Source organism: Anguilla anguilla, chromosome 9, assembly GCF_013347855.1.
Source record: "Anguilla anguilla isolate fAngAng1 chromosome 9, fAngAng1.pri, whole genome shotgun sequence".
NCBI lineage: Eukaryota > Metazoa > Chordata > Actinopteri > Anguilliformes > Anguillidae > Anguilla > Anguilla anguilla.
The window spans coordinates 41,786,427-41,900,770 of NC_049209.1; the positions used below are offsets into that span (position 1 = coordinate 41,786,427).

Genomic DNA, 114,344 nt, shown 5'->3' on the forward strand with positions numbered 1-114,344 from the left:
CAAGTATGACGAAACCCCTAGAGAGAAGTACTGGTCCAAGTGCAGGGAACAACCGCATAGTTCAACTTGGACCCTGAAGGTTAAACTGATTAACACTAAACAACGAGAACGGCAACAACGCAGTCTATGGAAAAAATACAAGTAGTAGTTAAGACAGTTAATGCACCTAAGTCACCTACGAAACAGCTGCCTAGTTACAACCCTAAGCTTACAGTCATTTACAGGGGGGTAGGGAGGGATGGGGAGAGGTGCAGCCTGAAGAGGTGAGTCTTCAGTCGTCGTTGGAAATGGGTCAGTGTCTCAGCTGTTCTGACCTCCACAGGGAGGTCATTCCACCATCGTGGGGCCAGAACAGACAGGAGACGTGTTCTGGAAGTGCAGGTGCGAAGATGGGGAGGTGCTAGGCGTCCTGAGGTAGCAGAACGGAGGGATCTGGCTGGCATGTAGGGTTTGAATATCTTGTGGAGGTATGCTGGAGCTGATCCCTTGACTGCCTGGTATGCTAGGACCAATGTTTTAAATTTGATGCGAGCTATAACAGGCAGCCAGTGGAGGGTAGTGAGCAGGGGAGTGACGTGGGAGTGTCTGGGGAGGTTGAAGACCAGACGAGCCGCAGCATTCTGAATGAGTTGCAGGGGTCTGGTGGCAGATGCCGGTAGTCCAGCCAGAAGAGAGTTGCAGTAGTCCAGGCGGGATAGAACCATTGCTTGGACCAGGAGCTGGGTTGAGTAGGTGGTGAGAAAGGGGCGGATTCTGCGGATGTTATATAGGAAAAATCTTTATGGTAATCATAACATTAATTTGATCTTGCGACAATGTTCTAGTTTTCCAAGTGTTAACCTACGATACCTAATGAGCGCGGTTATTTATTGTTTTTATGGTTTCTAGACTAGAAGCCCCTTCATTCCCACAGGCACTATACTACAGCCTAGCCGCAGACCCCTTCCTCTGCTGTCACCAAATGTGCAAAATTGGATTTTGTTTTGTTTACATTTTTTCTTCGATTTTCTTCGCGGATTCTGATCAGCTTCACTGATCCTTATACGTTGTGAATTGCTCGTCATTTCCATTGAGACATATTTCAAGCGATTGCCGTTTATCATTAATAAAGAAATGTGTGGCTCTTAACGTCGTTCATCCTCAGAGCAAGCACAGGCTGGCCGACGAATATTTGTGCGCATGCGCAACATGGGCCAGAATGCTGAGCGAAACTCTGGATGGAAGAGACGAGCGGTGGCTGTTGCTAGCTATTTATTGAACGCAGTTATTTCTGTTGATAACATAAATCAGTCTGTTTAACGCCAAGTTTGTTGTTTTAAATTCCAGCGTACAAAGCCATGACAGAGCCGCAGTCAGCGTTGTTACTCAGGAGACAGCTGGCAGGTAAATCCAGACTGGTTGCTAGCTCGCTAGCGTTAGCCATTAAACGCTGGGGATGAAAATGCAATAGACTTGCTAGCGCGGTTTTCTGAGCTAGCTTGTTAGCTAACAGTTATATCATCCATTTATGTGGCCCACTTTCGACATGCTTCTTTGATTATTTTAAGTGCTGTAGATGTTGGAGTTAAACACTACGACTATAACGTAACGTGTAGCCAGGCAGCTAACGCGGCAGTCGAGTGAAAATGAAAGGAGAATTTGCTGCCGAGTTAACGTTAGCTATTCCGTTACTTTTAAACTTCCAGTTGTGTTCCACAGGGTGTTTTGACAGGCAATTGGGCCTGTTCTGTTGTAGAATGTTAGCATGCTGTGGAAAAACTCGCTAGCGTTAGTAATGCAAGCCATTGGCTGGTATATTTGGCCAGGCAGTTAACATTAGCAACCCGGCTTCTTATGACACACGGGCTTGGTTTTCTAGCTTTTATCAGTGAGTAATGCTGACTCGCTAGCTACATAGCCTTTCAGTAGCTTCTTAACAGCAAACTGCTAGCTGGCGTTTCATGACGTTATAGCTAACTAACATTTTACGTTTTTGGCAGACAGATTTCCCCTTTGGAATTGAACGTGATCATGTTGACATGTACCCTACAGCGGATAACGTTAGTTCGCCGATACGTTTTATCCCTTTGTTTAAACTGTAGCTAACTAACGTTAGCTTTGTGTGTGTCGGTGTTCATGGCTAACTTAGCAAGCTATCACTGAAAAACGTGTCAGAATTCAGACCGGATATATTAGTTAGGGTTAAGATTCATGCCCACGTTCATAGTGTTTTGAGAAATGCTATATGGTTTAATAAATAATACATTTAATTCCCTTGTAAGATCGATTTCCATAGCCTCGCTTCTTTGTCCTCCGTACATTGGATGCATCCGCTGAGAGACAGTCTAGCTTCTAGTTTAGCTAGGTCGACTGAAAACTGCTCGGCCCGGCGTCACGGCGCATGCGTATATGGATTGGCACTCCATGTGCTGTGTATGTAGCAATAGTTATTCGTAAGGACGTGTAATAATATTTACGAAAGATGTAGGCATAAGGAAGTGTCCACCAGCAAGACAATCCTGCGGAAAAGCCGGCGATCCTGTGCGCAATACTGTTACTACACTAATTGCGTACCACTCACCCTTGGTTTAGTAGTTAATTACAGACGCATCCCTTATTTTCTAATTGCTGGTGTAGATAATTCCTTGATACATGAAAATGCATTGGAGTCAAATGAAGACATTTATCTGAATCCGATCACAGAAAAGCCACCAAGTAAAACGGTTGTCTTGTATAGATAGGCGCAGCTGTTTCTGTAAATCAAATCGGGCTGTATGTCAGAGTAGTGTATCAGTTCTTGAGTGACAGTACTGCAAGTCATGTTTCTTCCTGATTGACTCTGGCAGAGTCCATACAGCATTGCTGTAATTCTTGAGACCCTTTTGGAATCATGATTAAAATGGTAAAAAAAAAAGCTTTTGTTTTTCTTCAGGAGCTTTTTGACATTTGATAATTACTGTTTTTGTCTGTAGAGCTGCAGATTGTTTCATCCAGGGTTGCTTGCAGTGCAGCAGAGAGAACGGGAGAAATGATGGTAACTAAGGGTAGCAGTGAGTCAGTCCCTCTTTGATTGAAGGGCCACTGCTGTGGAAGGCACCAGACATACCTCCTTACCTTTGGCCATTGAAATGGACTGCTTGCTTTGAGCTTGTAAGATTCATCAGCTTGAAGTAGGGCTGGGCGATGTACTGCAATCATAATTATCGAATGCAATAACGGCCGTCGCCACCATGTGGTGTATTGGCTTTCTTGTCATCTTTTTCCCCTTTAATTACATCTGATGCAGTAGTAAACAACCACGCTTCAGAGACCGAGTGAAATGCTCCCGGTAAAAACATCACCACTGTTGGGTGCATCTTCATGTTAAAAAAATGTATCATGTTTTCCTCTACTACCTCGTATCCCCTCGATCTTTGTATCCTCCTTCATTGTAGGAGACGAGCAAAGAATGGGTAAGGATACATCAGTGTATTCTACCGCTAAAGTCTTTGCACAATTTTAGGTTTCATCATCGTACTCAGAGAGATTGAAGACCATCCCACAGAATTTGACGCCATCCAGGCTATAGAAAGCGGAGATGGTGGAGAACTTGAATCTCCCCAATTATGCAAGATATTGAGATAAATCTGTGTGGTTCAGTAGGTCGTTTTCACACGTAGCATTCTCACCGAGGGCAAATTTACCTACAAAGGAAAACAAAAAAAATCTTTGGCTCATAGGCTATCCTACAGACAAATTTGGCTATTAAAGATGGGAAATCAGGTTTTGCTTGTAGGATGCATGAATGTTGCTTAAATTAACATGACTCTGAACATAAATAAGCACAGCAACTACCATTATATCAGTAGGCTATGTGAATGGTATGAATTAATGAATTTATTCACCCGTTTCCAAATTTATTACCAAGAAAATTGATTTCAGATTTTTCGGTTACATTTGGGAGTAATGACTCATAATATGAAGCCACAAATTAATGTCACCAATCAACAGAAATGTTTCAGAATCAGCCTATGAGAGATGCAATGAACTTGCAATTGAATGTAGGCGGTCACAGTATAGCTAGGCTATATTATATGAGGCAAATGAGTCCTCTGGAGATTCAGACATCGGACAAACTGGGATTCTGGAATTACAGTAAATTTTTATGTTTGTATACTGTGAGATGTTTCCTTTGATCTAATGCTGCTGATTACATATTAGTGTCTTCGACTTGTGCACCACAGTGTCATATTCATGTTTGTACAGGGTACTGTAGGCTACATGGAATTACTTGTACTTGAATGCTAGCCTTTTCTGGGTGGCAAGGGTGATGTTTGCAGGAAGTTGGCTTATAGTAGACACTACACAAAGGCTGCATGTCAGCTTTTGTCCAGGTTACGCTAAAACAGAAGCAAATGACCAGGCAGTTGTGAATTCATGAAGGCGTTAATAGAAGAAAACGTAGTTGTGTGGCATATCTATAGAAACACACAAGCTGTTTTGCAGCTTCAAATGGGCTGACCACGTGCCAGATCTGTGATTGGCTATGGGACTGTTTGTGGGCTCTGCAGAAAATAGCGATGATAGGGCTATTTCACCAATATTCAACATCAACTTTGATGACGGAGAAGCAGAACAGCTGTCCCAATTTTCTCCATGTCCCCTAGGACTCTTTTCCTCTGTTCGTCTTTTCCCCTCCTTTCCTCAGCATACTTACGGGTAGAAGACGAGTGGTAGTGGGGGAGTGGAGGAAAGGAGGTGAGGAGTGAAAAGTAATGGGGCACACCTGTTACCTGTTGGGTGACAATAAGCAGCATTTGATAATTGTCATTGTGGTATATCGGCCAGCCCTCGCTTGAACCTTGATGCTTAATGCAGGGGGGCTAATTTTTCGGCTAAGGAGTCACACAGGTAGCCATGGTGTATAGGGTGTTGCTTTAGTGACTTCTTTTAAACTGGGAGGCCAGCTGAGGGTGAATGGGGAGGAAAATCATCTTTGTTTATTATGCTTCAGTTGACCATATAAAGTTAAAGCTGAATAACTGATTTACAGCAAGCTTCTAAATCATCCCCAGATGTAGTGTAGAGCTATCGATATGACGATATGCTTTATAATCATTTCTGTAAATTCCTAGCCTTGTCACAGCATGGGCCTGTTTCACAATTTATTTCCAGCATGTATCTGTTAAGTGCTGTAAAAGAACCCTGGCTGATCCAGGCAATCAGTGTCTGTTTATGATACATGTATGGGAAATGGGCCACGATTCTGGCTTTAAAATGGCTGACACATGTTTTTATTCAGTATGGAGTTCACCTCTTGAAGGTTACTGAGTGCGTACACAGTGTACACAGAGACACAAGTGTGCGTTGGGGTGTCAGTGAATGTTTTGAGCCCAAATGGTGGTGCAATCCAATGTTGCAGCATGTCCGGTGTCCCCAGAGATCATGTGTTGAATATCATTTTCCATGCTTGGGGCCATCTGTTATGAGAATCAAGTCTGTTTTGAGAAGGAGATGGGGTAACTAAATACAAAGTATACATAAAAGTAGTATTTTTATTATTAAATATTGAGTTTATCAGTGTTTCTAGTAATTCAGCATTTTAGCATCCTAAAGCTGTATATTATATTTTATTTGTCCTCTTGTGTCATTGGTACGATCCTGCAATACCAATTTCCCATCTGGGACAAATAAAGTTAAACCTTGAAAGATATTAGAATCTCATGGACTGGACTAAAACCTGAAGTAGCCTTTTGTATCCATATGTAGCCTGCTTCATTAATTGTTAAAATGAAATACTGATTTTCACTGAGTGCATGAGCACACTCCAAAGTTGTTTTAAATAAAATGTAGGTTTTCTAGCACTAGCATTAAGCTTGTGAGGAGCTTTAAGTACCGGCTTGCCATTTGGCATAAATCAGGTTTCTAATGTAAATTTCAGTTGCCTCCTAACACAGACACAGAAAATTCTGTTGGTAGATTAAATGGCATATTAGCTGTCATGAATTCATATCCTATTCACTGTATAGTTTCCTTGTTGACTAAGTTTACATACGGTGCTATACAGAATTTAATTAAGCATTTGAGGGGGTTGTGTGATTTCTTAAAAGCACCTGCAATTAAATGGATAAAAGCTAACTCTGTATGCTAGTAATGTTCTTGGAATGCTAGCCTTTTCTGGGTGGCAAGGGTGATGTTTGCAGGAAGTTGACTTACGGTAGACACTATACAAAGGCTGCATGTCAGCTTTTGTCCAGGTTACGCTAAAACAGAAGCAAATGACCAGGCAGTTGTGAATTCACGAAGGCGTTAAACGAAAACGTAGTTGTGTGGCATATCTATAGAAACACATGGAGCTGAGCAACTGGAGTCTCAAATGGGTACTGCAGGCGGGAGACTGAGGAGTGGAGAGAAGCATGTAAGCACTCCTGCATTGCAGTTTGTATACTCACCAAATTCAGATGAAGTATACTACTCAAAGGAAATGAAATGACAAAAACTATTAAAATGGCTGTATTTGTTCAAATATGCATGGACCCTGTTTTGGCTTCCTCTGGCAGTAGCATTACCCGAACGCTTACTAACTGCAATACTGAGTGCTTATTTAGGCTTGCTTTCTGCACTGATAGCATTTCATGGAGGTGTGTGGATTGGCCTTTCCTCCTCTAATGTGGCCGTGTGAAGATTCAGTATTTCGCCATTTTATTAGCAGTTTGTTCCCACATTTTTGATCCCTGATTTGGTATTTCCGACTGTGCCTCAATTTGTGCCTCGAACTGCAGGCTTACACGGTCCCAAAAGCCAGCACGTTTATTCCACACTCCCATCCATGCATAATACAGGAGAGCTAATGCTTATTTTTAAGAGATTGGTCTTTAACTGCCAATTGTTGGCCCATTTGCATTGCCCTGGTGTACTGTTGGGAGGAACTAATGCAGCAGCAACACAGTAACCCAGGCTGACCTTCACCACCTCTGGCCTGGCAAAACTCATTTTGTGTAACCATCTGTTCATAGTCTGCTAATGACGAAGAGCCTACAATGTCTTTGCTTAGTAGCGTTCATTCTCTAATATCTTCTGATCGTATCCTCAGCCATGCCATGTTTTTGAAAAGCAGGGTAATTGCCCAATGCGATAGTCTGTTCGGTCATGACCGGGTGTGTTGACATAATGTGTGTTTGTGTGTGTGTGTGGGGTGGGGGGGTGATCTTCATTCCCAATATCAGGTTCAAAAATTCTTTGTCCACTTCCCAAGTTAATCTGAAATAAAAATTATTTATGTGGAGAATTATGGCAGACACTGACAAAAAGTGTAGTACATAGTGTGGTTTTGTTAAAGTAGGATGCATTGCATGTGATCTTTGATAAACAACTTCCTGTGGATGAACTCTTCCCTTCCTGCTAACCCTGCTGGTAAACTCCCTGAGCCACTCCCACCCAAATGCGACTGCTCAGATTATCACATTGCACCCAGCCTTTTGCCCTTGCGTTGAGCCAGCCTTCCCTCTTCGTGCTACTGTATTTGTGTCACTGCGCTATGTATAGCCAGCGCTACCTTTGAGAGCGGCTGTGTTGAGTCATTCCCTGCTAACCTGTTTTTTCCTGAAACTGCTTGATTGAGGGACTGTAGTCATTAAACAAAAATACTCGATCCACGGTTATACATGAATTGGATCATTTCAAGTGCCAAACAGTAGTGTTCTTTCAAGAACACTGGATATTCTTCTCCATTCTGATAACCTTTCTTGATTGTGGTTATACTATTAAGGTTGCCTTGTGCGATACATACTTTTATAATTTCATTCATTTGGGAATAAAGTAGAGGAGCAGGAAGAATACTACCTTTGTACTAGGTTATCGCTTTACAGAAGTACTCAGTTTCATATATCGGTTCATATTTTAAACACACATAAAACTAATGTTAATGAAAGTGTCAGATTATTATTGTACTACTGTAACGTATTTGTTCCCAAATATCTGATGTGCTGTCAGTTTTGTTGTCCAGGGCATGACATTTAAGTTCTATTAGTGCAGAATGAGGGGTTAAGGATCTCATGGTGTTTTGGGGTATGCATAACCCTCATTGCCTTTTAGAGACGCTGCTTTCTTGTAGCCAGTACAGCCTACTGAGTCATGTCTTCCTTTTCTTTCAGAACTGAATAAAAATCCAGTAGAAGGTTTCTCAGCAGGATTGATAGATGATAATGACCTTTACAGATGGGAGGTGCTAATAATCGGTCCCCCAGACACACTGTAGTAAGTATTGTATTATATTTTATCATGAAAATCAACTTGTTTGCTAATTGCAATATTATAACCTCTATGATCCATTCAGGAAGTAAAATTATAGCCATAATAAAAAACAACCACAACCAGGGTTAGCTATATCATGCTGTAACCTCGTCTGTTCTCTTATTGTTTGGTATTTGGATGTGGAATTATGATTTTATTCATCCGGTGTGGTAAATTTCTTTTTTTTTTTTTAATGAATAAATATTCAGCCAACTTAAATCATACACGTTGACACTCTTAATTTCTCTGTTTGCAGTGAAGGTGGTGTGTTTAAAGCGCATCTCACGTTTCCCAGAGACTACCCACTCAGGCCGCCCAAAATGAAGTTTATCACCGATATATGGCACCCTAATGGCAAGTGCCCGCCCATTCTGCTGTTGCATTTGTGCTCTTTGGCGTACTGCACGCACTTCTTCTGTGATTTCATCGGTAATCCGCGTGATCTTATTTTCCCGTGGTCTCCTTTCCAGTTGATAAGAGCGGTGATGTATGCATTTCAATTCTGCACGAGCCGGGAGAGGATAAATACGGCTACGAGAAGCCCGAGGAACGCTGGCTCCCCATCCACACAGTGGAGACCATTATGATTAGCGTCATTTCTATGCTGGCAGATCCCAACGGAGACTCTCCTGCCAACGTGGATGCGGCGGTAAGTCCTCTCTTACGCCATGGGCTGATGGTCATTTCTATACCATTTAGATGGTATGCACTGAAATGCTGTAAATTTGTTGAAGTGGTATAATATTACAGCCTTCACAAATATCATGTACTTCTACCTTTACATGAAAGTAGCAGATGTGATGTTTTGCCATATGGACTTGCAGACCTTGTTGAACATTATAATAAATGGAGTAACTGCTATAGAGGAAGTCACTGGGGATAAATTAATCAATTAACAAATCGTAGAACCTTTTCTAAAACCACTGATGGAATTCATTTCTCAAACGCAAGTTCTGCTTTCAAATTGAATTGGCCATTTTAAAATGTAATTCATCAAATGGTTGATTAATTAAAGCAAAGTATTAGGCTATCAGTTGTGTTTGGGAGTACCTGCATTCAAAAAATGTATTTAGGGGCATTTGCCAGATTTTCTGCTTCGTTTACTATGAAATATCCATGTTGTGTGTTACAGAAAGAGTGGAGGGAAGACCGGCATGGGGAGTTCAAAAGGAAAGTCGCCCGTTGCGTAAGAAAAAGCCAAGAGACTGCCTTTGAGTGACACCTATCCAGCAGCGTGTAGCTACACCTTTTTTTCAGGGTATGAAACTGAATTTTCTCCTACAAGCTGCAAGTTATTATGAAACTTTCTACAAGACTGTATGCAGTGCTGCATTTTCAGTGTATAAAGACGTTTTACCTCTTTGTGGGGTACGGAACATTGTGAACTTCATCGCAGCCTAAAATAATCCCTATAAAAGCATTACCTTGTCTAGCACTGTAGTCCTGACCCAAATAAACAAATCCTACCATGAACTCTTCAGCTGTCCGCAGTGGATTTGTGGCCTGTCCCTCCATATGACAAACATGCTAACACTGCTTTCACTTTACTATGAGTCAAATACATAAATCCAGAAATTAGTCAACAAGCAATAACGATGCATCCTGGTATGGTGTGGGAGGGAAATGTCACATTATGTAAATGAGGGTGGATGCAAAATTAATCATGTCAATACTTCATTGTGGAATAAAGATTGGTACTATAGCTTCTTACACTTATGGCTGGGGAGAGATATTGCATTTGAGTTGTACCCAGCAATGGCTGATGCTCTGTTTGTCGTTCACAGGTCTCCAATTGAGAAACATGGCACTGTTTTCCTGCACTCTACTCTCCTATTGCCGGACTTGTCCTTTTTGATTGTTGGCAGACACGGGCTGGCAGAATAGGCTGCAATAGAACACCACAGCCCTGACTGACGTTGATGGAAAAATGCCTAGCAAGTGCCAACCTAAAGATGATTACGCAATTTTCGGAATCCACGAACTGCTTCAACTTTCAGGAAGAATTGTAAAGACCTGTACATAGCACAAACATAAACCTGATAATATATAAACTGTTCATATCCATCCAGCAACACACATAGTACCAAATAAATAGCGCTTCTGTAGTTAGAATATGAATCCTGTAAATTCTTGAAGATTTTCTCCCCAACCCTCCCACCCCAAACACATCCTCCTTTTTTTCTTGTGAGCATTTGCTGAACAGGTTGCTTTGACAGAAAGAGTCGTTAAAAGGTGAAAACAGGTTTTGTGATGATTTCAGCGGTTGAAATGAACTTTTGATTCTAAATTAACCGTAGCTGTCTGAATGGCTGTTTCTGGGCTTGCGTACGTTTTCATGAGTAAAAAGGGTGTATTCCCCGGCGGCAGTAAAACTCTTATAGCATGCTTGTCATGTTGGGTCCCATCTTATTTTCAGTCCTTCAGGTAAATACTATAAATCTCAAGTTGAACATTTTAATTCATATTTCTCCTTTGGTTTTTAACACAAGATGCTCACACTGAAAGGAAAGCGCGTTCCTGTGCTGCATGGTGGGATACACCTGGTGTTTTGTTTGGTTTCAAGTTCACCTGCACAAATGGTGATTTCCCCCAGAGGAGCTGCATGCGCAAGGATTCCCCGATTTATAGTCTTCATTTGTTTTTCAAAAGTGCCTCCTATTAAATTGCTTGGTAATTACACCCTGCATCAAACAATAAATGTATGGGTGAGAAGACAGTGAAATTGCTACATACCCTTAAGCGTGTGTGTGTATTCTTTTTTCAGACCCTTTGTACCTTGATAATTATAATATTAATAACATGGTGTAGCAATAACCTTTTTGTGTACGGTGCACTCTTTGCACTTGCTCATTTTGAACATTCAATTGAAATTTTGGACATTTGGAGCCCATCTATCCTAATATACACATTTTGAAGCAAATGATTTTGGTGCGCTTGTTTTTGTGGTTCCCTGGGAAGGGTTTATTAAGCATGCTTTAACTGTAGATTTTCATGTGGACAGTTTCTGGGTTTGGTTTCAAAAAAATGCTGGTGTGAGTGTGTATGTGAATTTTTTTTTTGTTTTTATTTCCCCCTCCTGTATTTCCTTTATTTTTATTTTGGCTCTGGTGGACTACTGCAGTTTTCTTGCCTAATGTACAAAGACAAAATACTGATGTATATTTTTCATGTAATGGAAATTGTCACCTTCTGTAGTGAGTTCTTCCAAAATATAAATTTTTTTCAATAATTGCTCGGTGCATTTTCTTACATCAACTTTATGGTACATGTGGGAAAAGACTCACAATCAAAAAAAAATTGTTTTTACTGTTTTAAGGTTTGGATTTGACACATCAGCAAATGGTCCAGCCACTTTGCATTGTTCCTCCTATACTTGTATACATACATTTAATTTAATGTTTAACTTTACTTAATTTAAGCATAGCAGAAACAATTTTATTTAATGGTCTATTGTGTCATAAGCCTACTTTTCCTTAAAAGAATAGTGCATATCGCTTCTGTTTTATTAACTGCTATTTGAACCCACATAGAATGGAAAATCCTTGTGCAACTGTGTTCTCCTGTATGGACTGTGGGTGTTTTGCCCTTGATTATAAGAAGACTGCTATTATGTGACTTGTAGTTGCATGTTAGTGTTGCAGAGTACAGAGACTTGAGTAAGCAGATGAATTTCTAGGAGTGATGTCATCCCCTTGAGCTTCAACAAGAGTGCAATTAATTTACTTGGCTGGAGTTACTATTTCCACACAAGTTAAGTAGAGCTTCATACTTCCAAGCTAACATTTTCAGTCAGTTTACAATCATCAGACTACATTTGATAACTTGATTTTATTGAGTTGACAAGATGGAAAAACACAGGACAATATTACATTAAGGATGGTGGAATTACTGAGTATCACGTATATGTTTGAGATATTTGAAGTAAATGATTTGTAGCTACTACATTTTAAATCAATATTTGTAATGGAAGATACTTTGTATAAAGTGATGTTTTGTGAATATTATTAGAATGTCAATTTAAGTTACGTTAAATGGATAATTCACTTTTTTGATATTTCAGTTGTAGTGTGCGCGTTTATGTTGGCCCGTTTTTATGTGAATTAAAGGATATTTTGGATACTTTCAGTATTATCTGCTGACCAGGTTGGGAAATTTAGTCTTAGAAACTGTAACTTGTGTTGTGGAAGGCAAAAGCAGAAGTCAGAAACCCACAGCGAAGCTCTTATATTAAATGTATTTCTGTCGTGTATGTCATACTTCTGTCTGTGCTTATGTAAGCATATCTACAACCAACAAAACTGTTTTGTGGATACCTATATGAATATTGGAGCCATCATTTAGGTCCTGAGCTAGATAATGAATTTGTGACACATCTGGAGCCTTTTCACTTCTGAGGTCTTTTCATTGTAATATATCCCTGTCTGCAATATGGATTTCAAGCCAATGTTACTTAGGGTTATATGAACTGGAACTTCAGCAAGAACCCTGAGCAATGCATAATAGCTTCATGGTATTACAAATCCTGTTCCCAATGCAGTGTCCAGACTTGGGTCAAATACGTATTTGTTTTGGATTCAAATACTTTTCTACACTTTACTGATCTTGTCTGGTGTATTGGAACCAATTAAATGCTCTCAAAAAGTGCTAACCCCGCCTTCTGGTCATATTGGCAAGCTCAATTACACCAGGCAAGATCCATAGAGCACAGAAAAGCATTTGAATAACCAAATACACGTTGGACCCAGGTCTGACAGTGTCACAGACCTAAAACTACTTAAGAAATGTATGTGTAAATTGAAAATTTTCTGTCTTATGTAAAACAATAGTGATGAAATGCATGTCCCCATTCAAATAATTTCCATTGGAAGCATCAGTGTCTTCAGTCAGGTGTTTGCCAAGTTGAGTTGCACCATATGGCCCGAACAAAAACCTCTTGTGAGAACTGCCTAATTTAGATCGGTTGAAAGCTCCACGAGTGGGCTACAGTTCAGACAATGGCCACTTGTCCACTTCACCCGCACTAGCCAGTGAGATTGCTAGCATGAGCCTAATGCACACTACCGATTTGATATAACATTACCAGCCGCCTTTATTTTCAAAACAAGTATATTTTGTGAAATATACATGAAATTCGGGAGAAAGGAACAAGTCTGGATCGCCGCTATAATCACATTTTGAAATATCAACAAATATCATTGTGGGAAATTGTAACACTTCCCCCGCAAATAACGCTGTTTTTTGTGTCAAAACCAGCTAGATGGCGCACCGCTTCTGCATTAACGTGATCAATGCCAGTTATCTATACCGGACATTGTCTATGTCGCGGACCGGCTTCAAGGTTTCAGTCTTGTTTAGTTTTGCTTGCAATGAGAGATCAAAGTCCTGATGATAGACAGACACTTGCCGCTGTAAAAGATTCAGCCTTATGAACCATCCAGGTGCCTTCACTATCTCTTCCACAGACCTACTGCTTCCTTCGTATGCAAAAACTTTCTCCTTACCCCTCTCAGCTGGCCCTGCCCTGCTTCTTCGTCCTCTCGCGATAGAAGACGGAACAGTTCCCCCGACCCAACATGGCTGAAGGTATGAGAATGATTTCTGAACATATTTACACCGCCTTACGATTCTTTGCCGCAGGTTGAAACGTTTTTATCATCGGTAGTGCATATAAGCATTTTCTGAATATTTCGCGCAAAAGTTTAAATAAGGAACGCATGATTTATTTCCGCTTCATTGTCGTAGTACGTCTTCTATTTCGTGAAGCTAACGGTTAGCCTGATAGCTAGTTAGCCACAGCTTGCTTCACACAGTCAGGTGGTGAATAGGGTGGTGTTGGTGCTGAATGCCACGGGATTTACTGGGCAGTTTTTCTTGCATGATTAACAACAAAAATGTACGAAAAAGAAACGGTGTGAATTAGCCTTCGGGTATCTTGTTTAAATGTTCTCTAATTTGAAGTCATCTTTCATTGCTGGTTATTATTTATTAAACAGTCATGTCCAGAATCCCCGCCTTTTTATTAATTTCAGCTATCACTACTGGCTAAAACGCACGTATTTTATAAAACTAGCTAACTAAAATATCTTGCAGCTATATTGAAACTATCCTGTGAGTTATTAGTTAAGTTGTTTAGTAGTCTCGGCTTGCATATTGGGCTATCTTTGACCTGCCAACGTAGCTAGCTAACTTGTTTGAGATCTTGATATTGCCAAACATCATCCTGTCTGTAACGCTAATTTAATTGTCATTTACGTTAGCTGGCTCGGATACACAGGATCTACATAGCGTAAGCTTAAGTATAATAGATACTTTTAGCCTAGTTTGTTGTTTTGATACCCAGCTATATCATCTTGTCTGCAAGCTAATTTAACCAACCAATAATACGGCATCATCAGTTGCCAGTATAGCCGGTGAACTGCAGCTATAGATAACGTTGGCCAGACTGCCAATCATTGTATTTAGCTTGCTTCGGGGATAATTCCATTCTGTGGAATAAATATGAAAAAATTGAACATTTGCATAGATAGCTATGAAGTGTAGACATTAAATTTCTAGCTAATTTTCTTTCTTGTTAATTGTTAAAAACGTATATTTCATTTTGCCAGCTATCTTAATTCGTTAACAGCAATGGCTGGCTATTTTACAAAGTATTTGTGTTCGTATAATGAGGGTTTCCTAGGCATCTTGCCAGCCAGAAGTCATAACGTCAACCCAAGATAGGGGTGGTCTGGCCTTAATCGCAAATTACCTAACGCCTAGGGTTGGTTATTCGACTAGGCGACTAAAAGCTTTAGCGAGTTACCACGACCATTTCCTGTTAATATTGCCTGTCCATTATGGCTCACCGTCCTGTTTCCTACTTCTCTCCTTTGAATTCGCTGGTTAGGTACTGCTCACAATTTTCCCATTGGTGAATTATGTGTTTAATATTCCTTAACTGGAAGATACAATGGATCAAATAACAATTAAAAAAAAAAATTAAATAACATTAATTATGACATTCCAAGGCAATTGCACTCATTGGCTGTGCAATTGGTCTTCTGTATTTTGCCTGTTTTATGTTAGCTTATGATTTTATTTATTTTTTTTACTACAAGATATGAAAGTGGAGGAGCTTGGTAGCTATATGTGCGTACCAGTTGCATGTAGTTACAGTACAAAACCTTATTCAACACTGCCACCGCATGAACTAAGAAGTCATTTAATTATATTTGGGAGCAGCCTATGATCCGCACTTTTTTAGGGTTATGCGTAGGTATGTCTTGATTCTAATCAGTCGTTGGTCTGGGAATTGTTAGCCAGGTCTGGCACAATTTCTTATACAAAGCAGCCTAGCTTCAGTTAAAACTATTGGACACAGCATCAGCCCAGCCTACATTTTTTCAATCACATCAGTCTTTTTAATCCCACGTAAGGAACGACATTTCGTTAGCGCGAAAGACGCCGGTGTCAGTTTAGTTTTTGTTGGCCGCCGCATTTCTTGCTGTCGCAGCATTTGTCTTTCCTGTAGATCCACTGGCGCAAGACAGCAGAGGTTTTCCTGCGATTTTCTCAGTTCCGCGCACACTGCTGAGCGCAGAGAGTAGCAGGAAATGTTTGGGCCTCCGAGTGGGAGGGGCGTGAACTGCCTCCTCAGCTGTTCTCCATAAACTGAAACTAAGGATGAGTTCAAGAAAAGGAAACTTGGAGCGGGCCTGGCTCCTGCCTCACTCGAGCAGCTTGGGGAATCCTGTCAACGCCGTTGTTTGTTGCTCTGCTTGTTGCTGTGGATGTAATTTCACTGATTACTGCCTTGCACCGTGTTATTATGCTCAGCCTGCCTCATGAAATTCTGAACGGCCTCATTTCCATGTAATTTTTTAATGAAAAAGTTAATGGTACTATTACAGATTTAGTTAGGCTAATTTGTTTTCTTTTTGGACAGTTAGTCATTTTACATGCAGTTCTACTGTGCAGCTGGATATTTACTAAAACAATATCTAGGTTATGAGTTTTACGTTAAGGAACAACCAGCAATTTCAACTTGTCTGTACCAACCGAGCCACTAATTATATCTTAAGAAAAGTGAGAATAAAGTAATCCAGTATCCATTCATGCAGGTTACAGGGCTCCTCTGTGCTGAAATTGGATGCTTATTCATTGTGAATGCCATTTCGTGATAAGTGTGATTTCTGCTCTGTATTCTGCCATTATGTTTGTATTGCCACTTTGTGTTTTATTTAGCCATCTGTGCCTGAATGAGACCCTGCCTTTATTTCTAATGTGGTCAGGACTCATTGGCTTTTAAAGGGAAATGTTGAATAGTTTTTCCAGTATTTGTTGAAACCATCTGTAATCCTGTCCACTTGCACCCCTGCTACCTGCGTGCACAGGGCTATTGCATGGCTGAGACTCGTATCATTTCAAATAACAGGTCTAGTATTTTTCTTAAATCGATATAAACTGTAATGCTATGCAATATGACAGGCCCGGTTGGTGAACTAAGGATTATGTATATGTACAATATAGCTAAGTACTTGGAGTCTGTGTTTATTTTTTTGAAGTGCCTTAGTGTCATTTATGAATGAACAGTGACAAGTTTAAAATGACTAATTTTCAGTTCAGTGCATAGCAAGAGCTGGAGTAATACATTCTGGAAACCTGGGAATTAACTTGGCTTTTTCGGCACGGATGTGTAATATAGCCTAGACCCCAGTTACTCAAATCGTGGCCCTCGAGGTCCAAGAACTGCTGGTTTTCCACCCTCCCTTTACCTGGGAGTCAGGTGTGATCACAGCCTGGCCAATCAGTAGCACTAATTGTTCAGTTAATTACCTGGGGGGAAAAGAAAACCAGGACCGGAACTGGATTTGAGGTCCAGATTTGCGTGTCCATGGCCTGTAGCGATTGTAGAGGACGGTCAGTCCGTGGCCCAGGCCCTGTGCTGCTTGGGCGTGCCGTGTTTGTGGGCACGCCCTTCGGGCGACGCGGCGCACCTTCGCGCTGGCCCTTTCTCAGCGGCTCTCTTTGGCTCTCCCACCCCAGAGGAGGTGGCCAAGTTGCAGAAGCACCTTGCCCTTCTGCGGCAGGAGTACGTGAAGATGCAGCAGAAGCTGGCGGAGACGGAGCGGCGCTGCGCCATGCTGGCGGCCCAGGCCAGCCAGGACAGCGGCAGCGAGTCCTTCATCGGCCGCCTGCTCACCATCGTGGGGGAACTCTACCAGCAGGACCAGTACAGGTGAGGGTCCCTACCTCAGAGCTTCTCCACCCTAGCTCCCCAGTGGTGGAGCGAACTCCCTGTTCCCCTACAAACTAGTCAGTCATTGTCCATCTTCCGCTGGGCCTGAAGACACATCTCTTCACTGTAACTGGACTAACTATCACTACTGTGCAGGGCACTCCCACTCTAGAATCGCTCTTATCACTTGCATCCTTCTAATTTGTTCATGTTACACTTGCACCTCTACCCAGCACTTGTATTGCACTTGTGTCATTATCTTTGTGTTGTTGCTCATTGTCTTGCCTCCTAGTTTGACTTACCAAAACTTTCTGACCTAGCCTAATGCTTACTGTGTGAACTGGACGTAATGTGTTCCTGGCTATGAATAACTGTTGCATAATGAATATTGTACCTTATGTGACCTGTGTATTATAGTTGTTCCAATGACTTTCGGTATGCACTTATTGTACGTCACATTGGATAAAAGTGTCTGCCAAATAAATGTAATGCAATGTTAATATAATGGGTGCTTGTCGCCGTGGCGACGCACATCTTCCCGCTGACTCATTTGTAGAATCGTTCAAGGAACGTCTCCTGTTAGGCGATTGGTTGCCTGATTTTTCTGACCAATCAAGGCAGCATATGGAGTTGGATATGAGGCTTTGTCTATGCAGTTTGACTTGGCCAAATAAAGAATCCACTCCATGTCAGTCACACTTATTGTAAAACAAACCTTTTATAACAATGTCACTTTCCACTGTATTTAGGGTTTACGGCTACCATCTTGAGCTCTAAATGAGCTGTAAGCCTGTTGAGTTGGGCTGTCTGTGGTGTCGTGTGGTTTCTGCAACGAGCCACAGCCTGAGGTGGTAACAGTTACAGCCACAGCATGTGCTTTTTTTGGAAGTAAGATTGGGAGCAAGGACACGAGTACAACCACGTTTGAGAAATAAAATTTGGGACGGAGACCAGACCGTAGATGTGCATTGAAATGCGTTTCTGTTCATCTGGCAGTGACCTGAAGGTGAAGGTGGGAGAGACGAGGTACAGCGCTCATAAGTTTGTGCTGGCGGCTCGCAGCGAAGTCTGGAGCCTGGCCAACCTGGCCTCCACGACGGAGCTGGACTTATCGGGTGAGTCATGCGCAAACACCGCGACCGTGAACCGCACCGCGATTCCCGCACCTTCCTCCCCTGACCGCACCTCTGCGCCCGCAGACGCCAACCCCGAGGTCGCCATGGCAATGCTGCGCTGGGCGTACACGGACGAGCTGGAGCTCAGCGAGGATGACGCCTTCCTGATTGACCTCATGAAGCTGGCCAACCGCTTCCAGCTTCAGCAGCTGCGGGAAAGGTAACCGTCGCCTCAATTTTGGTTTTGTATTTCCTCGTATGTGCTTCCCAGGTGGTTTATGGGCAAACTTTGGACTATGTCTGGGCTGTTACATGGACCTTCTGTATGCTCATCATTGCAGGTGATGCAAGTGTTTGGTTTATTTACTTTAAAAGTGCATGTACCGTGAATATAGTGCCTTGCTTGTCTCATCTGTCACATTGCTCTTGGACAGGTGTGAGAAAGGGGTGATGTCATCGGTGAACGTGAGAAACTGCATTCGCTTCTATCAGACGGCCGAGGAGCTAAACGCCACCACCCTGATGAACTACTGCGGCGAGATCATCGCCAGCCATTGGGTGGGGAGTCTTTCTTTCATTGCGTGTCTTCAGAAACAGAAACAAACAGAAAAACAAATATGGAAATATGATTTTTACTAGCTTTCTCCTCTTTTCTTGGTGGTGCACCTGTCATCTAGCCTAATCTATCTCAAGTAGATAGTTGAGTATATTCCTGACCATGACAAAGAGAGCTCTGATGTGGAGGGTGGCCCCAGTGAGACAGAAGCTCAAAGCCATGATGACATCATCTTGTCCAAAAATGGCAATATATCATGGTCCTCAATCCCTTAAGAAAGGCAAGGTAGAGTATAAACTGATTGAGAACATTATCAGAAGGTCCTCAGGGCCCACCCGATATGCAGAGTCACATGTCCAAGACATGAAGTCTGCTTTTGAGCTTCAGATGATGAACATGGTAGGGAGATGAGGGCTTAACAATCTAGGAGCTAGATGAAACGGGCCTGTATGCTTCACACGGGGCTGTTGCTTCTTGCTTGACTGTACATATCGAGTAATAAGGCTACTGTCTGTTATGTGAAGGCTGGACTGTTTTCCGTGCTGCTCTGTCACTGCCTACGGTTTGTGTCTTCTCAAGAGTTATTTCATTGATGGTTATGAAACAAGACCCGTGAAAAAGAATCTGCTCCCATTTGACATGTTTTGGACAGGTGGGTGGAGTACTTGCCATGTATTATAATCCAGTGTCTGAAGCCACTGAATATGATCACCTGCTCCTTTACTGTGGCCACTGTCTCTTCTGGCAATATAAGAATGTGTGTAAACACGCACAAGCACATGCGCACATGCACATTTTACTATTTTCTGCTGAATATTGATAAGTGAACGTGGTCTTGGGACCACAAAATACATTAGTAAGAGTAAACGTTATAGTTTTGAATTAGTAATATGTTATGCGGTATAGCTCTACATTCAATGAAAATCATTGTTTTATACTGATTGTTTCGTAATGTTAAAACCAGCTGGATTAAATTTGGGCTAGAGCTAGGTGTGTACTAGATTCTAAAACAATAGAATAAATTTTGCTGTATACTTTCACATGAGCGTCTCATTTGTAAGGTTCTAATTTTTAAGATTGATGTCAACTAGGTGCTAAAATCATGCAAGGTCCATGCTCGCATTTCAGTGTAGCAGTTGTGGCCAATTCACAACCAGTGAAATGTTTTAGTGTTAGTGGCTTGACATATCTAAGAATGTCCTTGTGTCAACTGTAGGAAAAATGTAATTATTTTTCACTTCAAAAGCTTTACAAAGCCATTTCTTTGCGTATGCTTTCCTTTGCTTATTTAAAAAATTTTTAAAAAATTTTTTAATAGGACCAAGATGTGTGTGAGCTCTAGGCCAGCACATTTTTTCTTTTTCAGACTGGTTCTAAAATGGCTGCTGTTCTGGCACCTGAGGGACTGTCTTTTCTGCATTTTTAAAAACAACTGAACATAAATCTTGAGTGGCCTCGGCCAGACACGGTGGAGGAATTTGGGCCAGACCACTTCTCTGGGTTACATTCACTGTTGGGAGAGAGCACACGTGCTTCTCCGTCCTCTAGCATAGTTAGCTGTTGCTCCTGCATTGTCTCTCAATCTTTAATTTATTAGCTGGATTACCTGCATTTGAATAGACAATCACTTTAAAGTTTAAAGGCTTTCGTACCTTTTGGTTTAAGCAATTGTGTCATCATTAACTTAAGAAAATGGGCCTTCAGACATATTTGAATGTATAATTCCACAATTTGTGTATACAAAAGAATCTTTAACAAAATTATGAATTGATACCTCATGCTAACTGTAATGTAGCCTTTATCGCAGAGTGCATTGCTGATGAGATGTTTTTCTTCCATGTATGCTCACAGGATGACCTGAGGAAGGAGGACTTCAGCACCATGAGTGCACAGCTGCTTTACAAGATGATCAAGTCCAAGACAGAGTTTCCTCTTCACAAAGCCATCAAAGTGGAACGGGAAGACGTGGTCTTCCTCTACCTCATCGAGATGGACTCGCAGGTATTGTCTTTACAGTCCAGCCCGAACAGTCAGTCAGCTAAGGAATGTGGCTGGTCACAGCCAAGCCTTATTGCAGGATTCCCTTAACCAATGAGCAGTTGCTGTACGTGTGTTGGTCATGCTGCTTAATTGCTATTGGTTGGATTTAAGTTTATTCATAGTGGCATGGTTTATGCCTGGACTGCCCTACCCTGTTCCTGGAGATCTACCATCCTATAGGTTTCATTTCAACACCCGATTCCACTAATTAGCAGCTCAATGAGATCTCTTTCTGTTAAATGAGGTATGCTTTGTCCGGGCTGGAGTAAGAACCTGCAGGACAGTAAATCTCCAGAAACAGGGTTTGGCAGCCCTGGTTTATGTTTTGTTTTAGCCAGTATTTTCACCTGTAGCACATTATACTTTCCAAAGCAAGTCCAATAAGTTATGTCTTCAAACCCAAGTGCTCTGTATCTTCACACAGCTAGGAACTGGATGTCTTAATCAGCATATTCTTACATTGTGTTTCTGATCATGTATGGAACGCCTCAGGTGATGTTTTGGTGGTCCTAAAGATACAAGCAGGCAGGCTCAAGCAAGTGTAATGATTACCTGCAGTTACAATGTTCTCTGTTGACCTTCAGTCACTAACAGATCAAAATGAGCTTGTAAGTGTCTTTAAAACCAAGAGCGGTAGAGTCATTTCTCACACAGAGCCTGCGGATGCAATGAAACATGGGGACACACTGGCCTTGTTCAGCTGTGGCTTATTCATTGTCAGGCACTGCCTGATGTATGCTCTCTCTTAGTGTTCACAAGTCCATGGTTTCTGAATGCTCTGTCTGCTTGTGGTTCATTTTGGTCACACTGGTTTATTTCTAGAACTGATTGCAATCACTTAGGCCAAGAACAACAGGTTCAGCTAATCTTTCTCTGATCTCTGACAGAAGCGCCTGTTTTGGCTGCAGGCTTGTTTCTGTTTGACCCCTTTACACCTAGCATTAACGTGCGTCATGTATACAGATTGTATCTACACTTCCTGGCCAAAAAAACAGTTGCACACACTAATATTTTGTTGGGCCGCCTTTAGCTTTGATTAATTTTATTGATTTATGCGGCAATGAAATGAAGTCAGCTGAGTACCTGAATGTACTGAATGACCAGGTTATCCCATCAATGGATTTTTTCTTCCCTGACGGCACGGGCATATTCCAGGACGACAATCCCAAGATTCATCGGGCTCAAATTGTGAAAGAGTGGTTCTGGGAGCATGGGGAATCATTTTCACACATGAATTGGCCACCAAAGAGTCCTGACCTTAAGCCCATTGAAAGTCTTTGGGATGTACTGGAGAAGACTTTATGGAGTGGTTCAGCTCTCCCGTCGTCAATACAAGATCTCGGCCAAAAATTAATTCAATTCTGGATGGAAATAAATGTTGTGACGTTGCATAAGGTTGTCGAAACAATGCCACAACGAATGCAGGAGACTTTTTTTTTTGGCTAGGCAGTGTTGATGTGATTTAGCCAGATTACGTTTACACCTGGCATTAACATGCATCTCGTATCCAGATTGAATCTAGATGTGATTTGGTCGGATTACATTCACACCTGGCTTTAACATGTGTCTCCACTGTCTGCACTAAGATCCGATCACGATCCAAAGTCACTTCCAAGTCAAACAACCGCAGCTCTCCTGAGGTTGCGAGTACCTTAGAAAGATATAGTAACGAACTTGCAGACATTACTTTGTCTGCAATAAAAAATGGGTCCCTTAAGAGATAACGGTGGCCATCTGAGAAGCTACACGAACACGTATTTCCGATTATGTAGTTGTTACGTGTGGATTGAAGACCCATCTGCATTTACACCTGTGTTCAGCGTGGTCACAGAGTGTCCCGGACCACCTCCTGAGGTGGCTTAGGCGATCAGATCACAGTCTGTCCTCCATGCGTCTTGGGAACATTTACACTGGTATTTGTACGTGGTTGAGTGCTGTCCCATTGCTGTCCGATCACCCGAGGTGTTGAATGACGGCGGTTGGTAAAGGGGGTCTCAGACTCACTCTCCGGCCCTCTGCCCCCTGTCCCTCAGCTGCCGGGGAAGCTGAACGAGCTGGACAACAATGGGGACCTGGCGCTGGACCTGGCCCTGTCGCGGAAGCTGGAGAGCATCGCCACCACGCTGGTCAACAACAAGGCCGACGTGGACATGGTGGACCAAAGCGGCTGGAGCCTTCTGCACAAAGCCATCCAAAGAGGTGCGCCCGTCTGGCCCGAAGCGCTCGCCGTTAGCGTAGCGAGCTACGCCGTAGTCTGGAGCTGAGTCCCGACTGCGCCAGTGCAGTCTGCGATGCACGATCGGCCGTAGCTTCACCCAATCAGGGGAGGTTTAATTCGGCTAGGATTTCTCCTCTGCCCAAATTAGGACAGGCTTGCTAATCTGATTTGTTGTTCAAAATTGGGCAATGAAGTAAAAATAGAGTGTAAAATCCCTGTGGTAGTTGAGAATCAGTTATGAGTGTACAGTTCTCTCTCTGTTGGCGTTACGACATATTCAATGTCCAGAATTGCTAAGTTTATGCAGAGTGATGTCTGGCTTAAACATGATAGTGGAGAAGGTGTGAGGTTGATCGAGCCAGGACGCCCGCACCCCTTCTCTGAACAGCCAATGCCGATCCTTCCCTCTGACCACAGGTGACGAGTTCGCCTCCACCTTCCTGATCCGCCACTCGGCCCAGGTGAACGCGGCCACGGTGGGGGCGGTGGAGACGCCCCTGCACCTGGTCTGCTCCTTCAGTCCCAAAAAGCACTCCGGGGAGGTGATGAACGGCATGGCCCGCATCGCCGAGGCCCTGCTCAAGACCGGGGCCAACCCCAACATGCAGAACAGCAAAGGCAGGCGAGTACGGGGTGCCGTTAGCGGCCGGCTAGCACGCGCAGGCCTGCTGCACTGCTTTGGGTTTTCTGGAAGTTTCTGTAGTGAGTGACCTGTGCTTTTTTTTCTTTAAGCAACCCTCCATTTTAGGATTCTCCCAAGTACAGGTGCTCTTTGACTGAATGTATCTCCATTGAATGCAGTTTGTGCTCCGATATTGAGATTTGTGTTCCTACGTTGTCCGCAGAACCCCTTTACATGAAGCGGTGGTTTCTGGGAATGAGCCCGTCTTCAACCAGCTTTTACAGTGCAAGCAGTGAGTATCACGGTGGCCTATACTGGTATGGTGATTTCTCCAACGTGAAGAGACTGGACCAATTTAAATCCAGTGACTTTACTGTTCTTTACTTAACCTTTTTGTCTGCACTTTGTAAATCTTTTTCAACTAGAGCATCTGCTCAGTGATTGGATGTAAATGTAATGTGATGTTTCCTGGGGTGTCAGACGTGTGCTAGCATGTAGTGCTGCAAACTGACTAGGAATGGGCATCATTAGGATTTTATTGATACTGGTATTGATACCGAAATTACCTGTTGATACTCTTATCGATACTACTCTCCATAATATGGAGACTGTTATGTTGTGAAAAGACTGAACTTATTTTCTTATTATTTTTGGCAGAACATAACTATAGTTCTTGAGCTTTTCACAAGCTAACAAATATATCTCTGGAAGAGGGGTGGTAATTGGGGTCCAGGGCCCTAGTCGTGTCCCTACAGTGGAAAAAAATGGTAACAACCAGAAGTGATACAAAATGAGTTCCCTGGTCGCCAGTACAGGGTTGCACCAGCTCACATTAAGTTCAGACTTATCCCAGTTCAGCGTTTCCTCCACGTCGAGGCACCGCATGCGGTGTTGAGCGCTGACCCTTGTGCTCTCCTGGCCAGGCTTGACCTGGAGCTGAAGGACCATGAAGGGAGCACAGCCCTGTGGCTGGCCCTCCAGTACATCACCGTGTCTTCCGACCAGTCGGTCAACCCCTTCGAGGACGAGGCGCCGGTGGTCAACGGCACGTCCTTCGACGAGAACAGCTTCGCGGCCAGGCTAATCCAGCGAGGCAGTAACCCGGACGCCCCCGACGCCACCACGGGTACTGACTCCGCCTCTCGCGTTCGTGTGCCCGCACCTCCCAGCTGGTTCTTATGCCCTGCGAAAGAGAGCATTGTGTAATTTATCACCGGTGGACAGTCCAGGGTTTATGTGTTTGTTACGCTTTCCCAAGCGGCACATGGTTTAGTGCTACTCGTTTGTAATAGTGTGTTGTATCAGAATAAATGGCTGATGTAATAATGATTGTACGGATAGTAATGTTAAAAGGTTTTTGGATAGCCGGTAGGAGTGTTGCATGGGTGATGTCATTCTACAGTAACTTGCACGGGTGATGTCATTCTACATTAGCTTGCATAGGTGATGTCATTCTACAGTAACTTGCACGGGTGATGTCATTCTACATTAGCTTGCATAGGTGATGTCATTCTACAGTAGCCTGCATGGATGATGTCATTCTACAATAGCTTACAGTTTTTAAATCCACCCCCTCAGGGAACTGCCTCCTTCAGAGAGCGGCGGGAGTGAGAAACGAAGCCGCCGCCCTCTTCCTGGCCACCCACGGGGCCCAGGTCAACCACACCAACAAATGGGTACGCCGCGCGTCTCTCGAACCGCTAACCGTAAAACACGCCCCGCCCCTCGTCTCGTACGCCGGTTAAAACCCCCCCCCCGTGTGCCCGTCCCTCCCGCAGGGCGAGACCCCGCTCCACACGGCCTGCCGCTACGGCCTGGCCAACCTGACGGCCGAGCTGCTCCAGCAGGGGGCCAACCCCAACCTGCAGACGCAGAAGGCCCTGCCCGAGGAGGAGCGGGGGCAGGGCGTGTACCTGCAGAGCCCCCTCCACATGGCCATCGTCTACAACCACCCCGACGTGGTGTCCGTCATCCTGGAGCAGAAAGGTAGCGTCGCGCGCGCTCCGGAAACGCTTCGTTCTTACGAGGAGATAACCGCTCTGAATGGCTGATGTTTGCCCTTTTTCAGCCAATGCCCTCCACGCCACCAACAACCTGCAAATCATCCCTGACTTCAGCCTCAAAGACTCTGTGGACCAGACTGTGTTAGGCCTGGCCCTCTGGACAGGTAGGCTTTATGTTACTGAGAATTATTTAGATTTCATGGGTTTAATGACAAAAGTAATTTACCAAACTACCACTACGCTAATACTACTATGCTACTACTACTAGTACTAGTACTTGTACGAGGACTACTACTGCTACTACTACTAGTACTACTACTAGTACTAGGACTACTTTTTATTTTTTTTTATTTTTCTAGTACTACTATAATCTTATATGTTGTTTACATATAGATATCTGCAAGTTAAGCCTGAATTTTTCTTTAATAGCAAGCTGAATGCTGATCTGTCTTTCTCTCTGATCAGTAGTTGCAATCATGGGCCTGGGATTAAGGCACAATAAACCTGAAGGATCCTGTAATGATGTGTGAAAATGATTTATTGCCTTTTTTTAAAGCCCCGATGCTCACTCGCTTTGCTGTTGTCAGGCATGCACACGATAGCCGCCCAGCTCTTGGGCTCGGGTGCGGCCATCAACGACACCATGTCCAACGGGCAGACCCTGCTGCACATGGCCATCCAGAGGCAGGACAGTAAGAGCGCCCTCTTCCTGCTGGAGCACCAGGCCGACATCAACGTCAGGTGCGTCCCGATCCGCAGCGTTTCTACGCTGGCTAACACGTGCTGAACGCAGATAGCTTGTCAGTGTTGTGCAGCATATACATTTCACTTGAGAAAAGTAGCCGGTACAAGACTACTTTCTTTCTGTGGATGTGCATTCTGCAGTCTTTGATATAGCATTTTTACCGGTGTCTAATTAGATCAAATAAGGCCGTAGGGCAGGTATACTCAGACCTGGCTCCTAGGCCAGTAGTGGTGTTGGTTTTTATTCTTCCCTGCTAGTCAGGACTGATTTACACCTGTGACACCAGGTGCAATAATCTCTGGCCAATCAGTGGCATAAATCCAGACCTGGGTCAAATATGTATTTTTCGGGATCAAAATACTTTTCTACGCTTTACTGATCTTGTCGGGTGTGTTGGAACCAATTAAATTCTCTCAAAAGGTGCAAACCCCGCCTTCTGGTCATATTGGCAGGCTCAGTTACACCAGGCAAGATCAATAGAGCACAGAAAAGTATTTGAATCCAAAACAAATACGTCTTTGACCCAGGTCTGCATCAATCAGTCGGCTATCGGGTAGAAAAGAAAACCAGCAGTACCAGTGGCCTCGTGGGCTGGATTTGAGATTCCCTGTCTTAGGGGGGTTGGTTTTGGGAGCTGGTGTCTAACGCTGACGTGTTTTTCGGCAGGACCCAGGACGGTAAGACGCCGCTGCAGCTCGCCATCAGCAACCAGCTGCCGCTGGTGGTGGACGCCATTTGCACGCGCGGTGCCGACATGGCGGTGATGGACGAGAAGGGGAACCCGCCTCTGTGGCTGGCCCTGGAGAACGGCCTGGAGGACATCGCCTCCACTCTGGTGAACCAGCCGCCTCCTGCCTCCTCACGCTGTCAATGGGACCAGTGGCTCTGGAAAGCTGCTGCTTTGCAGGGGACTGTGTGGAGTCCATTCTGGTTCCAGCAGTTGTGTTTAGAGTGGCAGGTGACATCGGTCAGGAAGGCACTAAACTGAAGCCACAGATTGCTCGCTTGGTTAATGATCAGTAACATTCTGCTGGAAACATATTCAAATGTTAAATGCGTTGGACTTGGGCCAGCAAGTAAATCGGAGTTAAAACCATATAAGGCGTCTAGTCAGTCTGAGCACTGTGTGGCTTTAGCTGGGGCCTGTAGCCTTTCAGGTTGAAAAATGAACCTGTTTGTGTAACGGACTTGAAGTAGATGGAACTGAGCCTTGAGCAAATGATTCACTCTGTCATATGAGTGTAAGTGAGCGCAAAAGCGATCCACTTCTGTCAGTGCTCCTGCAAGACCACTGAGCAAATATTCAAGAGATACATTGCTTGCTTAGTGCTCAATCATTATTGTTTGCCATAAAGATAGATGTAAGCCAGCAGTTTTATTGTCTTTACTTGTCCCAGATGTGAATGCGTAGAGCCTTTTTAATACTTGTCATTCTTGACATCACGCTTCTTGCCAGTTCAGTAGAAATGAAATTAACAGCAATAAACATTTAAATGTTGAATATCAGCACAGGTTAAATGGATTGTTCAGAATTGCAGGTTTGAGGAGGAGCTGGTGTGTGTGCTGTAAGAGCAGGTGATCTCACTGTTGGCTCCGCCCCTTGTCTCTGCAGGTGAGGCACGGCTGCGACGCCACCTGCTGGAGCGCAGGGCCGGGAGGCTGCCAGCAGACGCTGCTCCACCGCGCCATTGACGAGAACAACGAGAGCATGGCCTGCTTCCTCATCCGCAGGTGTGTCCCGCGTTCCCACTCTGTCCCGCATTCCCGCTCTGTCCCGCATTCCCGCTCTGTCCCGCGTTCCCACTCTGTCCCGCGTTCCCACTCTGTCCCGCGTTCCCGCTCTGTCCCGCGTTCCGGCTCTGTCCCGCGTTCCGGCTCTGTCCCGCGTTCCCGCTCTGTCCCGCGTTCCCGCTCTGTCCCACGTTCCCGCTCTGTCCCATATTCTTGCTCTGTCCCGCGTTCCCGCTCTGTCCCACGTTCCCTCTCTGTCCCGTATTCCCGCTCTGTCCCGTATTCCCGCTCTGTCCCGTATTCCCTCTCTGTCCCGCGTTCCCGCTCTGTCCCGTATTCCCGCTCTGTCCCGTATTCCCTCTGTCCCGCGTTCCCGCTCTGTCCCGTATTCCCGCTCTGTCTCGCGTTCCCGCTCTATCCCGCGTTCCCGCTCTGTCCCGTATTCCCACTCACTACCAGATACCTTCTCTGTCCCGCATTCCTGCTCTGTCCCATATTCCCACTCTGTCCCGTATTTCCACTCACTACCAGATACCTTCTCTGTCCCGCATTCCTGCTCTGTCCCACGTTCCCGCTCTGTCCCGCGTTCCCGCTCTCTCCTGGCATTCCCGCTCACTCCCACATTCCCACTCTGTCCTGCATTCCCGAATGGAAGTATTTGGACGTGTTTTGGGAAATTGCATACAGCCATTAATGAGTCCTTCTGCTATTTATTCTTACCAGGGTAGTATCAGCCTTTAAAATCTTTTTTCCACCTCATATTTGAAATACCTGTTTACAGCCAATGGCAGTAATCCAGCTGACTTAGTGCATTTTTTTTTTCATGGCAAATGGACACTGCTATCAAAGCAGTGTGGCTTTATTGCTTTGAAACGATCCCCTGGGGATCTCCATTGTTTTTGGAAAGAGCTGAGAGCAGTGCTCTGCTCTGCTGACCCAACAGCTGTTTTCACATCTGTTTACTTTGATCAACTGAGCCCCTGCATTCCCGCCATGACGGCCCGTTGAAAGTGTGAGAATATAATGTTTCAATTAAATAAAGGCATAACATTTTCGAGTCACTGATAGGGCACATCAGTCCGTAGTCAAGCTGTAGTCAAGCTTGATGCAGACAATTACGTTCATTCGGTTAAGACGATGAAACATACACATTTTAGTGTTTTGGAATATTGCTTGGGAACTGAAACAAGTCTGAGCCAAGTTAACGCTTAATGCTGCACCTAAGGGGCGGGGGTGGGGGGGAGGGGTTATTGTGGACTATCCACATTCAGCAGGAAGATTTTATATATTAATTGAAACAGCTGTTCATATTGTACCTTGCACCTAGGAGTATTCATAACATGCAGAGTCTATTTATATATCATTAATCACCATTGGGTGGTTTGTCACAACTTATTTATTTCACTGTCATGTTTAAAAATATCCTCATAAGGACCTGGTCTCTAGTCTTGGACCTGATGAGACAAATGAGCATCAGTCCACATGGACTGTTGACAGAACCCATCACAATTGTAACCGTAAGCAAATGGCTTAAATTATTTAGTGAAACAGAGTGCACTTATGCAGTACACGCCTGATTAGTCTAGGCAGTGTCTCCATTAGATGGCACTACATGGCCAAAAGTATGTGGACGCATGTTCATCTAACATCTCATCCAAAATTGTGGGCATTAATATGGGGTTGGTCCACCCTTTGCTGCTATAGCAACACTCTTCTGGGAATGCTTTATACTAGATGCCGGAGCATTGCTGAAGGGATTTACTTCCATTCAGCCAGCGGAGCATTAGTGAGGTTGGGCACTGACTGGGCAATTAGGCTTGGCTCACTGTTTGCTTTCCAATTGATCCCAAAGGTGTTGGATTGAGGTCAGGGCTCTGTACAGGCCAGTCAAGTTCTTCCACACCAATCTCGACAAAAGCGTTTCTGTATGGACCTCGCCGTGTGCCCAGGGGCACTGTCATGCTGAAACAGGAAAGGGCCTTCTGCAAACTGTTGCCGCAAAGTTGGAGGCACAGAATCATCTAGAATGTCATTGCATTAAGATTAGCCTTCACTAGAACTAAGAGGCCTAGCCCAAACCATGGAAAACAGCCCCAGACAAAGGGATGTCCAGATACCTTTGGTCATATAGTGTAGCTGTGATTGATGAAAGGGCGAATGTTGATTGGGGTTACCATGGCGCTGACCCCATGTGACCGTCGCTCCTCTCTCCAGCGGGTGTGACGTGAACAGCCCGCGGCAGCCGGGGCCTAACGGCGAGGGGGATGAGGAGGCACGGGACGGACAGACGCCCCTTCACCTGGCCGGGAGCTGGGGCCTGGAGGAGGTGGTACAGTGCCTTTTGGAATTCGGGGCTAACGTCAATGCACAGGTCAGTCCACCACGAGCAGATTTTTGATTCCCTACAGAAATTCCTTTGGATGTCCATTGTGAGCTGCTGAGTGAGAAAATGCTTGTAAATGGCATTATATGAAAACTAAGATCGACTTAGTGATATCGAATAAGTATTGCAGCTTTAGTTGCTTGCCTGTAATGAAATTGATTTATTTAAACGCTCTGGATGAGCAGTTCTCGCCATGTAGATCCACCAACAGTTAAACCGCCTGTGGATATCTTGGCACCACAAGTTTCATTGTAATTAAAAATATTGAATGGCTGTTTCCTTAAACGTTAATTTCATTTTAGAAGTCTATAAACAAAGAGACAAGCTACTCTTCTCAGTAGAACAGATACTCTATAGTTACTTTGGACAAAAGGTGTTTTGGAGGATGGCCATTGGTTGAATCTATCGAGGAAGGTCTTGGTAGGCTGCCATTGTATTCACAGGAAATGCTGTATGAAGGCACTTTTCTTCAGGATTGGACTTATTCCCAGAAATGAAAATGGGTTAATGTTTATTGATACAGGCTAAGCTTTTTCATTCAGTGGTTCTTCTCGATTGTTCGATGCCATCCCTTCATTTGTTGCAAGGTTCAATCACAACATATCAATTCCATTTGGGTATCCTTTGCCCATACACATTCAAGGGGAAATATTCATATTCAAAATGAATGCTTAGTTTCGAGGGCACGTGTTGTTTTTCTCTGCAGAATGATTAGCAGTTGACCTTACAGTTACAATGAACTTCTAGCTAATTGGGATTTATATTTATCAGGTGTTCTGTAGATGAAAGATATCAGAATTTGAAAATGAATTCCAGAGGGAAAAGTTTATCTCATTAAGTTTCTGACCCTTGCTGGGCTGAAGCAATGAAGCCTCTTGTAAAACCCATTTGGGCTTCTAGCAGACCAGTCCTTGGTGCCTTATAAATTAATGGAGGAAGGAGAGGCCCACGCTGGCGTTGAATTTGTATGTCAACCTCCCCCCAGGACGCGGAGGGAAGAGCGCCCGTCCACGTGGCCATCAGCAACCAGCACAGCGTGATCATCCAGCTGCTCATCTCGCACCCGGACATCCGGCTGAACGTGCGCGACCGGCAGGGCATGACCCCCTTCGCCTGCGCCATGACCCACAAGAACAACAAGGCCGCCGAGGCCATCCTGAAGAGGGAGCCCGGCGCGGCCGAGCAGGTGAGGGGAGGGGCTAAACGCTACCGCCCGGACCCGAAATGGGCCGAGTTTTTCCACGCAGGACACCAAGGGGTTATTGTGGCATTATTGTGGCGGAATTGTTCAGTTGCGTCATTAGTTGTGTCTGAATTTGCCTAAATAAGTTTGACAATATAAGATTTCTGTTCATTTGTTTCCAACCAGACATCACTGATAACAGGTTAATGTGTGTATATTGTATTGTCATTGTCATGCCCTCCCTTTTACAATCACTCTCTAATTCTGAAAGCATTGGAAATGTGACTGGGCGCTTAGCTTTAGCAGAGGTCAGCTAATGAGCATTGGGAGACTGTTTTCTGTAGCTCAAATTTCTGTCCTGTTCTTTTGCTTCTCGCAGGTGGACAACAAAGGGCGGAACTTCCTCCACATAGCCGTGCACAACTCGGACATCGAGAGCGTCCTCTTCCTCATCAGCGTCCAGGCCAACGTCAACTCCCGGGTCCAGGACGCGGCCAAGCTCACCCCCCTCCACCTGGCCGTCCAGGCCGGCTCCGAGATCATCGTCCGTAACCTGGTAATGGCTCCGGCCCCGGCAGAGCTGCCGCCAGACCCGCGGGTCGCAAAGCAGCAGGCCAGCGAGCCGCCCCAGAACTGCAGCCAGCCAATCAGGAGCATTAGTCAGGCAGTGATGAGCACGAGTCAGACGCTTACTGAAGAAAGACTGGCCCCAGTCAATGAAGAGTATTAATCAGACACTTAATCACAAGCCTTGTGTCATCCTGTGGCTTTGTTCTTTCCTACCATTCTGGTTATAAATTGACCAATAGGTAGATAACATATCTGCAGAGAATAGCGTGCCTGTCTGTGTTGAGGAAAATCAATCAAAATCAAGCGTTTATCTTCCTGGCTTTTCACCTGGATAAGGTTAAATGTTTTGAATATAAAAGAAAGAAAATGGTATCATGGTAATGAGACATTCGGGCCATCCAGTTTCTTTGTTGTGCCTACTGTGTGACGTAATCAGTGCGCGGGACTAAAGACAGGTGTGAATGAGGATGTGAGAGCCAATCAGACGTGCCCGTCTTTGTGTGCGCCCGTCTGCAGCTGCTGGCCGGAGCCAAAGTGAACGAGCTGACCAAACACAGGCAGACCGCCCTGCACCTGGCGGCCCAGCAGGACCTGCCCACCATCTGCTCGGTGCTGCTGGAGAACGGCGTGGACTTCGCCGCCGTGGACGAGAACGGAAACAACGGTGGGAACGTGGCCCGCGGGCCCCGCCTCCTCTCCCCTCTTTACATGTCACCCGTTATGTCTGCAGGGCAGCTGAGGCAGCATGCCTTCGACAACAGCTGGAAGATAGCATTAGTTTTCTGTTGCGCTTCCAAGCGTCACCATAGTAACAGTAGAATCTTACGACTGTAAATCTGATTTAATGCAGAAAATCACTTACTGTTATCCCTTGCCCCTTACATTTGAGGCATTATGTGCATCACCTGTAGGTAATTTCCTTAGATAAGGGAAAATCATCTAGTAAAACCTTGGAGAGTGTCCATACGTAGCCTTACTGAGCCCAAAGGGAATTGCCCTTAGTTACGTAGCCGGTGTCGTCCCGCAGCTCTCCACCTCGCGGTGATGCACGGGCGCCTCAGCAACGTCCGGGCCCTCCTCACCGAGTCCAACATCGACGCGGAGGCCTTCAATCTCAGGTGGGGCTTTCATCCGCGCAGCCGTCTTGCATGCTTTTCCAAAATGCATTCCTCTCCAGGTGCCAATATTCATCTTCCTTCTGATAATACTAGGTGATCTTTCCTACTGTCGTTCTTGTATCGTCGTGAACAGGAGCCCACACTTAACCTGTTCTAATGCCTGGGCAATAACTCAAGTTATATATATTTTCTTCTCCTGTATTTCCATGCTAAAGTCTCACTGGGCTAATCCATAATGTGAGCCCAGTGTTCTCTCTCTCTGCCTTGAATAGCATTATGTACATTTGAATTAAAGTCTACAGTTTCTGAAGTGTTTCGGTTTTTTGTAGCAAGGAGGTGAGATCCCTCAGTGATCATTAGTGGGGGTGTTCCTGTAAGCACGTTGTCGTTGCAGGGGTCAGTCACCCATGCATGTCTTGGGCCAGTATGGCAAGGAGAATGCGGCAGCCATCTTTGAACTGTTCCTGGAGTGTATGCCTGAGTATCCTCTGGACAAACCCGACAGTGAAGGGAACACAGGTAAGAGAACGGTAGTGCTGTTCACCGTGTGATTTTTCTACCTGAGTATTGTCGATTCTGTCAGGGCAGTTATTATGACACTGTAGAGTGTTTTTATGATAATAATACGATGCTGTCTCTCTCGATTACAGTGCTTCTGCTGGCATACATGAAAGGAAACGCTAACCTCTGTCGGGCCATCGTGAGGGCTGGGGCTCGGCTGGGTGTGACCAATAACCAGGGCATCAACATCTTCAACTACCAGGTCGCCACCAAGCAGCTGCTCTTCAGACTCCTAGGTGAGTTACTCACTTTACACTGCTGGCCATAGAGGGCTCTGTTATGGTCAGCATTGCATTGAAATCTACACTACATAGCCAAAAGTATGTGGACACCTGACATTCAACATCCCTTGCAAAATTATTAATATGGGGTTGGTCCACCCTTTGCAGCTATAACAACCTCTATGCGTCTAGGAAGGCTTTATACTAGGTGTTGAAGCATTGCTGCAGGGTTTTGCTTCCATTCAGCCAAAAGAGCAGTGAGGTTGGGCACTGATTGGGCAATTAGGCCTGGCACGCAGTTGGCTTTCCAATTGATCCAAAAGGTGCTGGTTGGAGTTGAGTTCAGGGCTCTGTGCAGGCCAGTCAACTTCCTCCACTCCGTTCACAACAAAATCATTTCTATATGGACGTCGAAGTCTGCCCAGGGACATTGTCATGCTGAAACAGGAAAGGGCTTTCTCCAAATTGCTGGGGAAGCACGGAATCGTCTAGAATGTGAATGTATGCTGTAGCATTAAGGTTTGCCTTCCCTGGAATTAAGGGGCCTAGCCCAAACCATGAAAAACAGCCCCAGACTAAAGGGTGTCCAGATACGTTTGGTCATATAGTGTATTCTATTAGACCTAGTTGCAGTGATGGACTGCCGTGGTCACATGACCTTCACATTGGTCATTAGACCTTGATAGCCAAGCGCTTGCAACATTTCTTTTTTCTCTCCCACGTCTCTGGAAGACATGCTGTCCAAAGAACCACCATGGTGTGATGGATCAAACTGTTACGAATGCATTGCGAAGTTTGGCGTCACCACTCGGAAACATCACTGGTGAGTTCTAAAAGTTGGGCCTTCAGTGACCTCTTAAACGATTGTCGTTGTGGTTTTAACGAAGTTGATATGCTTCACAAAGGTAATGTAGAACTTCGTGGAGTGAACGTTTCTGCAGAGATGTTTGGGCAAGACTTCCTCTGCTGCCCTTTTTTTTTGCGGTCTTGGAAATCGTGAAGCCCTTTGGAAATAGAATTTCCACTTTATAACAACTGGGCATTTTGAAATGGATTAAATTGATTGATTTATTGCAGAGACACTAGCATAATATGTTTTGGATAGGGAACATATCTGATAAAGGGGTTGTGTGTTTATTGATTGACATTAAGCTACACATTTCAGGAAGTGTAAGTTTTCTAAATAAGTCTCATGTGTAAAAAAACCCCAATGTATTTAGCTTCTTTGGCGCAACTTCTGTGCACAAATCATCGCCTTCCTAAACCCTTGTGAATCTCTTCTGTCCGGTTCCAGTCGCCACTGTGGACGCTTGCTCTGCCACAAGTGTTCCTTGAAGGAGATCCCCATCATCAAGTTTGACCTGAACAAGCCAGTGCGGGTGTGCGACATCTGCTTCGACGTGCTGACTCTGGGGGGGGTGTCGTAATACCCGCCGGAACCCGCGTCCTTCACTCCGGGCCCCACCGGCCTGGAGGACCCCACGGGCCGTCCTCAGAGAAGCCTGGGGAAACCCTGGACCACTACTTCTGTACTATTCCAGTCTTTCAAAATTATATGCGTTATAGTGGACTTTCAAGTAGAATTTAATAGTCTGGTCTGGTGATCAAAGTAATTGTGTGAGGAGAAAAATAAAAGTCCAATGGCTCCTTGACAGAGCTGGTTGGGGGAGTTTTGCAAAGGGGTGGGGGGGCTGTGTGTGTGTGGGGGGGGGGGGGTGAGGGGTGTAAGGGGTTAATCACCCCTACTATTGATGGGGAGTACTTAAGAATCTTGAAAGTCACATAATGGTCAAAATTAAACATTGAACCTTACCTGCCAGTAAGATATACCTAAAATGTTTTGGGTATTACATTCTGGTTAAAAGGTGATTCCAAAACCTGAACCCTAAAAATTGAGCTTTAATTTAAAATTATAACTACTCTAATTATAGGCCCCTTTGAACTAACGATTTAGTGGTTGCAATACTGATAAGACACTAAAAAAGATACAGAAGTACAGTATATAAAAATGCACCATCACCAGAATCCTTTGCAGTGCTTACTATATCTTGCTTTTAAAATTAAAACTTTAAAGAAACATGGTATAATGTCCATGGAATGGAAATAACGCATCATCAGTGGACTATTATTAATTTACTCTTAATGTACTCTTTTCTGTGCTATATCACATGAATCATACACTTATTAAATAATGGCTCATTTGTTTGCTCATCTCCAGTCAGTGTGACCCAGTTTCTAGCTGTGTATGGGAATATTCCAGAATTGGGAATTAGTTCTGGAAATACAGAGTAACCAATCCTAGCCTTTTGATAATGAGACTAAAACTTTAGTCTTCATTTGTTGCTCACATTTTAAACATGACATCACGTTTTCCCCAGGTCAGCAAAGTATACATTCCATTCATTCTGAGCCTTAACTATGTTGATTTGTCACTCTAAGAAGTTATCGTTAAAGTCCGTCAAATTTGCATCAAGTGGCTTTGTAACCCTTCATGAATTACTTTACATTCTCCTTATAGCTAGGCTAAGCTGGTGCACTTTATCAAATTTACAAGACATTTCTGATCATTTTGGGAGGGAGAATGGGGTGGGGTTAATGGTCCGCTCTAGATGTTAAATTGTACAGATAAATGTATAATATTTTTGACCACTACAACTGTTTTGTACTTAATGCAGTTTGTGCTTTTTGTCAATGTGACAAACTTAACTTGCCTCTGTTAATCTTTTATGCACATTGTTAATCTTTTATGCACATTGTATAGTATCTGTTAGCTCAGATATTCAGCCTGTCCCTCCCTCTAGTATTCCTGGAACAAAAGGGAGGACAACTTTACATAAAGGTCGTAAAAAAAAAAAAGAACAGCAACTTTGACTCACATTTATTTTTCAGAATAACTGCCATCCATGTTTCGTCTCCCTACATGTTGGAGTGAACAAGTTTGAGTGCACAGCAATGCTCAATTAAAGTGGTCTTTTTATATTAATACCTGTGGATTACCGGAGATTGTGTGTATGTGTGAGACCAAATTCATGTTGAGTGTATGAACTGTGTCTTGCAACAGCAGACGGGTTTCTGCGTAAATGGTAGGTGACTTATAATGCAAGACAATGTGACAATGATCACAAATATAAAGACTCATTTGAGTAAGCATTTGTCAGCAAATTCCAACAGATGTGAAAATTAATATGCAGGCATAAAGGGACAAGAGCTTGGAGTAATGGTATTGAAGGAAATTCACAAATCAAATCTGATTGACGCTTGAAGTACAAGGTTTTCTTTGCTTCTACTGGTATTTATTATATTGCTCACTTTGGATTGTCTCTACCTGAGAATCCCAGGAGACATAGTTGCAATATCCACAGCTTTAAAAATCCCAGCTCAATCTGTTTATTTCATGTTTCTTTCATTCCATATTTTGATCAGAAATCTACTTTTATACAGTGAAATTAAACCTGAAAATTAAAATACCTGAGTATTTTCCATTTACAAAAGTGCAATAGTTACGAACTATAATCAGAAAAATCTATATTTTATCTTTTCTTGATTGATCAATTACCTTGAGCATAAATAGTTCAAATATTATCATAAGATTTACAATTAAACCTAAAAGTTAAAAATTCTAAAATAAATGAGTATTTGTTCCTCTATTCCCAAAAGTACATTATCATTCAGTGTATAGACTAGTATTCATTTAACTGAAATGGTGACTACGATGCAGTTAGTTTCTAATAGCAGATGTCACCTATCTGTACATGTATACAGCCTGACATTTTACCATTAGAAATGTTTGCCAGCATGTCACTGCAACAATAGCACTTGCAGTTCCATTAGTGTCCTGTTCTTTGGCGACTACTATTGAATGTGTGGAATGTTGTTTACCAGCTCACCAGCTGAGCAGCTTCCCCAAGTGAGAGAAAAAATATATATCTAGCACCTTTTCCATTGGATTGTTCCATTTTCTCTATATAAGGGCTCATAAAAAAAGGTCTGGAGCCTTGCTGGGTATGCTGTCTTTCAAAGATAGCAAACTGTTGATTGCACAGAATGAGGCATTTAAGATTAGTTTCCGCCCCTTGTATCCAAAATAGATGTACATGCTTACATAGATTAACCCAAATCCACGTTGAACCTGCCAGTGAGTCAGATCAGTTCTGATAACCAATGGTCCGATTAGAAAAATTTTAAAGGTATCAATATCATGTCACAAAAATCATTGTTGGCCCTAAATCCTGAAAGTATGGACACTGAAACCAAACTTTAAAATAAATATTTCAAAGATAAAGCAAATGACAACATTCCAAGTAAGTATTCTGTTCAAACTGGTTTCAGGATGTAATTATGGGAAGTGCATAAATGTAGGTCTTGAAAATCCAGCACACACACGGGAGCACTTTGCTGTGAGTTTAGGAAACACCAATCCATAGTCTCTTATTCAAAGCTGTGCTTGAATACGAGGGGTGTACATGTTCACAAGGTGTTGACAGGGCAGGACTCTGCGAGGGAGGGGCAGTCCTCATATTCCTGTAGAAGGGGGCTGTTCAGCGCTGTCGGGTCTTCGCTCTGTACACACACGCAGCGGAAGCTCCAGCTTTCGAGGGAAAAAAGTTTCCTGGGGACACCAACCCAGCTCCTGTGCACCCCGCCACTACAAGGAGAGAAGATGGGGAAAACTTCTGAGGACTGTCCACAACGGCAGGACAGACTCTCAGAGAGAGCTTGCAACTCTTGCATTTTGAACAAGGCGTTGCCGAGAAGGGCATTTCAAGAGCGAACCTGTAGCCTACCTCATTGTGGAGCACCACACCCTTCCACTGCTGGCATCACTCCAAGCGGAGTTACAGGAAGGGAAGCGTTTTTTCTGAGCCTGAGCCTCAGCCTTGAGTTTCAGTCCTTCCGCCAGAACCTCCTCAACCTCCCGTAATGCTGTTGTGGGCTCCCCGTTCTCGCTGTAGTATCGTCCAATCAGCCTGCCTTAAAATAGGCAATAGGATTAAATAATGATCTTGTTTCTGAAATTGGCATTGTTGGTAATTACTAACTTGTTGCAGGGAGCAATGACTTCCAAAATATGTTCACTGTGAAATATTCTGAAGGGCTGCAGATCTTACCAAGATTTTTTCTTCTGTCTTGTGTACAGATCATACACATAAGCTTTTTTCTATTTACTGTATTGACAACACATGAGGTAACTTGGATACTATCACACTTACCTACTGGTTTATATTCCTTCTGATAAAAGGCCAGCCAGTCGAACAGAGCCACTATCTGTTCAGGGGAGAGACCAGATAGGTCATCTGTTTGTCCAGTTTCTGAAAAATCCCCTGTCACAAAGGCACGTGACGCATCTTTACCTGAAAGCAACACCACAAACATCGCAGCAGTCATAATCCTATCTGATCAATAATCAGCATAGAATTTTGGTTTCGTACATTTTTGATCTCTCTACACTTCTCTCCATCCATGAACATTATAGCTTTGTTTAAAAGGCTACCGACTGCGACTGCAAAATAATCGAGGATTTACCTGCAAACAAATGGTAACCACCACCTGGTCCATAGTGCTCCCGCCCTCGACTAACATCAAACACCTGTCCCAGTACTGAAAGGTAAAGTCCGTTGCTGTCCGATTCGCCGTTATACAACGAAAGATCGTTTTCTCCCAAAAGGCGTACTTCTTCTTTGCGTCTTCCGACCGAAAATAAGAGGGACACTGTATTTTCATAAATACTATCTAAATCATAGTGTACGCTCAGAAAGACAATAGATGCAGAGATTACCGTTAGAATGAAATATTTTAACATAATGTAGGTAGCGAACAAGTTGAAAACAGAATTAGCTATCGTAGCTTGCTCAAACCATCGCTAACATCGATGTATTTCAGGAAATCATACTGCAGTTTTTCTACCTGACATCAAGTCACTTTTGAACCTAGGAACTACAAAAGGGAAGTCTGTAGTCCGGATAGGAACCATGTGTAACTCATTTCCTGTTTAGTAATCGATGGTTTCCGTTTACTGTTCCCGTATTTTAAAATCAAAGATCGTGTGTATTTTGGATGCACCACTCACCTGTCGTTCATTTGTTTATTTTAATAAGTGGCTGATATTTGAAAACATGTAAATGTTATTCAGAAATTTAAAAAATGCTGATTCAGTATCAATATCAAATGTAAAAATAGCAGACAAATGGCTCTGTCTACTCATGATACTGTTCCTTTAAAAAATAAATAGCTGAAGCAATTAATTTAGCTAATTAATTTTCTAAATGACTGTTATGTACTGCATATGTTCAAGTTGTTGAGGAAAATACTTTACCAAGTGCACTTGCCCCACATAGTGAATTGTACGTTTGCCAAAGAAGCAGGCGAGTGAATGATGGTTGTTTTCTGATTCATTTAATTGACCCTGAAAATATGCAGTAAAATTACGTGTTCTATTGGATATCAAAAAAGGCCGAACCATTTTAAATATTCTGTGTTTCCTTCCATATATGGTAAGAGGGAAAATATTATTTTGTTTGTACTTATTTTTTCTATGTGTCTTGAGGAACTTGAATTACAGGCTCTATAATCTTGATGTCAAAACGCCTTATTTATAGTGCTTACAGGACAAAAACCCCAGGTTATGTAAACAAAAAGTGTGCATCTAGAATGGTTTCTCGACCCGAGTACTATCAAGACCGCCACAACACGGGTTTTTAGTTTTCCCCGAAGTCATAATACACTATAAACTATAACAAATGGGGAGATCATCGTACCGCAAGCAAAAACCAAAGACAAAAGGAGAAACACATCGCAAATGTTTACAAATTAAGAGCGTTTACAAATTGGTTATGGTAACTAATGAAATCATAGTTTCAGGGACAGTAGCCTAGCCTACTCATCGGAATGATTGGAATGTTTCAGACAAAATTAGCAATGCTGAAACAGCTCTTAAACTGTTGGTTTGTTAGGAACGCCATTTTTAAAGTTTAGTGACTATGTATGCTATTCTGTGAGCTAGTTTACAATTTAGTGTGTAGTCAGCAGTATAACAACTACCTATATAACAACGAAATACAATTGTAGTCAGCTGATGAGGGACTACCGTCATCGCGAACTGGGTTCAAAGTTTTCTCAGGATTAATGACGTATGCACGTACTGTACGTCAATGCGGTAGTGGCAACGGAAGAACACAGTTCGGGCTAGCTGTGGTTTTGACAAGCCCAAGCCAGAAACTGACCATTTTTCTTCGCTAACCGGGCGGCTGAAAACCCGACGAAAGCCCGAGGCCGCTGAACAATATGGGGAACGCAGAGAGCGGCTGTGGAGGGGGTAGTGGAGACGAGGAGGACGTTGAAACCGAGAGCCCTGGGTTTGCAGGGGGCAGCCCGGCCTCTGGGGCCACGGGCGGCGGCGGTGCTGTAAGTGGCGGAGGATCTGGCACTGGAGCTGGCGGAAGGGGGTCGAATAACCCTCCAGCACCAGGCTGTGGGCTTCCAACCCCTGGAGCTTTACTAGAGCAAGTGAAGCTGAGAGAGGCAACGGCCCGCATGAGCGATTCGTGGGTCGCCATTTCCGAATCGGTCCTGACTCGGAACGAAAGTACATTGGTGCGGCGGCTGGAAGAACGACTTAGCCGTGGAGAGGAGTCGGTGACCGTGGAACAATTCTGCGAGATGCTGGAGAGCAGGGACGCTCCAAGAGAAGAGTGCGAAGAGGTGTGTGTTTCTATTGCACTACTTTAGCCTGACATTGGAGAATAAGTAGTTAACGTCTGCTGTGTGCTATCGATTTGCTAGCTCGCTACTAATACGGATGATTAGAATACTGCCAACATATTGCCACCATATATTATACGATGGCATAACTGTCAATAATGTTATAACTCAGCTATCTTGCTATTCGTTCTGCTAGTCTGGTTTGGTGGTAGTTTGTTAGTTTGCAAACGAACACTACATGGTTTCCCACGACTAACCTAGCTAGCCAAGTTACTTGTAAAACAAGTCGCGGAGTTAGCTCCTTTTAGCTACCTAGTTAGCCATATACCTGAACCCATTATTATTTGCTTGACATGCGCCTTTTATCCCCGTTTCTTGTCACGCACTGACAGGGCTTACCATTGGCATATTATATATTTATTAAAGTGGACATAATGCCAGTGATTTATGTGTACAACGACCTAACTAAACTACAGCCTTCAAGTTTTGAGCTCAGGTACTTAATTAGCATAATAATATGTCGTATTACTTAAAGTCACTGTCTTGCAACATGTCTGACATAGTAAGCACAATCTGGGTAGATTACAAAACCACTTAATTGTGTCTATTGCAACGTCCAGTTGTATGAATTCCTTTGTCTGCTTCAATAATACGTTCTATTGAAAATACAGTAGCTGCTGCATACCTTGTTTTACATGTAAGGTGACTGAGTTTTCTGTAGAGAAGAAGTCGCATGCTTTCATGTTGTTTCCTGCACAAAGTTAAGTTTGAAGTACATATATCTAGATGTCTTCTATTAAAGAACCAGAACCAAATCACTCAATGGCCATTAGGGCTCAGAACAATAAGTGATTTTTCAGTTATCCCTCTTGATGTCTTGAGTGTCAGAACTTCTTTTATTTGTAACAGGTTTTGTCATGTTTGTGGCGCTGACTGTCAGATCTGTTGGTTTGTGTCACAACGGAGGACTGTTGTTGATCTTTCTCGTTTTTGTTCCCGGTCTCAGGCTTTTGGGCAGTTTGATGCAGAGGGCGATGGCATTGTGGATGTAGAGAATATGCTGATGGCTTTAAAGAACTGCAATGGGGCCAATCTGCAAGGAGAACTTAGTCATGTCATCAGACAGCTGCAAGCTTGCTCCCTCACCCCAGGTAAAATTTGGTTTATTAAAGCTATGGGGAAAACGTGTGCCTTTATATGCAGATCTTAACGAGTAAAATTCCACCGGGCAACTCGGCTTTTGCACTTGAGAGGCTGAGAGCACGCGAGGATGGGATTATGGTTGCGCCACAGCAATGCATTTGCCATTATTTAATAAACCTTGTTTGTTTTTCAGGATTTGTTGATATCTTCTCCAAGTCGAAAGACCGCCTGGGCGCACATGCATCCAAGATACTTAAATTCCTGCATCGCAACAGAATCCCCAGCAGTGCCATTCCTTTCCCTGTTTTGGAGAGCTACAACAGCATCTGCAGCATGCGGTCTTCTGTTGTGCAGGACTACTTGGAGTTCCTTCTTCAGAAAGAGAAGGGTAAAACTTTGCACTTGGTCACTTCAGTGAAATGGTTTCTTATTAAGTTTCCTTTTCAGCTTTTGCATGTATCTAAGTTAATTTTTCTCTGGTACCCATTTGTCTTTGGTGTTTCATTGGTGGTTCACTTTGATGGAGAACAAGGCACCTCCTTAAGCAAACTAAAACATTCTCCCTCTGTAAAATTCTATTAGCGAACATAAGCACTGATTTGAGGTAGTTTATTGTCAATTTGTGTGCTATGTATCCAAGCCCTCCAAAGTACAATTCATACTGGATGTACCTAATGTATGTACCAGGTTTGGGGTCAAAGACATGTCAATTCAGTCAATTAAATTGAAAATTAAAATTCAGTTCTTGAATTGAAAAATGGCAACAATGTCCAATTTGAATTTATTCAGTTAATGAATTCAATTTCAAGTCGGTATAGGCCTAGATGATGGATGGAATTCAATTTCAGTTCTGTTCCTGAATTTACTGAATTGGAATGAAATTGGCCCCATATCGGGTACATATTCAGTTTTTACCAGCTTGGAGTTAGTATAATCTAGTAATGCAGTGTGACTGCCTCTGCACAATTTTAGTAGTCTTTAAAACACTTCCAGCCACCTGAGATGGACCATGGTCCACCAGCAGAGCAGTCTGCTGTTTCACTGGAAGACTGTGCATGTTGTGGGTGTCAGAGAGCTTATTTTGCTGGCTTTTATCTGCCAAGACCCCCAGTGTGTTTTTTTGTTTGTTTGCTTTTACATAAACGACAAGTCGCTGCATACCATCCGCTTTGAATTTGTTTACTCGGAAAATGTGAGCATGGAAACCCAAGTAAAACAGCGTAGAATAAACAGTGCAGTATCCCCCAGGTTCAACTGCAGGCCTGTATTGTACGTTACTCTGCACAATTGTATTCATTTGTGTGTAGCAAATGATAGGTGTCTGAGTTATCAGTTGATATACCATTGGGATGTCCTAAAATCAAGTGAGAGTGATGAATATATTTATTTCTGATGACATGTTTTCAGATTTTCTCATTTTCCCCCTCTCAGACTTGGACATCCAGTACAGAGCTGAGCTGAACCGTGACCCTGAGGTGGACCAAGTCAAAATAGTCACCCAGTGCTTCAGCTCCATCGAGGCCTCGTCCAGTGCTGCTGATGTCTACAAGATGACGAACGGAGAAACGTCCTCGTTTTGGCAGTCCGATGGAAGCGCCCGATCGCACTGGATTAGGCAAGGCTGCTTTGATTATATTTATGGCTCAGCTGTATGCATGCGTTCCTGTTTCACTCAGCGCTAATAGGTGTTCACACTATGGTCTAGAATGCTACTAGCTTGCCTATAGGCCGTGTTATTAGCGGACTGCATTTGGGAGCCTCCTGCAGCTAAACACTATTGGCTTTGTCCCAATGGGATACGGTGGGCTAAGAAGATCACAGAAAACAGCAACTTTTCTATTAAATTGGAGAAAGTATTAGAAGCCGTTCAACTGTATTTTACCCTGTAACGCATGCAACGTGTCATTTCCTGCAGGTTAAAAATGAAGCCGGATGTGGTGCTGAGGCGGCTGGCCATTGCGGTGGCCTCGAACGATCACAGCTACATGCCCCAGCTGGTGTCTGTCGCCGTGGGGAAGAACCGGCGGTGCCTGCAGGAGATCCGGGACATCCGCATCCCCAGCAACGTCACGGGCTACGTAGCGCTCCTGGAGAACGCCAACATCAGCCACCCCTGTGAGTGGACCTGGCTCCATCCGTCTTTGCTCTGACTTCCGGGATGAGAAATCTCACGCTCTTCATTCTGATGTTCTCTTTTGTTGACTCTGGCTGTTTTTCTCTTACGAGCTGAAGATGCCACTTTCTGCTGAAACAACCCCCAGCATCTAACAGGATGTATGAGGTTGATCTTCTTCATGTTGTTATTCTGGTTTTTGTTGACTGCCCCTTCTTCTTCTTGTCTTTTCTTCAGATGTTCAGATCAACATCAAGCGCTGCCTCAGCGACGGCTGTGACACACGCATCCACGGCCTGAAAACCATGGGCTACCAGATCACCAAGAACAAGGAGGTGTCTGTGTCGGACGCCTCAGCCATCTGGTACCTCTCTCTGCTGACCTCCCTTGTGACCGCCTCTATGGAGACCAACCCGGTGCTGGCACAGACGGTCCTTCAGAGCACGCAGTGAGTCTCCCCCTCATCGCCTTTCCTCTTTTCGGGGGTCTGTCTGATGCGCGTGAAGCCAATTACACGTCTTAGACCCTCGAGGTCAAATCTGTACATTAGACAAGCGAAAACGTTTAGGAACTGTAAGCAAGCCTCCTTGCAGTGGGGTCGTTTCTGGTACCCATTTTTGCTGTTTTTCCAGCATGTGTGAATAATTCTGTTTGTTTTTTTTTCCCATCAGGAAAGCCTTGCAGCACATGCCTCCTCTGTCCTTAACTCCTGGCTCGACTGAGTTTCCCAAGTTCTTCTCACCCAACATTCTGGAGGAAGTGGATGGGTTTCTCCTCAGGATAGCTGAGTAATGGCAACTTACGCAATACAATTATCTATCAGTTCTTTATTTTCATTCATGAATCAGTAAAACATATATAATGCAGCACACTGAATGGGAAGAAACCTCATATCAGGGACTAGTTAGGCCAGACAGGTGGATGTCATCAGTCCAGATTTGTACTTGTCAAAAAAAGTCTACCAGTTTGTATGAACTAATTCACTGACTGGGAAATTATAATGTAGGAGTCAGCAGAGATTTTAGATGTTTATGCTTTCTTGTTTTTTAAAATGATGTATTTTAAAATATGTGTTATGTATATATTTTTCATTATGGTTTTTGGTCATTTATCTTGAAGAAATTACATTATTTGAGGAACCCATTAAAGTCTTCCGTTATGAAATACAAAGTGGATTATTGCAGCTATCAGGAGTGGTCTTTCGTGTAGTGTAAGGCAGAGGTGATGGCAATTATGTATCCCTGGGTTTAGTCTTTGATTGCTGGATTTAGTCTTCTTTCTGAACCTCCTCTGAGCTGTGTGAAACGTGCCGTTTGCGTGTGTGTGTGTGTGTGTGCCTCTCAGCTGCTGTGTGAGCCCGGAGGCGGAGCTGACCCTGCTGGCCTTCGCCTTGGCCCGGGGCAGCGTGGCCAAGGTCATCCTGTCCCTGTCCAGCATCAGCGACCACCTGGACTCCGAGTACCGTGCCTCCTCTCTCATCTCCTCCATGGCCTCCGTCAGACTCAAGCTGCTCTACAAGAACTGTAAGCCTCCTCCTTTTCCAGAGATGGAGTAAAAAGAATCGATTGCAAAAGCCACCGTAAAATGTTAAGCACTGGATGTCAGCTGGTCAGTAGATTTGATGTTAATGCTCACCGCGCTGTTGTTGTGATGCTGGTGTAAGAATCCCCTTAGCTTCGCCGAACAGCAGAAGCATCCCAGTGGAGAAGGAACGCGTATAGTGTTACCCGGTGCTGCTGGAACGGGATTCGTTTAATGTTATCTCGGTTATCTGACTGCAAAACAACGTTTTAACCTTTCCTCTGTGCAAGCAGTTATACACAGAGGGTGAGCGAGCTGTCTGTGTCTGTGTATTTGCAGTGTATGTTTGTTATGTAATGCTGTTTTTTTTGTATGTGTTTTATAATTTTGTATTTGTGTCTATAGGACCCCCTTGAAAATGAGATGCTACGTCTCAAGGGGTTATCCTTTCAATAAATTCCTTTCAGATTCCTTTCACATACATACATTAGACTGCAAATGAGGGGCTACAGCCTCTTGCTGCCTGTATGGCTCTGTACAGATCGCTATGTGTCTTTACAGACATGGATGTGCCTCTGGCTCGTGTAGGCCTTAAAGATACAATTGTGTGTTTTGCGATGGCACTAGTGTATAGGCAAGTGATTTCAGGGTACAGATATCCTGAGCTCTAAATGTAGGTTAGGACCTTAAGACTGCTGGGTCTGTAGCGGTTTAGAGGAAGAACGCCAGGTTTAAGTGGATGTAATTTATTATACTGTGTGTTCAGTAATAGAAATAGATAATGTGCACTGCAAAATGTGGTGAAATAGCTAAACACGAATGTCACGCAGCGGGTCGTATTGACGAGCCTCCTCAGACCATTGTACTTTTACTCAAGGATCAAAGAAAAACAGCAAATCATCAGAGAAAGACGCAATTACTACAGACCAACAGGTCTATCAAACCAGGTTAATCATTGTAGTACAACTGGCTGCTGACTCATAGATAACTTGCATTACCTTCTGTTTACTTTTAAATGCTGTTCCCAGATCTTTTGTCAGCATCCACACCAGCAATGACACAAACTTGTTCCCCATGACATCAGCTTTCCAACAACAGCAAACACGATTAGGCTGTATATGGCAAACCTAAGGTTCGCATATTGCTGATGCAGCAGAATGATTGCAACTGTGCAGTATTGGGGCCGTAGCACTGTCTGTTTATCAGACCTTTCTGACTCCCTGTCAGCACCGTAAACACAGTCTGATAAGGGGCACGCTTCTGTAAACCACCCTACAATTGCTGTTCACATCCAACTTGAGCGTGGTTCCTACCCTCCTCCAGCGCTCCTCTGCCATAGTTAGCGATTGGCGGTTGTTAATGGCGGACGAGGTCTTTGAAGTTGTCTCCTGTGATTTTGTGCCCTTGCGCAGGGAAGCCCATCCAGCTGCATCTGCAGGCCTGTGACGTGAAGGGGAAGGAGGAGAAGTCTGGCCCGGAGAACATGCTGACGGAACCTTCCAGTGGCGACGGTAGGGCCGCCATGACCCGCTCAGCATCTTTCTGTTGTCTCCAGTAACCTGCACGCTGCCTCAGATCTCTATTAGTTATGAAATATAATGGCTCCTGGATTGATTGTGACTCCTCTATTCCTTATCATATTTTCAAGATTCTTTCTTGTATTGGATATGTAAGATGGATTTCCACGTGTCTTCTTTCCTTGTTCGGGAATAAGTTAGCCATGCGATTTCCCCCCAATAATCTCACTTTTGAGCAGAGAATAATGATTATGAATTAAATAAAGTAGTTATTTGTTGAAATAACCCACACTTTTTTCGACATGAAAAATAAATTTTGGCCTTAAATATTCGTCCAGTGATTATCCAGGGCTTATGGTACTGTAGACTTATACTCAGTCTTTTTTGCCGCACAGTGAAATGGGTGAGTCAGGTTGAATGAAAGGCCTTTTTACACCAGTTTCCTCATGTTTACATTGGCTGAGAAAATCTCAAAGTCAAACCCATGACTAATTTACAAAGCTTCCCCAACAGGAGGCAGTTTTTCCCCCATTTTAGAAAATGGAGTAAATTATTTAGTCAGACTGTCACCAGCAGAACGCTACTTTCACTCCTGCTGAGCATTCCGTGATCTGAGAGCAGTGTTGTGCTTAATGGTGGACCAGTGCCAGGCGATGGGTCCCTCCCCCTTCTGTCCATGTTTCTGTATTTAGACCTTTGTTGCTGGGACAGGTTAGGCCTCTAGGTAATAATTCAGGGGCGCTGGTTCTAGGGGGGTAACCATATTTAGTTGCGTGCTTGCACTTGGTAGAGTGGGAGAGTCAAGCAGAAGTCTAAGCTGTAAAGAAAATAAGTTACCGCAGAGCTAATGGCATATTTTTATGTGATTATTGCACTTGGTTATTGTTATTATTAGTGTACTGGTTTTATTTTACAATTCTGTCAAGTCATGGTGTGATCCAACTTGGCTGCAACTTTCAATGCCAAGAGTTGGGTTTTCATAATTATTTTTTGTCATATTTGTTTTCATGATTATTTCTCGTTATCCTCCAAAAGTTTCAACGTCATGTTAAACCACATCTGTGTTGCTTTTAATCACATTTAGCCATTTTATCCCTGCCAGTGTCAATATGAATTGTATGTAAATTGTGTTGCTTTCAGGTTTCCTCACAGAGAGTGGCAAGAAAAAGGCCAGCGTAATCTTATCAACAGAGGACCAGACCAGTTTCCAAATCACTCAGATAAAAATCAAAGTGAGTCACGGCCTCTCATTCCTGATTCTAGAAAATTCCTATGGCCTTTTAACCGCTGCACCTCTTGTTGGGTTTGACCTCGATTACAAAAATGAATAGATTGAGTTACTCCTTGCTTACTAGACACCTTCACAACTGTACTACAATTACCCTTTTATCTACAACTGTCCCTTGGGGATAAATGCTCTATTGTATTATTGTATTGTTCATACTGAATAACAATAGCTCAAAATAAATTGTCTTGTAACGTTGCCATAGTGCTTATTTTAAATCCAGCAAGCATTTGTCTCAGACTATTGTTACTCATTATAGGTGCGCAAAGGAGCGATTGGTGCCAAATGTGGTCTTGTGTTCGCCTATAACGAAGCGGACTCGTTTGACGCCGACAAGCACTTCAAGAGGTTTAAGAAATATGATTCCTGGGACTACAAGAACTACAAAGATTTTGTAAAAGACAAGTAAGGCCATCAGTTAAAATATCATATCATATAATAGCGTTCCCTTTTTTTGTTTTGAACACACAACCCTGGCTTACTCATTTTTGAATCTTCAGTTATGATATTGAATTACTTGGCTGCAAAAGACAGTAATTATGTGAGGAACAATGTACAGCTAGGGAGGTGTGACAAAATACGCCCAGTTAGGGCTTATTTTCAAACAAGTTCACGGTACAATATCCCCATATAGCAATGCTGCTTTCCAAAAAATAAAAAATAAATTATCTGCCCCAATTTGTGGCAACAAACAACATCAGCTTATAGTCTCCTTGCAAGCATAAGCGGGCTAGCACACATTCTGAATTTTGGGTGCTACACAAAAATCTAACTGTACGTTTCCATTTATGGTGAAGTGTGACATGTTAAAGGGAGAATTTTTTGGATATTGATGGTCAGAATTGGAGTACCACTGTTCCCATAGCAGGATCAGCTTTTAACACTTTCCTTCTTTCCACGCTTTTTTCCAGTATTGCCGAGTTGATGGTAAAATTAGTTATTGACACAAGAGCGACCTCTTGGCTACATAGACTGCAGTGAGATCTGGTGTGAGCAGTCATTACACTGTAATAACGACCACTTTTTAACCAGTCAGAATCGAACCTCTTACAATGCCATCGAATGTCTTACAAAGCCGTGATACGAAAATTTATGTTGAACAGGAATCAATGCAATTTTGCATTCTTTGTGTGGTTATGAATGACTATTGAAACAATATCACCAAGAGTATGTGCCCTGTAACTGTTCTGAGTATGTCTATGTGACTCCCCAGCACTAAGGTTTTGGAGCTGTCAGAGGACGAGCCCATCGGCTGGTTTGAGCTGGAGGACGACTGGAACGACGTTGAGATCAAGCTGCAGCAGTGTCGCATTGTGAAGGTGCCCCTCCAGTCCACCGATCCTCCGACTGCCCTGCTTCATGCATTCCTGCAGAGAGTTTAGAATCAGTCTTGAGTTCCTACATGAGTGCTGAATTTAAGGAGAGGCTTATATGAAATGTTACATTCCTGAATGACTTAACTCGGGCCAGTTAGGAACCCAGCATGTACACCAAACTGTTGCCCTAGTAGTTGCTAATGGAAACCACAAGAATGAAGTTATGCTTCCCAATTTTGGCTGGGGATCATATTTGTAGTTAAATTGCACATATGGTGCTGAAGCAGTATTACTGTATGTTATCTACATCAGTCTTTCTCAACCCTGGTCCTGGGGACGCATGTTTTAGATGTTTCCCTGCACCAACACACCTGATTCAAATGAATGGGTCGTCATCAAGCTTTGCAGAAGCCTGATAACGACCCATTCATTTGAATCAGGTGTGTTGGAGCTGGGAGCCATCTAAAACATGCAGGGCAGTGGGTCCCCAGGACCAGGGTTGAGAAACACTGATCTACATGATGTATTACTGCTGATTGAAGAGCTTCACACACATGCAGTCCATTTGTATGGCTGAGTATGTCCTGAAACACCTTGCTCAAGGGTGGTACAGCAGCATCCCACTCGGGAATCAAACCTGCAGCCACTCAGTTACAAGCTCAGTTCCCTAACTGTAATGCTGTACTACACAGGGTTGGGCGATATACCACAACGATAATTATCAAATGCAGTAACAGTCATCGCCACCATATGGTGTATTACCTTTCTTTTAATCATTTTTACTTATTATACCTGATGCGGCAGCAAACGTCCAAACTTCAGAGGTCGTGTGAAATGCGTCTATGGAAAAACACGTCACTACTGTTCTCTGTTGGGTGTTCATAAGGCAGCCAATCAGTAGCAAAGTCATACAGCTTCCTTGTGATCATTTGATTTGTTTTTGTCAATCGCATGGAAGCTGCAATGCCTTTCTGTTGACTGGCTGTCTTATCAACCAATCAGCAGCGACTAGGCTGCCACTGCCACCTTTTATAAGAAATGAAGTGCTTGAGGGGCCCTCCGTGCCTTTGCGCTCACTTCCTGTCTCCCTCCGCAGTTCCTGATGATGAAGTTCCTGTGCCCGCGGCAGGACACCGCGGAGCGGCTGGGCATCCAGCAGCTCAGCTTCAGCGGGTACCTGTGCCCCGGGGCGGAGCACCTGGCCTCGGACGACCTGGCCCTGCAGGGGGAGTGCGCGGACGGCAGCGTCATCACCGGCCTGGACCTGCTGAAGAAGACGCTCTGCTTCATCCAGCAGCTGACTCGGGACATGGTGCGGCTCCCTCCCCTCTACTGCTGCTACCGCCCACTGAGAAACGGCAAAATCAGGGCGCAAGGAAATAATTAAAACTTCTAAAATAGAGAAAGGATATCTGAACTTCATGTATCCCAGGAATGATTTTCATTTATATTTGTACATGGTTGTTTTTTTTGTTTTATTTATATATTTTTTTGGGCTTTTTTCAGCTTTTATTAGACAGGATAGTGTAGAGAGACAGGAAGAACTAGGAGGAGAGAGAGGGAGAGACGTGCGACAAAGGTCGGCGGTCGGACTCGAACCGCCGACGTCACGGCCACAATGAGCATGTGGAAAGCGCTCTATGGGCTACGCCACTGGAGGCCCCTTGTACGAGGTTGTTTTGATGGAATTGTGTTTACTAGTGTACTAAGTCACAGTGTGTTTTGTGTTACTGTGGTTGTTCAGGCGCTGCAGGACATGTCCCTCTTCAAACAGAAGCTTCTGCTGGACTTCAGCGGCCTGAAGCTGCAGCTGTTCTGGAGCTTTTACAGCAAACTGAGGCAAAGGTATTCTACTGGAAGAAGAGCATTCAGCATGGCTGTGGAGTTGGAGATAATGTACTGATAATGATAATGATAATGATAATGATATATTACCTCAACCTCGTACTCATACTTCAGAATAAAAGTCCATATTTGTCAGGAGTTATTGGTTACTTTTCAGTACTACGTCCTCCTTGTAGCAGTATGTGAGTTTTTATGCCATTTGCAGGAGGGAGTCGGTCTGTTTGTGACAGGAGCCTGGCATGTTGTCTTTCTTTTACCTGTCAAGGCATAATCCACGTTAGTGTGCATGATAGAGAGACCAGGGCCCTGTGTCGCGAAGCGGGATTACTGAGCTAGATGGATAACTGCGCTGAGTAAAACCTGGAACCCTCCCAAATCTGGAACACGGACTGCAGTAATAAGAGCTGTTCCGGGTTTTACTCGGCGCTGCTATCCAGCTAGCGCTGCTTTGTGAAACAGCGCTCAGGATTTGACCCCGTTTCCTGTGTCCGCTCAGCGAGGGGGAGGAGGCGGTGAGGGCGCGCGTGCTGCTCCTGCAGCTGCTGCAGAACTGCTTCCCCGTGCTGCCCAGCCCGGGGGAGGGCCGGCGGGCGGAGTCGGCCTCCTGCAGCGCGGACCGCGACCCCGCCGAGGCCGTGTGGGAGCTCTACAGCCACCTGTGCGACCGTAAGGGCCCGGATACCGTCCCCCATTCTAAAAACCATTAAACGTGGTCTAAACGTCGCTTTTGAAGGTCTGCGCTCTAATGAGTGTTTTGTGTGTGACTGAGCAGTAGTGGACGGTCCAGACGGTGAGACCACGGTGGAGAAAGCGCTGAGGAAAGAGGCGGTGAAGGCCATTCTGAACGGGGCCGCCGTCTTCTTCCCCGACAAGCAGAGCCGGAGGGACAAGCTCTTCAACATGATGGTGAGAACCGGTCCTCCAGTCTCCCCTCCCTCGGGGGCCTGGCGCCGGCGCGGAGGCGTTAGCCGCGGTCGAAGCGGATCGCCGCGCGGTTTAAAATACCCCCTCTCTCTGCGTCCCTTCCAGAAAAACATCACCGACGAGGACCAGCCGGAGTCCCTGAAGCTGACCTTCGAGTCCCTGTGCAGCTACTTCAGGTGAGCGCCGCGTAGCATTGCTAGCTTCTCTTGCGCTCAGCCGCGGTGCGCGTTGCGAAAGAGGCCAGATGAGGTCGCTAACTCCTGTGTCCCGCGCAGCGATCAGGATCCCAGCGGTCTGCTCCTGCTCCCACCCAAAGGGGCCCCCGCCGATTTTGACATCAGCCCCATCCTGACGGTCATGGACACCCTCCTCCATGTGGCCACGCGTGAGGTGAGCCTCGCTTGTTCCCTGCAAGCCAACATTGATTTAAAATTTCAATGCATTATGGGAAATGTATGCATTTGCATATAAATAGTGATGATAATAATAATGGATTGTATAGTGCTTTCCATCTCATGTCATTGTGAGGAGATGCCGCATATCTGCCACCAGTTCTGGCTCCCGTCCGGGTGATATATGGCACCAGAAATCTCACCACGCATCATCTGTGGTGGAGCGGGACGAAATTATAGGGCCAATTAACTAGAATATGATTGGCTGGCAAATTATGACGGCCAAGCTGGGAATCTAGCCAGGATGCCCTGCAGTAAATACCATGGGAACTTTTATGAGCACAATAAGTCTTTAAGGACTTTAAGTTCTTATCCGAAAGATGGATTCTCCTCGTGGACAGTGCGCACTGACGCCATCACTGCCCAAAGGCATTTTTTGGTTTACAGCAGTGATCTTTGTTCCCGTTCCTGGAGAGCCGCAGGGTCTGCTGGTTTTTGTTTTTGCCTTAACACTAGAAAGGCCAGAGGCTACGCCATTGGGCATTCAGACTTTAAAATGAAAATTACTCAAACACTGTAAATACAAAAAAATCATCCCACTTGGCTTTTCCTAAATATTTAAATTGAATGCGTTTTTTAAATTCTAAAAAATCGACTCAATATAGAAATACAGGCAGTTTGTGCCATTTTCTTCACAAAACCCCCCTACCAGGTAGCAGGACATTTTCCCCTTAGCCTATATAACAAAACTGCTATAATTTAGAAATGCAACTGTTGCAATTGATTCAGTGTCCTTCATTTAAAAAAAAAAAAAAAAAAAAAAAAAAAGTTTTGTGACATACGGTTTCATAATCTTTAATGAAATGAGGTCACTGTGGTTACAGAAATCAGGCTTGGCGGTAATGGGTAGCAAAAAAAACGCAGCCTTTCGAGCGTTAATATCAGCAACCAATTCAGACCCACAAGACCAGGTGAGGGGAGTTAACTGTGTATTCGACTGCTTTTATTCATCAGTTAAGTGCTGAGTAACAACAAAAACGAGCAGGCCCTGCAGCTCTCCAGGACCAGGAATGAAGGTCGCTGGTCCACAGGGAATCCCTCTCCAGACTGAGAGTGAATGGCAGCCACTCCAGCCACTGTAGGCCTCCTCGGTGGCCTTTTCCGTGTGCGTGCTGTTGCGTGTGCGCCCACACTGAGGCGCCGTCGCCCCCTCTGTGTGCTTTCAGTGCGAGGTGATGATGGCGGACGCCAGCGGCGGCCAGAGCAGGAAGGTGCTGCTGTCTCTGTTCTGGGCCCTGCAGGGCAGCCTGCTGTCCTGGTGCTACCTGCAGCTCAAAGGAGGGTCCTCCACCATCGCGGCTGACCTGGCCAGGGACATCCTCCTCAAGTGTGAGTGCCCTCGCCGCTCCCGTCCTCCAGGGGGCGCACCGTCTCTCCTCTGTCTGGAACAACGTCCCACGTGCCTTTGTAGATAGGCGGGGTCGTGCCCCTCGCTGGCTGGGTCTGTGTCCGTGACCGTGTCCTGTTCCTCTCGCAGACGTGGACCGTTTCCTGGACAGCACCCAGGCCATCCTGCTGTCCCTGCTCAAGGAGAGCAGCGGAGCCAAAATGGTGGAGAAACTGAGCAGCTCCATTCTGGCCATGGCTACCAGACAGCTGGTACTGAGCGCTCTTTCCTCTACAATCAACTGTTCATAATTTCCTTTTAAATTTTTTAACTGCCATGTTATGTATGAATACATACATATGTAGTACATTTATATATTTACGGTTTTTAATGGGCTGGAATGTTGTTATTTATTGTTGGTCATTTCTTATCTTTTTCTAGGCCATCTTTCTGTTGGAGCTGTGCTCTTTGGACATCCCTCACTGTATCCTGCTGAGAAGCTTCTCCTCACTGGTGGAACTCCTCAAAAATGTCTTCAACGACACGGAAGACATCTTCTCCAAGGTACGGACTCCCTGTAGGAGCGTTGTAGTTGACCATCAGTGCTTGGAAAGGGTTTGATGTAACGTATGGGCATGTTAGTCCTGTCTTTGTTCTTTTTGTGCCATTTGACTAAGTTTCACGGATTGTGTGTCTCGTTGCATATGAGCATCTCACTGTGTCAGTCCTGGTGCATGCGACTGTGTCTCCCTTGTAAGATTGTTTCACCCCATACGGCTGTGTCTCATTGAGAATACTGTTGCCCTGCAGGCAGTTATGTCTCACTGAGGGGGTGTAACAGTACACTTATCTGCTCTGAACCGTTTGGTATGGGATGTTTGGTGCAGCATGCACTCCCAACCAAACAATTCCACCCTTGCAACTTTTATTTGTGCGGAACTTACATTCAAAACTCCGAGTTCCTCCTGTCAACCTAGTGTTAATATGCCCATGTTTTTTGTTCAGCGAGAAATTTTGGCCAGTTAGCCACTGTTTACATTTTCATGATAAGTGGAAAAAGCAATTTTGTATTTCGCATTTAATTTTTTTTTCTGCTGTACCGAAAAAACGTACCGAACCGTCAAGTCAAAGCCGAGGTACGTACCGGACCCGAGATTTTTGTGTGCCGTTACACGCCTGGTCTCGCTGCACGTGACCGCGTGTCACTGCAGATTATGCACAGCGATTCATTCATTATTCATATGAAATTTTCTGTGGTTCCCCAAATCGAATACATGGCATCGTCCGTTAGCCCCAGCTTTATTACTCTGGCCTGCTGTGTCGTCATAACTCGCTCCTAAGGCCTCTGCGTTCAGGGGCTGACACGCACCCGGGTCATTCCAATGCAAAGTGATGGAGCGGTGAGCTCCCGGTTAAACATTTGAATAATAAAATATTGGTTCTCATCATTGTCGCTTGTTGCTGCATGCCACACCGCATTTTGCATCGTATGGCAGCATTTCATTGCGTATTCCATTCCGTGTCATTGCGTATCATTGTTTCACTAACTGTCCCATGCATTTTGTGTCATATCAGGGAATACGACCGTGTGTGACTCTGTGTGTTGTTGTGTGTGGGCGTGAGCCATGGTGTGTAACTGTTCTTTGTGTATGTCTGTTTTTCTCCTACCATTGTGTATGGCTGGGTTACTGTTGCCTACAATATGCGAGTATCTGCCCTGTTATTTTATTGTATATCAATTTGTGCCACTTTGTGTGATCCTGAGTCCCCATATGCTACTGTGTACCAGTGTGTGGCAGTGTGTCCCCGTAAATCACTGTGTGTCACTGTGTGGCTGTGTGTCCCCATAAATCACCGGGTACCGCTGTGTGGCTGTGTGTCCCCATGAATCACTGTGTGTCACTGTGAGGCTGTGTGTCCCCATAAATCACTGTGTACCACTGTGTGTCCCCATAAATCACCGTGTATCACTGTGTGTGGCTCTTAGGTGGACCTGGAGAACTGCCAGCAGCCCCAGCAGCCTGTGGTGCTGAGGACCTGGAACATGGAGTCTCCTCACAACTACGAGAACAGCCGCCATGAGACCACTGTCTTTGTGTGCCCGGGGGCCACGTCCTTCGAAGTGGACTTCGACGAAAGATGTGAAACCGAAATGAGGTTGATATTTTCTCGTTTTGCAAATTTGAACAAAATGAAAATGGAGATTTTTTAATTGAATGTGAGGGTCAGTTGCCCTCTAATTGTTTAGCGAAAGTGCATTTTGTTCTCCTGTTCTCACAAGTCCTGTCACATTCTTTGGGCTTCACTAGATACGACTACTTGGAGTTCACCGATGCCAGAGGCGGAAAAGTCCGTTACGATATGAAAGTTGGCACCGAGAAGTGGCCAAAGGTAGGACTTAGTGTTTTCTGTCTGCCGTTAGACTCCTTTTGTGATTCCCACACTCAAAGTCAACGCCCGGCCATTTTATTAAAACGTTGTTAGTGAAGCGGTTCCGTGTTTGTTTTGATTCGCAGAAAGTAACGTTCAAAGCGGGCCCCGAGCTCCAGTTCCTGTTCCACTCGGACAGCAGCAACAACGAGTGGGGCTACAAGTTCACCGTGACGGCGTACGGCCTGCCGGACATCACCGTGTCCTGGATCTCCGACCTGCAGCTGCTGGTGTCCCGGCTGATGGGCCGCCTGGCCTCCCGGACCATGGCCCTGAAGTCTCCGCACGGTGAGCGCGCCGCCAGTGCTATGCCTAGGCCCTACAGCTGGGCGATCAGTGGTTGGATCGAATAAATTATCGAATTAACACTGAACTGTTGAGTGAAAAATGTAAAGTACATCCTTTATTGTCCCTCTGGACGGAAATTTATGTTGCGACACTGAAAAAGACGAGGCATTAATAGCCCCAAAAGCTATACGCAGCAATAAAAGGTGCGCCTCAGTGAAGAAGAGGTAATGTTATTTTCTGGTTGAAAAGAATTTGGTTGGAATTACCGGTGGGAATTTATTTATACGCTTGGTACTGAACACCTTCCTTTGGGATAGCTAAGCAAATGATCAAAAGCCTAGATTTTCTGCTTCGAGCTAAAAGCACATTGACCAAAGCATGTTATGCAATTTTATTTTGTTTTGCTCTGAGAGCTGCTATTTTTCTGAGCTCGGGGTAACCGAGAAGAAATCAAACTGCGGACGAATCGAATAGGATTTTATTGTCTGATCCTTCTTCACAAGTTTGAAGATTGCCAAATTAATCACCGCACTCACACACCCGCACATTTTGCTGTTGGTACAGAGACGCTCCGTTTTCAAAACAACAACCGGATTTGCTCAACCTCATTGGCTGGGCCAGACAGCAGTAAGTGTAACCATAGTAGCAGGGCTCTCCAATGTCAACAGCACAAGCAATATATTTTGAAATGCAAACCTGAAGGCATATTGGGTTGGGGCATGGTCGTTGGGTTCAGGGAATATGTAAATATTTCATTCTCAGTGGATGGGGCACAGGCTTGCCAGAGCACTATCCCATGTTCCACACAGTCAATGCATTTTAAGCTTCAGTCACTCTTGATATACATGCTAAACTAGAACTGTGAATAAAAAAATCACGGAACGGAATGGACTCATTTGTCAGCAGGACGACAGGGGCATTTACGCTGCAGCATTAATTTCATTTCTTTAAATTGTGCGTAGGTGTTGGGACATTTTGAGGAGAAAACTTGGACCATAACCATTCGAATAAAGTATCTTTTTGTTGCACTGCACGTGCCAGGACAGAAAGACTAGCCAACAGTGCTAAAGCCAAAGCAGTTTAGCACAGGATGTGTTAAGAAATATATGCTACTGACTCGATGCTAATGCTAAAGGCACATGAGATGACTGATCTGATCATTTCAGCATATGAACAGGAGCCTTAAAACTACATTCATATGGTTAAAATTATGATCTGTAGCTCACTGTACTTTTGTTCCCTTTTTAAAAAAAAAAACAAAACAATGATACCCCTGAAGTCAATATACATTTTATTTTTGATGGTATACCTTCACGATGAATCGGGCCTGTGTTAGCGGTTGACATGGCTCGGCGCAGCAGCTAAAGAACACTTTGTTGGCCTTCGCAGAAATCCGGAGTGTGAAAGAGCTCCCGACCGGTAAGATGAGCCACATCCTGGCCTGTCCCCTGTGGAAGCCCCTGTTCAGACACGGGCTCCGGGATGCGGGGGGGGAGAGCGACCCTGCAGACACCAGCACGGAAGCGCTTAAGGTACAGCACTCACAGTGCAGCGGTGCGTCCACACCTGACCCATGTCCAACATCGCCTTTCTGTCCAGCGTACAGCTTGGAGTACTCAGACACTGAGATGATGCTTGCACATGTATGTATATCTCTGCCTCGTTTGCTTTCTTGACCAGGTCTCTCCCGCAAAAGAGATTCTGAATCTCAAGAGACTAACCTTGTTAAATAAAGATTAAATAAAAAAAAGAAATGGTGGTGTCGTATCAAAAATTGAAATATTACATGACTTCAGGCTTCAGTGATGTCATGTTTCGGGGTCTCGTTTTTATCGTGCAGGGGAAATCCTGTCCGAAAGACGATTTCGTGAGCTTCCTCGCGGAGTTTGCCGGCTGGGACCCCTCTGGCGCACCCACGGACGGCAGGGCGGAGGTCATGAAGTCCCTCATGCTGGCCTGCAAGAAGCAGCCAACCAGGAACGAGATAGCCGGGGGGTCGAAGGTCGACCAGGCGGTGAACGCCATATGGGCCGCCATGGTGTACCACACGCCGGTCCTGCACAGCGCTCTGAGGAGCTACGGTACTGGCCACCTCAGCGTTCATCTTCCAGTTCTCCCAACAAACCCATATTCTGATCCGTTGCTCAGCTATGAACTACTGTGTTCTATCATAGGGATGCTTAGCTGATTGGCAACACACATTATTACTTTTATAGTGATAGATGGGAAATGAGAGGGTTTGTTGTATCTGCTGGGTGGAATTCAGAGAGCAGGCATTCCTGAATAACAATGAGGTGATAGACGTCTGTGGATGTCAGCCTTTATGCTTGTTCAGTGCGTTTCTTTCTTTCTTTCTTTGTTCTGTCATCAGTTGCCCAGGAAGGTCAGACAGCCCTGACTGAAGAGCTTGTGCAGTTATACAGTCTTGCTGAGGGGATAAAAACTTGGATGGTAAGCTGCATCATCAGCCCAACTGATAAGGCCCGTTATTCAGAGTTTTTGCATTGTCTTTCACAGTGGAATGATGATTTTTTTTAACCGTTGCTTTTTATTCAGAAGTTAAATATTCCGTTTTCCGCTGAGACGAATATGAATGATTCATGCGGTGTGGTTTTCAGCTGGAGATGAAGCAGAGGTACCTGGTGGGGAAGATGAATGTGCCTGATGAGAAGGAGGAGGATGAGAGCGAGGTGAACATGGAGTCGCTGGGTAAGCTCGTCTCGACAGACATGGAAAAGGCCCCATTGTGTACTCTTCTCCCGTTTAATGTGATAATTATTGGTAAATGTTTAAAAACACTGATACTTTCTCATCCTTGTTGCATAAGTTGCTGTCAAGATGATGGATTTTGATGCAGTTCTTATTTTTATTCTGTATTTTTCTCAACTTGCCCTTTCTAATCGCTCTGTCCTTTTCCCTCTTTAATTTAAATTTATTTCTCAAACTGTTATCTTTTGCTAACACGTATCTCTCCCTCTCCCTCCCTCCCTCCCTCCTTCTCTCACCCTCTCCTGCCCTCTCTCTCCCTCCCTCTCTCCCTCTCCCTCCCTCCCTCCCTCCCCTCTCTCACTCGCTCCCTCCCTCTCTCTCTAACCCTAACCCTAACCCTAACCCTAACCCTAACCCTCCCTCCCTCCCTCCCCTCTCTCTCTCTCTCTCTCCCTCCCTCCCTCCCCTCTCCCTTTCTCCCTCCTTCCCTCTCTCTCTCTCTCTCCCTCCCCTCTCTCTCTTCTTCCCTCCCTCCCTCCCTCCCTCCACACAGCGGACACCTGTATTGTGAAGAGCCTGCTGTTGTTCAGGTTCAGCCCCAGCGGAGTCCTGAGGCAGGACAGTGAGACGGGGCGGGCCCAGGGGGGCGGAGCCTCTCACCCTCTCCTGCGATCCGTGTCCATATCGGAAGGGGACTTCCAGGCCAGCCCCTCCCCCAGCTCCCCGGCCACCGGCCCCTCCCCCGGCTCCCCGGCAGCCGGCCCCGCCGACGCCAGGGGGGACACCGCGGCCCCCGAGCCGGGCCACGCCCCCTCTCGGGTCCAGCCCCAGACCTCCACGACGTCCGACCCGGGTTCGGCCGGCAGCCTCTCCGCGGGGCCCCACAAAGGCTCCGCGGAGAGCCTGCAGCCCCAGCCCGGGGACCCGGCCTCGCCCCCCGCCCTCACCCGCAAGGCCCCCTTCAGCAAGGGCCGCCTGCGCCTGCTGTCCTTCCGGTCCATGGAGGAGCCCCGCCTCAGCCTGTCCATCAAGGACAGGTTCCCCCTCCTCAAGCACATCCTGAATTTCATGAAGGACCAGGCCATCGGCGAGGCCAAGTACGTCCCTGCCCCTGCCCTTCCCACACACAGCGTCGCTGGCTAACATTTACAGAAGGGCTTTGCCTCCCCAGCACCTGACACAGGTTACTCTGGATGAATGTATTTTAACCAAATACACAGGCATTCACTGGCATTCAGTATGTAATGGCTAGTCATGGCTGCGTAGCAAAACACTCAGTCTAAAGTTTATTCAGACAGAAGTAATTTTAACTCTGATAGAGTATATATGGTCTCACATAAACTCTGCTTTGTTTAATCTGCCATCTTACTGCCAGTGATGGACTGAAGGCAGCAGCAGTGCTTTTACAAACGAGCCTTTCAGTGTATTTGTGTTGAGAGAGTTGTGATGATGCTTCATGACTCCAAAAGCGGGTGGAATCACCACGTGCTGCTCTACAGAACCAATCAAAGTCTGTGCTCCCTATAGCAAAGCACTACGATTGGTTCGCTGAGCGGGTTCATTGATAGCACAAGTGTACGGTTCCCTGCGCCAGCTGGAGCCGGTTTAGCCGGGCGGCGTCCCGCAGGGCTCAGACGTCATCGGCCTGTGTGTGTGTGTGTGTGTGTCCCGCAGCGTCCTGCAGGTCCTGTCCTTGAAGAAGGCCCAGGCGCTCAGCGTGTGCGAGGCGCTGACCATGGTGCGGCAGTGCCTGCGGGCCCTCGGGACGCCGCACCTCTTCCAGGCCCCCTGCATCCTCTTCCTGCAGGAGCTGCTGGCCTGCCAGAAGGACTTCACCAGGTACGGGGCCCGGGGCCCGGGGCCAGCCGCCCACACGGTCCCAAAACCGAGCGGGGGGGATGGTTTTACACGTCGCCGCGCTTCTGGGTCAGCTTCTCTATCCTCTGCACTGTGAAATTCAACATTTAAAAAAAATGCAGAGCTGTTCCTGCAGGACAGTGAAGATGTCCCTGATAAGGGGATTGCCTAAATGGTATTTACAATTATTTATATATAAATAACAATATATATTATATATTGTTATAATTATTACTACGGCACAGTTTGGTCCGATTGATCCCATGCAGGTTTAGATGTGGCCTGTTGTGCAGGCAGACGGTCAGTGTTTGATGTTCATTGGCTGTCGTTGCTTGTGCACGGCTCGGTTCTCCTTTTTTAACGGCAGTATTGGACGAGCTTTAGAAGCGACGCGGCGTGTGTATTTCTGTAACGGCAGTTACGTAACGTTTTTCTCCTCCGAAGCTACTTCGCCCAGCTCTCCGGCAGTGGGCAGGAGCTGCGGGAGGAGGTCCGCCGGTCCTATCACCAGCTCGTGCTGATGCTGGTGGAAGCGGTCCAAGGCTTCAGCGCCCTGAACGAGAAGTAAGGCTCCGCCCCGTCGTCTGTGTGGAAGGCCAAATGGAATTATCAAGCAGTGAAATAGATAATGAAGTAAATAAGCAATGACCTATTTACCATTTTATGTCTCTTATTCCATGATGATTTTATTTCTGAACGGCACTTTGCATATTGGCTGTATTTATTTCCACTCGCATTTATTTAATCTCTTGTTTATTTTGAAGCTCTTCCGCAGCCATTAGAACTGTACTTCTCTCTGTTGGCATTACAATGTGGTGTTAAGGGAACAGACTGGTGTTCAGTATGCACTGCTGTTCTGTGGCATTAAAGTGAAGCTACACATCCCCCTACGAGATTGCCTGGGATCGCTTTTACCTGCCACAGTCGGTCGTTTGGGGGTGTGTCTTCCATTTTGGACACACTTTGTTCATTAAATGCATTTTGCTTGTATACTATGGTAAATCCCAACAGAGCAATATTTAACAAGTCCTCCTTGACAGAACTGTGGAATGGGGAAATAAAATCTGGAATGGGGGACAGTTTACAGTTGTCGGATCTTTAATCTGATTGGTTATCCCCGTTGCGCTGGCTTGCTTTCTGTTGCCAGCTATCCCAACACTACTGGATGGTGTTAAGGATGTAGACTGGTGCTCGGCATTGTTGATGGTATAGACTGGTGCTGGGCATTGTTAGGGGTCTGGGCTGGTGCTGGACAGTGTTAAGGGTATAGACTGGTCCTCAGCAGTGTTAAGGGTATAGACTGGTCCTCAGCAGTGTTAAGGGTATAGACTGGTACTCAGTAGTGTTGATGGTATAGACTGATGCTGCTGGGCAGTGTTAAGGATACAGACTGGTACTCAGCAGTGTTAATGGTGCTATGGACTGGTGCTCAGAAGTGTTAAGAGTATAGACTGATGCTGCTGGACAGTGTTAAGGGTATAGACTGGTGCTGGACTGTATTAAGGGTATAGACTGATGCTGCTCAGCAGTGTTAAGGGTATAGACTGATGCTGCTCAGCAGTGTTAAGGGTATAGACTGGTGTTGCTCAGCAGTGTTAAGGGTATAGACTGGTGCTGGACTGTATTAAGGGTATAGACTGATGCTGCTCAGCAGTGTTAAGGGTATAGACTGGTGCTCAGCAGTGTTTAGGGTATAGACTGATGCTGCTCAGCAGTGTTAAGGGTATAGACTGGTGCTCAGCAGTGTTTAGGGTATAGACTGGTGCTGGGCAGTGTTAAGGGTATAGACTGGTGCTGCTCAGCAGTGTTAAGGGTATAGACTGGTGCTCAGCAGTGTTTAGGGTATAGACTGGTGCTGGGCAGTGTTAAGGGTATAGACTGGTGCTGCTCAGCAGTGTTAAGGATACACTCTGTGACCTGTGTCCCCAGGGCCCTGCTGCCTGCGCTGTCCTGTGTGCAGACCTGCCTGCTCCACCTGCTGGACATGAGCTGGGAGGCGCAGGACCTGTCCCTCTTCCTGGACATCCGGCTGCCCGACCTCCTGCTCACCATGTCTCAGGAGAACATCAGCGTCCACGACATCGCCATCAGGTAACTCGCACTGCCAGTACGACACTGTGAACTCAGTTACACATATGTGAATGCATGTGTGTACTGTCTATGCATGTATGAATTGCATGTCACTAAAATGTTGTTATATATAGGCACTACTTGTGACATATATTTTTATATAGTTGCTCTGTAGATGTTCAAATCCAGGTGATTGACATAATGTATTGTCCATTTGTTAAGAGGAACTTACCATGGCTTAAGTATGTGACTTCCCTGAACTTTAGCCAACACCGATGCCCGTGCTTTATTTGATACTTAAACCCAAATGCCCTGCCTCGGGCCTGTAGCACAGAATGACAGCAGTGACCCTTTTTTTCCCATGACCCCCCCCTCTGCCCCTCAGTCAGTGGACCGAAGAGGACGAGATCGCCGACTACGAGAGGAACTGCGAGTGGATGGACGAGTGCCAGGACGGGATGTTCGAGAAGTGGTACGACAAAATCGTCCAGGCGTCCCTGGAAGACAAGAGAAAGGTAAGCGCCCTGTCGCCTTTCATTTTATTAGACATGATAGTCATTCATTTATTCAAATTAAATTTCAATATGCCTGATGGGACATGCCTAATCATGAAGGATAAGAAGATAACAAGCCATTTTGTTCAATCGCACTTGAATATTTGACGTAAAATAAAACTGCATTTGAAAAACCGGGAACCATAAGATAAACCTGTCATCTCTTTTTTCAGTCTAATTAAGAATAATCATGTCCAAGCATGTAGTGTTTCAGTAGAGGTTCAGACAAAATGGTGTTAGCATATTAACACTGTGTATCGTCCATCTCCAATGTAGTCACCCCCACCCTTTTACCTTTCACACCCATTTAGTTACATGGCTACATGGTTTCATGTTCTGAATCGCACAGACAATACACCTTGGTTTCTTTTGGTGTTGACGTGAAAACAATGAAGACGACTAGACACCTTTAAAAATAAATTTTTACTCAATTCCTAAAATCGCTGTGTGGGCCCTGTGATGGATTGGCGACCTGTCCAGGGTGTATTCCTGCCTGTCGCCTAATGCATGCTGGGATAGCCTCCAGCGCCCTCCCCCTCCTGCGGCCCTGACTAGGATAAGAGGGTTAAATAATGGATGGACGGACGATTTCTAAAATTGCAATCCAGAGCCATATTTAGTGCACTAGTTCTCCATCTTTCACTGAGCAAGAGTTTCCAATCATTCCCATCTGCTTAATCTTTGACCCACCAACCCTCCCATCTCTATAAAACCTTCCTGATCAACCATCCAACTCAACATATGTAGAAAATCTAGATCTAGAAAATGTAGATCATCTGTTCGCCACATATTGATGCCCTCCCGTACCATAACCCTCACAACTGAACTTTAACCTCAGTGAGGCACGCCACAGGATGTGACCTAACAGTGTGGTTCCTGCCGCAGATGCACATGTTCATCGCCCGCTACTGCGACCTGCTGAACGTGGAGATCTCGTGCGACGGCTGCGAGCGGATCGCCCCCTGGTACCGGTACCGCTGCCTGCAGTGCACCGACATGGACCTGTGCAAGACCTGCTTCCTGAGTGAGCCCCCCCCAACCCCCCCGACACACTGAGCCAACGGGCCCTGGCCCCCAGCCAGCCGGCCTCCATCTGCTCTGTTTCCCTCTCCAGTCTGAACTTCCATTCAGTCCCTTATCCGCATTCGTAAGGCCGAGACGGAGCCAAAGCTGGGCTGGACTATATAGCGCAATGAAAATGATCCAATGCAGTAACGGTCTTCTCCACCGTGTGGTGTATTGGCTTCTTTTCCTCTTTTACTCTTTAACTGTATGTGATGCGCTTGTAGACAACCACGCTTCAGAGGCTTCAGAAATGCTTCTGGAGAGAAAAAAAAAACATAACTGCTATCGATTGGGTGTTGATAAGACAGCCAATCAGCCGTGCCAGCTTCCGTTAGATCTTGTGATGTGTTTTTGCCAATCACATGGAAGCTGCTGATTGGCCGTGTTATGGTCACCCACTAGATAACCGTGGTGACGTTTTTGTCCGGAAGCACGTCATGCAGCCTTCGAAGCGTGGTTGTTCACAAGCGCATCAGGTATAATTAAAGAGAAAAAGAGGAAAAGAAAGGCAATACACCACACAATGGAGGACTGAGTGTAGCACAGTGGGTAAGGAACTGGGCTTGTAACCGAAAGGTCACAGGTTCGATTCCCGGGTAGGGCACTGCCGTTGTACCCTTGAGCAAGGTACTTAACCGAAATTGCTTCAGTATATATCCAGCTATATAAATGGATACAATGTAAAATGCTATGTAAAAAGTTGTGTAAGTCGCTCTGGATAAGAGCGTCTGCTAAATGCCTGTAATGTAATGTAATGTAAACACAATGGCGACAACCGGTATTGCATTCAATAATCATCATTGCGGTACATCCCCCAGCCCTAAGCTGAAGTGCCTTTTGGTTTGCACTCGACTGGCTTTTAGCGTGACCCTGCACCACCTTTTACGTGGTGGTGACCGTGTTGCCCACGCGCGTCGCTGAAGGGGCGTTCTCTCCATCCGTCGCAGGCGGAGCCAAACCGGAGGGCCACGAGGACGACCACGAGATGGTCAACATGGAGTACGCCTGCGACCACTGCCAGGGCCTCATCGTGGGGAGCAGGATCAACTGCAACGTGTGCGAGGACTTCGACCTCTGCTTCGGCTGCTACAACGCCAAGAAGTACCCGGACAGGTGGGTCCCCCATTGTGGTGTGAGGGAGTGGAGCGGGACACATGAGGTCAATCCGGGGACTTTTGGAATCGTTGAAAATAACCTGTCGTGTTTTCTCCTTGGCCCTTTAGCCACCTGCCCACCCACCGCATCACGGTGTATCCCATGGTGACCATCCGCATCAGCGATCGCCACCGGCTGATCCAGCCCTACATCCACAACTACTCGTGGCTGCTGTTCGCCACGCTGGCGCTCTACACCTCCGACCTGACCAGCGAGAAGGAGCTGGAGGGGGAGGCCTTGGACTCCGGCACGCTGGCCAAGGCCATGGCCTTGCAGACCCGCTGCTCCGAGCTCATCGCCGACTGCCTGCTCAAGGGGCAAACGGGCAAAGGTGGGCACCAGTCCGGCCCTTTCTGGAGCCAAAGGGTGCTATTTACCGCGTATTTACATCGCTACTGTACTGCTGTGTGCCATCGTGGGAATTTAAGCAGGTTCTGTTTCCCTCGGCTTCAGCTTTTTTTAGTTTCAATCTCCTTATGCTTCCGCATTCCATCATGCTGTCTCAACTTAAGTGTTCTTTAGCTTCAGTCTTTCTCAGGTTCAGTCTTCCTCAGTTTCGGTGTTCTTTATCTTTAGTCTTTGTCAACTTCAGTCTTTGTCAGTGTCAGTCTGCATCAGCTTCAGTCTTCCTCTGCTTCAGTCTTTGTCATTGTCAGTCTGCATCAGCTTCAGTCTGCCTCTGCTTCAGCCTTTGTCAGTTTTAGTCTTCCTCTGCTTCAGTCTTCCTCAGCTTCAGTGTGCCTCAGTTCCGGTCCATGTTTAACCTCCTGTTTGCCGGCAGGTCTGAGGGCGTCGGCCCTGCTGTCCCTGCTCTCGCCCAACGAGTCGGCCTCGGAGAGCGAGCTGTGTCCGGGGAGCCCGGAGTCCAGCCAGGAGCTGAGCACCACCGACACCTCCTCCCTGCCCGGCAGCACCGCCGCCGTCTGCTCCCCGCCGCCCCCCAGGGACAAGGTGACCGGCCCCCCCACCAAAGCCTCTTTGCGCCTCCAGGTCATTTCCTCCCTGAACAAACGCCATTCAGCAGTCTGAGTCCAGCAGCCTGTGCTTGCTCATGCTCACAGGCAGGGCTCAGACTGAACAGCATGTGTAGAGCAGGAGGCTGGGCCGGATGGCTAGCCGGTGTCTGTATTCAATGCTGTTTCTCCCTGTTTGTTGAAGGTGAAGGATCAGGTCCAGGAGCGGGAATCGGCGGGGGAGCCCGAAGGCCCCTCGGCTGCGGAGGGCTCCAGCGAAGAGGAGGCCAAGAAGAGGCTCATATCCCAGGACACCCTGGACTCCACCAGCCTCAGCCAGACGCCGTCCGTGTCCAGCGAGGACACCCTCTCCCCCGTGGTCAGAGGTACAGTGGGCCTTCCAGAGCACTCTGCTTTACTGTAGATGCTAAAATTGCTTTTGACATTTCGGTGATAAACCTTAAACTGCATTCGTATCAGAGCTAATGTTTCGTAAAAAGCTGGTGTAAATCATCACCCTTGGTGAGGCGTCTGTAGGGTGTTTATGCCTGAGGGGTTTAAGTGCGGCGGTTTGTGACCCCCTGTAGGCTCTGAGTGCAGTGCAGAGACGGCGGTCACGCCAGCGTCTGAGAACCCGGACGTTTCCAAAGAAGCCAACGAGAAGACCGCCAGGGTGCCCATCCAGGAGCACGTGTTCGCCGAGTGCTCCCGAGAGAGGATTCTGGGACTGCTGGCCGCCATGTTACCTCCGGCCAAACCGGTAAGATGATCGCCACGCCGCTCTCCACCACCGTCTCTGAAACCCCGTGTCTGACCTTTGACCCCTTGGCGTCGGCAGGGCTGCATCATCCCGCTGTGCAGCCTGAGCCCCATCCTGCCGCTGCTCTTCCGCGTGGTCATCTCCAACGCCGGCTGCCTGAACGAGGCCTACCACCTGACCCTGGGGCTCCTGGGCCAGCTGCTGCTTCGCATCTCGCCGGCGGCCGCCGACGCCGCCGTCACCGAGGCCCTCGCCGACAAGTACGTCCTCCTGGCGCTGGGCGACGGCGCCGCCGACACGCCGGGCTGGAAGACCACCCAGCTGCTGTTCAGCCTGGGGGCCGTGTGCCTGGACAGGTGAGCGGTCTCTCCCCCCGTGGGAGGAGGTCTCCCGGAGGTCTCCGATGATGTAATGGTTATGTAATGGCGGACGGCGGGTCCTGACTCTGCCCGTTTGCGCCCGCAGCCGCATCGGACTGGACTGGGCGTGCTCGGTGGCGGACATCCTGCAGGACCTGAACGCCTGCCCGCAGTGGTGCCCGGTCATCGCCGCTTTCACCGACCACTGCATCCGGCAGCTTCCGCGCCAGCTCAAGCGCACCAACCTCTTCACCCTGCTGGTGCTCGTGGGCTTCCCCGAGGTACTCGCCACCCGCCGCTCTCTTTCCTTCTTCTTCTTCTCCTTCTTCTTCTTCTTCTCGCGCAGTGTTGGCCATTTATTTTCATCTGTGGTCTTTTCAAACGATGACCTCCCCAAAAAGCGAAACCGTATCAGCAAACGGTGCTATTTATTTTCTAAGCAGGCTTCCTTATCTGAGGTGGATTACGTTCTGTGTTTATTGATGCCCATTATTCATCCATGCGGATGAATATCTGCTGAAGCAAGGAGGTCACTTCATTCAAGGGTACAATAACAGCGTTTTCATTCAAAGCAGTGACCTTCTGAAACCAAACCCAGTCTCCTAACCGCTGCTTCGCACTTATGTAGTAGAGTCTCCAGTCTCCATTTTGAGTCGCCAGTCAAAACGAATGCCTTTGTGGACCAGAGAGACTGGTAGGCTAGTGGAGAATGCCATTTCTCCTCCCTGTTTGCACATTTCTCACTGTATCCCCTCTTTTCGTCTCTCTCCCTCTCTCTCCCTCCTTCTGTTACTTTCCCCCCTCCAGGTGCTGTGCATGGGCACCCACGCCATCTTCATCGACAACGCCAACGAGCGGCACAGCATGATCCTGCTGAAGCACTTCACCGAGAAGAACCGGGCCGCCGTGGTCGACGTCAAGACCCGCAAGAGAAGGACGGGTGAGTCCCCTGGCGCCACGGCGACGAAGTCACACGCCGCCGTCAAACTGCCGCCGTTTCTTCTTCGTTGGCGTTTACCAAACCCCTGTGTTCTCTGTCCCCCTTCCCCCCCACAGTGAAGGACTACCAGCTGGTGCAGCCTCTGGACCACGCCTCCCCTACCGCCCCGGCGGAGAGCCAGGCGTCGGGCCAGGCGCCGGACCAGCCCCACCTGACGCGCTACCTGCAGAACTTCACCTCCATCAGCAGCCAGCTGCTGCAGAGCGGGCTGGACGGCAGCGCCGCCGACGCCGTGGAGGCCACCTGGGTGCTCTCGCTCGCCCTCAAAGGCCTCTACAACACCCTCAAGGTGACGCCTCGCTCCCCTTAGTGCTCACCCTATGCTTCATACCACGCTACTGTCTTTTTTATGCGTGATATAGATGGTGTTCGGTGTTTAGTGATGGGGCCGTTTAGGGTTTCAGTTGGCCTGTTTTATTGAAGGTCACTTTTGTCGGTTGGGTCAGTTGGCCGTTCACCCTCACATATTAAGGAGTTTGTGTAGCATTGATGTTCCTGCTCCAGAATGTAAAGAAAGATGGCCATAATCCTTTCATTCAAGTCTCCCTTCTCCAGCTCCCAGCTGTCATATTCCGTTCTTCTTTTCAAAGAACATCTTCTCTGAACTCACAGGTACTGAAATGACATTGAAAGAAAGGCAGAGGGGGAATATAAGTGCAAATAAAGGTGCGCTTGGATCTTATCGGCTTGTTTGAGCTGATGGTCTCTGAGCATCTTTGACCCTGGCCCTTTGGATTTGCTGGGTTTGAATAGAGCTTATGCTTCAGTGCTTCAGACCGCACTCTGAGCTCAGTTAACTCTGACTCCTTGGTGATAGCTCGCTGGCCTTGAGAAGGAAGAGCTTTTAGCTACTCTATAACTTCTATTCCCAGTCATATTCAGGGGTCCAGTAGCCATTGGCAGTTTTAAATCACGTTCACTTAAACAGGCACATCTGTTATTCTTGTTTCAGCGTTTTAGGAAAATGCAATTATAGCTGATTTTTGCTATCACTTTCAATTTGGAGTAAAGAACTCTGGGGTGCTGGTGTGGAGATGTGCTTATTGTATTGTATTGTATTGTATGGTGTAGTATTGCGTATTGTATTACATTGTAGTGTATTGTATTGTTTTGTGCTGGTTTCTCAGAAACATGGGGTGGAGGAGGCCCAGACGGCTATTCAGCAGTCCGGCCTGATCCAGCTGCTGGTGAGGAAGTGCAGCAAAGGAACGGGCTTCAGCAAGATGTGGCTCCTCCGAGACCTGGAGATCCTGTCCATCATGCTCTACTCCTCCAAGAAGGAGATCAACTCCATGGCGGAGGAGGTGGACACGGAGCCGGAGGACCGCGAGCAGGAGCAGGAGAAGGAGCAGGACTCGGACCACTCCAGCTGCTGCGCAGACGACCTGGACCCCAACAGGCCCGACCCCCTAGAGGGGCTGGACGAGGAGACCAAGATCTGCTTCCAGGTCAGTCCATCTTGCGTGAATTTCAGTGGAAATGATTTCGGTCTCAGTTATAACCTAAATACAGGACTCCATATCCAGAGCAATATGAGCCATTCCAGATCTTACCAAAAACAGGCTAGTGTATCATCGACTTCCACTCAGGACAACACTGGTTCTACTAAAACCTGGAGCGGCTCAAACTGACACATGTTGGGAATGCCATTTCCATCCCTAAACAAGCTAACTATCCTCACATAGAGCTTATAAATGTAAATAACGAATGTTTTGTGCTCAGACTAGCTCTCATAGTGTTGTGGCGGCTCATAAAGGACACGACAGCGGGCAGTTGTACCTCGAAGGTGGTGTTGTTGTCGTAAGGGTGCTTGGACCCCCTGACCTGCATAATTTCTATGTTAATTCATAGATAAAATCCTTCTAAAAACCGTAGAACATTATGAAGATTTTTCATGATTTGAATTTTTTTTTATTTACTCAACTGACTGCAATGAAACTGACTCCAGTCCTTGTTAATATTACTATGAAGTCTAATAGTGTGCAGAACTTCCTATTACATTGATAAATTGCACACTTAAACTACAGTTTCTTGCTTCGCAGGTACAAGGAAAAGCAATTTGCTCTCAAAATTGCAATTATAAATCTTTAATTCTGAAGAGAGGTGATGAAAAGTTTGGGAAAGTTCTAGCGAAGCCTTTATCCAGCCCACTTCCTCATAAACATCGGATTCTTTATGGACATTAATGTTTAACAGAGCTCTATAAATCTCCACATTTTTTGACGCAGATTACCCATGATGCCCTTAACGCCCCCCTGCACATCCTTCGAGCCATGTACGAGCTGCAGATGAAGAGGACAGACTCTTTCTTCCTGGAGGTTCAGAAGAGGTGAGAGAGCGTATGATGGCGCAAATCCATTCTAACGCTGTACCCACGTGCAGTAGCCTAGCATAGCGTAGCCTAGCTGTGGGAAACTTTTCACCTGCAGCAGGAGGCTCAGCTCCCACCAGTGATTTTCCAACCTCAAAAAGATGTCTGAAGCGCTGCCTTCCCCCCGCCTCGCCCCTCCCGCAGGTTCGACGGGGACGTGATCAAAACGGACGAGACCATCCGCACGCTGGCACAGAAGTGGCAGCCGTCCAAGCGGGCGCGCTCGGGGGAGAGGAGCGCCAAGGCCGTGGACACGGACATGATCGTCATGCCCTGCGTGGTGAGCCTATGAGCCGTTCCCCTTATCCAGGGTCTTTGCATGGTTTCAGGGCCTGTCCGGTGGCTACTTGTATTAATGCAGCGGTTGGTTGCTTCAGGACGCTTCAAAAGCGCCATCGTTTTTTAAAGGGCAATTAACTTTGTGTAGTATGTGATATTTTCTTGGTTTGTGATTTGTACTTGGGTTTTATTCATTTATTTTTATTTTACTGTTGTTCTGAAGCTCCAGTTAGATATGCCTGTTAAATTACAGTTTACTGATTACAGGGAGACTGGCCCTAGCTGCCCTTTCTAAGACTCTGTACCCTGTGGGAGACTAGCCCTAGCTGCCCTTTTCTAAGACTCTGTACCCTGAGAGACTAGCCCTAGCTGCCCTTTATAAGACTCTGTACCCTGTGGGAGACTAGCCCTAGCTGCCCTTTATAAGACTCTGTACCCTGTGGGAGACTAGCCCTAGCTGCCCTTTATAAGACTCTGTACCCTGTGGGAGACTAGCCCTAGCTGCCCTTTATAAGACTCTGTACCCTGAGAGACTAGCCCTAGCTGCCCTTTCTAAGGCTCTGTAGCCTGTGGGAGGCTAGCCCTAGCTGCCCTTTATAAGACTCTGTACCTTGTGAGAGGCTAGCCCTAGCTGCCCTTTATAAGACTCTGTACCCTGTGAGAGGCTAGCCCTAGCTGCCCTTTCTAACCCTGTACCCTGTGAGAGGCTAGCCCTAGCTACCCTTTCTAAGGCTCTGTACCCTGTGAGAGGCTAGCCCTAGCTGCCTTTTCTAAGACTCTGTGTCCTGTGAGAGGCTAGCCCTAGCTGCCCTTTCTAAGGCTCTGTACCCTGTGAGTGGCTAGCCCTAGCTGCCCTTTCTAAGGCTCTGTACCCTGTGAGAGGCTAGCCCTAGCTGCCCTGTCTAAGGCTCTGTACCCTGTGATAGGCTAGCCCTAGCTGCCCTGTCTAAGGCTCTGTACCCTGTGATAGGCTAGCCCTAGCTGCCTTTTCTAAGACTCTGTGTCCTGTGAGAGGCTAGCCCTAGCTGCCCTTTCTAAGGCTCTGTACCCTGTGAGAGGCTAGCCCTAGCTGCTCTGTGTCCTCTGCAGTCCAAGCCGAGCCGCTGTGAGAAGGCCACGGAGGAGACCAACATGGTGACGCAGAAGCTGATCACCAACACGGAGAGCGACCTGCAGCTGAGCTACGCCAAGCAGCGGCGCACCAAGAGCTCGGCCCTGCTGCACAAGGAGCTGGACGCCCGCAGCAACAAGGCGGTGCGCCAGTACCTGTTCAAGGTGAACGAGGCCATCGGCATCCTGTACGCCCGCCACGTGCTGGCCTCCCTGCTGGCCGAGTGGCCCAGCGGCGCCGCCATGAGCGAGGAGGCGCTGGAGCTGAGCGGGGCGTCCCACATGGCCTACATCCTGGACATGCTCATGCAGCTGGAGGAGAAGCACATGTGGGAGAAGGTGGGCCGCCGAACCAGCCCGTCCCGTCCCGGGCCCTAAGCGTCGCTTGGCGTCGCTTGGTGTTTCTTAGCTACGTTTGTCAGGCCTTGGTTTTCCTTTCCTTTCCTTGCTTGCTTGGTGCTTAATATTTCAGAATGCCAAAAGTCATCAGAATAGATCATAAGTCACTTGCTCTGAACTTTTCTGTCCTGATGTGGGGAATTTGGTGTGCAGATTCTGCTGTGCGTGGGTGTTTGTGAGGACCTGAGCTCTGCTGTGTGTGGGTGTTTGTGAGGCCCTGAGCTCTGCTGTGTGTGGGTGTTTGTGAGGCCCTGAGCTCTGCTGTGTGTGGGTGTTTGTGAGGACCTGAGCTCTGCTGTGTGTGGGTGTTTGTGAGGCCCTGAGCTCTGCTGTGTGTGGGTGTTTGTGAGGCCTAAAGCTCTGCTGTGTGTGGGTGTTTGTGAGGCCCTGAGCTCTGCTGTGTGTGGGAGTTTGTGAGGCCTAAAGCTCTGCTGTGTGTGGGTGTTTGTGAGGCCCTGAGCTCTGCTGTGTGTGGGTGTTTGTGAGGCCTAAAGCTCTGCTGTGTGTGGGTGTTTGTGAGGCCCTGAGCTCTGCTGTGTGTGGGTGTTTGTGAGGACTTGAGCTTTGCTGTGTGTGGGTGTTTGTGAGGACCTGAGCTTTGCTGTGTGTGGGTGTTTGTGAGGCCCTGAGCTCTGCTGTGTGTGGGTGTTTGTGAGGACTTGAGCTTTGCTGTGTGTGGGTGTTTGTGAGGACCTGAGCTTTGCTGTGTGTGGGTGTTTGTGAGGACCTGAGCTTTGCTGTGTGTGGGTGTTTGTGAGGACCTGAGCTTTGCTGTGTGTGGGTGTTTGTCAGGCCCTAAGCTGTGCTGTGCTGTGTGTGGGTGTTTGTGAGGCCCTGAGCTCTGCTGTGTGTGGGTGTTTGTGAGGCTCTAAGCTGTGCTGTGCTGTGTGTGGGTGTTTGTGAGGCTCTAAGCTCTGCTGTGCTGTGTGTGGGTGTTTGTGAGGCTCTAAGCTCTGCTGTGTGTGGGTGTTTGTGAGGCTCTAAGCTCTGCTGTGTGTGGGTGTTTGTGAGGCTCTAAGCTCTGCTGTATGTGGGTGTTTGTGAGGCCTAAAGCTGTGCTGTGTGTGGGTGTTTGTGAGACTCTAAGCTCTGCCGTGTGTGGGTGTTTGTGAGGCCCTGAGCTCTGCTGTGTGTGGGTGTTTGTGAGGCCGTAAGCTCTGCTGTGTGTGGGTATTTGTGAGGCTCTAAGCTCTGCTGTGTGTGTGTGTTTGTGAGACTCTAAGCTCTGCTGTGTGTGGGTGTTTGTGAGGCTCTAAGCTCTGCTGTGTGTAGGTGTTTGTGAGGCTCTAAGCTCTTCTGTGCTGTGTGTTTGTGAGGCCCTGAGCTCTGCTGTGTGTGGGTGTGTGTGAGGCATAAAGCTCTGCTGTGTGTGGGTGTTTGTGAGGCTCTAAGCTCTGTTGTGTGTGGGTGTTTGTGAGGCCCTGAGCTCTGCTGTGTGTGGGTGTTTGTGAGGCCCTAAGCTCTGCTGTGTGTGGTTGTTTGAGGCTCTAAGCTCTGCTCTACCCTCGTGTTCAGATCCTGCAGAAGGTGCTGAAGGGCTGCAGCGAGAGCATGCTGGGAAGCCTCTCTCTCACAGCCTGCCAGTTCATGGAGGAGCCCGGCATGGCCGTGCAGGTCAGGGAGTCCAAGCACCCGTACGACAACAACACCACCTTCGAGGTACAACTGCCCGCTGTCGTGTCCTTTATGAGCCGTCACAACACCATGAGAGCTAGTCTTAGCACAGAACATTCGTTATTACATTTATAAACTCTGGTTGAGGACAGTTAGCTTGTTTAGGGATGGAAATGGCATTCGCAGTGCATATCAGTATGAGCCGCTCTAGGTTTTAGTCGAACCTGCAGGGTACTGAGCAGAAGTCGATGATGCACTAACCTGGTTTTCGGTAAGACCTGGAACGGCTCACATTAGCCCCGGATCTGGAGTCCTGCATTTTGTTTCTAACTGTTGACCGAACGCAATGACGACTCTCTCGATCTCTGGTTCAGGACAAAGTGCACATCCCGGGCGCCATATACCTGTCGGTGAAGTTCGACTCGCGCTGCTACACGGAGGAGGGGTGCGACGAGCTCCAGATGGCCAGCAGCGGCGACTTCCTGCAGGACCAGCACAACTTCAGCGGCTCGCCCCAGAAGTGGACCGACTTCGAAATCCCCGGTGAGGTTCTCCTACAGGCCCTCCCCAGACCCCCGCGGTCACGCCGTTTACCGGAAGGGTCACACTGCCCTCGAAACAGTACGGTAACCACAGAGGGACATTTTTTAGTTTCGGAAAACGTTTGAAGCATTTGGATTTGAGATCAAAAGATGAATGAGACGAAAGTACGATTAGCTTTTATTTCATGGTTTTTACATGCGTGTTTTCTTTTTAACCGTTTTACGGGAACCGCTGTTTTTGTGTTGCGTCCTTCCTTTTGGAGGACACTGTGTATCCATTTTTATTTACGCTGGGACTTCCCTCTCCATTGGCTTCATTAAAAATAGAATGACTTCCCTGTGTATTTCCATTTGCATTGATATCTCCAGACGGATTACTGGCGCCTCTGTGTGTATAATATTAGAGAGGATGATGTGCTCTGTGCTGGGTCAGGATCTTTGAGGAGTTTCTCATCAGCCTTAGAATGGAATGTAATCACTCCGGGTGCGTGTGCATCATATCGTGTGACTGGTTTTGTCCTGTTTTTTTACAGGGGACACCCTCCATTACCGGTTCATTTCCGACATGAGCAACACTGAGTGGGGATATAAATTCACCGTGACCGGCGGCCACCGGGGAAGGTTCCAGACAGGTTTGTGGTCCCTGTCCTTTTTGCACTTGTTATCATTTCATTACAGCGACCTTGGTGGAAGTAGCACTGATATAGGGATTCTCCAAATCCCATTCATATTACACTGTCACCGGAGAAATCAGATTGATGTGGGATTTCAGTCCGTCACTGTCCATTCAGTCCATTCACTGTTGCAGCTTAGGTTAGTTCTGCATTCCTTTACTGTCAGAAGCTTTGTTTTGTTCGTCAAACTGGCAGGGCAATTTCTTTGACACTGCACCTAATAATAAACACAGTGCCCGCGTTCCGGGTTCAGTCTATTACGGTCATTAATCTTCATTTGTGATCTGAGCGCGCTCAGTGCGTCCGCTTGGAGCGCTGTGTTGTCGGGTGACCTTTCCCCTGTGGAGGTACACGCCTGATGAGGCTCTGATTGATCGCCCGCACCGTTTTGGGGTAACAGCTGCGGAACCCCGACCTGCCTGGAGCGCTTAGCGTTTTTCACTGAATGCAGTCAAGCTTTAATCTCTTCGCTCGACGCGAGCTAAAAAAAAATAAATTTTAAAAAGCCTGAAACATTAATGAGGTTTCGGGTCGGGCTATTCTCAGCGTTTCCCGCTCGCTTAAGACCGAGCCGCCGCTCGCCCTCGCGCGCTCGGCTCGACCTCGCGGGTTCGACAGGAACGGTCGCCCCAAGAGAGAACTCTAGCTCTCGTCTGTTCTTCTTGCGGTCGCTGTCCGGTGACCGCTCGCGCGTTCTCCTCCCGACAGGCTTCGAGATCCTGAAGCAGATGCTGTCCGACGACCACACCCTGGGCCACCTGCCGCTGTCCGACATCTGGGAGTGGCAGGTGGGCGTGGCCTGCCGCCAGACAGGAAACCAGCGTCTGAAGGCCATCCACTTGCTGCTGCGGATCCTGCAGTGCCCCACCCAATGGTAACGCTCGGGCAAAGAGCTCATTTCAGCTTCCTGTATCGACCGTATAGCACACCTGAATATCATTAGGACTTACAATTCTATCTCTGAGACCTAGTGCCTGCATTTTATATGCAGGATACCTGCAGAAAGCATGGTTTTGCATTACAAAAGTGTATCGTTTTCCATGTCAGGGTCAATTTTCTGATTGCCGAATCGGGATTGTCTGTATAATCGCATTATTGTGAATATCCATGCCAGTCGGGGGTGTTTGGATGAAAGGGTCAGAGTGTTACTGGATGGATGTAATGGATGGTTCTGGAAGGAGGCTGTGCAGAGGGCGGCACTAGCCGCCGCGGCAGGATTTCCACAGGTTTTGCATGGAGCTGGCAGGCGCAGCGTCCCGTGCAGCAGTGGAGGCGGAGGCAGGGACTCTCTTCCTGACGGGGATTTGCATGTTTTCCGTGCCGCCTGACCTTGTCTTTGTCCTCTTCCCCGCCCCCCACCGTTTCCCGAGCAGCGGCTGTGACCTCACCTTGCTCCGCCCCCTGTGGCACCTCTTCAGCACGATGGAGAGCGGCCTGAGCCAGGACCCCACCAGCATCACCGTGCTGCTGCCCCTTCACCGTGCCCTCACTGAGCTCTTCTTCATCGCCGAGACCAAGGCCATCGTGAGTACAGCCTCCCCTGCCTTGCCTCTAACAGCAGGGGTAGTACCGCCCCCTGCCAACCACACCCCCCCCCTTCGCCTTGCACGAATGACAGGGGTTGTCGCCATGTCAGGCGGGTGAAAACTTTTGACATGAATTATGTCTCATTGCCTTCTGGGAAATGTAGTTTTCTGCCTGAGGACTCCAAAAAAGTGAGAGAAATACAGTTTTAGTATCTTTTTCGATGCAAAGCCTTTCCGCTGTACAGCACTCCCCCCCCATAGGCCTCAGAGACTGAGGGGTGACTCACACACCGGTATTGAGCAACACCCACAAAATGGAGCAGTGACTCGCACAACATATTCATTTTGCTGTCATACTGCAGTCCCACCTTCACTGGTGCATGAAAATGAGTCAGGACAAGCTTCACTGGAGGCTCTGCTGATGGAGCTTTGAGTGGAGCCTTTTCTCATCTCCTGCATGAACACTGTGAAAGAGGCTTTAAGGTTTAATTATTATTACTTTGCAGACAGACACTCAACTGCCGCTCTCTCATTTTTTCTTAAATATGAAAATGTGTGTGTGTTTGTGTGTGCGTGCATGGGTGTATGTGTGTATTTGTATGTGTGTTTTAGTGCGTGTGTGAGTGTGTTTGAATGTGTGTGCATTTGTACACGTGTGTTCCTGAATAGGAAGCTTTTCAAACAGCCTCTTTTTTTACAGAAGATTTTAGGAACTGGCCTCTTCAGAACCCAAAGTTCCCTTTTGCAAGTCTAATTTGCCTGGTTCACTCAACTGAAACCCAGTCCCATAATCCCCTCATTTTACTGTTACTACTGATCCAAGAAAATAATGCAGTCCACATCCTTTCAGTGGCCCTGGCTTCATTTCACTGCTACACTCCGTAGCACAAATCCAGGTGCCATTTCTCCTCATCAGGCAAATCCCTGAGAAGTAGAAACGCGTTGAGACCCATCATTCGTTCAGGGGGCGTATTTCACCTCTATAGACACCGTCGGTGGCGTGACCGAACCGGGCAGAAAAGAATCCCGCTTGCCTTGGAGAGGCCGGCGTACGTCCGTGAGCGTTTTCTGAGAGCGAAGGGAAGTGTGCCTGGGCGTAAAAGGCGCTGTCGATAGTCAGCTGACGCGCTACGCGCTACGCGCTCCTCTGGGCCCGCGGGGCTGTCGGCGACGGGGCCTCTTTTTCGCGGGGATCCCGGCCCACCGGTGTACCCCCCCCCGGGTCTCCAGGCATCTGCGAGCGCAGAGCGAGCTGTCGCATTAATAATTCACTGCGCAGGAAGAAGAGCCCGCCCACCCCATCCCTCCGACAAACAGCCTGAGTGCAGGAGCCTTTTAATGAAAGGGGTTTGAGTGAAGTGCTGGCAGTCTGTGTGTGTGTGTGGGTGAGTGTGTGTGTGTGCGTGTGTGCATGTCTGCGTGCGTGTGTGCGCATGTGCGTGAGTGTGCATGTGTGGATGCTTGTGGCTGCGTGTGTAGATGGATGGGTGGGCGGGTCGGTGTGGCTGTTTGTACTGTTTTTGTCTTGTGTACAACTGTACAACTGTGTGTTTGTGTGTCTGCTGTGTATGGGTGTTTGTACAGCTGTGTAAATGTGTGTATTTGTGTGTGGTTAATGAAGTACTTTTTACCAGTTGGCATCTGTAGTCCTTGTGAGCTCTGCTCAATGCGTTTCATAGCAGAAGTGGATGCACAGTTTTTTATTTAGAGTAAGTTGTCTGTAACATGCTCATGGTATTCTTAAACTATCTATTTCAACTTCATGGAGGTGTCCCACCATCAGCTCCAGGTAAAGAGAGTGAGGAGGGGTGTGTACCCTGTCCTGTTGTTTGGGGTAAAGCCCCTCAGTTGTGCACCCTCACGGAAAGTGCGTCAGGCTGCCAGCAGGGGGCAGTGCTGGACCTCTGCAGCGGCGCAGGCCGAGCCGAGCCGCGCCGCACCGAAACGCGAAGGCTCAGTCGGCGCCCAACCCTCCCCCCCCCCCCCCCCCCCCCCGCCCCCACCCACCCAGCGGCATGCTGGGATACGGAGTGCGACCTCTGTGACGCAGTCCGCTCTCGCCCGTCTCCTCGTCCCGCAGAAAGGACGCGTGGTCTCGCGGGTCCTCCGACCGCACGGAGGGCTCGACGCCGCGCTCCTCCCGAGCCGCGTTCCGTTTTTAAACTTGTGAACGAGACGCCGGCGAGCGCTCGGGGTGCAGGAGCGGAGACGCCCGCTAACGGCGCTAAGCGCGCGGCCCCTTTTTTTCTCTTTTTCTTTTTTGCGCGACCCGCGCGCTGAGGCGAGAGTGTCGTCACCAGCCTCGCACCTCGCGCCCGCAGACAGTTTTTTTTCGAGTCCCGACGGCTTTCTGTCATTCCAGATATTTTTAGGCAAGGCCGCCGGAGCGCGTATCTCTCTCGGGCCTGCGTCCGCGTCCGAGTCGGCGGCTGTTTTCAAGGTCCGGGGAAAGATTAAGCGCTCGCGTCATCGTTAACATCGTTAACATTTAGCTGCTCGGAGCAGTGCCCATTTCAGATGTCATCATGCATTCTGAGATGACACCAGAATTTCAAACATTCTGCTGTGAATTATTGTCGAGTACTCATTGCTCCTAAAAACGGTCTGTTTTTTCCTCACGTTGATGAACATTTGATGATAAATTTGGGGTCTGGGTTTAGGGTTAGGGTACGCACATTGTGAAAATGCATAGGCGGCATGTGTGTGTTCAGTTGCCTGACAGGAAATCTGCGGGGTTCGACAGGCAGTCGGCTGCCTTGATACCTCGTCTTGCTGGTGGATGTTTGTTCTTCTCTGCTGCAGGATGTGGTTTACTGTCTTTTGTGTTCTTTTGAAAGCAGCCAATCACATTCGCAAGCATTCTGTGTAACCAGTGATTTGAACACACTGTTAGCGTGGACTGGGTGCTTCAGTTTCATAACCCGTGTCAAAGCTCTTTGATTTTCACCAAGTTTTTACGAAGTTCCCTGAAAACAAAGTGAACGGCTGTGAATGGCTGTGAAAGCAGGGCTGCCCAATCCTGTTCCTGGAGATCTACCGACCTGTAGGTTTTCACTCCCGCCCTAACAAAGCCACACCTCATTCAACAGCTTGAGATCTCGCCGGCCTGCTAATCGGTAGGCTCAGGTGTGCCAAAGTAGGGTTCAGATGAAAGCCTGCGGGATGGTAGGTCCCCAGGAACAGGGTTGATCAGGTCCGGCGTGACAGATCATAGACTAATGTTCGTCACTTACCGCGTGTGATCCAATATGGCCTAAAGGTTTTTTTTTTATAGGAGTTTGAAATAGTTCCCCAGTGAGGCACCCAAGCACAAAAAACAAAGCCCACATCTCTTTTAACCGAGCTGATCACAAATATTTGCTGAATCCTACAGGCACTTTTTTCTCCGAGTTTCATTTTCGCGTAGGAATACCCCGGGTGCCTTTCAGCTGCGCTCGCTGAAGACAGAAGCGGCACTAAATGGCGGCACCGCCCTCCCGGTCCCCGTCTCATGAAAAGGAAGACCCTCGTTCGACTCGCTTCTCCTCGGCGTGCACGGTTCGCGGCGGTGCCCTGAAAGATGGAGGGCGATACCGCTGGCGGAAATGGCGCTCAGATAAGCGCCCTGGCGCGCGCGCTCCCCCCTCTCGCGAGCCGCCCACAGATAAACAGGATGTCGCTCAGATCGATGGTGGAGCACAGGCTGGTTCCTCCGGTGGTCCGACCTGTCGCTGTGCGTGTGAGTTCGCCTGGATACCCACTTGTCATGTATTGAAAATGTAATCTTTTCTTTATTCTGAAGTGCTTCAGAAACGGTTGCTTTATTTTAGGTCTGCGATTCCACCTTAACTGTTCTGTGAGTGCTGCTGGGCCCCTAGAAATAATCTGCAGATCGATAAATAATGCAGATGAGCGGATGAAATATTTTTTTAAATGAGCTTGAGGGTCACTTTTAAAGAACGTTTACTGCAGAGTGAGTGAGAAGTGTGACAGAGCAAAGCTTGTCCCCATCTTATTTGAATATGAAAGTAACTGGTATGTACGCCCCTCTTTTGAGTTTGTTTAGTTTTTTTTATTCATTTTTACTGTATTGCACTGATATACCACTGACTCGCAAACTGTAGAAATACTGTTTTTCATTCTTATTTTTGGTGTACGTCCCATATTCCAAGCGTCTGATGTGTCGTTTTTTGTTTTTCATAGGGCTTGAAAGCGAATGCAATTAACATTTAGGACAAAAAGAAGAGTGAAGCTTTCCTCAAACTTTATAATAAGAGACCTCGAAACTTCCGGCAGGGCTTCAGTGCATTATTCATGTGTGCTCTTAAATAACAGCTCTCCATTTCCTGCCTCATACCTGCGTGATCTCTTCGGAGGCAGCATTCAGGACAAGCCTGCCTTTGGGGGGCTCGGAACAGAGCCGGCACATTCAAAGCACCGATCTGAGATCCTCCTGATCAAACAAAGCGCGTACGCCGTGTTCCAAACCCATCCTTTTTTTTTCTCCTCCCACGCAGGAGCAAGGCGTCCTCCAGGAGTACCTGCAAGCCCTGACGACCCACGAGCAGCTCCTGGTCCACACGGCCCAGGTACGAGGCTCCGGCCTCCCCCCCCCCCCCCCCCTCCGTTCGCACACACACAACAGCGGAAGCTTCCGGAACGGTCTGACCGCCTACCTTCCAGTTCACTCTACCCTGCCTACCCGAGGTCCGGTCTCAGGGCGCTCGCTCTCTAAACAGATGCGCTAAAAACAACACAAAACGTGTCATTTCTTAACACAAAACGTGTGGTTAAGAACTACAGGTTTTGTGTTACTTTCGACCGAGCGCACGTTAAAAAGTCTCCCTTTTTGGCGCGCAAGTTGTATATGTGTAACAGAAAAGCAGTAACTTTGACGCAGAATGTGTTGAGGGTAACAGAAAAGCAGTAACTTTGACGCAGAACGTGTTGAGGGTAACAGAAAAGCAGTAGCTTTGACGCAGAACGTGTTGAGGGTAACAGAAAAGCAGTAACTTTGACGCAGAACGCGTTGAGGGTAACAGAAAGGCAGTAACTTTGACGCAGAACGTGTTGAGGGTAACAGAAAAGCAGTAGCTTTGACGCAGAACGTGTTGAGGGTAACAGAAAAGCAGTAACTTTGACACAGAATGTGTTGAGGGTAACAGAAAAGCAGTAACTTTGACGCAGAACGTGTTGAGGGCAACAGAAAAGCAGTAACTTTGATGCAGAACGCGTTGAGGGTAACAGAAAAGCAGTAACTTTGACGCAGAACGTGTTGAGGGTAACAGAAAAGCAGTAACTTTGACGCAGAACGTGTTGAGGGTAACAGAAAAGCAGTAACTTTGACGCAGAACATGTTGAGGGTAACAAAAGCAGTAACTTTGACGCAGAATGTGTTGAGGGTAACAGAAAAGCAGTAACTTTGACGCAGAACGTGTTGAGGGTAACAGAAAAGCAGTAACTTTGACGCAGAACGCGTTGAGGGTAACAGGAAAGCGGTGACACGCGAGGCGTGTCGGATATTAACACGTCCCTCTCCGAGCCAGCACGCGTTAATGCGCGCGGTCGCCGGGGGGGTGACGGCAGCGGGGGAGACGGCGGTGCCTCTCGCGCTCCCGTACGGCGGCTGAGAAAGCAGGCGGCCGGCACGGGCGGACGCGCGTCTCCTCCGCCTCCGCCTTATTAGGTCCGCCCCGTCGTCCCCGACGCCCGGTTTTGCCGAACGATTAATCACCGGCTTCGGTCGCTTAGGAAACCCGCTTAGGAAACGTTCGGTCGGTCGCTCCGCGCGTGATTCATTTCCTCGTTCATTTCCTTCCCTCTCCTTTTTTTTTGCACGTTAAAGCCCCTAATGGAATTAATGTCACCGAGATGCAGGGGCTTGTGCTGTCGGAGCAGGAAGCGGGGGGGGGGGGGGAGGTCGCAGTTATCCTCAGTGTGATCCTTCTTTTCACGAGGAGTAGTGCACACTTCTGTTCCAGCACTGGTTTTTCCACCAGACATTGTAAACCTGGAAAGGGCTTCATTTTGAATATGAAGAACCTGCAAGTGCCTTTGTGCAGTCCTTACGTGGATATGCATGACAACAGTAATCCAAATTACTATGAATTTAATAAGATTTTTGTTTGTCAATGACGGGCCTTTCGACTTTCGATAAGGATACAGTGGGGATGTAGAGCGGCCTCAGATCTTTGGTGTAGGGCCCCTGTGCAGGAAACAGAGAAGCCAGCGACAAAAAAAGAAAACTGCAGATAAAATGCATACCATTTCTTGTTGTTTTTGTAAGCTTATTTTAAACCTTGGGCTTGTTTGAGATAAGCCAAAATTCAGTTCAAAGTTTCTCGTGATATAGCCCATCCCTCCTGTGCTGGTGGATCACATGATGATCAGATGCCTCACCCAGATACCCCCTAGCTATGTTCTGGCTTTAATATGAAAGCTGCAAGTACATGCAGGACTCGTATAGCTGTTTGCATTTCACGAGTTCCGGCTTTTAATGTGTTTGCTGTCCCATATAGCTGCGCGATTAGCATTTAACCGCTTGCACGTTAGCCAGAGTTGACATTGATCCAAGTCAGCACAGTCAAGCGAAGGGAAGACCGGCGTATGTGAAAGTCGAAGCCGGGAGGACCTTTCGCGGAAAAACATTTGCGTTAATTGCCGTGACGGATTGCTCTGAAACGCCAACCATTTGCATAATGTGTCTGACTACTTTTTTTTAAAAATTGTTTTTTGTCCCCCAGGCCCTGAAGAACATCGCCGCCATTAGCCTGGCCATCAATTACCCGAATAAATCGACCAAGCTGTTGAACGTGCCGCCTCACTGCGGCGAGCTTGGGAGCGCCCTCTTGGACTAGGGTCTGGTTTTTTTTTTTTTGAAGAGGACGGGCGCTACGCGAAATACCTCTCGAATGTCTTCCAGACGAAGCGGCCTGTTTTAAGGACTTAATGACTGCTCTGTTTCTGAAAGGGGGGGCGCCCGGATGAGTTCCAGCCACGCCCGCGTCGCACAAACCAGGTCACCCCTGTGGATGCCCAACGGCCTGCCTCGCACACAGTTCTCCGCCATAGACGTTGCCTCGGATACTTCAGAACGCAGTTCCATCAAAGCGTCCGCGTTTCTGCCAGAAAGATGAATCTGTATTTTATTTTTCAATTTTTTACGTTTGGAGCGCGAGCTCTCTAGAGTTACTGCTGTCCCGTGTTTAAGAGCAGACAGCGTGCCAAACTGCCGAACGTTAGGAAGTTTTCCCTTTTCTGTACCCCGTTTCAAAAAAAAAAAAAAAAAGCCGCGGGTTGGACAATCGATCATCGTAAAAGCAGGTCACCTTGTCCCTTTCTTCCTCTAAGCGAACAGGTAGGGGGACCTAAAAATACTGCGCTGCGCTGAGGGGGCCTCATTATTCAAAACCTTGAGTGTTCTGGCCTTTTCCCGAGGCCTCGTTGGAGCCTCTAGAGAACAAGCATTTTCGCATGTGCACAACAAAACTTCCCCCCCCCCCCCCATCTGCGTGTAGTCCTCACTGAGAGTCCTGAAGCCCCCCCCCCCCCCCCCCCCCCCACCCCCATACGGTTTCACCGAAACACCGTGAGCACAGTGACGCAGGCGTGCGAGGGACGGAATCGCTCGAGGGTTCAGCGTAAGCTTCCCTGCCTTAAGCTAAGAACTAGCGCCCGAGATGCTTTTCCTCTCAGCCTGGGCGAGGGTTTCCTCTCGTTAGCCTCCCGCGCGCACGTAGCCCCCCACGGAGCCGACGTTCCGCCGTCCGCCCGCGACGCGTCTCTCGCGCGCGCACGGCCTCGACAGGAAGACGGGCGTCTGTCAGCGGGGCCCGGTCGCGCACGCTGCCTTCTGATTGGATCTCTTCAGCATCGGACCCGCAGCGTGCGAGGCCACGAGAATGCGTCCCCGGTTGACACGGCTGTCTCGCTCCCCCCCAGCCCCCCACCACAGCTGACGCTGGCTCGGTCTCCCTTAACGGGACCGGGCGCGGTCTGGCTCTGGTCATATCACGGGCCAGACCTCCACACGGTTCAGGAAAGACGCTGCTGTATTAATCGCGGTCAGGCTGTAAGGGCTTCTTTCAGGAATCTTTCCTTTAGATGGGTCTGTGCTCATCACCATCGACGGCAGAGCCAACATGAACAGGTGCAGAAGGGAAAGTGCGGCAGTGGAGTATTTGCTTTGGTTTGATGGATCTCTCTTTATCTTGACAGTGGCTGATGGAGTATACCGAAGAATTTACTGTGTATGCAGAACAGAAATGAAACGAGCTGTATGGAAAGTGTGTTGCTGTATTGTGCAATTTTAAAATATTGCCCTTCTGGGATGCCATTGACTTGCAGGGATAAAATATTAGTATAGTCTAGTTGCTTAATGTAAAATTTATTTAATTCTGATCGGGATAACCATGCATGTTTTCAGTATATACATATATATATATTTATATATATGAATATTGTTAGATTATTTTACTTTCACAGATTTGAATTTGATTTGACTTTGTTTTTCTTTTTGGGTAGCCTGTCCTGATCCAAGAATCTGCCTACTTTTAAAGTGGCTTTATTCAAACACTTCTGATGACTAGGGTGTGGTTCTACAACGGTGACATGAATTACACAACGTTTAGTTTTTGTGGCATGGGGATGAAATTATGATGAAAGCCAAAGAAATAATATTTACTATCAACATATTCAACTCGATAGGTTCCAGACGTTTTCATTATAGACACTTTATTGGTCATCCTAGATGAATTTATTTTATCTTTGATCTCATAGAAGGAAGTGGGTGAGAACTTCAGACTCAGTTGTTTTGTTTACATGAGAACTTACCTTGACATTGGCGACGAGGAGTTCTTGAAAAGAATGCTCGATGTTCTGCACCTCTCATATTTAAAATGTGCCTATGGTCAACGAAGCAATTCTAGTTTAATTTTCATATTGTTATAAAAGTATTTTCATTAATCATTTTTAAAGAGAAATATATTGTTTAATTTAGGTTTTTCTATCTTTTTATTTTAAACCAGTTTATATTGTGAGTATGCTATGATTGGGGTTGTTTTTGTTTTATTTTTATTTTCGGTTGATGATTTTGGATGTTTGAAAATGATCTGATATGAATGTACATAGCTGTTAATATTGTTTAATGCAGGCATAAATAATACAAAGTTTAAAAAAAGCCTTTTCATACGCCCAAATGTCATTATAATTCTAATATATTGTTTTGGTGGCACTGCTAGACAATTGATCCTTTGGACTTTGTACGTAATGTCACGTTAGGAAAATACTGACTGCTTTGGTTGACTTGTGATTAGTTTTTAATTAAAATGCTGTTTTGATGCACAGACCTGGATGCGTTTCTTTGCGCCTTGATGAGTCGCATGTTCTGCCCCAAGTGTAGCAATCGGCCTTGGGTGGGCCGGTCTTTGTTTAACTGCATTGCACTGACTAGGCCCAGGACATGTATGCATTATCTGCATTAGTGCAATCCACATTCATTAGGGCCTAATGCTTCATTTTGCTCCCCGTGCATGGGACTCAAACTAGTTTGACACACCTGCTGATCAAATAGAACAGACCCATGCAAATATTGGTTTCTTTTGTGGGCATGGTTTTGATCTGGCGAATTGAACCATCCAATGTCACCAGGTTTGCAAATAGTGCTTAGTGGGTGTGTCTGTTTTGAATTCATATTAGGGAAAGGTTAGCAGAACTAAATGGCTTGTGAATGCTTGTAATAGACAAAACCTGACACTATTTACTATGCAGGATTTGCAGGAATTGTGGGAACTTTATTTTCATGAACCAATTTGGTGCCATTGAACTCATAAGTCCTGCTATTCTTGACTGTGGTACAGTGAAAATTGTATTACACACAGATATGAGAAAGATTATCCATAATTATAATGGATATAAGATTTGTTTGTAATCAGTAATTATCATTTGAACTATTTATAGATTTGCCATTTCAGCTACTGGCTGATGCCAAGCATTAGAATTCTGCAGTTCATATCTAACGCCGGTGAATAAATGCCCAGTCATTGGGTCTTTCAGCAGCAGCTGAAATCCATAACCATTCCCGTCTCATACATTTTGGGTTCATACAGCTTCATGAAGGCCGGCTGCATATCCCCCTCATCACAGTTCACTGCGTTCTCGTGAACCCTATCGAATCTGCATCTTTCATTCGTTGAAACGGCGGCCATTTCGCGCCTGTAATCGGACTCATTTTTCAGAATCTAAAAGTTTGTATCAAAGACGGCGTCGCCTTATTATCGGAGGGTCGGCTTTGGTCCCTCTGACTTGGAGCGTCAGAAACTCGGTTACGGAGACGAGGATGACGACGACGACGGCGAGGGCATAAATAAACCGGGCGAATATTCAATAAAGGGGTGATTCAGCGAAGCCCCCTCATCTGTCTGAGTCAGCCCTCCTTGCCTCGCTCTCTGCCTCCTAATCACGCTCGGCCGAGCCGAGCGGTATGAGCTGTGAACACAGAGCCGAACGGAGCCGTCACGCCGCCTCCCGCCGTGGGCTTATGAATTATGGATCATTTTTCATACCCTAATGGCGTGAACGCATTTCTGTTCCTAGGCCTATCCGATGCGACCGAACCAAAGTCGCTGCGGAGAGGCTGACGGTCGTATTTGTTTGCCGTACTAAGTCATTCAATTCTGTTTTTTTTATTTTATTATTATAATTTTTTTTTTTCAATCAACGGCGTGCTATTTTTTTCTCCGCGGTACAGAATCGGCGATTGTGACTCAGGAGTCGCCGCGTCCCACGTCCGCGAACCGCCCGGAGCACCGCAGCTGCACCGCTGCTGTGCTCTCTACCGGCCGCAGGGCAACAGGAAGTCTGGTGCCTGTCAGACATGATGTGTGTTTCTCACTGCTGATAAACAATAACTTGTAGGTGCATGGAACTTAAGAACCAAAACAATAACCCCAGGAACCATAGCCGACGTAATCCTCTCACTAAGCTACGGCTGCCAACTTGGCTATGAACAGCTAATGACATAGCCGAGGCTATAGTCAGCTAATCACATATCCGAGGCTATAGGCAGTTAATGATATAGCCGAGGCTATAGGCAGCTAATGACATTGCCGAGGCTATAGGTAGCTAATGACATAGCCGAGGCTATAGGCAGCTAATGACATAGCCGAGGCTATAGGCAGCTAATGACATAGCCGAGGCTATAGGCGGCTAATGACATAGCCGAGGCTATAGGTGGCTAATGACATAGCCGAGGCTATAGGCGGCTAATGACATAGCCGAGGCTATAGGTGGCTAATGACATATCCGAGGCTATAGGCAGCTAATGACATAGCCGAGGCTATAGGCGGCTAATGACATAGCCGAGGCTATAGGCGGCTAATGACATAGCCGAGGCTATAGGTGGCTAATGACATAGCCGAGGCTATAGGCAGCTAATGACACAGCCGAGGTTCATTTTGCGCTGTTGTGGAATTCTGGGTAATTGCCTGCTCGATGGAGCTGTGATGCACGTCGGATGATGACTGGGTGTCGACGTGAGGTTCCTTTCATCTCAAACGTCCGCTTTCAAATTTTTCTTTCGCCTTCAGAATAAACCAGGCCCTGCTGATGCGGGCTCCCAATCATTGTTGTGCAATGACAAAGCCCTGGGATGAATCTGCGATGTCTATGCTTTGAGGCCCAACTTGCACACTTGTGGCTAGTGTTTATATAGCCACATGGGAGCTAAACTGACAGTTTGAAACTGGCTAATACTGAAGCAGAGGTGGAAAGTCCAGGGATCAGGAAGTCATGTTGTGTGTTTCTCCCACCCATGAACTCAGCCAGCTTATTTCACTAATTATTGGCTGAAAAATCGTGCTAATTAGCAAATCCAGGTGGTTGAAACAAAATAATGGGGGAGGACTTCTACTTTCTGAACCTGGATTTTACACCTGTGCTTTGAAGGCAATGAACAATTCAGTATCTTACAAGCATGGCACAATATGTTTTTCAAGGATATAAAAAGCCTCGCTAAACAACTCTGTATTTTTTCCTTTCTTATACTTTCGTGTAGAGGCCATTACAGTAATAGCTTGCTTTAATTTTCATTTAAAGTCCAGTGCTTTTGGCTTTAGGCCTGGTTTTTTGTTCCCCTTTTCAATCTTCAAGATCATTTTGCAGAACTCAGGTATTTGAGGCAGTTGAGAAGAGCTCCTCAAGGCCCAGGTTTCACAGCTTGCTGCGATGAGTAATTTTATCAATAAGCACATGCGGTGGTGGATTTTACTCCCCCGCATCTACGTTGGGCATGATTTTTGTCCCTTGCTTCAAGGTCCTGAAATCTGAAGTTGAAGGACAAAGAAAGGTGAGCTCTCTTCTCTTCACAAGATTAAGCCTTAAGGCTTATAGGCCTATCAACATTCTGAGATACACAATACATACCCATTGTCATTAAATTTATTTAGATTACCAGTAGATATAATTGTTCCTTAACATTGGATAAACAGTATTCAATCTTAAATACCAGATTTTAGCTCCTGTAGCAGCAGTTCAAAAGCATTCAAATATGTACGGTAAAATACGGGAAGGTATATGGTACTGTGTATAAGTCTCTGAAAGCGCTATTGCTAGCTGGAGATGTACGCACACTGTTATTATGTGTGGATTCTGCTGTATTTGTGGATGAAACATCAAAGATACTCGATTCGGTGATGAGTCACTACAAACGCATGGCTTTTGTGCCGTCAGCATGTGAGCACTAACCCTGGCCCTCATCAGGCTGCTCATTCCACAGGCAGTGTTTTCCCCGGAGGCCTGCTGTTGAGTTAGATAATCTTTGAGTAAATTCACGAGAAAGTCGCAGCTTGGCTGGGACAGCACTTGTTTCGAGCTGTTGATTCTGAGTTGGTATTCCGGCAGGGGAAGCTAAGGCCTGAGATGTATTTAGGAGCCTTTTAGGCTAGCGTTAGCTGATCTCTCTCTATTCCCTGTGTCCTATCCACAGGAAGCTAATGCTTACAGGGTAGTGGACTGAGTTGTCAGGATTCACAAGGACTCTGGAAACAAAGGGGGCGCGGGGCGCACCATCAAAGCCATTGCTGCACCCCCTCCTCCCCCCTCCCTGCCCCCCCCCAGGCACGTCGAGCTCCAGGGGGACCGCGGCGTGTCGGCTCGCGTGCCTGAAGCGCGTTCTCTGATGTCGGACGCTGTCGGCCTCACCGGGTCCCCTGCAGCTCCCCAGATCGAACGCTGAGAATGATCTGAGAGGGTCTGGAAGCGTTTGAACTGACGTCCTCCTCTCTCGCCCCGCCCCCCTCTTACAGGAGGTGAGTGCATGAAAGATTCGATGAGGCAGGAAAGAGGTGCCCCGCTGTGAGCTCGGTTACACAAACACTTCTTTCAGCGATACAGTTCCAGTGAAATGCACACCCGCCTCCCCCGCCCCCTCCCCCCCCCCATCCCACCACCACCCCCAAGTCAGATCACGACGGCCGGAACAAGGATTGGTCATTTTTCCCAGAAAGGCAGGGGTTTCTCTCCCTCTGCTGGGTCATCCTCAAACCCTGTGGACATCTGGTGTGTGAGAATAGAAGCAGATTCCATGACTTATAGCTATGAGCTATGAACTATGAGCCATTGTGTCATGCTCAGTGATGCCACTAATACCACGCTCCACAACTGCGATCTGTATGGAGCGCGCTCCATAAATGTGATCTGTACGGAGCTCGCTCCATAACTGTGGCCTGTACTGAGCATGCTCCACAACTGCGATCTGTACGGAGCTCGCTCCATAACTGTGATCTATACTGAGCATGCTCCATAACTGTGATCTATACTGAGCATGCTCCATAACTGTGACCTGTACTGAGCATGCTCCATACCTGTGACCTGTACTGAGCATGCTCCATAACTGTGATCTATACTGAGCATGCTCCATAACTGTGACCTGTACTGAGCATGCTCCATACCTGTGACCTGTACTGAGCATGCTCCATAACTGTGGCCTGTACTGAGCATGCTCCATAACTGTGATCTATACTGAGCACGCTCCATAACTGTGGCCTGTACTGAGCATGCTCCATACCTGTGACCTGTACTGAGCATGCTCCATAACTGTGGCCTGTACTGAGCACACTCCATAACTGTGACCTGTACTGAGCATGCTCCAAAACTGTGGCCTGTACTGAGCACACTCCATAACTGTGACCTGTACTGAGCATGCTCCATACCTGTGACCTGTACTGAGCATGCTCCATAACTGTGATCTATGCTGAGCATGCTCCAAAACTGTGGCCTGTACTGAGCATGCTCCATAACTGTGACCTGTACTGAGCACGCTCCATAACTGTGGCCTGTACTGAGCATGCTCCATAACTGTGGCCTGGATGGAGGACAGGGAGAGGTGGTGGAGGAATTAAATCAAACCATTGTGAAGAATTAACTTTGGCCTCCATTGCACACAAAGACATGGAAGTATGGATGTGTTGCAGATCTGAGAAAGTGCAGAGGAACACACAATCTCTAGACACGCTGGTGGCAATGTGGCGTAGAGGTTAGGGAACAGGGCTTGTGGCCTAAAGGTTACAGGTAGGACACTGCCATTGCACCCTTTCGCAAGATGCTTAACCTGAATTGCTTCCATTATATATCCACCTGTATAAATGAATACTATCTAAAAAATGTGAGCATTGTTGGAGTCCCTCTGGATAAGAGCATCTATTAAATGTAACGTGATGTTTAACACACAAACACATGCGGACACGCATACATACAGATGCTCAGCGTGAACACACCAATAGATTTTGTGTGTGTGTGTGTTTTTTTTGTGACTGATTCACTGGATGATTCATCGTTTCACATTCAACGGATGTGCTGCAGCGAGGCTGGAGGAGATGGCGCTCAATCACGCCGCCGCTCCGATCGTGACATCCCCGGCTTCCGGGACGTGCGCTCTCGTTCTCGGACGTGCGCGCTCGTTCTCGGACGCGGCGTCGCCGGCGGCGCGCTTCGCGCTTCGCGGCCCTCGTCTGCAGCTCCCGTCTCATCCGCAGGTGCGTCAGGGCTCCCCGCCCCCGCAGTACAGGAGGGATGCAGGGGGAATTCGGCTGTCTGATGCGCTGAAAAACCCACAACAGATCTGAGGGGCTGGGGGGCGGGGGGGCTGGCGGGGGGGCACTGGGGGGGATTTAGACTCACGCTGAAAGGAGTGCATGTGAGCAGCAAAGCTGATTTCCATAACAAGCAACTTCACTTGTTTGATTACTCCCGCAGATGTGCTGCCCACTGACTGGTTGTGATGTGTTCAAAGATGTTGATATTGCTTTGTGAGTGTGAGCCGCGGGCCAAGCACACTCATTTACAAAATACTCGAAAGTAATCTTTTAAGTGTTTTGTCCTTTTTGTCCTCACCTGGTCTTCTCGTAACAGCCAGTGGATTTACAGCACTGAAGTCAGATTTATAGCATTTAGCATTTTATATCTGTGATGAAAACATGTATATAGCTGTCCAGCTAACAAAAACTGGTTCTCTAGCACTTGGGAACATTGGAACGTTGGATGCCCATGTAGTATTGAGATCTTCTTAGATCACTCATATTTAAAGTTCTGTCAAAGCCACCAAGAAATATTTCAGGCATTTTACACACAAGCATACTGGTAAGAGCCTCTGACAATTGTCATTTAGTTATGAAATCAATGTGGAGAATATATTTTAAGCATCTTCCCAAAAAAGCATTGAAGTTCCTGATGGAAAAAGCACAAAATGGAATAACATTCTAATACCTTTTCTGCAGTTTTTTTTGTGATTTCAAAAAACGTTCAAGCAACCTGCAAGAAACTCGATAAATCTATGTGTAGGGAACATTTAATCCAACTTTCTGGAAAAGTCACCCGCCTAAGTCGAGGTTCGTGAGCATGCAGTATGGATGAATGGCTCTTATCATGTAATCAGTTTGAGGGAGATCTGTATTTTTTCCGGACTTGCCAAAGCTGATTTCTTAAATACCTATTCAGTGGAGCACAGCAAACCTGCTTTACAAGAGATTTGATTTGGGCTCTCTGTAACTTGATGACTCTGCCCTATGTTATGCGCTCCAAGAATACCCATGCAAAAGTTGATTATTTTCTTTGTTTTTTATGCTAATACAGTCGGTAATATGCAGTTAATTATTTTTTTCCCCACATTTATTCTTCCTAAGAAGCAGGAAATGTCAGTCTCCAGAATTTTTAAATGATACTTGTGCCACTGCATCACTTTACGCTAATCAAGATAAGGCAAAACATTCCATATTGCTACTGAACATCACACTGCATGTCAAAGCAACAGTGGATCTATTCTGAACCAAACAAATATGTGACAATGTAAAGGATGTAAAATATGACCTCATATTCTCATTCCCTGTGTAGGCAAGGATTGTATTAAGGTTATTCTATAACGAGCAAATAACTGCTATTAAATATATCTCAAATAAAAAAAATTTAAATATGGCAGAACGAAAACCTAAATATTATTCAAAAACATTTCCCTTCCTTGTTCTAAACCAGGATTCAGCTTGCCACCTCGGCTACTCAAGGAACAAGGATAGTGGTAGGGGAACAGACAATCCATAGCAATGCTATGGGCACCATTTCATTTTTTGGTCCAGGCCTATTGGCTTTGACCAGAATGGCTTTTACCCATGCAGTTCAACTTGTCTTAATTATGCAAATTTTAGCTTCCTCATAATTCCACAAACCCCAAAGAAGAAAAAAGGTACATGAAGGCCATACTACACACAGAGCTGTAGGGTGTTGTTGGTATTTATGGGAGGTACCTGAGATAAATAATAAATAAAGAGCTTGATATTGTACCACCTGAACAGGCGTGTCTGGTTATTGAAACCTTATTATTATTATTATTAACTATTGCAATGCTTATATAATCAGTGTCTTTCACACAACATGTTGTGCTTAGCGCATGGAGAAAATCTGAGAATGATCTTGTTTAATGTCACGTGGATTGCAGTTATACCTGGGATGATAAATTGTAGATTACAATGATGAAATAGAGAGTCCCTGGAAAAACTTTTTAAACATTACTTTAAATACATCAGTTCTCTGGAAATCTCTGGAAACATAACCATGACATAAAATTGAACTATTCTTTGAAACCTGTACTGGATTTTCTTCACAAGTACAAGACGACGCCAAGACGATCTTTAAAAAGTGCCGGCAAATGTGACATTGCAGTGACATTTGGTGACATTGAGCGTTGCGTTACACGGTCAAAGTTTTACACCTCATTGGGGCACAAGCACCGTGCACTCGAGAGTAAATCTCTCAGCACTGATTTCCCTGCTTCAGCATGTATCGAAGCTCTATTAGCAGGAAGCCCAGCCATCAGTAATGGACCTAATTCCACACACCCAAGAGGAACTCTGGGGCACCTCCCATAACGGCTTCTGATAATTGTGTGGTTAAAATAATCTTGGAGTTAAGAGTACATTTAACCCTTCTGACTATATTTAGCATACCAGAAGAGTCGAGGTACCGGTGTCTGTTTCTCAACAGAGAAAGGGGGGATCTCCTGAGGTTTGTACTGCAACACAGTTCTTTTCTCATTAAAGGAAATCTAGGTTATTGATTCATTAAATTTTGCCACTGTATAATGACCCACCTGTTTTCTAAAACCTCATTTGCACCTTACATGTTGGCTGGTTGGTATGTTTTAAAAGTGCTACCAAAAAAAGTAATCCCATAAAAGGTATGGGTCATATAATGGCAAATGCATGCTAAATAAATTACTTAGCTATGGTACTGATTTGCTGAGTTGTGGAAAACGTAGATATGCAGTACTGCATAGGCACTCTCTCCTGTTTTCTGTCAGTCTTCACCATTTTAAAGAACCATGTCATGACTCACCTCCATCTTGGTTCCAAGAACCAGAATTTATTGCATGTCTAGCTCCTGGCACCTCATAATGCCATGTTCCAAGTCATGCTTGATGTAGTGTTTTTGCTTGTAAAGCATTTTGTAAATTATTGCGACATACAGTTAAGTTGCTGTAACTCATCATTGCAAGGCCATGTATGCAATGAGAATCTATGAATTTCTTTCACAATTTTAAGCCACGTATATGGTTTCATCTGCTGTTGTTGAATTACAAAAACATTTTCAACGTAATACTATGTAATTTGGTGTATGCTTTTGGTCTTGCATCTCTTATGATATGTACTATAAACATCTTTCCATGGAGGCATTGTACAGTAAATGCTCTTGGAAAATCTCTGTTTAAAACCACTTGCCGAATAAACAAACGATAATAATGTAATGGTGCTGTTCTACTAATGACCTCTTAATGTTCCTGGATGTGTTTTTCCTTTGTTGAACAGAGAGGATGAATGAGAAGCCGGATCTCTGGCCTCTGAAGATCTCGCCTGAGGGGGTTTCAGAGGGCAACTCAGTGCCAGGCTAATTGAACTAAAAGTCTTGTGCCTGTGAAACATTATCTCATGTACAGTACTGTACAGTACTCAGGCAAGCATTATGCAACAAGAACCAGAATTGCCTGTTCTTCAGTTCAGAAGGATATTGGGTGGCACTGGGGCACAGCCAAGACTGTGACTAGTCCCAACAGTCAGTAGGGGGGCTACCATAGCTTTCCTGGTTTCGCTGAAAGAAGGCCACTAACGTACCAGAGACGCACAAAAAAAACCTGTCGTGTCACAAAAATATGAGATGCTATCAACACAATGGATTAAAATTGCCCATTCTCAAATTATTTGAAAAGCCCTCAGCAGCATCACAAAGTTTGTTCAGAGCAAGTCACTGTTCCCCCTTTGAACCACTCCTGGCACTGGCATTTTCAAATGGCACCTTCGGCTACCTTTCACTGCCAACGAGCTCCTCTCTCCTCTGCAATTTATTCTTGTCTTCCAGGAGCAAGGAGATCTTTGTTGCTGAGATTTTCTTTTTTGTAGGAGCAGGGTTCTGAGCCGGTGAGTGAGTGAGAAGTCATGAAGGGCCCATTACACTCGACCGCTGTCGAACGCTGCTGCCCACGGATGTACCCTGGACTCCAGGTGTGCCTCGGGGAGCAAGGAGGAAAAAAGCGAGAGAAAAAGCTTTCGCTTTCCATCGCTGAGAGGACCATCTCTCCCCCAGACTGCTCTATAATGCTTGTTCACCTGGCTTATCCCTGATACCTTTGACTTGGATGTTCTTGAAACTCCCAGTCAGGGTACTTCTGAAGCAGCAATCTTTTTTTTAAAAAAAACAATTTTTGCCCCCAATTTTCTCCTGAATTGGAATGTCCACTCGTATTTTGTAAGCCCATCCCATCGCCGAATTGACGTCCTCCTTCGGGTCAGGAGAGGGGAGGCTAGCACGCAATCTCCTCCGAAGCACACACTGCCAGCCCTTATTTTTCAGTCCCAGTCCACGAGCCGACACGCGCAGCCTTCGTGTCTGAGGAGTGCGCTTCATCTGCAGCTAGCAGAGCAGCCTGCGGGAGTCTGATCAGCCAGATGTGACGAGACAGGGCCCACTGAACCCCTCGCTTGCTGGGCGTCACTAAGGCCGGTGTCGGTATATGATATGCCCGGCCTGAGCGCATCGATGTCACATATCGACGTTATTGACATTATTATTTTGGATTTCTGTAAACTTTTGAATGACACATTCAAAACGTAGTGTTTCTGCCATGGGATTCAGGAGTCGTGTGGTCATTCCTTTTAGGTTCGTTAGCATTTTTGAGACAAGATAGCCTGTGAGAGAAATGAGTGGTGTTTTCCTAATTCCTTCAAAAATAATGTATGAAATTTGGACATGTGTTTGTATAAGAAAAAAATAATGATTTTCACCTATTTTTAATCTGAAAAAAATTGTAATTTAAAAAATTGCTAATGGTTAGCGTTGCTAAATTTGCTAATGTGGTTAGCGATCCGTGGCACAATTATAACATCACACACGGGACTATATTTCCAGCTACCGTTCACACGGATAAGCCATTTGCCGTTACCCGTTAGTGTAATAAATTATACTTTTTACTGATACTGATACTAAAAATTTTGTACAGTTGTAGATATCACTGTATATATTGCTGTTATCTTTGTTGTTCTTATTAGTAATTTCCTTAAGTTAATTGAGTAGCCTATATACTTTAAATGTCTTTCCTGGCTAACTAGTTTTGACTAGCTTGAAAAGCCTTGCTACGAAACCTGCTAGCTGTGAGGTAAATAACATTTGCAGCAATGTTAGCTTGCTCTTTAATCACCAGACTCAAATACAAGAAATTTAAAAGTAATAAACAAAGAATTTGAATTTACTGTGTAAAACTTCTCAATACATAGTATGAAGAACATATCAGTAGGGAAGCTACTTTGATTGTATCTACTGCTTTTTATGATATGAAGAAACTGTGAATAGGTTGAACTGTGTTTCCTTCAGGAGTTCACAAAAAAAGTGTTTTCGCATCGGTATATATGGAATTAAAAAAAATTAGTTCAGGATAAATGAGTATTGTTTTCATTACTACCCGTAGAATACTCGTAGCAACCAAATATAATATTTCTGAAGTAAAGAGAGAATTAGGGGTGTGATTTCAGTGCCTGGTCACAAGGCTACAGTAATCAAATGTGATATGCAAGGACATTATGTAACAAAGACACACAAGTACCCTGAGTTAATCGTCGAGCCGAGCTGATCGTGGAATGGCAACGGCTGTACACCGACCAGCCACAGTGGCCATTGGCAGCATCCGGGTTTGACACCTAGCCATGTAGCATCTCTCCGAAAGCCAGCACTTTAGCGGAATGAGTCAGACGGGCTGAGTCAGTGCTCTTTTTCAGTAAATACACTCATTTGTTGGTATCTGTTACTGTGGTAAGGATCTTTCAAGTAGGACTTGATTACGACCTGCATGCTGATTTTCTGCACCAAAAAAATAGTTGTAAATGAGAGTTTCTTCCACTGCTCACTACTTGGCACTTATCTTGATACTTTCCAAAGATAACTCTATCCAAAGAAGAATTTCATAATGACTTATTCAAGGGAAGATGAATCATTATCAAGACCGAATCTCAGAAAGCTTTAAATTAATTAGTAATGCTCACTGGAGTGCAATTTCTCATTTCATGACAATTTGTATAATTGGACACAAAAGAATATCCATTGTCCATTGTTAGCACTTGTCAGGGCTTCTCTGCCATCTGTTTGCAGTTAAAGGCCAATGATTAGGTTAGAGTGGCTAGCTGTTATCAGAGTGTTTCTGTTCCCTTGTTCTCTCTCATCCATTCACATATCATATTCATTCAACCTAAATAAGTTATCCTGTGTTTTATTGCCAACAATGCTTTTTTAAAAATGAATTATTTTGCATCAGAGATGTGGAGCAAGGAACATTCTGACGGAGAGCCGAGGCTTTGATCAGATAAAAATTTGAGATGGAGCAGGAATGTCAGTCCAGAGTCCGGGGTTCAGAGGAATGGGTTCTCGGAGTAGAGTGGTGTGCAATTCTGTCATCGGCAAGGTCACTGTAGCCCTGAGAGACCTGCAGTCATTGGACCTCAAGGCCGGGACCCTGGAAATTACACAGCAACAGCAAGCCCCTGTAATCAATGAGCCAGCGAGCGAATGAGTGAGTGAGTAAGAGAGAGAGAGAGAGCGTGACAAAAAGAAAGAATGAATAGAGAAGCAGCGGGCCAATGTCGTTTCATTCGTTTTTTATTGTGAAAGGCTATTTTTACTGGACCCTTTAGTGCACGACATGCTATTCATTAAAGTAACTAATGTAGCGAGTGCAACTTGGAATTGCTCTTGCTTTTTGGACTGCACTTATATGCAGATGATGAAGAACAGCAGATCAGGAAGAAACAGGAAATATTCAGGCAAGCTGCTCTGGTGTATCTAAGTACCATACTTCAAGTGTAATGTATAATGCAGCATGTCACGCTCCATGCACAGCTCCACACCAGCAGTAACTGCTGTTTACTGTAAGTAAGATGTAGCCAGGTAAGTCACGCAGCTAAATTGTCTGCCAGGCTGTAAATAATATATTGCTAATTTCTTATTTTGCTATTTACTTTTTAGTTACAACTTTGAGCAGTCGTGAGGTAGGCATATATCATGTGATGTATATGCGTGTGTGTGTGTGTGTGTGTGTGTGTGTGTATACGTATGTGTGTGTGTGCATGCGCTGTAGAAGCATTACAGGAGTTTTAATACCTTGGTCCAAATGAAAGCTATTCTGCAGCAGCTACCATAGGTTTGCAAGAGGAGTACTCTAATTAGCTTCTGAGCTGACCTATCATAACATATCATGAGGTGGAAATTTGAAACCTGTACAGAACCACCTTTCCCATTGTATTTGGCAGCGGAGGGAACAGAAGGCACAAAGGAGGCAGCGAGAAGCTGAAAGGGGATACCTTGTTGCTTCATTTTTTTTTTCAAGCCTCATGCGATAGGCTTTGTTCTTTTACCAGTCTTCTACCTGAAAAACAAAAACAAAAAAAAGGCTGGAAAGGTAGGCAGGCCCATCAATTTTTAATGCTGTCATCCACCAGAAACCCCCCTCCCCCCCCCCCACCCCTCGCCTGTGTTCATTAGCTACTTGCAGCCCTGGAGGGCCTGAGGAGTGGGGCTGTGCCGGGAGGCTGGATCTCTGAGTCCCGTCTGAGTGGCCTCTCCGCTCTCTGTCACGGGCAGCTGTCCGGCCGGCCCCGCTGAAGAGCTGGCTGTCTCGGGCACCTGCTCCCCAGCCACACGCTCTCCTCCAGCCCGTCAGCTCTCCGCGGCAGGCCCCCTCCGCCCCCCTCTCCACCTCACCCGCCCCGGCCTCTTCCTCGGGCAGAGACGGCGGCGGCGGCGGCGGCGGCGCATCGCGCGAGTCCGCCTTTCTGCCATGGGTGGCGGCGCGCCCTGCGTGACCCCCCGCGCGATCGAGCGGGACCTTCCTCGCCAGGGCCCACCGCTGCAGCCCGGAAGAGGGGGACGTGTCCTCTGAGCGCGCTCTGTCAGGGGCCGGCTGCTTTGCATGCTGGCTCTGGCCCGCGCGGACCACGGTTTGCCTTGCAAATGCTTCTCGCTCGACCTTTCCCCTGCCAGCCCTGTTGATTCAAGGTTTTTCCGTCCGCACAGGTGGTTCATTTGGAGCTGCTAAATGGCCTAATGAAACAAGGCCCCGTGGCCCGAATTTCACCGCAGAGATCAAATATTGATCTTGTTCTGGTTCGGTGTCCAGGCATTGTGCACCAACACCGTGCTCCCTCCCTCTCCTGCACTCTCCCAACTTATGCAATGAAAGCAGACCTTCGTTCTGATGCACCTGATGTGAGCTGAGCTTTGGTGCATTACGTACATTGCACCTCACTCAGCCTACCTAAATCCAGGCCATCGCTTTATTTAAAGACTCCAAACTCCTGCCGCAGTCCGCTGGGACCTTCAGGTACACCTCACCCCATATAGAGACAATCCACCTGAAGAAGAAAGGCAAAACAGCCCTCATGACTTAAGCAATTTTAGATTAAGTTTGTGGCTGCCAGAACTAGATAGAAATTTCATTGTTATTATATTATTTCTATTTTCACTAATATACCAGGAGTTATGACAAGGGGAAACAACTAATCTTGAGGTTCTGAGTTCAGAAATTTGGAAGCCACTTACATAGATTTTTATAGGAATGTATATTTCTTAAGCAAAATGTTTGACCTTCAGGGTAGAAGTCATATTCTTCCATATGAATATACCTTAGCATGGAAAAATTCAGGATAAGGAATAATGGACATGTTTAGGGATTGTGATTTTATATTAATTACAGAGGTGATAAGTAGTGGCCCTACTTTATACTGAGTGCAGTGTGGTTACGTTACAGAAACGTGTATGCAGCTGATCTCATTGCTTTGAAATGACTCCACACTACGTTGAAAATGTGGACTAAATCGTGACTCTTGCCAAATAAACCATCTTTCTGAAATTACACACGTTAGCTTCCAATTATAAAGGCCTGCATTTAGAATATCTCGCCGAGCGTGAAACTAATAGGAGAAAAATGAGGGTATGCGTATTCAGAGTGAGAGGATCTTTGTTCCGGTAGTTTTCAATGGCGTTTGCAAGGGGTCGCGCTGAACCTTCCCCACAGGAAAGCCACATAAGTCATCCGGCGATGAGAGTCGAAGCCTACAGAGTGGACAGCCTTTGGTTCAGGAGCGTGGAGATCCTGCCTGTGCGCATTATGACAAGGGAGCAGCCCGTTGCCTGAGGGCTTTCTGACCTGCAATTCAACAGCAGCATGCTGCGAATGAGGGAAATGTCACCCGTTCCTCCCCCTCGCCAACACCTCTCAGTCGCTTCGCAGCAGCGGCGGGGTCATTCTGCCGCGGGATAAAAGAGGCCGGCTCCACGCAGGCAGGCGACCTGTCGTTTCGTCGGTTCTGGTCTCGACAGGTCTGAGACTGTCGTCCGCCTCTGGAGCGGAGTCAACCCGGGCGGGCTTTGAACTAAACCGGAGCCGTGTCCCTGCACACAAAGCAAGCAGTCACTGCCCAGGTCTGTGCCCGAAATTAGTCTCCCTCCATCTGGAGGCTCCCCGACCCTTCCGCATGGAGTCCAGGTACAAAAACCGGCCATTGCATTCGTTGTGCGTGTCAATTCTATCCGATCCCATTGCGTTTGGCCATTAATCATTCGCCTCTGTACCTGGCGGGGAGAGCTGTGGAGAAGATGAGTTTCCACGGATCGGGGCCCGTGCTCCAGCCTGGCACTCGTGGAGAGAGTGCAGCCACCTGCGTTCACTGGACTACCTGAGGGGGCATCCACCTCACCGCCAAGAGTTTGGAGAACAGAGCATGTGTGTGTGTGTGTGTGTGTGTGTGTGTGTGGCGTTCGGTAGGTGAGGGGGAGGAGGGGGGTGGTGGTGTTCGGTAGGCGGGTGGGAGAGGGGGCCGGGGGGGGGGGGGTGGTGGTGTGCGGTAGGCGGGTGGGAGAGGGGGCCGGGGGGGTGGTGGTGGTGGAATTTAGATGGAGTAGGGTCAGAGATGAGCGGCTGATGCGCTCCTCTTCTCCTCTTCAACGGCGCGGCCCGAGCGATGAGTCACTGGCTCTTCATTGATAATTGCCGCTCAGACGGTGGGATTGTGGGATTGCCCGCCCACAAGAAGCGCGGCAGCGAGATGAGAGCCTGTCAGATATGCATTTTCCACGGGGAGAATCGCGGGCGGGCGAGGGGGGGCCAGGGGGGGTGTGTGAAATGAGCCGTGTTAATGACGCTCTTTTGATGCCGCCACTTCTGATGGCGACGAGCAAATATGATGATGCGGATTGATCGTGCCGCGGAGCGGCCGCGCGCGTGTAATGGAGTGGGCCGCGGGGGCTCTCGCTCGTTCTGGAGGGACGGAGCCAGAAGAGTCCGAGAGAAATGCTCCCAAAAAAAAAAAAAAAACAGAAGCGAGCCTCGTATTCCCGGAAACCGGCGGAATGTTCTGTCTCCCCTCCGGAGCGCTCCGGTTTGCGCCGCGTCGAAAGCGCCACTGAGCGTCGGACTGTCAGTCCGATTACGCCTCCCGTCCGTAAGGCCCCCCGCTTCAGATAACGAACGATCATTCCGCCCACCTTCTCTGGCATGAAAGCGCATTTTCACTGAAGCGGACTCATTTTTTTTTTATTTCGTAAAGATATCCCGGAGGCAGGTAGGAAATGACAAAATTAGGCGATCGCAGAGAAAGCGGGAAAGAACAAATCAATCGGATGAAAAGGCTTTGAAAGGCAAAATCCACGAGCCGTCCCTTGAAAACTGCTAAACCGAGGCAGGCAGTTCACTCTTACTGTAGTCCGCATAATTATAATAACCACGAACAATGCCTTATCTGCTTTCTCTTTGCCGTTTGTAATGATATCAGTATGCAAACTAAACATCTCCCCAAATGAATATACCTTTGGGCCGATTGCAGTTTTGTGGATTGTTGATTTGTGGAAGAATGGCGAGCACATGATCCGTAAATTCCAATTCATGGTGCTTTGAATGTTGTCTCTTTACTCTTAGTCCCAAAGGCATCATCAGTGCAGTGAGTGCAATTTTATCATGAGCTAATTCCATCTACATTAGTTGATTTCAAAGTGTAACACTAGACCGCAATTTTGGAGACTCATGGTGTGGAAACAGGCCTCTAACAGACAATCGAGCAGCGCAATATTTTACATCTCCAGGGAAGGGAAGGGAAGGCCTGTCTTCTGTACCCGTATCTCACGATGACAGGGTCTCCATAATCAAATGCACAACCATTTCCTGGCTCCTCACATTTCTCTTTGTTTTCAGAGGAAGCGCCTTTGACACTTTCTTGTGTGTCTGTGTGTTTGTGTGTGTGTGTCTGTGTGTTCGTGTGTGTGTGTGTGTGTTTTATGCGCCTCTCCTTGAAAAAGACACGAAAGAAAGCACCTTCCAGGTAAAAATGGAAGTCCGAATGAAAATGTCGACCTTGGCCTGACCCGTCAGCCATGTCAGCTCCAAGCCCAAAGCTTTACAGGCCGGGATTGCATTTTCCAGCTCTTAGCAGTTTCAAATGGGAGCAATCTACTCACAGGTTTCAGATTGATAATGGCAGGAGGTTAATTAGCAATGGAGATTCGTGGGGGACACAGGTGAGGAATTAACTGCCAGAGTTTGATAAAATAAGCTCATTCCAAAGAAACGCTTGGGAGCATCTAATGCTTTAAAAAGGCAGCCAAGCTTGCAGCTCAGCGCTTGTTTATTTTCTGTGTCTTGTCTTGGCTTAAGTAAACCTAGAGAGCTAATCTTTATTCTCTGTACCATTTCTCATAATGTCTGCTGTTTAACAAGGGCAAATGACTTATTTTCTGGGCTCGCAGACCATTGGAGACATCAAACCTTTGGATGCAAAAGTCTGGAAAGGTAACCATAGGCTTTTTTTAAAAATAAAAAAATAAAAAAAACCTCCCTCTGGTTTCCCTTTGGAGGGAAAGGTGCTTTGCATGATATGTTTTGTTTGACTTTCCATAAAGAATCCTGTTTGCTGAGGGAGACATCCTATTCAATCTCATTCAGGTGGGGCGGCCGCCACCCGAGAACACACCGCCGGGTTGTCGGGCTGGATGCTTTGAGAGTGAATTACACGCATATTTCTCTCGCAAGTACTGCAGGTACTTGCAGGTACTAATCTTACATTGTCAGGACACGTGTTAAAAAAAACGATTTAATTGGTAGAGAGCGGCAATTAAATCACAATTGCGGACCTAGCTCAAAATTAGCTGCTACATTTGCTTTCTGATTGGCTGGATGTTAGGCTGGATGCTTTGAGTGAATTACACGCATATTTCTCTTGCAAGTACTGCAGGTACTTGCAGGTACTAATCTTACATTGTCAGGACACGTGTTAAAAAAAACGATTTAATTGGTAGAGAACGGCAATTAAATCACAATTGCGGACCTAGCTCAAAATTAGCTGCTGCATTTGCTTTCTGATTGGCTGAGCTAAATTGCTCTCTCTCTCTGAGATGTAATGCAACTCATCTATAATCTTTTTGGTCCTTTGTCTGCGTTTTACATTGGAATAACATAAGGCACAAAAATATTACATCATGAGTTTGTTACCATAGATACACACATTTTGGTGCCTTGGATTGTATTTAAAGCCTGCCATGCAATACCACAGAAAAACATTAAGAGGCACATACAGTACATATGTAAAATGGTCTGCATGCAATCTCTATTCAGAACTGAGATTCTAAATGGAGGTTATTCATGCATACAGTAGATAGATACAAATATTCAATATATATTATCTAACATAAAATATGTCTTGTAAAATCATATCCAAAGTTCTCCATTCTGGTGACTTCACAGCTACCTTACAATATCAAAAAAAAATACCATATTCACATATATTCATACACACGTTTTTCATGAGAGAAGTTCCTGCTGGACGCAGACAAGATGCATGTTAATGACTCCTGTAGTCTTTATGTGAAGATGCATATTTTAAAGCATGAATGAAATTATATTTGTGTGTATGTGTGTGCATACGTGCATATGCATGCATGTGTGCGTGTGCGTGTGTGTGTGTGTGTGTGTGTGTCTGAACACGTGTTAATGCGTTTGCTTTGGATTTCTGCCTCCCGACCTGTAAGAGCAAACTCTACAGCAGGGCTAGCCAATCCTGTTGCTGGAGATCTACGGTCATGCAGGTTTTCATTTCAACCCTAATTTGGCACGCCTGAGTCTACTGATTCGCAGCTCAAACAGGTCTCTAGCTGCTGAATGAGGTGTGCTTTGATAGGGTTGGGTTGAAAACAGGATGGTAGATCCTCAGGGTTGAGCAGCCCTGCTCTCTGTTGATAATGAAATGGAACCCACTGTATGTTCGATTTCCTTATTCTGCTTTATGTAGGGTCTTCAGAACTTTATGGCAAACTGTACGGCCGCCATGCAAATATTATAGTGACAACATTGTTAAATGGTTGGCACCAGAACTCTGATGTGTGAAATACGTTCCATGCATTCGACTGAGAGCTCAGTGAAAAGGCTGGGGGAAAGGAATGCGCTTTGACTCACTGATATTAAACGTAAGGCCGGATGAGGTTTTTTTTATTTAAAAAGCTCGCTTTCTCAAATCTAAACAGTGTCAGGCAGAGCCGTAAAAAACGAGTCTCCAGTTAGCCAGGGAGGAGGATGAGGCTGTCCATGACTCCCGTTTCATACCGTAAATCCAGAATGCTACCTGCCCGCACCCTCCGGGACGGCCGGATTAATGAGATCTCTCCACAGGTCGGCGAGCTCGCTATAAGGTGCCGGGCACAGATTTAGAGATGACGGGGCACGAGGCATTCGACTGTGTTAAAAAACACACACTGCTGGGCGTGTCTGAAAAAAAACAAAGCTGTGGTATTTCCCAGAGCCTGACTTCTTCTTGGACATTTCCATTTGGTAATGGTTTACGTCAAATCTCAGCCCCTGTTAAGCCACAGAACTCAAGTGCCCATCATGGTGTAACGCACTTACACAACATAAATATGGTGGGGAAGCAGGCCATTGCAACATTGGCTTATGTTCAGTACAGTCCGTCAAAAAAATGAGGTACATGGACACCGTATGCATTTGCAGCTTGTTCATCTGCAGTTTGTCTGCTGTATAATGTCTTTGTAGCATTTTCATGCCTATATATGTGATGTTCTGTGTAAGGACCCACACGCAGACCAGGGAAATCCAAAAAACGTTGTCTTTAATCAGTGCGAAGTTCGAAGCCAGGTGATCAGAGAGAGTGCGGTACAGAATCGAGTTTCCAAAAGAAAAGTAAAAAGACAGGCAAAAAGTCAAAAACCAGGAGATCAGAAATAGCGAAGGTACAAAGGGGCAGGCAAAAGAGAAGTCAAAGAAAAGCGAAGGTCGAACCAGATCAAACAAAACCAAAAGGGGCAGGCAAACTCGAAGTCGGGCAAAGGGGTGTCGCAAGAATCTCAATAAACAAAGGCTTACAAATAATCGGCACAATGAATTTGATCAACGTTCTGACAGGGACATGGTGGAAAAGACTGACATTTATACACTGGGGAAGGTAACAATCAAGGAGGGGTTACGTGAGTGAGGGCGGAGTAACAAACAACATCCAGGTGAAGAACATTAGGATAACTAATTAAATGACAGGGGACTGACAAAACGCGGACTGGAATCACATAGACAACAATGATAACAGACGGCCTGGGTTTAGCAGGTAAAACACGTGCAGAGAGAGAGAGGTGCAGTTAGAGCAAGAGACAGGTGCAGGCAATTGCAGAACTCAGCGTTAGAGCAGGCTAGAAAGAAAAGGGGCGGAGCTACAGCGCAGCATGGAAAAGGGGAGACTGGTTAATGTATTAGTATAGTGATCTAAACTATCAAAAACCCAAAACTAGTGTGTGTTAGTCCATTAGTAATATTCACATGTTAGTATATTAGCGAGGTTAGTACTTTACAATCTATAAGTTAGTAGGGATTAGTAGAAATTAGTAAAACTAGAAATCAGCAGGAAGAAAGTAAAGCGAGACTGGAAAGAAGGGGGGAAACCACGAAAACCCGGAACCACCCGAATAGTGAAATCACACAAGTACAGGGGAGTGAAGCAGCTCAGGGAACACAGACACAGAGACAGTACTGGGGAGACAAGTGACCGGGAAATACAGACTACAACAATATATGTAATTGGAACATGATATTTACGCAAAATAGCATGGAAGAGTGAACCCCAGGGAAGTGTTTGATTGGCTATACTGTATCATGTTAGTGAGCCTTGTAACAAGCCAGTTTTATTTACCAGTACTTTGGTGAAATAGACGCAACCAAGCACTTTTCCTAGGTGCCGTTGTCTCATAGAAAAGCTCTACATGCTTTTTGCCCCTTTCCTTTTGCTCTCCACACATCCTGACTACTTACCTCTGGGCCCCTGAACAATTACACAAAGTAACAGAGCTCAAGCAGAGCAACAATTATGAAATGAATTATGAAATATGGGGAATGAACAGTGGTTCAACTTTTTAAGAACATCTTTTTTTCTGTCAGGTTCAGGAAAGCTGGCATCTTGGCCCTGGGACAGATTCTTCGGAGAGGCTCTGAGTGTTGATTTCACATCTGAGTGGGCATGCTCCTCCGTGCTCGGGCAGATTTGGTCTGATGGCAAGGTTTTCTCTCGCTCTCACATCGATTCGCTTCACATCCTGCCCTTTATTTTTTTTGGACTTTGTTGTTGTTTTCCCAGAACATTCTTTCCCGAGCTTTAAAGTACTTTTTTCTTACTGACTCCAGCAGTATGTTGTATCCTTACTTCACTCTAGTGTTTCTTTTGCGCCTCTACATCTTGAAACCTATGCACTTGTTGTACGTCGCTCTGGATAAGAGCGTCTGCTAAATGCCTATAATGTAATGTAATGTAATGTAATGTGTCTGTGAGCCTTTTTGTGTCAGCATGAGAAATCATATATATATATATATATATATATATATATATACAATTTTATTTTTTCAGTATATATCTATAATAAATATTTGTGCCCCAGTGAAGTAACACCATAAATGATATGTTTCTCTTTCGTGATTTTTTGAGCGGCTTTTAATACCAGGAAGCTCTAACACCCTCTTTTTCTCATTTCCTCTTCTTAGTTGACTTAGTTAACTGTACATGACTGTGTGTGTTTCCCACTCAGAAAAGTACATCTGACAGAAGCCACCATCATTGACCAGCGAGAGCCGAGCCCTTACACAGCACGTTCTTCTTTCCATGCTTCAACATCAACAATCATTGCAGACAAAATGGAAGAAAGCCATTTAATTTAGTCAAAATAATATATTTGTCATCCCCTAAAGCCAGAGTCACTTGTTAGCACAAGATCATTTTTGCTACACAAATCTATTATTTTATTCCTGGTCTAGACGTGGTTGCAAATGAATTAGATTAGTAGCTCTGGCCATGATCAATCTTCAACCCTACATGTCCAAAAGTTCAACCCCACACACCAGCTCGACCACTCTGCTCTGCTGCAGCGAGGCGACTTGCACTCCCTGCCATCTGGGTGAATGATTCTCACTTGTCCCGACCACTGAGCTTCACCCTAGCTCCCCAGTGGTGGAACAAACTCCCCATTCCTCTACAAGCCACTCGGTCACTGCCCATTTTCTGCCGTGGTCTGAAGACTCATCTCTTCAGACAGTACCTTGACTAACTCTAACACTACTCCACAGAGTTCTTCCCAATTTCGGATCACTGTCTTATATCACTTGTATCTTGATGGCCTAGCACTTTCACGTTCACTTCCATGTTTCATGCTTTGGATAAAAGTGTCTGCTAAATAAAATTTCAATTAATTAATTAATTTCAATTAATCTGTTGATGGACATGAGGACTTTTCAACTGTGATGATGACAGAGCTTCAATTCTTTGCGAATCATTTAGTGTCCATGTGTGCGGTGCATAATGTACTGACTATGTAATGTAAGGTTAAACAACGGTCAGTGAATGTTTGACAGTGAATGGCACTGGATGGTAATCCTTAGTTCAGCTGAATTAATTACCTGTAAATGCTATAGTGAAGGTAACAGTACGCATGCATATTCTTTGGGTTGTCCAATTCTGAACTGAATCGGTTATGGTTTGCAGCCTCTCGAGGTTCGGAGAGAATACCTGGCTTGGTGTTAGAAGATAAGCAGGTGGTACATTCATCCTCCTCAACAGTGTCCCAAACTCCCTACTCCTCTGTGCTAGCCCCCAGCTTTCTTTGCACAGGGCTGCATGCTCACACACAAACATCTCACCACGGCCGGGGAAAATCTTCTTCAGTTTGATCAAAATCCACGGAATCCTTCCTCCAGACGGGGAAAGATGTATTTGCTCTTACCTCTACTTGGCTTTGTGCCACTCCATTTCTACACACCTACACTGTATTCTTTCTCCCGGTTTAGCAGGATCTAACATCAAACTCAGTCTTATTTGCCTTTGTTTAAGTTGTACACAAAGTGATCTTGGTCTTGTATTCACTATGAAGGTTGAGGTTCTTATTAGTTGTGCTGTTTACAGTGCAGTACTGAGAGAAAATAATACCAAAGGAAAGTATAATAATAATGATTATGATAATAATAATGATGATGATAATAATAATAATAATAATAATAATAATTATAATTTAAAAAAAAAATTATAATAATAATAATAATAATAATAATAATATCTTTACCTCTGAAAGCTTGTCAGCTGAATAAAAATATGCATGCAGTGCAACTGGATGATCTGTCCAAATAAGTGTGAAATGAGCCACCCTCCTAGCACTAAAATATGCATTTCATTAATTATTTGTTTCTTTTGGTGTTAAAATGTTCCTAGAAAAGATGAGAAGCGGAGAAGGCAACGATGTCCTGCTGCCATCCGGGCCCACGCGCGCAACGCGGCTCGTTTGTTTGTTATCCCACACGCTTCCACCCATGTGTGACAGACCCGCTCTCTTATTGATATCAGCATCTACGGGGTCCTCGCGGGGACCGCGGATTACGCCGCGATTAGCGTCATCAATCCGCCGTCGCTCTTCTCCAGGGTTACTATGCCGACCGACCGGGAGGCGAGGAGCTGAGAAGCGAACCATCTGCGCCTCGTTAAACGATGTCTGACTGGGCATGTCATCCCAGCCGCGGGCAGGGAATCAGTTTTTAAACGAAAGAGAAGACTCGTCGAGCGACTGGGAGCGCGGGGCATCCGTCGCCCGGTCGCCCCGGGCCCGACGGCGGGACCGTCCAGCTCGGCGCTGAGGGATTTGCGTTCTCGCTCTGCTTGGCTCCCTGGGGGGTAAACCCAGGAGTGAATTAAGAGTCGGCCGGCGTTGGGACGTGACATCGTCAAAGTGCGACTCATTTGACTTAGCCGGCTCGCGCCGCGTCTCCCGTTCGCCCGTCCCCCGACACGGGGCCCTTCCCACGCCGACCCAAAGTGAACGCCGTCAGAGGAAACCATATTTCCCACTTAAGGAGAAGTGTGTGAGTGCTTTCCCCCTGCCCGCCGTTCAGGAAGGGAGCATTACGCTTAATTTACTGCAGAGGATGGCTGGTGCAGGCATCCTGTTTGGTGCCCTAGAACGCCCCCTGGAAGAAGGCTCGCGCCCACCGCTTCGGTGACTCTCTGCCAGCGAACCTCCTTGTCTCTGTTCTCGGAGTCACCCCCCCCCCCCCCCAGAGGAAGGGACGAAAACAAGGCCTGCAAGAAAGAGGGGAAACCAGCCTCCAGGGAGTGTCAGGGACCTCTGAAAATGGAGATATGTGGCATGGAAATGAAATGGCGAGCAACGATTTCTGTCTTCGAGGTTCTCACCTGTTACTCGGAGATCAATGTAAATACCTGTAGTTTCTTGAAACAGAAAGCTGTTAGGGATAAGATTACTAGTCCGGTCAATTTCTAAAAAGCCTGTCTTCAGGGCTAATAGCTATGTCTTATACACACTTCGCTTAAAGGTGTCTTAATGATCTTAATCTACCTCACATCTGGGCTGAGAGAAGCTGTAGAATATTACATTCATGGATATCTGTCAGCTGTAAGGTGGACATCCATGTTCTTGCACAGAACATCTTTTCGCTGCCAAATTAAATTATGTGGCCGGCTGAGGAATTGTGGGATCACAGTCGGCCCCATAAAACCGGTCAAGTTGGCGGGCTGTCAAGCAAGAGGTAATTGGTTGGGAAAAGCACCCCAGAAACGTAATTTATTCATGCAGCAAAGCATGGGAAAAGTAGAATGGCCAGACAGTCCGAAAACTCATTAAGGCTGCCCTGGAATTTCATATCACCATTCCCCAGCCGCAAGCCTGCCTTGCCACAATCCTACATTCCTGTGCCTGCTCCCTGTATTTGGCAAAACGGGAAATGATGTAAACTCTTTAAAATTGCACTTACCATACATGTCCAGGTAGCAGTAAGAGAAAATGTCTGTCGGCAAACTGCCTGTTGGCACACCGGTGAGCTTACGGCGGAGCAGCGGTGGATCTTTTAAAGGGTGAGATAGACTCAGAGGGGGCAGAGGGGTGTGAGGAGACAGACACAGCCTCGGGCGAGCTCCCGCGCCTCCCCAGAGCGGAGGTTCAACAGAGGCCCCCCGCCTGAGCTCTCTACTCGGACTCATGAAAGACAGCGCCGCAGATGAAAGAGGCGAAGGGCTCTGTGATTGCCCATGGTAATCAGGCACGGGTGTCACAGAATCGATCAAATTCCCGTCTTTTTCTCCTCTTTCTTTTCCCCGCATTACCAAGCTGCCAATCTGGATAAAGAACACGGCTGCCCGTGACACCTGCTGGAACTGAATGGGCTTTTCTTTTTTTTTTTTTTTACTTCGTTCTTTCTCTCTTTCTCGCTGCCATAAATAAAAGGCTCCAGAACAACCTGATGAAAGCCATGGAAAACTTGTCCATCGCTCAGAGGTGCCGCTCGGGAAAAGCATTGTTCTTCTGTGGCCTGAGGGGGGGGGGGGGGGGGGTAGCTAGAAGCCCATACATAGAAAAACTGACAGGAACAG

General features: G+C 46.3%; 4 protein-coding genes across 6 annotated transcripts; 3 read left to right on the top strand and 1 right to left on the bottom strand.

Moving 5' to 3' along the window:
• The first annotated feature begins 1,173 nt into the window (after positions 1–1,173).
• ube2g1a (ubiquitin-conjugating enzyme E2G 1a (UBC7 homolog, yeast)) lies at positions 1,174–11,482 on the top strand. Its single transcript, XM_035435128.1, has 6 exons — positions 1,174–1,383; positions 8,112–8,214; positions 8,507–8,604; positions 8,721–8,899; positions 9,383–9,508; positions 10,035–11,482. Exons 1-5 carry the CDS (start codon positions 1,338–1,340, stop codon positions 9,467–9,469), a joined length of 513 nt encoding a protein of 170 aa, XP_035291019.1. The 5' UTR covers positions 1,174–1,337; the 3' UTR covers positions 9,470–9,508; positions 10,035–11,482.
• Positions 11,483–13,823: 2,341 nt separating this feature from the next.
• ankfy1 (ankyrin repeat and FYVE domain containing 1) lies at positions 13,824–36,185 on the top strand. The gene is made up of 25 exons (XM_035434436.1): positions 13,824–13,833; positions 17,275–17,467; positions 18,464–18,582; positions 18,667–18,802; positions 19,017–19,140; positions 20,990–21,139; positions 23,212–23,377; positions 23,814–24,018; positions 24,242–24,310; positions 24,942–25,144; positions 25,597–25,694; positions 25,797–26,004; positions 26,087–26,185; positions 26,609–26,762; positions 27,433–27,601; positions 28,379–28,497; positions 30,712–30,868; positions 31,866–32,066; positions 32,443–32,619; positions 33,150–33,297; positions 33,661–33,751; positions 34,146–34,270; positions 34,402–34,548; positions 35,266–35,356; positions 35,828–36,185. Exons 1-25 carry the CDS (start codon positions 13,824–13,826, stop codon positions 35,958–35,960), a joined length of 3,492 nt encoding a protein of 1,163 aa, XP_035290327.1. The 3' UTR covers positions 35,961–36,185.
• A 1,211-nt stretch (positions 36,186–37,396) lies between these two features.
• Positions 37,397–40,485, bottom strand: LOC118236235 (neuferricin). 2 transcript variants are annotated; one of them, XM_035434438.1, is made up of 4 exons: positions 40,057–40,485; positions 39,744–39,884; positions 39,318–39,504; positions 37,397–39,178 (listed from the first exon to the last, which is right to left on the bottom strand). In XM_035434438.1, exons 1-4 carry the CDS (start codon positions 40,331–40,333, stop codon positions 39,001–39,003), a joined length of 783 nt encoding a protein of 260 aa, XP_035290329.1. In that variant the 5' UTR covers positions 40,334–40,485; the 3' UTR covers positions 37,397–39,000. The 2 variants fall into 2 exon arrangements, with proteins under 2 accessions (XP_035290329.1, XP_035290330.1); XM_035434439.1 differs by having other exon boundaries at positions 39,744–39,798; positions 40,057–40,138.
• Positions 40,486–41,646: 1,161 nt separating this feature from the next.
• zzef1 (zinc finger, ZZ-type with EF hand domain 1) lies at positions 41,647–86,656 on the top strand. Of its 2 annotated transcripts, none has more exons than XM_035434434.1 (54): positions 41,647–42,231; positions 43,238–43,382; positions 43,568–43,762; positions 44,806–44,989; positions 45,290–45,489; positions 45,725–45,935; positions 46,159–46,275; positions 46,832–47,010; positions 48,421–48,519; positions 49,666–49,757; positions 50,070–50,215; positions 51,024–51,129; positions 52,223–52,438; positions 52,871–52,971; positions 53,468–53,637; positions 53,744–53,877; positions 54,001–54,071; positions 54,171–54,285; positions 55,514–55,676; positions 55,825–55,946; positions 56,116–56,238; positions 57,662–57,831; positions 57,984–58,065; positions 58,191–58,392; positions 59,782–59,924; positions 60,233–60,473; positions 60,764–60,843; positions 61,011–61,101; positions 61,655–62,198; positions 62,776–62,940; positions 63,403–63,522; positions 64,888–65,049; positions 65,414–65,543; positions 66,468–66,606; positions 67,595–67,760; positions 67,871–68,133; positions 68,584–68,792; positions 68,961–69,141; positions 69,343–69,515; positions 69,594–69,871; positions 69,981–70,155; positions 70,682–70,814; positions 70,931–71,163; positions 72,002–72,322; positions 73,103–73,203; positions 73,390–73,525; positions 74,614–74,973; positions 76,549–76,692; positions 77,022–77,190; positions 77,723–77,821; positions 78,572–78,737; positions 79,237–79,387; positions 83,886–83,957; positions 86,112–86,656. In XM_035434434.1, the coding sequence occupies exons 1-54, from the start codon at positions 41,815–41,817 to the stop codon at positions 86,223–86,225; spliced, it is 9,219 nt and encodes a 3,072-aa protein (XP_035290325.1). In that variant the 5' UTR covers positions 41,647–41,814; the 3' UTR covers positions 86,226–86,656. The 2 variants fall into 2 exon arrangements, with proteins under 2 accessions (XP_035290325.1, XP_035290326.1); XM_035434435.1 differs by having other exon boundaries at positions 41,648–42,231; positions 68,584–68,753.
• Positions 86,657–114,344: the final 27,688 nt, after the last annotated feature.

Coding starts and splice junctions, on each gene's coding strand:
- ube2g1a (XM_035435128.1), top strand. CDS start 1,338: ATGACAGAGCCGCAGTCAGCGTTGTTACTCAGGAGACAGCTGGCAG. Junction 1,384..8,111: donor ACTCAGGAGACAGCTGGCAG/GTAAATCCAGAC, acceptor CTTTTCTTTCAG/AACTGAATAAAAATCCAGTA. Junction 8,900..9,382: donor CTGCCAACGTGGATGCGGCG/GTAAGTCCTCTC, acceptor TGTGTGTTACAG/AAAGAGTGGAGGGAAGACCG.
- ankfy1 (XM_035434436.1), top strand. Junction 24,019..24,241: donor ATGCAGAACAGCAAAGGCAG/GCGAGTACGGGG, acceptor CGTTGTCCGCAG/AACCCCTTTACATGAAGCGG. Junction 26,763..27,432: donor CAGGCCGACATCAACGTCAG/GTGCGTCCCGAT, acceptor GTTTTTCGGCAG/GACCCAGGACGGTAAGACGC.
- LOC118236235 (XM_035434438.1), bottom strand. CDS start 40,333: ATGTTAAAATATTTCATTCTAACGGTAATCTCTGCATCTATTGTCTTT. Junction 39,885..40,056: donor TGGTTACCATTTGTTTGCAG/GTAAATCCTCGA, acceptor TGTTGCTTTCAG/GTAAAGATGCGTCACGTGCC. Junction 39,179..39,317: donor GTGTGGTGCTCCACAATGAG/GTAGGCTACAGG, acceptor CTCTCCTTGTAG/TGGCGGGGTGCACAGGAGCT.
- zzef1 (XM_035434434.1), top strand. CDS start 41,815: ATGGGGAACGCAGAGAGCGGCTGTGGAGGGGGTAGTGGAGACGAGGAG. Junction 46,276..46,831: donor TTTCTCCTCAGGATAGCTGA/GTAATGGCAACT, acceptor TGTGCCTCTCAG/CTGCTGTGTGAGCCCGGAGG. Junction 71,164..72,001: donor GCCTCTACAACACCCTCAAG/GTGACGCCTCGC, acceptor CTGGTTTCTCAG/AAACATGGGGTGGAGGAGGC.